The following is a 144,179-nucleotide window of genomic DNA, read 5'->3' as shown; positions in this document are numbered from 1 at the left end:
TTTTGTTTTTTTTTTGTGTGTGTGTTGTAACCTCCCAGCAAAATTTAAAATAATGGACAATGTTATTTACGGATGCTAATGGACATTGCGCTAATTGTAACCTCGCCCACAATGAGAGGTATTGAAAATGGCAACAAAAATGTGAAATTCGCAATCTGACTCAAATATAAAGTCTTCACACAACATTTACAAAAGTCCGTTCAGTGACAAGAAACTTCAATTAAACCGAAATATCGGTCTTTGGCCCTGTGCAAAACAATCAGAATTAAAGTCTTACCTCCGAATAAATGGATGTCACATTTCTGCTCTGGTTGTTGCGCAGCGCTTGGAGGAACTGCATTGCAAATAATAATATTCTCTTTTTTTGTGATTTTAGTGACATTTTTCTTCAAAGACGTGGAATGAAATGTGAAGTGCAACGAACTCTTTAGTTCAATAAAAAATTAAATGTTTGAAAAATGCTTTTGAAATAAAAATTATTATTGGGGAACTTGTTGGAGAATAATTACAATTTTTCATTATCTAATGATTATATTAATTAACAGTATACCTTATTCACCATCTTGACCAGTGTTGCCGACCGCCTACATCACACAACCGCACTCGGCTGCTACTACTGACCGACCGCTCTGCATGACGACTATTAGCGTACTGCACGCGACGACTACTGACAGAGTACAGCCCTCAACTACACAGAGCTACGGACTCGCAACGACTACTGACAGACTGACTGACTGAGAACCGCTCGCAACACTCGCGCAGTCCAGCGCAAACTCTCTGGTCACAGATGCTACAATGTCTCGCCATCGCTACTATGTTACATACGTGTTTCAGTGTCTTTTTCATTGGGGTAACGATCTTTGGCTCTTTTTATTCTGAATACAGGGCCAAAGGTCAACGCTGCTGCCCTTATACAATTTATCAGGTTTCATTATGTCTGTTGCAATGTTACATACGGTTCACTCTTTCATTAATATTATCGTTGGGTTTGTTTTGTAGGGACGTTAACATTCTGGCACATTTTTATTATCATCGGACTCTCTGCTATTTGTGCAGGGAGGTTATACCTGGGTCCATTTCCATTTCCATTTACATTTTAATATTGATAGACTTTTTGTTTTCTTTTTTGTTTCTTGTTGTTTTTTTTTTTTTTGTTTTGTTTTTCCCGCTCTCACCACCACCGCCGCATCACGCCTTCCGTTTTCTTGGTTTCTTTTCTGTTCTTCAACATCACCGCGCCCCATTTCCACACCACAGCCATCAGCCTCCAAGACGGGCGGGCGCAGTGTGCCATTTCCGGCGCACAAGCACACCCGTACGGTACTCTCCTCGCCCCCACGCCACCAACAACACAGCGACCACGCGGCTTTCAGGCATGGCACGGCACGGCACGGCACCGGCGAAATGCGCCGCCCCCGCCCCTCCGCGCATCCGTCCGTCTCGCCACGTTCACTGACAGCCGCGTCTGCGGCTACACCACGACAACCACAACACAACACCGCTCCCCTCCCTGGCAACTCACATTGTTTTTCTCCTCCTCTTTTGCACAAACCACAACGCCGAGCACAGGCGCAAGCCACCCACACCGCGCCCCTCCCCGTCCCGTCTTTGGCCGCCGCTCCTCGTTTCCTCGTTTGCCCCCTCCCATCTCCCGAAATGCCATGCCAGCAGCGTTACGCATGCCCCTCCCCTGTCCACACAACACTACCGCCTAACGAACAGCCTTTTCCGGGCCACATGCAGGGCACGCCCACCTCCAAACACTGCCAATTCACGGACGCACACACACACTTTCCCGACACCTTTCTGTACGGAGGGTGCGTCATCTCGACCGTGACAGAGTGACGGCAACTATCGACGATCCATTTCCCCCCACTGGTAAAACATGTCCACTAACACCTACATACATCATTCAAGTACACAGACAATAGCATACACACAATGGGAGGGCACACGAACATGGACGGCACGGCACTGTCATACACTCTTCCTCAGAACCATATCAACAAACGTTACGTACATCCGGGAAAGCGAAAGCGAACGCGAAAGCGAAAGCAAAAGCAAAGGCAAAGCCCAATGCAGCCGTCAAAGGTAACGTTCACCACGGCAGACACTTGCAGCCGCGCCGCCGTTAAACGCATTTCAGTGCGGCTCCAATACGCCTCCGACACGGGAACGTTCCGTTGCTCTACGAATGCGTTTCCTCCCCTTTTTCCCTTCCTCTCTCTTTTGCCCCCCCTCCTTGCACTCTTGCCTCATTCCTCACGTTCTGCCCAGACATTCGACCGATCAAAGTCAACCTTTCGTTACCGTTCTCAGCGCGACGGTGTACAACAGTATGACGGGTGTGCCCAAGACTTCGGTTCAGTTGCGTGACGCCGGTCTATCGCGCCGATCGACAGTTACTCAGGGGGCGACGGATCGGACCACGTCACCGACACACAAAACACTTTCAAACAAACAAATACATACCGGATGGACACAGACAAACACGTGTACAGACATTCGCCAAACAAACGACCGCCGCCGCCGCCGTCGTCGTCTAGCGTGCATCTTGAATGACGACATCGGTGTGCGTGCGTCGTACGCAATCAGTCAGACACGGCTATCAAACATCAGAGTCGAATGGTACATCATCGTGCGTGTCGCCGTACACGTACAGTACAATACAACAACAAAACAATGCGTCTTAATGGCACGTTCATTTCAACGTCACTCACACACCTCCACGCTGCAGTTACGTCGCACCATTGTCAAACTCGGCGTACAGCAAAGGGAATAGTGGGCGGCAAAAAAAACCAAACAAAAACATTTCACATTTCACCCTCGCCATGTATGATGTGCAAAAAAACAAACCCGCAAACGGCCGTCGTTACGGTGACACAAAAGTCGCCGATCACACTGTCCCCCCTCGCAGACGGGTAACACACACACACACACACACACACACCAACAACACCAATGGGTCAAAAACCACGCCAACGAGGCGTGCCACCATTCCACGCCACGGCGACCAACCTCGTGGCCGTACCCCGCGCAACACGCTTTGACGCGCCCCCCCACCCACAATCAAAATGCACACATACATCACAGCCGTCCACACAAACAACAACAACAATTCCGCCCTTCCCGCAAAAGGCAAGTTGGTGGCCCTGAAAAGGGCCGTTTTGCCGCTCTCGCAACGGAGGAGCCTTCTCCATCCTTCCTTCCATTCCAGAGCCACCTCCTTACTTGGAGCTCGTGTACTTGGTCACCGCCTTCGTGCCCTCGCTCACGGCGTGCTTGGCCAGCTCGCCAGGCAGCAACAGCCGCACAGCGGTCTGGATCTCGCGGGACGTGATGGTCGAGCGCTTGTTGTAGTGCGCCAGGCGAGAAGCCTCGGCCGCAATGCGCTCGAAAATGTCGTTCACGAAGCTGTTCATGATGCTCATCGCCTTCGACGAGATGCCCGTGTCAGGGTGCACCTGCTTCAGCACCTTGTAGATGTAGATGGCATAGCTCTCCTTCCTCTTGCGCTTCTTCTTCTTGTCGCCCTTCGAAATGTTCTTCTGCGCCTTGCCAGCCTTCTTGGCGGCCTTCCCGCTAGTCTTGGGCGGCATCTCGAACCAACGTACGGCAGCAGCAACACCAGTAGCAAGCGCTCCGCTCTAGTCAGCGTCTCCCCACACAGTGGCACCCGCCGCCAGCCGCCGCCGCACCTTTACCAGCTCGCCCTGTTGCGGCCGCCGACCAATGGGGCGCGCGCGCAACCGGCCGCCGCACCCGAGCCCATAAAGCACCCCCACCCCGGCTGCGCCGGCCACAGGAAAAATTGTCCCCCACCATGGATAGGAGACCTAACATACAAGGTCTCAAAATATGCGCGTTTAACGCAGACAACCTTACTCGCCAACCCACGGAGTTTAGAGAATTCATACAGGAAGAAAAAGTTGACATATGCCTAGTGGGAGAAACATTCCTCAAACCAGGACTAAGAGTTTCTGTACCAAACTACATTTGTTACAGAAACGACCGACCCACTCACGGAGGCGGGGTAGCGGTATATGTCAAAAAAGGTATCAGACACCATCAAATATACCCCCCCAATACAGCAGAAATAGAAACAGCGGCAATCGAAGTGGCTACAGTAACTGGCCCCCTAACAGTCGTTGCAGTGTATCGCCCCCCTTCCCAAAGACTAGAAGAGGACGACATAGCTGCACTAAGTCGCATTAGAGGCAAACTACTAATAGCAGGGGACCTAAATGCCAAGCACGCGGACTGGAACTCGAGACGCCGAAATCAAGCTGGTCAACAACTGCAACGACTCGCGCGCACACACCAGTTACAAATATGGGGCCCAGAGGAACCGACACACTTCCCAAAGAACGGAGGAAGACCGGACGTCCTCGACATAGCCATCACAAAGAATCTGGTGGGCTTTGTATCCGCGACATCGGTAAACAGAATGTCGTCGGACCACAATCCCGTGATTTTCGAGGTCGACATGGGAGAATGGCTCTCTAGCCCACAACGGCATGCGACATACAAGCGCATCAATAAGGAGCAATTCAGCAATGCAGTAGCAGCTGAACTTGCCCAGACCCCGCCTCCAACTGCAGAGACAGCAGAACAGGCACTAGACGACCTCACAAGAGCGATCCTACAAGCTGCTGAGGGAGCCACACCGCCTCCTGCGGGGCCCCCCCGCTCCAGGCAACTCCCCCCGCACTTGCTTGCGCAAATACGGCACAAAAACAGGATCGCCAAAGAGTGGAAGCTCACCAGAAATAGGGATACACGGAGGCTACTCAATAGGCTACAGAGAGAGCTGAAAGCCGATCTCAATGAGTACCGCAACCAACAATGGTCGGCAAGGCTCTCAGCTCTCAAACTAGACGACAATAGTTTATGGCAAGCCACCAAACAGTACACAAAAAGACGCGCAAAAATGCCACCACTCCATGGCGAACGCGGACTGCAGTTCAGCCCCATCGACAAAGCTAACGCACTAGCCGACGTGTTCGAAAAACAGTTCAGACCAGCAGAAGTACAGGACAGAGAACACGTCGCAACAGTCCGCAGAGAACTGGCCGTGTTCCTGGAAGCAGACGACGAAGATGACTACACGCCACTCTTCAATACTGAAGATGTGGCGCGCTGCATCAAGTCCCTGCCCACCAGGAAAACCCCGGGTCACGACCAGGTCACAAATGAATTGCTGAAACTCCTCCCGCCTCTGGCAATCACCCACCTGACCGATATAGTTAATGAACTGACGCGATCACAAAAATTCCCGGCGCAGTGGAAGCACGCAGAAGTTATTGCGATCGCGAAACCAGGAAAAGACCCGGTGTTCCCGCAACACTATAGACCAATTAGTCTACTGCCTACCCTCAGTAAACTTTACGAGCGCCTCCTACTAACCCCCATACAGGACTATATCACAAGAGAGCAGATTCTGCCGAAATTCCAATTCGGATTTAGGCAAAGACACTCCGCCCCCCAGCAAATCATGAGGGTGGTTGAAGCAGCCACAGACAGCTTCAACCGAAAGGGCTACTGCGGGCTTGTCTTGTTAGACGTAGCAAAAGCCTTCGACTCAGTCTGGCACACCGGGATATTACACAAGATGTACACCCTAGGCTTCCCCGGAAAGATAGTCAAAATCGTTAAAAACTATCTCTCCGGTAGGACTTTCTCAGTCAAGATCGATGGATCCCTGTCGACCAGGAGAAGAATCAGTGCAGGCGTGCCCCAGGGCTCAGTCCTGGGACCCGTCCTCTACAGTGTCTACACTGCTGACATCCCTACGACTCAGCATGTAAACACTGCACAGTACGCAGACGACACTGCATTCTTCTCCTGCTCGACAAACAGGAACCTGGTTACAAGGCGTCTGCAAACCGCCCTAAACAGGACGGAAAACTGGGCAAAGCAGTGGCGCATCTCAATTAACTCTGAGAAAACACAAGCCATGCTGCTCACCAGACGCTATGGGAAACGCCGACCCCCAAGAAGACCATACCAACTGCTGAGATTGCAGGGGCAGAATTTGCCATGGAGAAATTCTGCGAAGTACCTCGGTGTCACACTTGACAGACGCCTGACATGGAAGTGCCACATAGAGGAGCTTCGCAGAAAGGCTCACGCCAGGATGCAGATTCTGTACCCTGTCTTGAACAGCACCAGTTCCCTCGACCCCGCAACAGGAGTAGCGATCTATCGAAGTCTAATTCGACCGATACTGGAATATGCGTGCCCTGTATGGGGCTACGCAGCCAGATCGACGATAGATCGCTTACAAAAGACTCAAAACAGAGCGTTAAGACGAGCCCTACACGTCCCCACGCGCTTCCCCACGGCAGATTTGCACGAAGCCGCAGACATAGAGCCAATCACCACAAGATTCCGCGCCCTGGCAGAAGTGTTCTACGCCACGGCGCGGAAGTCAGAAAACGAATTAATCAACACCCTTGGGCAATACGAACCCCATAGGCAGAGATATAACAGACCCAAGTCGCTACTCCTGCAGTAGCAGAAAAAGAACAACTAAAGAAAACTCTCAACGAACAGCAACCAACAAAAGCAAAGAAACAAAAACAACACAAAAGAAAAGAGGAGGAAATGTCCTAATGTGACAACAACCTCCACCAGCACACCCTCTAAAGGTAGAGGAATAAAAGAGAGAAGCAGAGAGCTGCGCCGGCACGCACTCCGCTGCTCGACTCGCTGCCGCTCGCACCGGTCGTTTTCGTTTCCGTTTCGTGTGCACCGTCGCTAGCCCATCGCCATGTCCGGACGCGGAAAGGGAGGCAAAGTCAAGGGCAAGTCAAAGTCCCGCTCAAGCAGGGCTGGGCTCCAGTTCCCGGTCGGCAGAATCCACCGCCTCCTGCGCAAGGGAAACTACGCAGAGCGCGTCGGCGCCGGGGCGCCCGTCTACCTCGCCGCCGTCATGGAGTACCTCGCGGCTGAGGTGCTCGAGCTGGCCGGAAACGCGGCCCGCGACAACAAGAAGACGCGCATCATCCCGCGCCACCTGCAGCTTGCCATCCGCAACGACGAGGAGCTCAACAAGCTCCTGTCGGGCGTCACCATCGCACAGGGTGGTGTCCTGCCCAACATCCAGGCCGTCCTGCTGCCAAAGAAGACCGAGAAGAAGGCCTAAAGGAGGCCAGGCAATCGCAGCGCCGCGTGCTCCCCTGCACGCAACGCGCTTTGCCGGCTCGGCCCACAACAATCGGCCCTTTTCAGGGCCACCACACACACCTACGTCCAAAGCAAAATTTCAGTCGTCCTCGCCGCACCTTGTTTTGTTTTAACTTTGCACTGTCACAGCACAGCCGCCGCCGGCGCACGTCCGCCATCTTGTCGTCCACACAGCCCGTGTGGCCCAACACACACACACACACACACACACACACACACACACACACACACACACATTTTGCACGGTCGCAGTCGCCTTCCAAACCGACAACGGCAGCAATAATGACCATTGTTAAAGGGAGGAGTGTCGACACACCGCCCTCCACTCCCGCGCGCAACGGCCGTCGACACGAACGAAACAGCTGATCCGGCCGCCTATGCCCACACGCCTTGCCTCGGAAACCCCAACGCCGCCGCAAACAAACACACAGAGACAAACCACGCAAGCAAATAATCACCGCCTCTCGCACAACAACACACAGCCCGCCATCTCCGTCGCGATCGATACAAAGACACACAATAACAAACACACAAACGAAGCAGCTCCACACACAGCCAGCCACATGACACGTTTCCTTTCCTTCTCCCCTCCCAGTCACATCACGTCGCTCAAACGGAAAGAAAGAAAGAAACAAACAAACAAACAACACAGCGCACACACGCAGCAACAACACAGACTCTTTCGCACTTTTCAACTTCCGAACAGTGTGGTGGCCCTGAAAAGGGCCGTTTTCTAGTCTCTCCCACCCACAAGCACGGCCGCGGGAAGGCCAGCGCCCGCTGCGACGCAGCCTAACCGCCGAAACCGTACAGGGTGCGCCCCTGCCTCTTCAGGGCGTACACCACGTCCATGGCCGTCACAGTCTTGCGCTTGGCGTGCTCAGTGTACGTCACCGCGTCGCGGATCACGTTCTCCAGGAACACCTTCAGCACCCCGCGGGTCTCCTCGTAGATCAGACCAGAGATGCGCTTCACGCCGCCCCTGCGAGCCAGGCGGCGGATGGCGGGCTTCGTGATGCCCTGGATGTTGTCGCGCAACACCTTGCGGTGCCGCTTGGCGCCACCCTTGCCGAGCCCCTTTCCTCCCTTGCCGCGGCCTGTCATCCTTCCTTCCTCGGGCAAAGCAAAACGTGCACAAACAGCAGCTGCAGCGGCTGGCGAGTCGGCTACGGTCTGCGCCCAGCGCGCCCGCCGCCCCCCTATATAGACTCTGGCCCGCCCTCCCCCCACCACGCGCAACCGAGGGCATATAAGCGCAGCACGGAGGCGCGCGGGCCCGTTGTCAAGGCAGCACCGGACGCCGCGCCGCACCTAACCTCCACGCACGCCGCTCCGCTACCGCTACCGCTACCGCCATGGCCCGCACAAAGCAAACGGCCCGCAAGTCCACCGGCGGAAAGGCGCCGCGCAAACAGCTCGCCACCAAGGCGGCGAGGAAGAGCGCGCCCGCCACCGGAGGCGTCAAGAAGCCCCACCGCTACAGGCCGGGCACCGTCGCCCTGCGAGAAATCAGGCGCTACCAGAAGAGCACAGAGCTGCTCATCCGCAAGCTGCCATTCCAGCGCCTAGTGCGCGAGATCGCCCAGGACTTCAAGACCGACCTGCGCTTCCAGAGCTCCGCAGTCATGGCCCTGCAGGAGGCCAGCGAGGCCTACCTCGTCGGCCTCTTCGAAGACACCAACCTGTGCGCAATCCACGCCAAGCGCGTCACCATCATGCCCAAGGACATCCAGCTCGCGCGCCGCATCCGCGGCGAGCGCGCCTAAACCGCGCCGCGGCACCGCACCGCACAAACAAAAACGGCCCTTTTCAGGGCCACTAACATCTCTCCGTCGCGAGCAAACTTTGTCGGTCGCCTGCCTCTCGCCCCGCAACCCAAAAACAAAAACCACCACTTCCCGTCCGTCCGCCACACCCGCTCACTCTGCCTGCCTGCTAGCAGCGCGCAACAATCACACATCATCCCTCCCCGGCGCTCAAAGCGCACAATACCCAACGGCCGACGTCACACCGCACGGGTGGCTGGCCGGCCGCCGCTTTCGTTTCGAAAACAAAACAACCCGCACTCCACTCCGACGGCCAACGGCCAGGCAGGCGCGCTCGCTCGCTCTACACGCCACCGAAATCCCCGCCGACTCCTTCCGCATCTCAACGTGCCCCCCGTTGCAAAACATAACACACACACACACACACACACACACACACACACACACACACAAAGGAACAAAACAAAACAAAGACCAGACACGACTCGACAAGACAGACATCCGAGAAGAACGAACGCAGGCAAGCCAACCAACGTATTCAAACAAAACAACGTGACAGAAAACCAACCGTCGGCCGCCGCCACAAACACGGCGACAATCAACCACGACAACAACAACAACAACAACAACAACAACACCGCTTACCGCTACCGCCGCCCACACCCGCCACCGACCCCCGCAATCCAACCACCACGGCACGCAAACAGCATCCCCACGGGCATACAGAAACGCCAGACAGACACCCACACCAAACGCAACACGACAATCAAAACCTTCCCCGACGTGCTTTGATGGCCCTGAGAAGGGCCGTTTTGGGCCGCGCGTCTCTTGCGCGCCACTAGACGACGACGGGGGGTGGGGACGACGGAGTCAAGCGCCAAACCCTTCCATTCCCATCTCTTTCTCCTCTACTCTACTTCTTCTTCTTGGGCGAAGCCTTCGCCTTAGACGGCGTCGTCGCCTTCTTCGGGCGCGGCGCCTTCGGCTTCTTCGTCGGAACCTTGGCGGCCTTCTTCGCCTTCGACGGCGACTTGGCCTTGGCCGGCTTGGCCGCAGCCGCCTTCTTCGCACCCGCGGGAGCGGCCGACGCCGCAGACGCCTTCTTGGCGGCGCCCGCCTTCCGACCGGTCGCCGCCTTCACGCCACCAGCCTTCTTTGCGCCGGCCGCACGGGCGCCCTTCTTCTCCTTGCTGGCCGGAGCGGCGCGCTTCTTCTTGGCACCGCCGGCACGAGCCTTGCCGCCCTCGGCCGCCCCCCCGCCGCCGGCGCCGGCAAGCTTGAACGAGCCGGACGCGCCCTTCCCCTTCGTCTGCACCAGCTCGCCCGCCACGACGGCCGACTTGAGGTACTTCTTGATAAACGGCGCCAGCTTCTCCGCGTCCAGCTTGTAGTGCGCGGCTATGTACTTCTTGATCGCCTGCAGCGACGACCCGCCGCGCTCCTTCAGACTCTTGATGGCGGCCGTCACCATCTCAGAGGTGCGCGGGTGCGCAGGCTTGGCGCGCGGCTTCTTCGCAGACGACGCAGACTTGGCCTTCTTCGTAGTGCCGGTGGCGGCGGGTGCCGCAGCAGTCTCGTTCGTAGCCGCCTGATCTGCCATTTCGACGACGCGCGTAACACACAGCGAGAGCGAGCGGGACGGCAGGCACGCAAGCACAGCACAGCAGCAGAGCAGAGAATCACAAGGCCCAGCCAGTGTCGCGGGCGGGCGCGGACGGCCGAGAGAGCGGCCGCCACTCTGCGCGCCGCCGCGCCGCGCCTCCCGCGCTTGCTACCGCCCAACGTCCGACAGCCTGTGCGGAGCAGCCCCAAACCTGCGCCACAACCGCCCGCGCCTGTCAAACCACCGAGGATGGGGCTACACACAGCCACACCACAGTCGCCAACCAGTCGCCACGGCAGCGCCGCAAACCACGGCCAAACTGCAGCTACCGCGCGCTACAGCCTGGGTCGGCCCGCCGAGAATCGCCGCCCCCGCCCAAATGCCGCCCCCACAGCCCCAGCCGACGACCCGCCACAATGGCCAAACCTTCGGCAAAACTCCCACACCGTCGCCGCGGCAGCCCGGCCAGCGCGGCCGGCGCCACAGCCACACAAGCCGAGGCGTGCGGCGATGACGGCCGTGCAAACGCGCCTCCGCCGCCCCATCGCCTTCCGTCGCCCTCCCGCCGTTTCCCGATCGGCCCGCAGCCGTCGGGCCACATCGCGCGCCGTCCTCCTCCTCTCGCCCGCCAACATTCACAGCCGTTTCTCAACAATTGCCCGCCGCAAACGGACGCCGCCTGCGCAACAGGCGCCGCCGCCCCTCGCCGCTTCCGACCCAACCCCTCGACCGAGGCAAACCGCAATCCGAATCTACAGACCAACCCAATCTGCCGTCAAGCACACACGACAGCCGACCTTACACGTTACGCGTTACACATTACGTTTACACGTCTACGTTAGGTTAGGTTAGGTGGACGTGGGTTAGGTTAAGGGGACTTGGGTTAGGTTAAGCGTCAAACTTAGGTTAAGCATTCAAACACGTCAGGCGTCAGAGGTTAGGTTAGGTTGGGTTAGGTTAGGTTAGGTTAGGTTAGGTTAGGTTAGGTTAGGTTAGGTTACACGTTAGGTTAAGGGGTCAGTGCTAGGTTAAGAAGCGTCAAACGTAGGTTAAAAAAGCGTTCAAACGTGAGGCGTGAGCCGGACAGCTTACCTTACGTAGACGTTAGGGGCTCACAGGCTGAGCTCACCTCGCCACACCACAGGTTAGGTTCGGTTCGGTTCGGTTCGGTTCGCTCGGCTCAGCGTAAAGCGCCGAGGTCAGGGTTACGTTCGTTCACCTTCGGGCGCCACACTTTCGGTTGAAAGGTCGCGACGGGACGACGTCGGCAGGCACGCCGCAAACGAACAAAAACGTACAGACGACGTCGGAAACCGCCGACAGACGGGGGAGCAGCACGACCACGACCAGACACCGAGCGCGAACGAGACACACGCGAACCACCCCCACCGGCCAAAGGGCACCACACAACAACCCAGAGCACCACGTGTCGACACCAGAGCAACCCGCCGCTCACGCGACATGGCTGGCACCGAAGGGCAACCGCCCGCAACTGCGCTTTCCGCGCCGGCCCGGATGCACGTCGTGCTACAACAACACCACTACCGTACACAGCCGCTGTTCACAACATCACTATCAATGGCGCGCCCGCGGCTCGCCGCCGTCGCAGTCGCAGCCCCAACGCCAGCACTTTTGCACCACCATTCACACGCACCGCAACACAGCTCGCCGACACAGCCGAACAAAACAAACACCACACAACAACAGCAACAGCAACAACGCCGCCGCCTCTACTTGTGCCGGCGACCCACCCCGCCGATGGCGCACCTTTCGCCAGCCGGCAATCGACACACACGCACCCACCCACCGGGGCCCAGTGCAAAAAAAAAAAAAAAAAACACACAAAAACAAAAAAACCAAACAACACAAACGACACGGGAAGCGCACACCGCCACTTCGCGCGCACGCCACCAACCAGTCGTCGTCTCAAAATAACAAACACAAACAAAATAAACTAACAACTAGGGCAACACAAAACAAAAACGCCTCGCACGAACCGCCCACAAAAAGGACAAGCACACGCACAGCCTCTGCTGACGACCACGACGCAGCGGCACGCTGCTCCTGTCCCGCGCCCCGCGCCCCACTCGATTCACAACTCACGCGACACCGTCAACGACGGGCTCGCTTCCCGCAACCTACCACCTTTCCGCCACGACGCACAGCCCCAGCCCCACCCGACGACGCCCGTGGCAACGACTGCACTTTCACCACCGCCTCCCCCTTCCCCCCCAAAACACACACACACACACAGCCAGCCAAAAACGCACTCGCGACCCACACATGCACGTGCATCGGCACACGCCAACCAGTCAACGTCGACAACCACACGCAAGGCTCGAAACGAAACCGGCGTCCTTCCACGTTGCCATCAAGCTACGCGACACAAGACACAAGGAACCAACACAACAGCCGGCCCCACTAATTCCCACTCTCACGCCGCAAAAAGCACACCGAAACCGCCAAACGCACGCACATTCCCCTTCGCACTGACACCACCGACCGGCTCGCTACCACACACCTCTCGGCAGCCGTTTCACGCCAATTCGCCACACCGCCCACACAGTCGACAAGCGCCCGCCCTGTACGGCACACGCAACGACGCAGCGCAGCAAAGGGCGCCCGCAACACATACCTCTCCGCCGCCCGACGCGCCAACCGCCACACCACACCGCCAGCCACTCGCAAATTGTGCACTGCCACCAGCCACACGTCCAACACGCCGCGCCGCCTCCGGCCACCCGCCAGGGGGCGCTCACGTCCGCGACAACAGCGCGGCCCGCCGGGCCGGGCCGGGCCGAACCGAACCGAGCCGCCGCTGCTCTGCACTCGGCACGGCCACACCCTGCTGCAGACCGGGCTCGTCCCTCTGTACGCGTCTGCCTGCGCATCAACACAACACGACCTTTTTTTTTTTTTTTTTCTCTCTACCGCCATCCCTCCTTCTCGCGTTTTACTCGTTGTTGCAGCAGCGGCGCACACCTACACATCCACAGCCCCAGCCGAGCCGGCCTCACCTCAGGGCCCGCCGCCAGCGTCTCCTCCTCGGGCACAGGTGCGGTGCTGTGGCCGCCCATCCAACCGCATTGCTGGCCGTCCAGCCACCAGGCGTTCCCACTGCCGCGAGCCACGCCGCGCACCGACCCTGCTGCAGAAAACGAAGCATAGCCAGAGACCGACCGATACACAAAGCAAGCCGTCGCCTCGCCTCTTGTCCTTCCTGCCTTCCTTCCGCCCCCGCCCTTCTCACACCACCGCCTCTCCACTTTCGCCCCCCCCCCTCCTTTTTTTTTTTTTTTTTTTTTTTGTTTTCTTCTTTCTTTCTTTCTTTCTTTCTTTCTTTGGCCCTCTCTCCTTCCCGCCATGGCGGTTACGGCACCGCCTGCAGCGGCAGATTTTTTGCGCCCACACGCCTACTCCTACCACCATTAACCTTGCCCTGCCCTGCCCATCAACGTCGCAGTCGAACCGACGCTTGCCAACACACTGCCCACGTTCCTTTCTCTTTTCGGCCTACGCCCATTACGCGCCGCCGCCACAGCACCTTCCCTTCCCACAACACACCGACGTCATCACACGCACCCAAAACAGGGGCCACGACCGTGTTCCTCGCCCACTCCCATCCCGCACGGTACGCACATTCCCAACTACTACCGCGCACCCTCCCTTTCCAATCTGTGTGTCTCTGTGTCTGTGTCCTGTCCGCGCGTGACGCCTCTCAACATCCGCCGTCCCCCGTCCCGTTTTCGCCCCCATGCCGTCGTCGCGCCGCCTCCTCCCCGTCCACCGCCGCCCCTGTCCGCCCCGCACCACACCATACACCGCTGCTTGTCCCGGCCGTTGCCACCAAAGGCGCCGACCGCAAACGCGCCACGCCGCAGCCCCCGTGCGTCTCGCGCTCGCTTGCATCTCCGTGCCGACGCTGCCTCTCTTCCCACTCGCACTCGACCTCGACAACACAGTCTTTGGCTCCGCCACTGCGTGTTCCGGTGGTACGCACGCTGCAACACGTATGTATTCATTACCAGAGCGATGGCGAGGCATGACAGCATCTCTGTCTGACCAGAGAGTTCTTTATCGCTGCTAGTCGGCGCTTGGACCGCGCCAGACGACAGTAGTGGCACGCACCGGGTCGCCAGGAACAGTTGTTATATATATTGTAGCGCGAGTCGGGAGAGGTAGTAGTCGGTCGACAGTAGTAGCGGGTGGACGGTTGTACTGAGCGGGCGTCGGCGGCGTGCTCTGCTCGTCTCGCGACTCTGGTCACGGTTCGGGACGATGTATAGTATATTGTGTTATAATCAAAAAGGTGGTGTGACGCTGCATTGCGCAAATCTGATAACGTATGTTCATTGTACTTCTTTTGTTCAACAACAAAAGCCCCACTATTACTTTTTTTCTAAAGTAACTTTTGTCTCTTAACGAAAAACATTCACTTTTTAAAGACTACTTCCTATGGCATTTCCCTCCAAGGAGTGCAATTAATTACCAGCCAGCACTCATTCATTGCACACAGCTGTGTAAGGGGTATCTACAATTGAGGAGCGGATATAAATGCAATTTTTTTGTTTTTTTTTTTGTGTGTGTGTTGTAACCTCCCAGCAAAATTTAAAATAATGGACAATGTTATTTACGGATGCTAATGGACATTGCGCTAATTGTAACCTCGCCCACAATGAGAGGTATTGAAAATGGCAACAAAAATGTGAAATTCGCAATCTGACTCAAATATAAAGTCTTCACACAACATTTACAAAAGTCCGTTCAGTGACAAGAAACTTCAATTAAACCGAAATATCGGTCTTTGGCCCTGTGCAAAACAATCAGAATTAAAGTCTTACCTCCGAATAAATGGATGTCACATTTCTGCTCTGGTTGTTGCGCAGCGCTTGGAGGAACTGCATTGCAAATAATAATATTCTCTTTTTTTGTGATTTTAGTGACATTTTTCTTCAAAGACGTGGAATGAAATGTGAAGTGCAACGAACTCTTTAGTTCAATAAAAAATTAAATGTTTGAAAAATGCTTTTGAAATAAAAATTATTATTGGGGAACTTGTTGGAGAATAATTACAATTTTTCATTATCTAATGATTATATTAATTAACAGTATACCTTATTCACCATCTTGACCAGTGTTGCCGACCGCCTACATCACACAACCGCACTCGGCTGCTACTACTGACCGACCGCTCTGCATGACGACTATTAGCGTACTGCACGCGACGACTACTGACAGAGTACAGCCCTCAACTACACAGAGCTACGGACTCGCAACGACTACTGACAGACTGACTGACTGAGAACCGCTCGCAACACTCGCGCAGTCCAGCGCAAACTCTCTGGTCACAGATGCTACAATGTCTCGCCATCGCTACTATGTTACATACGTGTTTCAGTGTCTTTTTCATTGGGGTAACGATCTTTGGCTCTTTTTATTCTGAATACAGGGCCAAAGGTCAACGCTGCTGCCCTTATACAATTTATCAGGTTTCATTATGTCTGTTGCAATGTTACATACGGTTCACTCTTTCATTAATATTATCGTTGGGTTTGTTTTGTAGGGACGTTAACATTCTGGCACATTTTTATTATCATCGGACTCTCTGCTATTTGTGCAGGGAGGTTATACCTGGGTCCATTTCCATTTCCATTTACATTTTAATATTGATAGACTTTTTGTTTTCTTTTTTGTTTCTTGTTGTTTTTTTTTTTTTGTTTTGTTTTTCCCGCTCTCACCACCACCGCCGCATCACGCCTTCCGTTTTCTTGGTTTCTTTTCTGTTCTTCAACATCACCGCGCCCCATTTCCACACCACAGCCATCAGCCTCCAAGACGGGCGGGCGCAGTGTGCCATTTCCGGCGCACAAGCACACCCGTACGGTACTCTCCTCGCCCCCACGCCACCAACAACACAGCGACCACGCGGCTTTCAGGCATGGCACGGCACGGCACGGCACCGGCGAAATGCGCCGCCCCCGCCCCTCCGCGCATCCGTCCGTCTCGCCACGTTCACTGACAGCCGCGTCTGCGGCTACACCACGACAACCACAACACAACACCGCTCCCCTCCCTGGCAACTCACATTGTTTTTCTCCTCCTCTTTTGCACAAACCACAACGCCGAGCACAGGCGCAAGCCACCCACACCGCGCCCCTCCCCGTCCCGTCTTTGGCCGCCGCTCCTCGTTTCCTCGTTTGCCCCCTCCCATCTCCCGAAATGCCATGCCAGCAGCGTTACGCATGCCCCTCCCCTGTCCACACAACACTACCGCCTAACGAACAGCCTTTTCCGGGCCACATGCAGGGCACGCCCACCTCCAAACACTGCCAATTCACGGACGCACACACACACTTTCCCGACACCTTTCTGTACGGAGGGTGCGTCATCTCGACCGTGACAGAGTGACGGCAACTATCGACGATCCATTTCCCCCCACTGGTAAAACATGTCCACTAACACCTACATACATCATTCAAGTACACAGACAATAGCATACACACAATGGGAGGGCACACGAACATGGACGGCACGGCACTGTCATACACTCTTCCTCAGAACCATATCAACAAACGTTACGTACATCCGGGAAAGCGAAAGCGAACGCGAAAGCGAAAGCAAAAGCAAAGGCAAAGCCCAATGCAGCCGTCAAAGGTAACGTTCACCACGGCAGACACTTGCAGCCGCGCCGCCGTTAAACGCATTTCAGTGCGGCTCCAATACGCCTCCGACACGGGAACGTTCCGTTGCTCTACGAATGCGTTTCCTCCCCTTTTTCCCTTCCTCTCTCTTTTGCCCCCCCTCCTTGCACTCTTGCCTCATTCCTCACGTTCTGCCCAGACATTCGACCGATCAAAGTCAACCTTTCGTTACCGTTCTCAGCGCGACGGTGTACAACAGTATGACGGGTGTGCCCAAGACTTCGGTTCAGTTGCGTGACGCCGGTCTATCGCGCCGATCGACAGTTACTCAGGGGGCGACGGATCGGACCACGTCACCGACACACAAAACACTTTCAAACAAACAAATACATACCGGATGGACACAGACAAACACGTGTACAGACATTCGCCAAACAAACGACCGCCGCCGCCGCCGTCGTCGTCTAGCGTGCATCTTGAATGACGACATCGGTGTGCGTGCGTCGTACGCAATCAGTCAGACACGGCTATCAAACATCAGAGTCGAATGGTACATCATCGTGCGTGTCGCCGTACACGTACAGTACAATACAACAACAAAACAATGCGTCTTAATGGCACGTTCATTTCAACGTCACTCACACACCTCCACGCTGCAGTTACGTCGCACCATTGTCAAACTCGGCGTACAGCAAAGGGAATAGTGGGCGGCAAAAAAAACCAAACAAAAACATTTCACATTTCACCCTCGCCATGTATGATGTGCAAAAAAACAAACCCGCAAACGGCCGTCGTTACGGTGACACAAAAGTCGCCGATCACACTGTCCCCCCTCGCAGACGGGTAACACACACACACACACACACACACACCAACAACACCAATGGGTCAAAAACCACGCCAACGAGGCGTGCCACCATTCCACGCCACGGCGACCAACCTCGTGGCCGTACCCCGCGCAACACGCTTTGACGCGCCCCCCCACCCACAATCAAAATGCACACATACATCACAGCCGTCCACACAAACAACAACAACAATTCCGCCCTTCCCGCAAAAGGCAAGTTGGTGGCCCTGAAAAGGGCCGTTTTGCCGCTCTCGCAACGGAGGAGCCTTCTCCATCCTTCCTTCCATTCCAGAGCCACCTCCTTACTTGGAGCTCGTGTACTTGGTCACCGCCTTCGTGCCCTCGCTCACGGCGTGCTTGGCCAGCTCGCCAGGCAGCAACAGCCGCACAGCGGTCTGGATCTCGCGGGACGTGATGGTCGAGCGCTTGTTGTAGTGCGCCAGGCGAGAAGCCTCGGCCGCAATGCGCTCGAAAATGTCGTTCACGAAGCTGTTCATGATGCTCATCGCCTTCGACGAGATGCCCGTGTCAGGGTGCACCTGCTTCAGCACCTTGTAGATGTAGATGGCATAGCTCTCCTTCCTCTTGCGCTTCTTCTTCTTGTCGCCCTTCGAAATGTTCTTCTGCGCCTTGCCAGCCTTCTTGGCGGCCTTCCCGCTAGTCTTGGGCGGCATCTCGAACCAACGTACGGCAGCAGCAACACCAGTAGCAAGCGCTCCGCTCTAGTCAGCGTCTCCCCACACAGTGGCACCCGCCGCCAGCCGCCGCCGCACCTTTACCAGCTCGCCCTGTTGCGGCCGCCGACCAATGGGGCGCGCGCGCAACCGGCCGCCGCACCCGAGCCCATAAAGCACCCCCACCCCGGCTGCGCCGGCACGCACTCCGCTGCTCGACTCGCTGCCGCTCGCACCGGTCGTTTTCGTTTCCGTTTCGTGTGCACCGTCGCTAGCCCATCGCCATGTCCGGACGCGGAAAGGGAGGCAAAGTCAAGGGCAAGTCAAAGTCCCGCTCAAGCAGGGCTGGGCTCCAGTTCCCGGTCGGCAGAATCCACCGCCTCCTGCGCAAGGGAAACTACGCAGAGCGCGTCGGCGCCGGGGCGCCCGTCTACCTCGCCGCCGTCATGGAGTACCTCGCGGCTGAGGTGCTCGAGCTGGCCGGAAACGCGGCCCGCGACAACAAGAAGACGCGCATCATCCCGCGCCACCTGCAGCTTGCCATCCGCAACGACGAGGAGCTCAACAAGCTCCTGTCGGGCGTCACCATCGCACAGGGTGGTGTCCTGCCCAACATCCAGGCCGTCCTGCTGCCAAAGAAGACCGAGAAGAAGGCCTAAAGGAGGCCAGGCAATCGCAGCGCCGCGTGCTCCCCTGCACGCAACGCGCTTTGCCGGCTCGGCCCACAACAATCGGCCCTTTTCAGGGCCACCACACACACCTACGTCCAAAGCAAAATTTCAGTCGTCCTCGCCGCACCTTGTTTTGTTTTAACTTTGCACTGTCACAGCACAGCCGCCGCCGGCGCACGTCCGCCATCTTGTCGTCCACACAGCCCGTGTGGCCCAACACACACACACACACACACACACACACACACACACACACACACATTTTGCACGGTCGCAGTCGCCTTCCAAACCGACAACGGCAGCAATAATGACCATTGTTAAAGGGAGGAGTGTCGACACACCGCCCTCCACTCCCGCGCGCAACGGGCGTCGACACGAACGAAACAGCTGATCCGGCCGCCTATGCCCACACGCCTTGCCTCGGAAACCCCAACGCCGCCGCAAACAAACACACAGAGACAAACCACGCAAGCAAATAATCACCGCCTCTCGCACAACAACACACAGCCCGCCATCTCCGTCGCGATCGATACAAAGACACACAATAACAAACACACAAACGAAGCAGCTCCACACACAGCCAGCCACATGACACGTTTCCTTTCCTTCTCCCCTCCCAGTCACATCACGTCGCTCAAACGGAAAGAAAGAAAGAAACAAACAAACAAACAACACAGCGCACACACGCAGCAACAACACAGACTCTTTCGCACTTTTCAACTTCCGAACAGTGTGGTGGCCCTGAAAAGGGCCGTTTTCTAGTCTCTCCCACCCACAAGCACGGCCGCGGGAAGGCCAGCGCCCGCTGCGACGCAGCCTAACCGCCGAAACCGTACAGGGTGCGCCCCTGCCTCTTCAGGGCGTACACCACGTCCATGGCCGTCACAGTCTTGCGCTTGGCGTGCTCAGTGTACGTCACCGCGTCGCGGATCACGTTCTCCAGGAACACCTTCAGCACCCCGCGGGTCTCCTCGTAGATCAGACCAGAGATGCGCTTCACGCCGCCCCTGCGAGCCAGGCGGCGGATGGCGGGCTTCGTGATGCCCTGGATGTTGTCGCGCAACACCTTGCGGTGCCGCTTGGCGCCACCCTTGCCGAGCCCCTTTCCTCCCTTGCCGCGGCCTGTCATCCTTCCTTCCTCGGGCAAAGCAAAACGTGCACAAACAGCAGCTGCAGCGGCTGGCGAGTCGGCTACGGTCTGCGCCCAGCGCGCCCGCCGCCCCCCTATATAGACTCTGGCCCGCCCTCCCCCCACCACGCGCAACCGAGGGCATATAAGCGCAGCACGGAGGCGCGCGGGCCATTCCGAGCTGCGATGTCTCTTGCGAATGTTGTGTGTTCTGGAGCTGAGGGTGTGGCGGATCGCCGCCTGGCGGAGCTAGCTTCGTCGGCGGCCCCATCCGGCCCCCCACCTACGACAACCCGGCCAATTGACCCGGACCCTGAGATGGCTCATTCTTTGGATTCTCCGCCTGGACGTACTGTCTCCTCCGCGGGCGGCTTACCGCCGACGCCGTCCTTTTCTGCAGATTCTTCAGGGCGATGTGGTATCGATTCAGAAATCGATACCGCCGCCCTTAGGCGGTTAGATAGGGCACATGGCGCGTCAGGGCCCCCTTCACGTGGGACCAGCCCGCGCGCGCCGAGGCAAAGTCAGGATTTCCTTCGTCCCTCGTCCGCCCTCGACATGCCGGACATTTCTGATGCGGTCAATGTCCCTGAGGAGTCGGACTGCGATTCCCTTGGCTGCTTCATGGATGACAGTGACATCGCGGAGGGCCTGGAGGAACGCCTCACCGCTCTCCGTGACGCTGCAGAGGAAGAGGGCCAACAGGTCGACCCTGTCCGGCGTCAGACCGCCCTCTACCCCAACATGACTGCCGCGGCCGCCGACAGCGATACCGGGGGCGGGATGGAGTTCGACGACGACCATCGGCGCCCGGTCGCTGAGCGCCGGAAGCGGCAGTTAGCCTCCTCATCGGACTCTGAGGCCCCTCCGCCCGCTGACCGCGGGCACACCAAGAAGAAGAAGGCCGTTATTGACGCGGAGGGCTTCCAGGTGCCGCGCAAAACGGCACCTCGTCGCCAGATCACCACGTCCTTGTCGGACGTGCCCGTCAGCAACGCGTTCGCGGCTATTGATGGTGCCGCGGACGCCCCACCCCCTCCCCCGCCCCCACCACCGTCGGCCACCCCTCCTGCCCCCCCGCCCATATCCATCCAACACAAGGGGCCCTTCAAGGTGCTTTTAGATCTCCTCACTACTCACACTGACTTCCCCTTCCGTATAAAATGGATGGGTAATGATGACTATCGACTGTTTGTACAGTCCCCCGCTGACCTTGCTAAGTCCCTTATTATCCTAAGCAAGTTCAACATCGGTTTCTCCACCCCTCCTAAACGGGCCCGCCGCATCAGGGTTGTTGTCAGGGGGCTCCCTATGGAGTATTCTGATGATGACCTGCGGACGGCGCTTGCGTCTTTGAACATTACCCCTACAGTTATATCCCGGATCATCTCCCCTCGAACCCGACGCCCCACCCCTCTCTTTTTCGTCTCCGCTCCTGACACGCCGGAGAACCACCCCCTCCTCACCCTCTCGCTCCTCGATCACGTTAGCGTGACGATGGAGAAGCCGCGCTCCAGGAGGATGACCCTGGTCTGCTACCGCTGCCAGGGATTGGCGCACTTCGCGGGTGACTGCACCCGCGAGGTGCGTTGCGTAAAGTGTGCTGGAGGTCACGCCTCCTCGGAGTGCTCTAAACCCCGAGACGTCCCCCCCACCTGCGCCCGCTGTGGCGGGAATCACACTGGCAGTTATATGGGCTGCCCCAGAATTAAGTCTTTCAAGGCAAGCCAGAAACGGTTTGCAGGGACATCGGCGGCGGTCCGCCCGGGCACCAGTTACTCTGGTGCGCTGGTCGGCTCGGCGTCGCGGGCCCACCCCCACCTTGCGTCTCGTTCCCATTCCGCCCCTCTGGGCTCCTACCCACCCCCGCTCCTCTCCCTCCCCATCGTACCCCCTCCAACAGCCTTCCCTCCCTTCCCCACCCAGCAGGTGTCAAGCACTGCTTCCCCCTCCTCCCAGCGGGTGTCACGCTCCGCTGTTCCTTCCCCATCCCCCCGGCAGGCGTTAAGCACTGCCTCCCCCTCTCCCACCCTGGTACACTCTCAACAGCACCCTGTCCCCACCCCTTCCTCTGTTCCCACCCCCCTTGGTGACCTCATCGCCACTGTTGTTGAGGCACTGACCTCAGCCATTTCCGCCACCTTCACCTCCCTCCTCCAATCCCTCCCACACCAACTTGCCACCGCCCTCTCCCAATCCATGTCCCCCATCGCCCCTCCCGCTCCCATTCCAACCAGTCATGGCTGTTAGACATCACGGATTGACAACCATGATCTGGAATGCCAACGGTCTCCACAAACAACAGGGCGAGTTCCGACAGTTCCTCCTGGATGAGAGGGTTGATGTTTGCCTTGTTGCTGAGACGCACCTCAAACCCGGTGTTTTTGTCCGTGTAGCAAACTACTCCTGCTACCGGACAGACAGGCCCACCGCCTATGGTGGCACGGCGGTGTACGTGCGTAACTCCCTCCGCCACCACCCTATTCCCCTCCCCCCACTTCACACTGTGGAAGCCACTGGCATTGTCGTCCACACGGTGAGGGGTCCCATTACGTTCGTGGCTCTCTACAGGCCACCACGAGGCCTTCTCGAAACACCGGACTATGAAGCATTGCTGTCGCTCGGCAACGACGTCTTCGTTGGCGGTGACTTCAATGCCAAACATGCTGCCTGGAACAGTAGGTTAACCAACACATCCGGTCGTCGACTCCTCCGGGTCGCAGAGCGGCATCATGCCCGCACCATCGGCCCGCACGACCCCACCATTTACCCTTCTGGTGGACGTGCCCCAGATGTCCTAGACATCGCAGTGGTGAAAGGTCTACCCCACCCCATCACTGCAGCCACCCGCATCGCTCTAGCCTCCGATCACCGACCGGTCATCTGTTCCATCGATCTCGCTGGAACATCGACCGTGCCGAGGGAAGGCCTAGACATCCGCGGTATTGACTGGCAGTCCTACCAGAGACGGGTCGAAGCAGCCCTACCCACACTACCTGCTGCCGATCACACGGACGCAGATCGTACCCTCATCCACCTCACCACCGTTGTGCTAGATGCTGCAACAGCAGCGACCCCTCCCCGTCCGCACCGGCCCCCGGATCATCTGCGTCCGCTCCCCCCCCACATCCTTGCTCTCATCACAGAGAAAAACCGGACCACCCGTGAATGGCAGCTCACTCGGAATCCGGCAACCAAGCGCCTCATCAATAGATTACAGCGCCAAATCAAGGCTGCGGTGCAAGACCACCGCAATCAGGCTTGGGAGAACAAAATCTCTGCCATTGACCTGCGTGACCCGTCTGCTTGGCGGCTCACAAAAAGCCTTTTGAGACGAGGGCAACGGATCCCCCCCCTACAGGTCGGCAATGACTTTGCGTCCGAACCAGACGCCAAGGCTAACGCCTTGGCTGATGTCTTCGCGCGCAACTTCACCCCGGTCAATGACCCCATTGACCCCGACCATATTCGCCTGGTCACGGCACGCCTCCCTCAATTCCTTGCCGTCCAGGACCCTGAGGATGAAATCACCCCCATTAACGAAGAGGAGGTTGCACTGCAATTGCGGTACCTCAAATCCAAGAAAGCTGGCGGCCCCGATAAGCTGACGAATGCCCTCCTCAAGCAATTACCCCCAGCTTCTATTCCCATCCTGACGGCCACATTCAACAACATCCTCACAACCAGGCAATATCCCTCTGCCTGGAAACACGCTGAAGTGGTCGCCATACCCAAGGCTGGGAAGGATCTTCGTTCCCCTGCCAGCTACCGCCCCATCAGCCTCTTGCCCGCCATCTCCAAGGTGTTCGAGAGGCTGTACCTTAAACGACTGCTCATCCACATTGCCCGAGAACGAGTCCTCCCTGATGAGCAGTTTGGCTTCAGGCAGGGCCACGCCACCACTCACCAACTCCTGCGCCTAGTAGAAGAGGCACTGGACGCCATTGAACGTAGGGAGTACTTCGGGGCCATACTCCTCGACGTGTCCAGGGCGTTTGACTCGGTCTGGCACGAAGGGCTGCTCTACAAATTATTCTCCCTTGGCTTCCCAGTGTCCCATGTACGGCTAATAGCCACATACCTGGAAGGTCGCACCTTCCATGTTAGGATCCCTGACGGGAAATCCACGCGACGACGCATCAGGGCAGGAGTACCACAGGGCAGCGTACTTGGGCCGCTACTCTACTCCCTCTTCACAGCTGATCTGCCCTCTGCGCCGAGGGTACATTTAGCTCTCTACGCAGATGACACTGCACTCTTCTCTCGTTCTCGGAGTGCGGCAGTTCTTCAACAGCGGCTCCAGGGGGCTACAGATTCCCTAACCGACTGGGCTAGGACCTGGCGTCTGGCATTTAATCCTTCCAAGACCCAAGCCCTTATCATCTGCCGACGCCGTATTCCCGTTCGGCTCCCTCAGGTGGCGGTCCTTGGTACCCCAGTCCCCTGGACTCGTACTGCAAAGTACTTGGGTGTTACCCTGGACCAACGCCTAACCTGGCGCCCCCACATCGACGAGGTGCGTCGTAAGGCAATGGGGCGGCTATGCCTGCTCTACCCTCTCATCAACCCAACCTCTTCCCTCCCCACGCACCTTGCTGTTAGACTGTACACCTCCCTTGTTCGCCCCATCCTTGAATACGCGGTGGTGGTGTGGGGCAATGCTGCCCCCACCCACCTCCGCCGACTCCAAACCGTCCAGAACCGGGCTCTCCGGCGTGCCCTCCGCCTCCCCTTCGACTTCCCAACCCGCGAGCTCCACCTCCTGGCTGAAGTGCCGCTCCTTCGTACCCGCATCCTCTCCGCCGCCCACTCCTTTTACCACAAAACTCGTCACTCTCCTAATCCCTTAATCCTTTCCCTGGGCACCCGTGTTCACCGACTAGCCACCACTCGATGGCCCGACCTTTTATTTCGCCCCCCGTGACCTCGCCTGCACCAGGCCCCTCATCTCATGCCGACTACCTCCCTCACGTCATAGATTATTCCCCCCCACATGCCATGTCATTCGCTCCCCCAACACACCTCCCCCTTCCCCCCACACTACCCCCAATGTTGGCCTAATCATGATAGGCCCTTCTTTTTTCCACTTCTTCAACTGTCACCCTCTGACTTCTTTCTCTTTCCCCCTCCCCCCAATTCGCCATGTCAAGAATGCCTGCCGCCGCCATCGCGTCGCCGCTACGAAGCAGAAGAGGCCAGGATAATGGCCGTTCGCTTTCACTCACTCTCACTATTCCTCCTTCTGTCCTTTCTTCTGTAACTAATCGTCATTCCCGGCCAGTCAATTGGGCCGTTCGTTTTCCTTTTCTCTCACTGTCTCTCTTACTATCCTTTCCTCTTTCTTTAAAAAAAAAAAAAAAAAAAAAAAAAAAAAAAAAAAAAAAAAAAAAAAAAAAAAAATATTGCACAAAGCATCAAGCAGAACAATAACGCCATGAAATTTGGATAGCCAAACCGTCATGCCAGAAGGTGAAGCGCCTTGTTGCGCTAGTACTTCGCCCTCAGTCGAGGATATCTTCCTCAGTCAATTGTGCAGGTTCGTTCGGCGCGCGGGCCCGTTGTCAAGGCAGCACCGGACGCCGCGCCGCACCTAACCTCCACGCACGCCGCTCCGCTACCGCTACCGCTACCGCCATGGCCCGCACAAAGCAAACGGCCCGCAAGTCCACCGGCGGAAAGGCGCCGCGCAAACAGCTCGCCACCAAGGCGGCGAGGAAGAGCGCGCCCGCCACCGGAGGCGTCAAGAAGCCCCACCGCTACAGGCCGGGCACCGTCGCCCTGCGAGAAATCAGGCGCTACCAGAAGAGCACAGAGCTGCTCATCCGCAAGCTGCCATTCCAGCGCCTAGTGCGCGAGATCGCCCAGGACTTCAAGACCGACCTGCGCTTCCAGAGCTCCGCAGTCATGGCCCTGCAGGAGGCCAGCGAGGCCTACCTCGTCGGCCTCTTCGAAGACACCAACCTGTGCGCAATCCACGCCAAGCGCGTCACCATCATGCCCAAGGACATCCAGCTCGCGCGCCGCATCCGCGGCGAGCGCGCCTAAACCGCGCCGCGGCACCGCACCGCACAAACAAAAACGGCCCTTTTCAGGGCCACTAACATCTCTCCGTCGCGAGCAAACTTTGTCGGTCGCCTGCCTCTCGCCCCGCAACCCAAAAACAAAAACCACCACTTCCCGTCCGTCCGCCACACCCGCTCACTCTGCCTGCCTGCTAGCAGCGCGCAACAATCACACATCATCCCTCCCCGGCGCTCAAAGCGCACAATACCCAACGGCCGACGTCACACCGCACGGGTGGCTGGCCGGCCGCCGCTTTCGTTTCGAAAACAAAACAACCCGCACTCCACTCCGACGGCCAACGGCCAGGCAGGCGCGCTCGCTCGCTCTACACGCCACCGAAATCCCCGCCGACTCCTTCCGCATCTCAACGTGCCCCCCGTTGCAAAACATAACACACACACACACACACACACACACACACACAAAGGAACAAAACAAAACAAAGACCAGACACGACTCGACAAGACAGACATCCGAGAAGAACGAACGCAGGCAAGCCAACCAACGTATTCAAACAAAACAACGTGACAGAAAACCAACCGTCGGCCGCCGCCACAAACACGGCGACAATCAACCACGACAACAACAACAACAACAACAACAACAACACCGCTTACCGCTACCGCCGCCCACACCCGCCACCGACCCCCGCAATCCAACCACCACGGCACGCAAACAGCATCCCCACGGGCATACAGAAACGCCAGACAGACACCCACACCAAACGCAACACGACAATCAAAACCTTCCCCGACGTGCTTTGATGGCCCTGAGAAGGGCCGTTTTGGGCCGCGCGTCTCTTGCGCGCCACTAGACGACGACGGGGGGTGGGGACGACGGAGTCAAGCGCCAAACCCTTCCATTCCCATCTCTTTCTCCTCTACTCTACTTCTTCTTCTTGGGCGAAGCCTTCGCCTTAGACGGCGTCGTCGCCTTCTTCGGGCGCGGCGCCTTCGGCTTCTTCGTCGGAACCTTGGCGGCCTTCTTCGCCTTCGACGGCGACTTGGCCTTGGCCGGCTTGGCCGCAGCCGCCTTCTTCGCACCCGCGGGAGCGGCCGACGCCGCAGACGCCTTCTTGGCGGCGCCCGCCTTCCGACCGGTCGCCGCCTTCACGCCACCAGCCTTCTTTGCGCCGGCCGCACGGGCGCCCTTCTTCTCCTTGCTGGCCGGAGCGGCGCGCTTCTTCTTGGCACCGCCGGCACGAGCCTTGCCGCCCTCGGCCGCCCCCCCGCCGCCGGCGCCGGCAAGCTTGAACGAGCCGGACGCGCCCTTCCCCTTCGTCTGCACCAGCTCGCCCGCCACGACGGCCGACTTGAGGTACTTCTTGATAAACGGCGCCAGCTTCTCCGCGTCCAGCTTGTAGTGCGCGGCTATGTACTTCTTGATCGCCTGCAGCGACGACCCGCCGCGCTCCTTCAGACTCTTGATGGCGGCCGTCACCATCTCAGAGGTGCGCGGGTGCGCAGGCTTGGCGCGCGGCTTCTTCGCAGACGACGCAGACTTGGCCTTCTTCGTAGTGCCGGTGGCGGCGGGTGCCGCAGCAGTCTCGTTCGTAGCCGCCTGATCTGCCATTTCGACGACGCGCGTAACACACAGCGAGAGCGAGCGGGACGGCAGGCACGCAAGCACAGCACAGCAGCAGAGCAGAGAATCACAAGGCCCAGCCAGTGTCGCGGGCGGGCGCGGACGGCCGAGAGAGCGGCCGCCACTCTGCGCGCCGCCGCGCCGCGCCTCCCGCGCTTGCTACCAGTGCCGACTGAGATGTCGCATAGTACGGACGGGGAGTTAACGCGCGCGCGAGAAGCGAGCGACCACGTGCCGGCCGGCCGCGGTCCGATGGGGCTTGCCCCGTCGGCCGCCTCGCCATCAGCCGGCACACCTATGACGACTGGACCCGCGGTGGGGGGAAGTATTAGTACCCTTGCCGCGGAGCTGCCCCTGGATGACGAAATGGATTATTCTACGGACTCCGGCGATGCCTCCGTCGCCGATCCCGCTGAGCAGACATCGCAGCGCAGAAGAACTTGCCGCGATCGCGCTTCTGAGCGGCGTCAACATCGACGTGAAGCAACCGCCGACGGCTTCCTGCAGCCGCCGCTAAAGAAACAAGCACGGCCCCAGCGCGTCGTTGCGAGAGAACTTGACGTGTCAAACCGCTATCAACCTCTCCAGGGGGAGGGAGCGACGCTTAATGAAGCCGCGTCGTCACTAGCGGAACAGCAGCAGCGCCGAGCAGCGGCACAACAACGAGCGGGAGAAGAGGCCCCGCTCCCCATGGACGATGAACAGCCGTCATCACAGGACCGCTCACAGGCCCCGACATCGGCCCCGCATAGGAGGGTGCCACCTATTGTCCTCCGCTTCAAGGAATCTTACAAGAAGCTGCATACGTGGCTGAAGACGCATTGCAAGCAGCCGTTCACGGTAAAGCAGGCAGGCGACGACACACTGAAGCTACAATTGTCGTCAACAGAAGACTACACCCTCACGGTTGACGAACTCGGGCGATCAGGCATCGCTATGTATACTTTCCCGGCGGTTCGCCCTCCGATCATCAAGACGCTTGTCAAGGGCATTCCGATGTCCTTGTCGCATGAAGACGTCAAGGAAGAGCTGCGCGACCTCGGTTTCGCCGCCTCCCTCGTCGAACATCATCGAATGCCGGGTACGAATCAGCACACAGGACATCGTATCATCATCTTACCTGATATCCCAGCGCATCGAGATATTTTCCAGCTTGACCGCTTTTATGACTTGTCCATCACCGTAGAAAGATTACGGAAGACGCGTGGCCCTGTACAGTGTTTCAGGTGCCAAGGATTTCGTCATGTTGCACGCTTGTGTACCATGGACTGGGTCTGCGTAAAATGCGGCGGCCCACATGATAGTCGAACGTGCACCAAGGCCAAGGAACAGCCACCTACATGTGGTCTTTGCGGCGGACCTCATCCCGCCAACTTTCGCTCCTGCCCCAAACACAAGGAGGCGAGTCGACGGCAACGTGGCCTGCCTCCTGTCCCATCGAAGAGGACCACTGCTACGGGACGACGCCGCCAACAGCCACCGCCGCCGCCGCCGCCTGTACAGCCCAGCCGCGCCCAAGCTTGGCCCACACTAATGGACCGCCGGGCGGCCAAGATACGTGACGATCTCACAGTTGCAGACGCTCTCAAGCGGTCGCTACAGCAAGATGTCACTCCAGCAGCACCTGCCCGTCCGGCAGCGCCACAACGCCGGTGTGACCCGGCACCTCCAGCGGTTTCACCGCCTCTTCAGCCAGATCTGCAAGGAGTCTTCGCACTCCTCACACAAATTACTGCCTCTCTTGCTGAAGTCTCCAAAGCCATGTTGCAACTTCCAACCACCGTCGCCGCCGCTGTTGAGGCGACCATCAGCCGCGCCTTCCAGGCCCAAAAAGATGCTGCACCTACTCGACATGAATAGAGCACTTCACCTCGAAGACTTACGCATTGTGGCATACAACGCCAACAATCTTACGCATGATGTGCCGGAATTACACCAATTTCTTGTGGACAACAACGTGGACATCTGTATGCTTTCCGAGACGTTCCTCAAGCCAGGAATTCGCAGTAATATTGCTAATTATTGCTGCTACCGCACTGACCGACTGACGCATGGAGGCGGCACAGCAATATACATACGACGAACCATCCGACATCATGAAATTCAGCCACCTGCTACAAGGACTTTCGAAACGACTGCAGTGGTAGTGGAAACCAGAACCGGACCAGTGACGTTTCTAGCAGCCTACCGCAGCCCGCGCCGACTCCTGGATCTCGACGACGCCCGACTCCTGCTACGAACACCCGGCAAACTATTCATCGCGGGCGATCTGAATTGTAAACATGCCGCCTGGAACTCTCAGGTCACCAATATGAGTGGACGTCTTCTTCTCCAGGCTGTGGAAGAAGCGCAGGCCTATGTTTGCGGCCCCGACGAGCCTACATGTTATCCCTCTCGCGGCAGACCTGATGTTATTGACGTGGCCATAACCAAGGGCATCCCGCAATTTATGAATGCGGAAACCCTAAATGCTCTTAATTCCGACCACCTGCCTGTACTGTTTGACTTGCACGTCGCTCCGGACCAATATGCCGGCCGTCTCAATTTGAAACACACAAACTGGGAACATTTTCGTGAGTGTGTTACATTCTCCGTTGACGTCATCAATGCAGATGAAGAGGTCTCTGAGGAGTCCGTGGGGACGCTCACCACCGCTATTACCGATGCCTTGGAGCTGGCTACACCACCACCCAAGCCTCCGCGACTCTCGCCGCCTGGACTACCACAGCACATCTTAGACAGCATCAGGACACGGAACAGGCTCTGCAGGGAGTGGCGCCTAACACGAAATGTCGACCTTAAGAAGCGGATTAATCAGCTACGCCGGGATATTAAGGCTGCAATCATCGCTCACAAGAACCAACAGTGGGCAGCCAAACTTCGATCATTCACGCCCGACCCCGCTAACTGGCAGGCCATCCGTTTCTTCACTAACCGTCGGACGCGCATCCCGCCGCTCGAGACTCCCGATCGAACTGCCTATCGTCCCACAGACAAGGCAAACCTGCTGGCTGATTCATTTGAAGTCAACTTTCGTCCGCTGAATGAGGGAGTGGACCCCCAGCGTGTCAATAACATCGATCAAGAGGCAGAAGCGCTGCTGCAAGAAGATGCAGACGACGACGGCGACGACCCCATTCCACCTGTTACCCCCGCAGAAGTGCAACATGCGATTCGGGCACTCCCATCGAACAAGGCTCCAGGATCTGACGACATAACTGGGCGGGTCCTAAAACAGTTGCCATGGACTGCAATAGTGCGGCTAGCCACTATTTTCAACTGGATACTCACCACTGCGACCTACCCAGCGGCGTGGAAGCACTCTGTTGTGGTACCTGTACCGAAACCCGGCAAAAACCGACGCCTCCCGACGAGTTATCGCCCGATTAGCCTGCTGCCACACGTCAGTAAATTGTTTGAGCGGCTTCTTCTACAACGACTTCAACACATCATCTCTCTCCGCAACATCTTACCCAATGAGCAGTTTGGATTTCGGAAAGGACATTCTACCAGTCACCAAATCATCCGAGTCGTCAACGACATCACAACCGCATTCAACAGGAAGGAGTTTTGTGGAGCAGTTCTCCTGGACATCACGAAAGCATTTGACAGCGTGTGGCATCAGGGGCTCATCTGGAAACTTAACTCGTTTGGCCTTCCACGAGCCTACGTCAAGCTGGTTGCCTCATACCTTCAACATCGCACTTTTGCAGTTCGAGTGGACGACGCACTCTCATCGGAACGGCCGATCTGCGCGGGAGTGCCCCAAGGATCGGTACTTGGACCGGTGCTCTACACCCTGTATACGTCAGATCTCCCCACACCGCCGAGGGTCGAGAAAGCTATCTACGCGGATGATACGATGCTGTTCACACGAAGCCGATGGCGAGACGTGATGAGGCCACGTCTTCAGAGTGCCTGCAACTTGTTGGAAGAATGGGCAACGAAATGGCGCATCCGATTCAATCCAGCCAAGACGCAAACGATCGTCTTCACGAAGCGAAGAACCATGCCAACACGACGACTACGACTGTACAATACGGAACTGGAGTGGCAAGACACAGTGCGCTACCTCGGGGTGATCCTCGATAAGAAACTAACATGGAAACCGCATGTGGACGACATCCGGAATAAAGTATCACAGCGCATGGGAGCGCTGTATCCTATAATCAACGAGGGCTCAGATCTTTCTGTCGAAAATGGCCTATTAATTTATCGCATGTACATTCGCCCCCTCATCGACTACGCGTGCGAAGTTTGGGGTAATGCTGCGAGGACTCATCTACAGAGACTCCAATCCCTTCAGAATAAGATACTTCGGCGGGTATTCCACGTACACCCGCAATTTCCGCACAAATACCTGCACGAAGCAGCTGAAGAACCAGAAGTGCTCCAGCGTCACCAAGAGATAGCGAGACGTTTCTACGAGAAAGCAATGATGTCCACTAACCCCCTAATCAGAGGCTTGGGGGAAGAACCTGATCCACACGACAGATACAGACGGCCGATCGCACTGCTCGCGAGATAATGCAGCAGTGCCCTTCAAAGTAAATTAGCTCCCTACCACATCATGCACGCACCCCGTGTCCGCACACACACAAGCCACACTGCAAATAAAGATGAACAAATTTAACACAACCCTCTCAAGATGTAGGAAATGCCGAAAGGTAAAACCTACGCCAGACAGTTAGCAGATAACCTCAAGAAGCGGACGGAGCGCTTGCTACCGCCCAACGTCCGACAGCCTGTGCGGAGCAGCCCCAAACCTGCGCCACAACCGCCCGCGCCTTTCAAACCACCGAGGATGGGGCTACACACAGCCACACCACAGTCGCCAACCAGTCGCCACGGCAGCGCCGCAAACCACGGCCAAACTGCAGCTACCGCGCGCTACAGCCTGGGTCGGCCCGCCGAGAATCGCCGCCCCCGCCCAAATGCCGCCCCCACAGCCCCAGCCGACGACCCGCCACAATGGCCAAACCTTCGGCAAAACTCCCACACCGTCGCCGCGGCAGCCCGGCCAGCGCGGCCGGCGCCACAGCCACACAAGCCGAGGCGTGCGGCGATGACGGCCGTGCAAACGCGCCTCCGCCGCCCCATCGCCTTCCGTCGCCCTCCCGCCGTTTCCCGATCGGCCCGCAGCCGTCGGGCCACATCGCGCGCCGTCCTCCTCCTCTCGCCCGCCAACATTCACAGCCGTTTCTCAACAATTGCCCGCCGCAAACGGACGCCGCCTGCGCAACAGGCGCCGCCGCCCCTCGCCGCTTCCGACCCAACCCCTCGACCGAGGCAAACCGCAATCCGAATCTACAGACCAACCCAATCTGCCGTCAAGCACACACGACAGCCGACCTTACACGTTACGCGTTACACATTACGTTTACACGTCTACGTTAGGTTAGGTTAGGTGGACGTGGGTTAGGTTAAGGGGACTTGGGTTAGGTTAAGCGTCAAACTTAGGTTAAGCATTCAAACACGTCAGGCGTCAGAGGTTAGGTTAGGTTGGGTTAGGTTAGGTTAGGTTAGGTTAGGTTAGGTTAGGTTAGGTTACACGTTAGGTTAAGGGGTCAGTGCTAGGTTAAGAAGCGTCAAACGTAGGTTAAAAAAGCGTTCAAACGTGAGGCGTGAGCCGGACAGCTTACCTTATGTAGACGTTAGGGGCTCACAGGCTGAGCTCACCTCGCCACACCACAGGTTAGGTTCGGTTCGGTTCGGTTCGGTTCGCTCGGCTCAGCGTAAAGCGCCGAGGTCAGGGTTACGTTCGTTCACCTTCGGGCGCCACACTTTCGGTTGAAAGGTCGCGACGGGACGACGTCGGCAGGCACGCCGCAAACGAACAAAAACGTACAGACGACGTCGGAAACCGCCGACAGACGGGGGAGCAGCACGACCACGACCAGACACCGAGCGCGAACGAGACACACGCGAACCACCCCCACCGGCCAAAGGGCACCACACAACAACCCAGAGCACCACGTGTCGACACCAGAGCAACCCGCCGCTCACGCGACATGGCTGGCACCGAAGGGCAACCGCCCGCAACTGCGCTTTCCGCGCCGGCCCGGATGCACGTCGTGCTACAACAACACCACTACCGTACACAGCCGCTGTTCACAACATCACTATCAATGGCGCGCCCGCGGCTCGCCGCCGTCGCAGTCGCAGCCCCAACGCCAGCACTTTTGCACCACCATTCACACGCACCGCAACACAGCTCGCCGACACAGCCGAACAAAACAAACACCACACAACAACAGCAACAGCAACAACGCCGCCGCCTCTACTTGTGCCGGCGACCCACCCCGCCGATGGCGCACCTTTCGCCAGCCGGCAATCGACACACACGCACCCACCCACCGGGGCCCAGTGCAAAAAAAAAAAAAAAAAAACACACAAAAACAAAAAAACCAAACAACACAAACGACACGGGAAGCGCACACCGCCACTTCGCGCGCACGCCACCAACCAGTCGTCGTCTCAAAATAACAAACACAAACAAAATAAACTAACAACTAGGGCAACACAAAACAAAAACGCCTCGCACGAACCGCCCACAAAAAGGACAAGCACACGCACAGCCTCTGCTGACGACCACGACGCAGCGGCACGCTGCTCCTGTCCCGCGCCCCGCGCCCCACTCGATTCACAACTCACGCGACACCGTCAACGACGGGCTCGCTTCCCGCAACCTACCACCTTTCCGCCACGACGCACAGCCCCAGCCCCACCCGACGACGCCCGTGGCAACGACTGCACTTTCACCACCGCCTCCCCCTTCCCCCCCAAAACACACACACACACACAGCCAGCCAAAAACGCACTCGCGACCCACACATGCACGTGCATCGGCACACGCCAACCAGTCAACGTCGACAACCACACGCAAGGCTCGAAACGAAACCGGCGTCCTTCCACGTTGCCATCAAGCTACGCGACACAAGACACAAGGAACCAACACAACAGCCGGCCCCACTAATTCCCACTCTCACGCCGCAAAAAGCACACCGAAACCGCCAAACGCACGCACATTCCCCTTCGCACTGACACCACCGACCGGCTCGCTACCACACACCTCTCGGCAGCCGTTTCACGCCAATTCGCCACACCGCCCACACAGTCGACAAGCGCCCGCCCTGTACGGCACACGCAACGACGCAGCGCAGCAAAGGGCGCCCGCAACACATACCTCTCCGCCGCCCGACGCGCCAACCGCCACACCACACCGCCAGCCACTCGCAAATTGTGCACTGCCACCAGCCACACGTCCAACACGCCGCGCCGCCTCCGGCCACCCGCCAGGGGGCGCTCACGTCCGCGACAACAGCGCGGCCCGCCGGGCCGGGCCGGGCCGAACCGAACCGAGCCGCCGCTGCTCTGCACTCGGCACGGCCACACCCTGCTGCAGACCGGGCTCGTCCCTCTGTACGCGTCTGCCTGCGCATCAACACAACACGACCTTTTTTTTTTTTTTTTTTCTCTCTACCGCCATCCCTCCTTCTCGCGTTTTACTCGTTGTTGCAGCAGCGGCGCACACCTACACATCCACAGCCCCAGCCGAGCCGGCCTCACCTCAGGGCCCGCCGCCAGCGTCTCCTCCTCGGGCACAGGTGCGGTGCTGTGGCCGCCCATCCAACCGCATTGCTGGCCGTCCAGCCACCAGGCGTTCCCACTGCCGCGAGCCACGCCGCGCACCGACCCTGCTGCAGAAAACGAAGCATAGCCAGAGACCGACCGATACACAAAGCAAGCCGTCGCCTCGCCTCTTGTCCTTCCTGCCTTCCTTCCGCCCCCGCCCTTCTCACACCACCGCCTCTCCACTTTCGCCCCCCCCCCTCCTTTTTTTTTTTTTTTTTTTGTTTTCTTCTTTCTTTCTTTCTTTCTTTCTTTCTTTGGCCCTCTCTCCTTCCCGCCATGGCGGTTACGGCACCGCCTGCAGCGGCAGATTTTTTGCGCCCACACGCCTACTCCTACCACCATTAACCTTGCCCTGCCCTGCCCATCAACGTCGCAGTCGAACCGACGCTTGCCAACACACTGCCCACGTTCCTTTCTCTTTTCGGCCTACGCCCATTACGCGCCGCCGCCACAGCACCTTCCCTTCCCACAACACACCGACGTCATCACACGCACCCAAAACAGGGGCCACGACCGTGTTCCTCGCCCACTCCCATCCCGCACGGTACGCACATTCCCAACTACTACCGCGCACCCTCCCTTTCCAATCTGTGTGTCTCTGTGTCTGTGTCCTGTCCGCGCGTGACGCCTCTCAACATCCGCCGTCCCCCGTCCCGTTTTCGCCCCCATGCCGTCGTCGCGCCGCCTCCTCCCCGTCCACCGCCGCCCCTGTCCGCCCCGCACCACACCATACACCGCTGCTTGTCCCGGCCGTTGCCACCAAAGGCGCCGACCGCAAACGCGCCACGCCGCAGCCCCCGTGCGTCTCGCGCTCGCTTGCATCTCCGTGCCGACGCTGCCTCTCTTCCCACTCGCACTCGACCTCGACAACACAGTCTTTGGCTCCGCCACTGCGTGTTCCGGTGGTACGCACGCTGCAACACGTATGTATTCATTACCAGAGCGATGGCGAGGCATGACAGCATCTCTGTCTGACCAGAGAGTTCTTTATCGCTGCTAGTCGGCGCTTGGACCGCGCCAGACGACAGTAGTGGCACGCACCGGGTCGCCAGGAACAGTTGTTATATATATTGTAGCGCGAGTCGGGAGAGGTAGTAGTCGGTCGACAGTAGTAGCGGGTGGACGGTTGTACTGAGCGGGCGTCGGCGGCGTGCTCTGCTCGTCTCGCGACTCTGGTCACGGTTCGGGACGATGTATAGTATATTGTGTTATAATCAAAAAGGTGGTGTGACGCTGCATTGCGCAAATCTGATAACGTATGTTCATTGTACTTCTTTTGTTCAACAACAAAAGCCCCACTATTACTTTTTTTCTAAAGTAACTTTTGTCTCTTAACGAAAAACATTCACTTTTTAAAGACTACTTCCTATGGCATTTCCCTCCAAGGAGTGCAATTAATTACCAGCCAGCACTCATTCATTGCACACAGCTGTGTAAGGGGTATCTACAATTGAGGAGCGGATATAAATGCAATTTTTTTGTTTTTTTTTGTGTGTGTGTTGTAACCTCCCAGCAAAATTTAAAATAATGGACAATGTTATTTACGGATGCTAATGGACATTGCGCTAATTGTAACCTCGCCCACAATGAGAGGTATTGAAAATGGCAACAAAAATGTGAAATTCGCAATCTGACTCAAATATAAAGTCTTCACACAACATTTACAAAAGTCCGTTCAGTGACAAGAAACTTCAATTAAACCGAAATATCGGTCTTTGGCCCTGTGCAAAACAATCAGAATTAAAGTCTTACCTCCGAATAAATGGATGTCACATTTCTGCTCTGGTTGTTGCGCAGCGCTTGGAGGAACTGCATTGCAAATAATAATATTCTCTTTTTTTGTGATTTTAGTGACATTTTTCTTCAAAGACGTGGAATGTAATGTGAAGTGCAACGAACTCTTTAGTTCAATAAAAAATTAAATGTTTGAAAAATGCTTTTGAAATAAAAATTATTATTGGGGAACTTGTTGGAGAATAATTACAATTTTTCATTATCTAATGATTATATTAATTAACAGTATACCTTATTCACCATCTTGACCAGTGTTGCCGACCGCCTACATCACACAACCGCACTCGGCTGCTACTACTGACCGACCGCTCTGCATGACGACTATTAGCGTACTGCACGCGACGACTACTGACAGAGTACAGCCCTCAACTACACAGAGCTACGGACTCGCAACGACTACTGACAGACTGACTGACTGAGAACCGCTCGCAACACTCGCGCAGTCCAGCGCAAACTCTCTGGTCACAGATGCTACAATGTCTCGCCATCGCTACTATGTTACATACGTGTTTCAGTGTCTTTTTCATTGGGGTAACGATCTTTGGCTCTTTTTATTCTGAATACAGGGCCAAAGGTCAACGCTGCTGCCCTTATACAATTTATCAGGTTTCATTATGTCTGTTGCAATGTTACATACGGTTCACTCTTTCATTAATATTATCGTTGGGTTTGTTTTGTAGGGACGTTAACATTCTGGCACATTTTTATTATCATCGGACTCTCTGCTATTTGTGCAGGGAGGTTATACCTGGGTCCATTTCCATTTCCATTTACATTTTAATATTGATAGACTTTTTGTTTTCTTTTTTGTTTCTTGTTGTTTTTTTTTTTGTTTTGTTTTTCCCGCTCTCACCACCACCGCCGCATCACGCCTTCCGTTTTCTTGGTTTCTTTTCTGTTCTTCAACATCACCGCGCCCCATTTCCACACCACAGCCATCAGCCTCCAAGACGGGCGGGCGCAGTGTGCCATTTCCGGCGCACAAGCACACCCGTACGGTACTCTCCTCGCCCCCACGCCACCAACAACACAGCGACCACGCGGCTTTCAGGCATGGCACGGCACGGCACGGCACCGGCGAAATGCGCCGCCCCCGCCCCTCCGCGCATCCGTCCGTCTCGCCACGTTCACTGACAGCCGCGTCTGCGGCTACACCACGACAACCACAACACAACACCGCTCCCCTCCCTGGCAACTCACATTGTTTTTCTCCTCCTCTTTTGCACAAACCACAACGCCGAGCACAGGCGCAAGCCACCCACACCGCGCCCCTCCCCGTCCCGTCTTTGGCCGCCGCTCCTCGTTTCCTCGTTTGCCCCCTCCCATCTCCCGAAATGCCATGCCAGCAGCGTTACGCATGCCCCTCCCCTGTCCACACAACACTACCGCCTAACGAACAGCCTTTTCCGGGCCACATGCAGGGCACGCCCACCTCCAAACACTGCCAATTCACGGACGCACACACACACTTTCCCGACACCTTTCTGTACGGAGGGTGCGTCATCTCGACCGTGACAGAGTGACGGCAACTATCGACGATCCATTTCCCCCCACTGGTAAAACATGTCCACTAACACCTACATACATCATTCAAGTACACAGACAATAGCATACACACAATGGGAGGGCACACGAACATGGACGGCACGGCACTGTCATACACTCTTCCTCAGAACCATATCAACAAACGTTACGTACATCCGGGAAAGCGAAAGCGAACGCGAAAGCAAAAGCAAAGGCAAAGCCCAATGCAGCCGTCAAAGGTAACGTTCACCACGGCAGACACTTGCAGCCGCGCCGCCGTTAAACGCATTTCAGTGCGGCTCCAATACGCCTCCGACACGGGAACGTTCCGTTGCTCTACGAATGCGTTTCCTCCCCTTTTTCCCTTCCTCTCTCTTTTGCCCCCCCTCCTTGCACTCTTGCCTCATTCCTCACGTTCTGCCCAGACATTCGACCGATCAAAGTCAACCTTTCGTTACCGTTCTCAGCGCGACGGTGTACAACAGTATGACGGGTGTGCCCAAGACTTCGGTTCAGTTGCGTGACGCCGGTCTATCGCGCCGATCGACAGTTACTCAGGGGGCGACGGATCGGACCACGTCACCGACACACAAAACACTTTCAAACAAACAAATACATACCGGATGGACACAGACAAACACGTGTACAGACATTCGCCAAACAAACGACCGCCGCCGCCGCCGTCGTCGTCTAGCGTGCATCTTGAATGACGACATCGGTGTGCGTGCGTCGTACGCAATCAGTCAGACACGGCTATCAAACATCAGAGTCGAATGGTACATCATCGTGCGTGTCGCCGTACACGTACAGTACAATACAACAACAAAACAATGCGTCTTAATGGCACGTTCATTTCAACGTCACTCACACACCTCCACGCTGCAGTTACGTCGCACCATTGTCAAACTCGGCGTACAGCAAAGGGAATAGTGGGCGGCAAAAAAAACCAAACAAAAACATTTCACATTTCACCCTCGCCATGTATGATGTGCAAAAAAACAAACCCGCAAACGGCCGTCGTTACGGTGACACAAAAGTCGCCGATCACACTGTCCCCCCTCGCAGACGGGTAACACACACACACACACACACACACACACCAACAACACCAATGGGTCAAAAACCACGCCAACGAGGCGTGCCACCATTCCACGCCACGGCGACCAACCTCGTGGCCGTACCCCGCGCAACACGCTTTGACGCGCCCCCCCACCCACAATCAAAATGCACACATACATCACAGCCGTCCACACAAACAACAACAACAATTCCGCCCTTCCCGCAAAAGGCAAGTTGGTGGCCCTGAAAAGGGCCGTTTTGCCGCTCTCGCAACGGAGGAGCCTTCTCCATCCTTCCTTCCATTCCAGAGCCACCTCCTTACTTGGAGCTCGTGTACTTGGTCACCGCCTTCGTGCCCTCGCTCACGGCGTGCTTGGCCAGCTCGCCAGGCAGCAACAGCCGCACAGCGGTCTGGATCTCGCGGGACGTGATGGTCGAGCGCTTGTTGTAGTGCGCCAGGCGAGAAGCCTCGGCCGCAATGCGCTCGAAAATGTCGTTCACGAAGCTGTTCATGATGCTCATCGCCTTCGACGAGATGCCCGTGTCAGGGTGCACCTGCTTCAGCACCTTGTAGATGTAGATGGCATAGCTCTCCTTCCTCTTGCGCTTCTTCTTCTTGTCGCCCTTCGAAATGTTCTTCTGCGCCTTGCCAGCCTTCTTGGCGGCCTTCCCGCTAGTCTTGGGCGGCATCTCGAACCAACGTACGGCAGCAGCAACACCAGTAGCAAGCGCTCCGCTCTAGTCAGCGTCTCCCCACACAGTGGCACCCGCCGCCAGCCGCCGCCGCACCTTTACCAGCTCGCCCTGTTGCGGCCGCCGACCAATGGGGCGCGCGCGCAACCGGCCGCCGCACCCGAGCCCATAAAGCACCCCCACCCCGGCTGCGCCGGCACGCACTCCGCTGCTCGACTCGCTGCCGCTCGCACCGGTCGTTTTCGTTTCCGTTTCGTGTGCACCGTCGCTAGCCCATCGCCATGTCCGGACGCGGAAAGGGAGGCAAAGTCAAGGGCAAGTCAAAGTCCCGCTCAAGCAGGGCTGGGCTCCAGTTCCCGGTCGGCAGAATCCACCGCGTCCTGCGCAAGGGAAACTACGCAGAGCGCGTCGGCGCCGGGGCGCCCGTCTACCTCGCCGCCGTCATGGAGTACCTCGCGGCTGAGGTGCTCGAGCTGGCCGGAAACGCGGCCCGCGACAACAAGAAGACGCGCATCATCCCGCGCCACCTGCAGCTTGCCATCCGCAACGACGAGGAGCTCAACAAGCTCCTGTCGGGCGTCACCATCGCACAGGGTGGTGTCCTGCCCAACATCCAGGCCGTCCTGCTGCCAAAGAAGACCGAGAAGAAGGCCTAAAGGAGGCCAGGCAATCGCAGCGCCGCGTGCTCCCCTGCACGCAACGCGCTTTGCCGGCTCGGCCCACAACAATCGGCCCTTTTCAGGGCCACCACACACACCTACGTCCAAAGCAAAATTTCAGTCGTCCTCGCCGCACCTTGTTTTGTTTTAACTTTGCACTGTCACAGCACAGCCGCCGCCGGCGCACGTCCGCCATCTTGTCGTCCACACAGCCCGTGTGGCCCAACACACACACACACACACACACACATTTTGCACGGTCGCAGTCGCCTTCCAAACCGACAACGGCAGCAATAATGACCATTGTTAAAGGGAGGCGTGTCGACACACCGCCCTCCACTCCCGCGCGCAACGGCCGTCGACACGAACGAAACAGCTGATCCGGCCGCCTATGCCCACACGCCTTGCCTCGGAAACCCCAACGCCGCCGCAAACAAACACACAGAGACAAACCACGCAAGCAAATAATCACCGCCTCTCGCACAACAACACACAGCCCGCCATCTCCGTCGCGATCGATACAAAGACACACAATAACAAACACACAAACGAAGCAGCTCCACACACAGCCAGCCACATGACACGTTTCCTTTCCTTCTCCCCTCCCAGTCACATCACGTCGCTCAAACGGAAAGAAAGAAAGAAACAAACAAACAAACAACACAGCGCACACACGCAGCAACAACACAGACTCTTTCGCACTTTTCAACTTCCGAACAGTGTGGTGGCCCTGAAAAGGGCCGTTTTCTAGTCTCTCCCACCCACAAGCACGGCCGCGGGAAGGCCAGCGCCCGCTGCGACGCAGCCTAACCGCCGAAACCGTACAGGGTGCGCCCCTGCCTCTTCAGGGCGTACACCACGTCCATGGCCGTCACAGTCTTGCGCTTGGCGTGCTCAGTGTACGTCACCGCGTCGCGGATCACGTTCTCCAGGAACACCTTCAGCACCCCGCGGGTCTCCTCGTAGATCAGACCAGAGATGCGCTTCACGCCGCCCCTGCGAGCCAGGCGGCGGATGGCGGGCTTCGTGATGCCCTGGATGTTGTCGCGCAACACCTTGCGGTGCCGCTTGGCGCCACCCTTGCCGAGCCCCTTTCCTCCCTTGCCGCGGCCTGTCATCCTTCCTTCCTCGGGCAAAGCAAAACGTGCACAAACAGCAGCTGCAGCGGCTGGCGAGTCGGCTACGGTCTGCGCCCAGCGCGCCCGCCGCCCCCCTATATAGACTCTGGCCCGCCCTCCCCCCACCACGCGCAACCGAGGGCATATAAGCGCAGCACGGAGGCGCGCGGGCCCGTTGTCAAGGCAGCACCGGACGCCGCGCCGCACCTAACCTCCACGCACGCCGCTCCGCTACCGCTACCGCTACCGCCATGGCCCGCACAAAGCAAACGGCCCGCAAGTCCACCGGCGGAAAGGCGCCGCGCAAACAGCTCGCCACCAAGGCGGCGAGGAAGAGCGCGCCCGCCACCGGAGGCGTCAAGAAGCCCCACCGCTACAGGCCGGGCACCGTCGCCCTGCGAGAAATCAGGCGCTACCAGAAGAGCACAGAGCTGCTCATCCGCAAGCTGCCATTCCAGCGCCTAGTGCGCGAGATCGCCCAGGACTTCAAGACCGACCTGCGCTTCCAGAGCTCCGCAGTCATGGCCCTGCAGGAGGCCAGCGAGGCCTACCTCGTCGGCCTCTTCGAAGACACCAACCTGTGCGCAATCCACGCCAAGCGCGTCACCATCATGCCCAAGGACATCCAGCTCGCGCGCCGCATCCGCGGCGAGCGCGCCTAAACCGCGCCGCGGCACCGCACCGCACAAACAAAAACGGCCCTTTTCAGGGCCACTAACATCTCTCCGTCGCGAGCAAACTTTGTCGGTCGCCTGCCTCTCGCCCCGCAACCCAAAAACAAAAACCACCACTTCCCGTCCGTCCGCCACACCCGCTCACTCTGCCTGCCTGCTAGCAGCGCGCAACAATCACACATCATCCCTCCCCGGCGCTCAAAGCGCACAATACCCAACGGCCGACGTCACACCGCACGGGTGGCTGGCCGGCCGCCGCTTTCGTTTCGAAAACAAAACAACCCGCACTCCACTCCGACGGCCAACGGCCAGGCAGGCGCGCTCGCTCGCTCTACACGCCACCGAAATCCCCGCCGACTCCTTCCGCATCTCAACGTGCCCCCCGTTGCAAAACATAACACACACACACACACACACACACACACACACACAAAGGAACAAAACAAAACAAAGACCAGACACGACTCGACAAGACAGACATCCGAGAAGAACGAACGCAGGCAAGCCAACCAACGTATTCAAACAAAACAACGTGACAGAAAACCAACCGTCGGCCGCCGCCACAAACACGGCGACAATCAACCACGACAACAACAACAACAACAACAACAACAACACCGCTTACCGCTACCGCCGCCCACACCCGCCACCGACCCCCGCAATCCAACCACCACGGCACGCAAACAGCATCCCCACGGGCATACAGAAACGCCAGACAGACACCCACACCAAACGCAACACGACAATCAAAACCTTCCCCGACGTGCTTTGATGGCCCTGAGAAGGGCCGTTTTGGGCCGCGCGTCTCTTGCGCGCCACTAGACGACGACGGGGGGTGGGGACGACGGAGTCAAGCGCCAAACCCTTCCATTCCCATCTCTTTCTCCTCTACTCTACTTCTTCTTCTTGGGCGAAGCCTTCGCCTTAGACGGCGTCGTCGCCTTCTTCGGGCGCGGCGCCTTCGGCTTCTTCGTCGGAACCTTGGCGGCCTTCTTCGCCTTCGACGGCGACTTGGCCTTGGCCGGCTTGGCCGCAGCCGCCTTCTTCGCACCCGCGGGAGCGGCCGACGCCGCAGACGCCTTCTTGGCGGCGCCCGCCTTCCGACCGGTCGCCGCCTTTACGCCACCAGCCTTCTTTGCGCCGGCCGCACGGGCGCCCTTCTTCTCCTTGCTGGCCGGAGCGGCGCGCTTCTTCTTGGCACCGCCGGCACGAGCCTTGCCGCCCTCGGCCGCCCCCCCGCCGCCGGCGCCGGCAAGCTTGAACGAGCCGGACGCGCCCTTCCCCTTCGTCTGCACCAGCTCGCCCGCCACGACGGCCGACTTGAGGTACTTCTTGATAAACGGCGCCAGCTTCTCCGCGTCCAGCTTGTAGTGCGCGGCTATGTACTTCTTGATCGCCTGCAGCGACGACCCGCCGCGCTCCTTCAGACTCTTGATGGCGGCCGTCACCATCTCAGAGGTGCGCGGGTGCGCAGGCTTGGCGCGCGGCTTCTTCGCAGACGACGCAGACTTGGCCTTCTTCGTAGTGCCGGTGGCGGCGGGTGCCGCAGCAGTCTCGTTCGTAGCCGCCTGATCTGCCATTTCGACGACGCGCGTAACACACAGCGAGAGCGAGCGGGACGGCAGGCACGCAAGCACAGCACAGCAGCAGAGCAGAGAATCACAAGGCCCAGCCAGTGTCGCGGGCGGGCGCGGACGGCCGAGAGAGCGGCCGCCACTCTGCGCGCCGCCGCGCCGCGCCTCCCGCGCTTGCTACCGCCCAACGTCCGACAGCCTGTGCGGAGCAGCCCCAAACCTGCGCCACAACCGCCCGCGCCTTTCAAACCACCGAGGATGGGGCTACACACAGCCACACCACAGTCGCCAACCAGTCGCCACGGCAGCGCCGCAAACCACGGCCAAACTGCAGCTACCGCGCGCTACAGCCTGGGTCGGCCCGCCGAGAATCGCCGCCCCCGCCCAAATGCCGCCCCCACAGCCCCAGCCGACGACCCGCCACAATGGCCAAACCTTCGGCAAAACTCCCACACCGTCGCCGCGGCAGCCCGGCCAGCGCGGCCGGCGCCACAGCCACACAAGCCGAGGCGTGCGGCGATGACGGCCGTGCAAACGCGCCTCCGCCGCCCCATCGCCTTCCGTCGCCCTCCCGCCGTTTCCCGATCGGCCCGCAGCCGTCGGGCCACATCGCGCGCCGTCCTCCTCCTCTCGCCCGCCAACATTCACAGCCGTTTCTCAACAATTGCCCGCCGCAAACGGACGCCGCCTGCGCAACAGGCGCCGCCGCCCCTCGCCGCTTCCGACCCAACCCCTCGACCGAGGCAAACCGCAATCCGAATCTACAGACCAACCCAATCTGCCGTCAAGCACACACGACAGCCGACCTTACACGTTACGCGTTACACATTACGTTTACACGTCTACGTTAGGTTAGGTTAGGTGGACGTGGGTTAGGTTAAGGGGACTTGGGTTAGGTTAAGCGTCAAACTTAGGTTAAGCATTCAAACACGTCAGGCGTCAGAGGTTAGGTTAGGTTGGGTTAGGTTAGGTTAGGTTAGGTTAGGTTAGGTTAGGTTAGGTTAGGTTAGGTTACACGTTAGGTTAAGGGGTCAGTGCTAGGTTAAGAAGCGTCAAACGTAGGTTAAAAAAGCGTTCAAACGTGAGGCGTGAGCCGGACAGCTTACCTTACGTAGACGTTAGGGGCTCACAGGCTGAGCTCACCTCGCCACACCACAGGTTAGGTTCGGTTCGGTTCGGTTCGGTTCGCTCGGCTCAGCGTAAAGCGCCGAGGTCAGGGTTACGTTCGTTCACCTTCGGGCGCCACACTTTCGGTTGAAAGGTCGCGACGGGACGACGTCGGCAGGCACGCCGCAAACGAACAAAAACGTACAGACGACGTCGGAAACCGCCGACAGACGGGGGAGCAGCACGACCACGACCAGACACCGAGCGCGAACGAGACACACGCGAACCACCCCCACCGGCCAAAGGGCACCACACAACAACCCAGAGCACCACGTGTCGACACCAGAGCAACCCGCCGCTCACGCGACATGGCTGGCACCGAAGGGCAACCGCCCGCAACTGCGCTTTCCGCGCCGGCCCGGATGCACGTCGTGCTACAACAACACCACTACCGTACACAGCCGCTGTTCACAACATCACTATCAATGGCGCGCCCGCGGCTCGCCGCCGTCGCAGTCGCAGCCCCAACGCCAGCACTTTTGCACCACCATTCACACGCACCGCAACACAGCTCGCCGACACAGCCGAACAAAACAAACACCACACAACAACAGCAACAGCAACAACGCCGCCGCCTCTACTTGTGCCGGCGACCCACCCCGCCGATGGCGCACCTTTCGCCAGCCGGCAATCGACACACACGCACCCACCCACCGGGGCCCAGTGCAAAAAAAAAAAAAAAAAACACACAAAAACAAAAAAACCAAACAACACAAACGACACGGGAAGCGCACACCGCCACTTCGCGCGCACGCCACCAACCAGTCGTCGTCTCAAAATAACAAACACAAACAAAATAAACTAACAACTAGGGCAACACAAAACAAAAACGCCTCGCACGAACCGCCCACAAAAAGGACAAGCACACGCACAGCCTCTGCTGACGACCACGACGCAGCGGCACGCTGCTCCTGTCCCGCGCCCCGCGCCCCACTCGATTCACAACTCACGCGACACCGTCAACGACGGGCTCGCTTCCCGCAACCTACCACCTTTCCGCCACGACGCACAGCCCCAGCCCCACCCGACGACGCCCGTGGCAACGACTGCACTTTCACCACCGCCTCCCCCTTCCCCCCCAAAACACACACACACACACAGCCAGCCAAAAACGCACTCGCGACCCACACATGCACGTGCATCGGCACACGCCAACCAGTCAACGTCGACAACCACACGCAAGGCTCGAAACGAAACCGGCGTCCTTCCACGTTGCCATCAAGCTACGCGACACAAGACACAAGGAACCAACACAACAGCCGGCCCCACTAATTCCCACTCTCACGCCGCAAAAAGCACACCGAAACCGCCAAACGCACGCACATTCCCCTTCGCACTGACACCACCGACCGGCTCGCTACCACACACCTCTCGGCAGCCGTTTCACGCCAATTCGCCACACCGCCCACACAGTCGACAAGCGCCCGCCCTGTACGGCACACGCAACGACGCAGCGCAGCAAAGGGCGCCCGCAACACATACCTCTCCGCCGCCCGACGCGCCAACCGCCACACCACACCGCCAGCCACTCGCAAATTGTGCACTGCCACCAGCCACACGTCCAACACGCCGCGCCGCCTCCGGCCACCCGCCAGGGGGCGCTCACGTCCGCGACAACAGCGCGGCCCGCCGGGCCGGGCCGGGCCGAACCGAACCGAGCCGCCGCTGCTCTGCACTCGGCACGGCCACACCCTGCTGCAGACCGGGCTCGTCCCTCTGTACGCGTCTGCCTGCGCATCAACACAACACGACCTTTTTTTTTTTTTTTTTTCTCTCTACCGCCATCCCTCCTTCTCGCGTTTTACTCGTTGTTGCAGCAGCGGCGCACACCTACACATCCACAGCCCCAGCCGAGCCGGCCTCACCTCAGGGCCCGCCGCCAGCGTCTCCTCCTTGGGCACAGGTGCGGTGCTGTGGCCGCCCATCCAACCGCATTGCTGGCCGTCCAGCCACCAGGCGTTCCCACTGCCGCGAGCCACGCCGCGCACCGACCCTGCTGCAGAAAACGAAGCATAGCCAGAGACCGACCGATACACAAAGCAAGCCGTCGCCTCGCCTCTTGTCCTTCCTGCCTTCCTTCCGCCCCCGCCCTTCTCACACCACCGCCTCTCCACTTTCGCCCCCCCCCCTCCATTTTTTTTTTTTTTTTTTTTTGTTTTCTTCCTTATTTCTTTCTTTCTTTCTTTCTTTGGCCCTCTCTCTTTCCCGCCATGGCGGTTACGGCACCGCCTGCAGCGGCAGATTTTTTGCGCCCACACGCCTACTCCTACCACCATTAACCTTGCCCTGCCCTGCCCATCAACGTCGCAGTCGAACCGACGCTTGCCAACACACTGCCCACGTTCCTTTCTCTCTTCGGCCTACGCCCATTACGCGCCGCCGCCACAGCACCTTCCCTTCCCACAACACACCGACGTCATCACACGCACCCAAAACAGGGGCCACGACCGTGTTCCTCGCCCACTCCCATCCCGCACGGTACGCACATTCCCAACTACTACCGCGCACCCTCCCTTTCCAATCTGTGTGTCTCTGTGTCTGTGTCCTGTCCGCGCGTGACGCCTCTCAACATCCGCCGTCCCCCGTCCCGTTTTCGCCCCCATGCCGTCGTCGCGCCGCCTCCTCCCCGTCCACCGCCGCCCCTGTCCGCCCCGCACCACACCATACACCGCTGCTTGTCCCGGCCGTTGCCACCAAAGGCGCCGACCGCAAACGCGCCACGCCGCAGCCCCCGTGCGTCTCGCGCTCGCTTGCATCTCCGTGCCGACGCTGCCTCTCTTCCCACTCGCACTCGACCTCGACAACACAGTCTTTGGCTCCGCCACTGCGTGTTCCGGTGGTACGCACGCTGCAACACGTATGTATTCATTACCAGAGCGATGGCGAGGCATGACAGCATCTCTGTCTGACCAGAGAGTTCTTTATCGCTGCTAGTCGGCGCTTGGACCGCGCCAGACGACAGTAGTGGCACGCACCGGGTCGCCAGGAACAGTTGTTATATATATTGTAGCGCGAGTCGGGAGAGGTAGTAGTCGGTCGACAGTAGTAGCGGGTGGACGGTTGTACTGAGCGGGCGTCGGCGGCGTGCTCTGCTCGTCTCGCGACTCTGGTCACGGTTCGGGACGATGTATAGTATATTGTGTTATAATCAAAAAGGTGGTGTGACGCTGCATTGCGCAAATCTGATAACGTATGTTCATTGTACTTCTTTTGTTCAACAACAAAAGCCCCACTATTACTTTTTTTCTAAAGTAACTTTTGTCTCTTAACGAAAAACATTCACTTTTTAAAGACTACTTCCTATGGCATTTCCCTCCAAGGAGTGCAATTAATTACCAGCCAGCACTCATTCATTGCACACAGCTGTGTAAGGGGTATCTACAATTGAGGAGCGGATATAAATGCAATTTTTTTGTTTTTTTTTGTGTGTGTGTTGTAACCTCCCAGCAAAATTTAAAATAATGGACAATGTTATTTACGGATGCTAATGGACATTGCGCTAATTGTAACCTCGCCCACAATGAGAGGTATTGAAAATGGCAACAAAAATGTGAAATTCGCAATCTGACTCAAATATAAAGTCTTCACACAACATTTACAAAAGTCCGTTCAGTGACAAGAAACTTCAATTAAACCGAAATATCGGTCTTTGGCCCTGTGCAAAACAATCAGAATTAAAGTCTTACCTCCGAATAAATGGATGTCACATTTCTGCTCTGGTTGTTGCGCAGCGCTTGGAGGAACTGCATTGCAAATAATAATATTCTCTTTTTTTGTGATTTTAGTGACATTTTTCTTCAAAGACGTGGAATGAAATGTGAAGTGCAACGAACTCTTTAGTTCAATAAAAAATTAAATGTTTGAAAAATGCTTTTGAAATAAAAATTATTATTGGGGAACTTGTTGGAGAATAATTACAATTTTTCATTATCTAATGATTATATTAATTAACAGTATACCTTATTCACCATCTTGACCAGTGTTGCCGACCGCCTACATCACACAACCGCACTCGGCTGCTACTACTGACCGACCGCTCTGCATGACGACTATTAGCGTACTGCACGCGACGACTACTGACAGAGTACAGCCCTCAACTACACAGAGCTACGGACTCGCAACGACTACTGACAGACTGACTGACTGAGAACCGCTCGCAACACTCGCGCAGTCCAGCGCAAACTCTCTGGTCACAGATGCTACAATGTCTCGCCATCGCTACTATGTTACATACGTGTTTCAGTGTCTTTTTCATTGGGGTAACGATCTTTGGCTCTTTTTATTCTGAATACAGGGCCAAAGGTCAACGCTGCTGCCCTTATACAATTTATCAGGTTTCATTATGTCTGTTGCAATGTTACATACGGTTCACTCTTTCATTAATATTATCGTTGGGTTTGTTTTGTAGGGACGTTAACATTCTGGCGCATTTTTATTATCATCGGACTCTCTGCTATTTGTGCAGGGAGGTTATACCTGGGTCCATTTCCATTTCCATTTACATTTTAATATTGATAGACTTTTTGTTTTCTTTTTTGTTTCTTGTTGTTTTTTTTTTTTTTTTGTTTTGTTTTTCCCGCTCTCACCACCACCGCCGCATCACGCCTTCCGTTTTCTTGGTTTCTTTTCTGTTCTTCAACATCACCGCGCCCCATTTCCACACCACAGCCATCAGCCTCCAAGACGGGCGGGCGCAGTGTGCCATTTCCGGCGCACAAGCACACCCGTACGGTACTCTCCTCGCCCCCACGCCACCAACAACACAGCGACCACGCGGCTTTCAGGCATGGCACGGCACGGCACGGCACCGGCGAAATGCGCCGCCCCCGCCCCTCCGCGCATCCGTCCGTCTCGCCACGTTCACTGACAGCCGCGTCTGCGGCTACACCACGACAACCACAACACAACACCGCTCCCCTCCCTGGCAACTCACATTGTTTTTCTCCTCCTCTTTTGCACAAACCACAACGCCGAGCACAGGCGCAAGCCACCCACACCGCGCCCCTCCCCGTCCCGTCTTTGGCCGCCGCTCCTCGTTTCCTCGTTTGCCCCCTCCCATCTCCCGAAATGCCATGCCAGCAGCGTTACGCATGCCCCTCCCCTGTCCACACAACACTACCGCCTAACGAACAGCCTTTTCCGGGCCACATGCAGGGCACGCCCACCTCCAAACACTGCCAAATCACGGACGCACACACACACTTTCCCGACACCTTTCTGTACGGAGGGTGCGTCATCTCGACCGTGACAGAGTGACGGCAACTATCGACGATCCATTTCCCCCCACTGGTAAAACATGTCCACTAACACCTACATACATCATTCAAGTACACAGACAATAGCATACACACAATGGGAGGGCACACGAACATGGACGGCACGGCACTGTCATACACTCTTCCTCAGAACCATATCAACAAACGTTACGTACATCCGGGAAAGCGAAAGCGAACGCGAAAGCGAAAGCAAAAGCAAAGGCAAAGCCCAATGCAGCCGTCAAAGGTAACGTTCACCACGGCAGACACTTGCAGCCGCGCCGCCGTTAAACGCATTTCAGTGCGGCTCCAATACGCCTCCGACACGGGAACGTTCCGTTGCTCTACGAATGCGTTTCCTCCCCTTTTTCCCTTCCTCTCTCTTTTGCCCCCCCTCCTTGCACTCTTGCCTCATTCCTCACGTTCTGCCCAGACATTCGACCGATCAAAGTCAACCTTTCGTTACCGTTCTCAGCGCGACGGTGTACAACAGTATGACGGGTGTGCCCAAGACTTCGGTTCAGTTGCGTGACGCCGGTCTATCGCGCCGATCGACAGTTACTCAGGGGGCGACGGATCGGACCACGTCACCGACACACAAAACACTTTCAAACAAACAAATACATACCGGATGGACACAGACAAACACGTGTACAGACATTCGCCAAACAAACGACCGCCGCCGCCGCCGTCGTCGTCTAGCGTGCATCTTGAATGACGACATCGGTGTGCGTGCGTCGTACGCAATCAGTCAGACACGGCTATCAAACATCAGAGTCGAATGGTACATCATCGTGCGTGTCGCCGTACACGTACAGTACAATACAACAACAAAACAATGCGTCTTAATGGCACGTTCATTTCAACGTCACTCACACACCTCCACGCTGCAGTTACGTCGCACCATTGTCAAACTCGGCGTACAGCAAAGGGAATAGTGGGCGGCAAAAAAAACCAAACAAAAACATTTCACATTTCACCCTCGCCATGTATGATGTGCAAAAAAACAAACCCGCAAACGGCCGTCGTTACGGTGACACAAAAGTCGCCGATCACACTGTCCCCCCTCGCAGACGGGTAACACACACACACACACACACACACACACACCAACAACACCAATGGGTCAAAAACCACGCCAACGAGGCGTGCCACCATTCCACGCCACGGCGACCAACCTCGTGGCCGTACCCCGCGCAACACGCTTTGACGCGCCCCCCCACCCACAATCAAAATGCACACATACATCACAGCCGTCCACACAAACAACAACAACAATTCCGCCCTTCCCGCAAAAGGCAAGTTGGTGGCCCTGAAAAGGGCCGTTTTGCCGCTCTCGCAACGGAGGAGCCTTCTCCATCCTTCCTTCCATTCCAGAGCCACCTCCTTACTTGGAGCTCGTGTACTTGGTCACCGCCTTCGTGCCCTCGCTCACGGCGTGCTTGGCCAGCTCGCCAGGCAGCAACAGCCGCACAGCGGTCTGGATCTCGCGGGACGTGATGGTCGCGCGCTTGTTGTAGTGCGCCAGGCGAGAAGCCTCGGCCGCAATGCGCTCGAAAATGTCGTTCACGAAGCTGTTCATGATGCTCATCGCCTTCGACGAGATGCCCGTGTCAGGGTGCACCTGCTTCAGCACCTTGTAGATGTAGATGGCATAGCTCTCCTTCCTCTTGCGCTTCTTCTTCTTGTCGCCCTTCGAAATGTTCTTCTGCGCCTTGCCAGCCTTCTTGGCGGCCTTCCCGCTAGTCTTGGGCGGCATCTCGAACCAACGTACGGCAGCAGCAACACCAGTAGCAAGCGCTCCGCTCTAGTCAGCGTCTCCCCACACAGTGGCACCCGCCGCCAGCCGCCGCCGCACCTTTACCAGCTCGCCCTGTTGCGGCCGCCGACCAATGGGGCGCGCGCGCAACCGGCCGCCGCACCCGAGCCCATAAAGCACCCCCACCCCGGCTGCGCCGGCACGCACTCCGCTGCTCGACTCGCTGCCGCTCGCACCGGTCGTTTTCGTTTCCGTTTCGTGTGCACCGTCGCTAGCCCATCGCCATGTCCGGACGCGGAAAGGGAGGCAAAGTCAAGGGCAAGTCAAAGTCCCGCTCAAGCAGGGCTGGGCTCCAGTTCCCGGTCGGCAGAATCCACCGCCTCCTGCGCAAGGGAAACTACGCAGAGCGCGTCGGCGCCGGGGCGCCCGTCTACCTCGCCGCCGTCATGGAGTACCTCGCGGCTGAGGTGCTCGAGCTGGCCGGAAACGCGGCCCGCGACAACAAGAAGACGCGCATCATCCCGCGCCACCTGCAGCTTGCCATCCGCAACGACGAGGAGCTCAACAAGCTCCTGTCGGGCGTCACCATCGCACAGGGTGGTGTCCTGCCCAACATCCAGGCCGTCCTGCTGCCAAAGAAGACCGAGAAGAAGGCCTAAAGGAGGCCAGGCAATCGCAGCGCCGCGTGCTCCCCTGCACGCAACGCGCTTTGCCGGCTCGGCCCACAACAATCGGCCCTTTTCAGGGCCACCACACACACCTACGGCCAAAGCAAAATTTCAGTCGTCCTCGCCGCACCTTGTTTTGTTTTAACTTTGCACTGTCACAGCACAGCCGCCGCCGGCGCACGTCCGCCATCTTGTCGTCCACACAGCCCGTGTGGCCCAACACACACACACACACACACACACACACACACACACACACATTTTGCACGGTCGCAGTCGCCTTCCAAACCGACAACGGCAGCAATAATGACCATTGTTAAAGGGAGGCGTGTCGACACACCGCCCTCCACTCCCGCGCGCAACGGCCGTCGACACGAACGAAACAGCTGATCCGGCCGCCTATGCCCACACGCCTTGCCTCGGAAACCCCAACGCCGCCGCAAACAAACACACAGAGACAAACCACGCAAGCAAATAATCACCGCCTCTCGCACAACAACACACAGCCCGCCATCTCCGTCGCGATCGATACAAAGACACACAATAACAAACACACAAACGAAGCAGCTCCACACACAGCCAGCCACATGACACGTTTCCTTTCCTTCTCCCCTCCCAGTCACATCACGTCGCTCAAACGGAAAGAAAGAAAGAAACAAACAAACAAACAACACAGCGCACACACGCAGCAACAACACAGACTCTTTCGCACTTTTCAACTTCCGAACAGTGTGGTGGCCCTGAAAAGGGCCGTTTTCTAGTCTCTCCCACCCACAAGCACGGCCGCGGGAAGGCCAGCGCCCGCTGCGACGCAGCCTAACCGCCGAAACCGTACAGGGTGCGCCCCTGCCTCTTCAGGGCGTACACCACGTCCATGGCCGTCACAGTCTTGCGCTTGGCGTGCTCAGTGTACGTCACCGCGTCACGGATCACGTTCTCCAGGAACACCTTCAGCACCCCGCGGGTCTCCTCGTAGATCAGACCAGAGATGCGCTTCACGCCGCCCCTGCGAGCCAGGCGGCGGATGGCGGGCTTCGTGATGCCCTGGATGTTGTCGCGCAACACCTTGCGGTGCCGCTTGGCGCCACCCTTGCCGAGCCCCTTTCCTCCCTTGCCGCGGCCTGTCATCCTTCCTTCCTCGGGCAAAGCAAAACGTACACAAACAGCAGCTGCAGCGGCTGGCGAGTCGGCTACGGTCTGCGCCCAGCGCGCCCGCCGCCCCCCTATATAGACTCTGGCCCGCCCTCCCCCCACCACGCGCAACCGAGGGCATATAAGCGCAGCACGGAGGCGCGCGGGCCTGTTGTCAAGGCAGCACCGGACGCCGCGCCGCACCTAACCTCCACGCACGCCGCTCCGCTACCGCTACCGCTACCGCCATGGCCCGCACAAAGCAAACGGCCCGCAAGTCCACCGGCGGAAAGGCGCCGCGCAAACAGCTCGCCACCAAGGCGGCGAGGAAGAGCGCGCCCGCCACCGGAGGCGTCAAGAAGCCCCACCGCTACAGGCCGGGCACCGTCGCCCTGCGAGAAATCAGGCGCTACCAGAAGAGCACAGAGCTGCTCATCCGCAAGCTGCCATTCCAGCGCCTAGTGCGCGAGATCGCCCAGGACTTCAAGACCGACCTGCGCTTCCAGAGCTCCGCAGTCATGGCCCTGCAGGAGGCCAGCGAGGCCTACCTCGTCGGCCTCTTCGAAGACACCAACCTGTGCGCAATCCACGCCAAGCGCGTCACCATCATGCCCAAGGACATCCAGCTCGCGCGCCGCATCCGCGGCGAGCGCGCCTAAACCGCGCCGCGGCACCGCACCGCACAAACAAAAACGGCCCTTTTCAGGGCCACTAACATCTCTCCGTCGCGAGCAAACTTTGTCGGTCGCCTGCCTCTCGCCCCGCAACCCAAAAACAAAAACCACCACTTCCCGTCCGTCCGCCACACCCGCTCACTCTGCCTGCCTGCTAGCAGCGCGCAACAATCACACATCATCCCTCCCCGGCGCTCAAAGCGCACAATACCCAACGGCCGACGTCACACCGCACGGGTGGCTGGCCGGCCGCCGCTTTCGTTTCGAAAACAAAACAACCCGCACTCCACTCCGACGGCCAACGGCCAGGCAGGCGCGCTCGCTCGCTCTACACGCCACCGAAATCCCCGCCGACTCCTTCCGCATCTCAACGTGCCCCCCGTTGCAAAACATAACACACACACACACACACACACACACACAAAGGAACAAAACAAAACAAAGACCAGACACGACTCGACAAGACAGACATCCGAGAAGAACGAACGCAGGCAAGCCAACCAACGTATTCAAACAAAACAACGTGACAGAAAACCAACCGTCGGCCGCCGCCACAAACACGGCGACAATCAACCACGACAACAACAACAACAACAACAACAACAACACCGCTTACCGCTACCGCCGCCCACACCCGCCACCGACCCCCGCAATCCAACCACCACGGCACGCAAACAGCATCCCCACGGGCATACAGAAACGCCAGACAGACACCCACACCAAACGCAACACGACAATCAAAACCTTCCCCGACGTGCTTTGATGGCCCTGAGAAGGGCCGTTTTGGGCCGCGCGTCTCTTGCGCGCCACTAGACGACGACGGGGGGTGGGGACGACGGAGTCAAGCGCCAAACCCTTCCATTCCCATCTCTTTCTCCTCTACTCTACTTCTTCTTCTTGGGCGAAGCCTCCGCCTTAGACGGCGTCGTCGCCTTCTTCGGGCGCGGCGCCTTCGGCTTCTTCGTCGGAACCTTGGCGGCCTTCTTCGCCTTCGACGGCGACTTGGCCTTGGCCGGCTTGGCCGCAGCCGCCTTCTTCGCACCCGCGGGAGCGGCCGACGCCGCAGACGCCTTCTTGGCGGCGCCCGCCTTCCGACCGGTCGCCGCCTTCACGCCACCAGCCTTCTTTGCGCCGGCCGCACGGGCGCCCTTCTTCTCCTTGCTGGCCGGAGCGGCGCGCTTCTTCTTGGCACCGCCGGCACGAGCCTTGCCGCCCTCGGCCGCCCCCCCGCCGCCGGCGCCGGCAAGCTTGAACGAGCCGGACGCGCCCTTCCCCTTCGTCTGCACCAGCTCGCCCGCCACGACGGCCGACTTGAGGTACTTCTTGATAAACGGCGCCAGCTTCTCCGCGTCCAGCTTGTAGTGCGCGGCTATGTACTTCTTGATCGCCTGCAGCGACGACCCGCCGCGCTCCTTCAGACTCTTGATGGCGGCCGTCACCATCTCAGAGGTGCGCGGGTGCGCAGGCTTGGCGCGCGGCTTCTTCGCAGACGACGCAGACTTGGCCTTCTTCGTAGTGCCGGTGGCGGCGGGTGCCGCAGCAGTCTCGTTCGTAGCCGCCTGATCTGCCATTTCGACGACGCGCGTAACACACAGCGAGAGCGAGCGGGACGGCAGGCACGCAAGCACAGCACAGCAGCAGAGCAGAGAATCACAAGGCCCAGCCAGTGTCGCGGGCGGGCGCGGACGGCCGAGAGAGCGGCCGCCACTCTGCGCGCCGCCGCGCCGCGCCTCCCGCGCTTGCTACCGCCCAACGTCCGACAGCCTGTGCGGAGCAGCCCCAAACCTGCGCCACAACCGCCCGCGCCTTTCAAACCACCGAGGATGGGGCTACACACAGCCACACCACAGTCGCCAACCAGTCGCCACGGCAGCGCCGCAAACCACGGCCAAACTGCAGCTACCGCGCGCTACAGCCTGGGTCGGCCCGCCGAGAATCGCCGCCCCCGCCCAAATGCCGCCCCCACAGCCCCAGCCGACGACCCGCCACAATGGCCAAACCTTCGGCAAAACTCCCACACCATCGCCGCGGCAGCCCGGCCAGCGCGGCCGGCGCCACAGCCACACAAGCCGAGGCGTGCGGCGATGACGGCCGTGCAAACGCGCCTCCGCCGCCCCATCGCCTTCCGTCGCCCTCCCGCCGTTTCCTGATCGGCCCGCAGCCGTCGGGCCACATCGCGCGCCGTCCTCCTCCTCTCGCCCGCCAACATTCACAGCCGTTTCTCAACAATTGCCCGCCGCAAACGGACGCCGCCTGCGCAACAGGCGCCGCCGCCCCTCGCCGCTTCCGACCCAACCCCTCGACCGAGGCAAACCGCAATCCGAATCTACAGACCAACCCAATCTGCCGTCAAGCACACACGACAGCCGACCTTACACGTTACGCGTTACACATTACGTTTACACGTCTACGTTAGGTTAGGTTAGGTGGACGTGGGTTAGGTTAAGGGGACTTGGGTTAGGTTAAGCGTCAAACTTAGGTTAAGCATTCAAACACGTCAGGCGTCAGAGGTTAGGTTAGGTTGGGTTAGGTTAGGTTAGGTTAGGTTAGGTTAGGTTAGGTTAGGTTAGGTTAGGTTAGGTTACACGTTAGGTTAAGGGGTCAGTGCTAGGTTAAGAAGCGTCAAACGTAGGTTAAAAAAGCGTTCAAACGTGAGGCGTGAGCCGGACAGCTTACCTTACGTAGACGTTAGGGGCTCACAGGCTGAGCTCACCTCGCCACACCACAGGTTAGGTTCGGTTCGGTTCGGTTCGGTTCGCTCGGCTCAGCGTAAAGCGCCGAGGTCAGGGTTACGTTCGTTCACCTTCGGGCGCCACACTTTCGGTTGAAAGGTCGCGACGGGACGACGTCGGCAGGCACGCCGCAAACGAACAAAAACGTACAGACGACGTCGGAAACCGCCGACAGACGGGGGAGCAGCACGACCACGACCAGACACCGAGCGCGAACGAGACACACGCGAACCACCCCCACCGGCCAAAGGGCACCACACAACAACCCAGAGCACCACGTGTCGACACCAGAGCAACCCGCCGCTCACGCGACATGGCTGGCACCGAAGGGCAACCGCCCGCAACTGCGCTTTCCGCGCCGGCCCGGATGCACGTCGTGCTACAACAACACCACTACCGTACACAGCCGCTGTTCACAACATCACTATCAATGGCGCGCCCGCGGCTCGCCGCCGTCGCAGTCGCAGCCCCAACGCCAGCACTTTTGCACCACCATTCACACGCACCGCAACACAGCTCGCCGACACAGCCGAACAAAACAAACACCACACAACAACAGCAACAGCAACAACGCCGCCGCCTCTACTTGTGCCGGCGACCCACCCCGCCGATGGCGCACCTTTCGCCAGCCGGCAATCGACACACACGCACCCACCCACCGGGGCCCAGTGCAAAAAAAAAAAAAAAAAACACACAAAAACAAAAAAACCAAACAACACAAACGACACGGGAAGCGCACACCGCCACTTCGCGCGCACGCCACCAACCAGTCGTCGTCTCAAAATAACAAACACAAACAAAATAAACTAACAACTAGGGCAACACAAAACAAAAACGCCTCGCACGAACCGCCCACAAAAAGGACAAGCACACGCACAGCCTCTGCTGACGACCACGACGCAGCGGCACGCTGCTCCTGTCCCGCGCCCCGCGCCCCACTCGATTCACAACTCACGCGACACCGTCAACGACGGGCTCGCTTCCCGCAACCTACCACCTTTCCGCCACGACGCACAGCCCCAGCCCCACCCGACGACGCCCGTGGCAACGACTGCACTTTCACCACCGCCTCCCCCTTCCCCCCCAAAACACACACACACACACAGCCAGCCAAAAACGCACTCGCGACCCACACATGCACGTGCATCGGCACACGCCAACCAGTCAACGTCGACAACCACACGCAAGGCTCGAAACGAAACCGGCGTCCTTCCACGTTGCCATCAAGCTACGCGACACAAGACACAAGGAACCAACACAACAGCCGGCCCCACTAATTCCCACTCTCACGCCGCAAAAAGCACACCGAAACCGCCAAACGCACGCACATTCCCCTTCGCACTGACACCACCGACCGGCTCGCTACCACACACCTCTCGGCAGCCGTTTCACGCCAATTCGCCACACCGCCCACACAGTCGACAAGCGCCCGCCCTGTACGGCACACGCAACGACGCAGCGCAGCAAAGGGCGCCCGCAACACATACCTCTCCGCCGCCCGACGCGCCAACCGCCACACCACACCGCCAGCCACTCGCAAATTGTGCACTGCCACCAGCCACACGTCCAACACGCCGCGCCGCCTCCGGCCACCCGCCAGGGGGCGCTCACGTCCGCGACAACAGCGCGGCCCGCCGGGCCGGGCCGGGCCGAACCGAACCGAGCCGCCGCTGCTCTGCACTCGGCACGGCCACACCCTGCTGCAGACCGGGCTCGTCCCTCTGTACGCGTCTGCCTGCGCATCAACACAACACGACCTTTTTTTTTTTTTTTTTTCTCTCTACCGCCATCCCTCCTTCTCGCGTTTTACTCGTTGTTGCAGCAGCGGCGCACACCTACACATCCACAGCCCCAGCCGAGCCGGCCTCACCTCAGGGCCCGCCGCCAGCGTCTCCTCCTCGGGCACAGGTGCGGTGCTGTGGCCGCCCATCCAACCGCATTGCTGGCCGTCCAGCCACCAGGCGTTCCCACTGCCGCGAGCCACGCCGCGCACCGACCCTGCTGCAGAAAACGAAGCATAGCCAGAGACCGACCGATACACAAAGCAAGCCGTCGCCTCGCCTCTTGTCCTTCCTGCCTTCCTTCCGCCCCCGCCCTTCTCACACCACCGCCTCTCCACTTTCGCCCCCCCCCCTCCTTTTTTTTTTTTTTTTTTTTTTTGTTTTCTTCTTTCTTTCTTTCTTTCTTTCTTTCTTTGGCCCTCTCTCCTTCCCGCCATGGCGGTTACGGCACCGCCTGCAGCGGCAGATTTTTTGCGCCCACACGCCTACTCCTACCACCATTAACCTTGCCCTGCCCTGCCCATCAACGTCGCAGTCGAACCGACGCTTGCCAACACACTGCCCACGTTCCTTTCTCTTTTCGGCCTACGCCCATTACGCGCCGCCGCCACAGCACCTTCCCTTCCCACAACACACCGACGTCATCACACGCACCCAAAACAGGGGCCACGACCGTGTTCCTCGCCCACTCCCATCCCGCACGGTACGCACATTCCCAACTACTACCGCGCACCCTCCCTTTCCAATCTGTGTGTCTCTGTGTCTGTGTCCTGTCCGCGCGTGACGCCTCTCAACATCCGCCGTCCCCCGTCCCGTTTTCGCCCCCATGCCGTCGTCGCGCCGCCTCCTCCCCGTCCACCGCCGCCCCTGTCCGCCCCGCACCACACCATACACCGCTGCTTGTCCCGGCCGTTGCCACCAAAGGCGCCGACCGCAAACGCGCCACGCCGCAGCCCCCGTGCGTCTCGCGCTCGCTTGCATCTCCGTGCCGACGCTGCCTCTCTTCCCACTCGCACTCGACCTCGACAACACAGTCTTTGGCTCCGCCACTGCGTGTTCCGGTGGTACGCACGCTGCAACACGTATGTATTCATTACCAGAGCGATGGCGAGGCATGACAGCATCTCTGTCTGACCAGAGAGTTCTTTATCGCTGCTAGTCGGCGCTTGGACCGCGCCAGACGACAGTAGTGGCACGCACCGGGTCGCCAGGAACAGTTGTTATATATATTGTAGCGCGAGTCGGGAGAGGTAGTAGTCGGTCGACAGTAGTAGCGGGTGGACGGTTGTACTGAGCGGGCGTCGGCGGCGTGCTCTGCTCGTCTCGCGACTCTGGTCACGGTTCGGGACGATGTATAGTATATTGTGTTATAATCAAAAAGGTGGTGTGACGCTGCATTGCGCAAATCTGATAACGTATGTTCATTGTACTTCTTTTGTTCAACAACAAAAGCCCCACTATTACTTTTTTTCTAAAGTAACTTTTGTCTCTTAACGAAAAACATTCACTTTTTAAAGACTACTTCCTATGGCATTTCCCTCCAAGGAGTGCAATTAATTACCAGCCAGCACTCATTCATTGCACACAGCTGTGTAAGGGGTATCTACAATTGAGGAGCGGATATAAATGCAATTTTTTTGTTTTTTTTTTGTGTGTGTGTTGTAACCTCCCAGCAAAATTTAAAATAATGGACAATGTTATTTACGGATGCTAATGGACATTGCGCTAATTGTAACCTCGCCCACAATGAGAGGTATTGAAAATGGCAACAAAAATGTGAAATTCGCAATCTGACTCAAATATAAAGTCTTCACACAACATTTACAAAAGTCCGTTCAGTGACAAGAAACTTCAATTAAACCGAAATATCGGTCTTTGGCCCTGTGCAAAACAATCAGAATTAAAGTCTTACCTCCGAATAAATGGATGTCACATTTCTGCTCTGGTTGTTGCGCAGCGCTTGGAGGAACTGCATTGCAAATAATAATATTCTCTTTTTTTGTGATTTTAGTGACATTTTTCGTCAAAGACGTGGAATGAAATGTGAAGTGCAACGAACTCTTTAGTTCAATAAAAAATTAAATGTTTGAAAAATGCTTTTGAAATAAAAATTATTATTGGGGAACTTGTTGGAGAATAATTACAATTTTTCATTATCTAATGATTATATTAATTAACAGTATACCTTATTCACCATCTTGACCAGTGTTGCCGACCGCCTACATCACACAACCGCACTCGGCTGCTACTACTGACCGACCGCTCTGCATGACGACTATTAGCGTACTGCACGCGACGACTACTGACAGAGTACAGCCCTCAACTACACAGAGCTACGGACTCGCAACGACTACTGACAGACTGACTGACTGAGAACCGCTCGCAACACTCGCGCAGTCCAGCGCAAACTCTCTGGTCACAGATGCTACAATGTCTCGCCATCGCTACTATGTTACATACGTGTTTCAGTGTCTTTTTCATTGGGGTAACGATCTTTGGCTCTTTTTATTCTGAATACAGGGCCAAAGGTCAACGCTGCTGCCCTTATACAATTTATCAGGTTTCATTATGTCTGTTGCAATGTTACATACGGTTCACTCTTTCATTAATATTATCGTTGGGTTTGTTTTGTAGGGACGTTAACATTCTGGCACATTTTTATTATCATCGGACTCTCTGCTATTTGTGCAGGGAGGTTATACCTGGGTCCATTTCCATTTCCATTTACATTTTAATATTGATAGACTTTTTGTTTTCTTTTTTGTTTCTTGTTGTTTTTTTTTTTTGTTTTGTTTTTCCCGCTCTCACCACCACCGCCGCATCACGCCTTCCGTTTTCTTGGTTTCTTTTCTGTTCTTCAACATCACCGCGCCCCATTTCCACACCACAGCCATCAGCCTCCAAGACGGGCGGGCGCAGTGTGCCATTTCCGGCGCACAAGCACACCCGTACGGTACTCTCCTCGCCCCCACGCCACCAACAACACAGCGACCACGCGGCTTTCAGGCATGGCACGGCACGGCACGGCACCGGCGAAATGCGCCGCCCCCGCCCCTCCGCGCATCCGTCCGTCTCGCCACGTTCACTGACAGCCGCGTCTGCGGCTACACCACGACAACCACAACACAACACCGCTCCCCTCCCTGGCAACTCACATTGTTTTTCTCCTCCTCTTTTGCACAAACCACAACGCCGAGCACAGGCGCAAGCCACCCACACCGCGCCCCTCCCCGTCCCGTCTTTGGCCGCCGCTCCTCGTTTCCTCGTTTGCCCCCTCCCATCTCCCGAAATGCCATGCCAGCAGCGTTACGCATGCCCCTCCCCTGTCCACACAACACTACCGCCTAACGAACAGCCTTTTCCGGGCCACATGCAGGGCACGCCCACCTCCAAACACTGCCAATTCACGGACGCACACACACACTTTCCCGACACCTTTCTGTACGGAGGGTGCGTCATCTCGACCGTGACAGAGTGACGGCAACTATCGACGATCCATTTCCCCCCACTGGTAAAACATGTCCACTAACACCTACATACATCATTCAAGTACACAGACAATAGCATACACACAATGGGAGGGCACACGAACATGGACGGCACGGCACTGTCATACACTCTTCCTCAGAACCATATCAACAAACGTTACGTACATCCGGGAAAGCGAAAGCGAACGCGAAAGCGAAAGCAAAAGCAAAGGCAAAGCCCAATGCAGCCGTCAAAGGTAACGTTCACCACGGCAGACACTTGCAGCCGCGCCGCCGTTAAACGCATTTCAGTGCGGCTCCAATACGCCTCCGACACGGGAACGTTCCGTTGCTCTACGAATGCGTTTCCTCCCCTTTTTCCCTTCCTCTCTCTTTTGCCCCCCCTCCTTGCACTCTTGCCTCATTCCTCACGTTCTGCCCAGACATTCGACCGATCAAAGTCAACCTTTCGTTACCGTTCTCAGCGCGACGGTGTACAACAGTATGACGGGTGTGCCCAAGACTTCGGTTCAGTTGCGTGACGCCGGTCTATCGCGCCGATCGACAGTTACTCAGGGGGCGACGGATCGGACCACGTCACCGACACACAAAACACTTTCAAACAAACAAATACATACTGGATGGACACAGACAAACACGTGTACAGACATTCGCCAAACAAACGACCGCCGCCGCCGCCGTCGTCGTCTAGCGTGCATCTTGAATGACGACATCGGTGTGCGTGCGTCGTACGCAATCAGTCAGACACGGCTATCAAACATCAGAGTCGAATGGTACATCATCGTGCGTGTCGCCGTACACGTACAGTACAATACAACAACAAAACAATGCGTCTTAATGGCACGTTCATTTCAACGTCACTCACACACCTCCACGCTGCAGTTACGTCGCACCATTGTCAAACTCGGCGTACAGCAAAGGGAATAGTGGGCGGCAAAAAAAACCAAACAAAAACATTTCACATTTCACCCTCGCCATGTATGATGTGCAAAAAAACAAACCCGCAAACGGCCGTCGTTACGGTGACACAAAAGTCGCCGATCACACTGTCCCCCCTCGCAGACGGGTAACACACACACACACACACACACACACACCAACAACACCAATGGGTCAAAAACCACGCCAACGAGGCGTGCCACCATTCCACGCCACGGCGACCAACCTCGTGGCCGTACCCCGCGCAACACGCTTTGACGCGCCCCCCCACCCACAATCAAAATGCACACATACATCACAGCCGTCCACACAAACAACAACAACAATTCCGCCCTTCCCGCAAAAGGCAAGTTGGTGGCCCTGAAAAGGGCCGTTTTGCCGCTCTCGCAACGGAGGAGCCTTCTCCATCCTTCCTTCCATTCCAGAGCCACCTCCTTACTTGGAGCTCGTGTACTTGGTCACCGCCTTCGTGCCCTCGCTCACGGCGTGCTTGGCCAGCTCGCCAGGCAGCAACAGCCGCACAGCGGTCTGGATCTCGCGGGACGTGATGGTCGAGCGCTTGTTGTAGTGCGCCAGGCGAGAAGCCTCGGCCGCAATGCGCTCGAAAATGTCGTTCACGAAGCTGTTCATGATGCTCATCGCCTTCGACGAGATGCCCGTGTCAGGGTGCACCTGCTTCAGCACCTTGTAGATGTAGATGGCATAGCTCTCCTTCCTCTTGCGCTTCTTCTTCTTGTCGCCCTTCGAAATGTTCTTCTGCGCCTTGCCAGCCTTCTTGGCGGCCTTCCCGCTAGTCTTGGGCGGCATCTCATACCAACGTACGGCAGCAGCAACACCAGTAGCAAGCGCTCCGCTCTAGTCAGCGTCTCCCCACACAGTGGCACCCGCCGCCAGCCGCCGCCGCACCTTTACCAGCTCGCCCTGTTGCGGCCGCCGACCAATGGGGCGCGCGCGCAACCGGCCGCCGCACCCGAGCCCATAAAGCACCCCCACCCCGGCTGCGCCGGCACGCACTCCGCTGCTCGACTCGCTGCCGCTCGCACCGGTCGTTTTCGTTTCCGTTTCGTGTGCACCGTCGCTAGCCCATCGCCATGTCCGGACGCGGAAAGGGAGGCAAAGTCAAGGGCAAGTCAAAGTCCCGCTCAAGCAGGGCTGGGCTCCAGTTCCCGGTCGGCAGAATCCACCGCCTCCTGCGCAAGGGAAACTACGCAGAGCGCGTCGGCGCCGGGGCGCCCGTCTACCTCGCCGCCGTCATGGAGTACCTCGCGGCTGAGGTGCTCGAGCTGGCCGGAAACGCGGCCCGCGACAACAAGAAGACGCGCATCATCCCGCGCCACCTGCAGCTTGCCATCCGCAACGACAAGGAGCTCAACAAGCTCCTGTCGGGCGTCACCATCGCACAGGGTGGTGTCCTGCCCAACATCCAGGCCGTCCTGCTGCCAAAGAAGACCGAGAAGAAGGCCTAAAGGAGGCCAGGCAATCGCAGCGCCGCGTGCTCCCCTGCACGCAACGCGCTTTGCCGGCTCGGCCCACAACAATCGGCCCTTTTCAGGGCCACCACACACACCTACGTCCAAAGCAAAATTTCAGTCGTCCTCGCCGCACCTTGTTTTGTTTTAACTTTGCACTGTCACAGCACAGCCGCCGCCGGCGCACGTCCGCCATCTTGTCGTCCACACAGCCCGTGTGGCCCAACACACACACACACACACACACACACACACACACACACACACATTTTGCACGGTCGCAGTCGCCTTCCAAACCGACAACGGCAGCAATAATGACCATTGTTAAAGGGAGGCGTGTCGACACACCGCCCTCCACTCCCGCGCGCAACGGCCGTCGACACGAACGAAACAGCTGATCCGGCCGCCTATGCCCACACGCCTTGCCTCGGAAACCCCAACGCCGCCGCAAACAAACACACAGAGACAAACCACGCAAGCAAATAATCACCGCCTCTCGCACAACAACACACAGCCCGCCATCTCCGTCGCGATCGATACAAAGACACACAATAACAAACACACAAACGAAGCAGCTCCACACACAGCCAGCCACATGACACGTTTCCTTTCCTTCTCCCCTCCCAGTCACATCACGTCGCTCAAATTGAAAGAAAGAAAGAAACAAACAAACAAACAACACAGCGCACACACGCAGCAACAACACAGACTCTTTCGCACTTTTCAACTTCCGAACAGTGTGGTGGCCCTGAAAAGGGCCGTTTTCTAGTCTCTCCCACCCACAAGCACGGCCGCGGGAAGGCCAGCGCCCGCTGCGACGCAGCCTAACCGCCGAAACCGTACAGGGTGCGCCCCTGCCTCTTCAGGGCGTACACCACGTCCATGGCCGTCACAGTCTTGCGCTTGGCGTGCTCAGTGTACGTCACCGCGTCGCGGATCACGTTCTCCAGGAACACCTTCAGCACCCCGCGGGTCTCCTCGTAGATCAGACCAGAGATGCGCTTCACGCCGCCCCTGCGAGCCAGGCGGCGGATGGCGGGCTTCGTGATGCCCTGGATGTTGTCGCGCAACACCTTGCGGTGCCGCTTGGCGCCACCCTTGCCGAGCCCCTTTCCTCCCTTGCCGCGGCCTGTCATCCTTCCTTCCTCGGGCAAAGCAAAACGTGCACAAACAGCAGCTGCAGCGGCTGGCGAGTCGGCTACGGTCTGCGCCCAGCGCGCCCGCCGCCCCCCTATATAGACTCTGGCCCGCCCTCCCCCCACCACGCGCAACCGAGGGCATATAAGCGCAGCACGGAGGCGCGCGGGCCCGTTGTCAAGGCAGCACCGGACGCCGCGCCGCACCTAACCTCCACGCACGCCGCTCCGCTACCGCTACCGCTACCGCCATGGCCCGCACAAAGCAAACGGCCCGCAAGTCCACCGGCGGAAAGGCGCCGCGCAAACAGCTCGCCACCAAGGCGGCGAGGAAGAGCGCGCCCGCCACCGGAGGCGTCAAGAAGCCCCACCGCTACAGGCCGGGCACCGTCGCCCTGCGAGAAATCAGGCGCTACCAGAAGAGCACAGAGCTGCTCATCCGCAAGCTGCCATTCCAGCGCCTAGTGCGCGAGATCGCCCAGGACTTCAAGACCGACCTGCGCTTCCAGAGCTCCGCAGTCATGGCCCTGCAGGAGGCCAGCGAGGCCTACCTCGTCGGCCTCTTCGAAGACACCAACCTGTGCGCAATCCACGCCAAGCGCGTCACCATCATGCCCAAGGACATCCAGCTCGCGCGCCGCATCCGCGGCGAGCGCGCCTAAACCGCGCCGCGGCACCGCACCGCACAAACAAAAACGGCCCTTTTCAGGGCCACTAACATCTCTCCGTCGCGAGCAAACTTTGTCGGTCGCCTGCCTCTCGCCCCGCAACCCAAAAACAAAAACCACCACTTCCCGTCCGTCCGCCACACCCGCTCACTCTGCCTGCCTGCTAGCAGCGCGCAACAATCACACATCATCCCTCCCCGGCGCTCAAAGCGCACAATACCCAACGGCCGACGTCACACCGCACGGGTGGCTGGCCGGCCGCCGCTTTCGTTTCGAAAACAAAACAACCCGCACTCCACTCCGACGGCCAACGGCCAGGCAGGCGCGCTCGCTCGCTCTACACGCCACCGAAATCCCCGCCGACTCCTTCCGCATCTCAACGTGCCCCCCGTTGCAAAACATAACACACACACACACACACACACACACACACACACAAAGGAACAAAACAAAACAAAGACCAGACACGACTCGACAAGACAGACATCCGAGAAGAACGAACGCAGGCAAGCCAACCAACGTATTCAAACAAAACAACGTGACAGAAAACCAACCGTCGGCCGCCGCCACAAACACGGCGACAATCAACCACGACAACAACAACAACAACAACAACAACAACACCGCTTACCGCTACCGCCGCCCACACCCGCCACCGACCCCCGCAATCCAACCACCACGGCACGCAAACAGCATCCCCACGGGCATACAGAAACGCCAGACAGACACCCACACCAAACGCAACACGACAATCAAAACCTTCCCCGACGTGCTTTGATGGCCCTGAGAAGGGCCGTTTTGGGCCGCGCGTCTCTTGCGCGCCACTAGACGACGACGGGGGGTGGGGACGACGGAGTCAAGCGCCAAACCCTTCCATTCCCATCTCTTTCTCCTCTACTCTACTTCTTCTTCTTGGGCGAAGCCTTCGCCTTAGACGGCGTCGTCGCCTTCTTCGGGCGCGGCGCCTTCGGCTTCTTCGTCGGAACCTTGGCGGCCTTCTTCGCCTTCGACGGCGACTTGGCCTTGGCCGGCTTGGCCGCAGCCGCCTTCTTCGCACCCGCGGGAGCGGCCGACGCCGCAGACGCCTTCTTGGCGGCGCCCGCCTTCCGACCGGTCGCCGCCTTCACGCCACCAGCCTTCTTTGCGCCGGCCGCACGGGCGCCCTTCTTCTCCTTGCTGGCCGGAGCGGCGCGCTTCTTCTTGGCACCGCCGGCACGAGCCTTGCCGCCCTCGGCCGCCCCCCCGCCGCCGGCGCCGGCAAGCTTGAACGAGCCGGACGCGCCCTTCCCCTTCGTCTGCACCAGCTCGCCCGCCACGACGGCCGACTTGAGGTACTTCTTGATAAACGGCGCCAGCTTCTCCGCGTCCAGCTTGTAGTGCGCGGCTATGTACTTCTTGATCGCCTGCAGCGACGACCCGCCGCGCTCCTTCAGACTCTTGATGGCGGCCGTCACCATCTCAGAGGTGCGCGGGTGCGCAGGCTTGGCGCGCGGCTTCTTCGCAGACGACGCAGACTTGGCCTTCTTCGTAGTGCCGGTGGCGGCGGGTGCCGCAGCAGTCTCGTTCGTAGCCGCCTGATCTGCCATTTCGACGACGCGCGTAACACACAGCGAGAGCGAGCGGGACGGCAGGCACGCAAGCACAGCACAGCAGCAGAGCAGAGAATCACAAGGCCCAGCCAGTGTCGCGGGCGGGCGCGGACGGCCGAGAGAGCGGCCGCCACTCTGCGCGCCGCCGCGCCGCGCCTCCCGCGCTTGCTACCGCCCAACGTCCGACAGCCTGTGCGGAGCAGCCCCAAACCTGCGCCACAACCGCCCGCGCCTTTCAAACCACCGAGGATGGGGCTACACACAGCCACACCACAGTCGCCAACCAGTCGCCACGGCAGCGCCGCAAACCACGGCCAAACTGCAGCTACCGCGCGCTACAGCCTGGGTCGGCCCGCCGAGAATCGCCGCCCCCGCCCAAATGCCGCCCCCACAGCCCCAGCCGACGACCCGCCACAATGGCCAAACCTTCGGCAAAACTCCCACACCGTCGCCGCGGCAGCCCGGCCAGCGCGGCCGGCGCCACAGCCACACAAGCCGAGGCGTGCGGCGATGACGGCCGTGCAAACGCGCCTCCGCCGCCCCATCGCCTTCCGTCGCCCTCCCGCCGTTTCCCGATCGGCCCGCAGCCGTCGGGCCACATCGCGCGCCGTCCTCCTCCTCTCGCCCGCCAACATTCACAGCCGTTTCTCAACAATTGCCCGCCGCAAACGGACGCCGCCTGCGCAACAGGCGCCGCCGCCCCTCGCCGCTTCCGACCCAACCCCTCGACCGAGGCAAACCGCAATCCGAATCTACAGACCAACCCAATCTGCCGTCAAGCACACACGACAGCCGACCTTACACGTTACGCGTTACACATTACGTTTACACGTCTACGTTAGGTTAGGTTAGGTGGACGTGGGTTAGGTTAAGGGGACTTGGGTTAGGTTAAGCGTCAAACTTAGGTTAAGCATTCAAACACGTCAGGCGTCAGAGGTTAGGTTAGGTTGGGTTAGGTTAGGTTAGGTTAGGTTAGGTTAGGTTAGGTTAGGTTAGGTTAGGTTAGGTTAGGTTACACGTTAGGTTAAGGGGTCAGTGCTAGGTTAAGAAGCGTCAAACGTAGGTTAAAAAAGCGTTCAAACGTGAGGCGTGAGCCGGACAGCTTACCTTACGTAGACGTTAGGGGCTCACAGGCTGAGCTCACCTCGCCACACCACAGGTTAGGTTCGGTTCGGTTCGGTTCGCTCGGCTCAGCGTAAAGCGCCGAGGTCAGGGTTACGTTCGTTCACCTTCGGGCGCCACACTTTCGGTTGAAAGGTCGCGACGGGACGACGTCGGCAGGCACGCCGCAAACGAACAAAAACGTACAGACGACGTCGGAAACCGCCGACAGACGGGGGAGCAGCACGACCACGACCAGACACCGAGCGCGAACGAGACACACGCGAACCACCCCCACCGGCCAAAGGGCACCACACAACAACCCAGAGCACCACGTGTCGACACCAGAGCAACCCGCCGCTCACGCGACATGGCTGGCACCGAAGGGCAACCGCCCGCAACTGCGCTTTCCGCGCCGGCCCGGATGCACGTCGTGCTACAACAACACCACTACCGTACACAGCCGCTGTTCACAACATCACTATCAATGGCGCGCCCGCGGCTCGCCGCCGTCGCAGTCGCAGCCCCAACGCCAGCACTTTTGCACCACCATTCACACGCACCGCAACACAGCTCGCCGACACAGCCGAACAAAACAAACACCACACAACAACAGCAACAGCAACAACGCCGCCGCCTCTACTTGTGCCGGCGACCCACCCCGCCGATGGCGCACCTTTCGCCAGCCGGCAATCGACACACACGCACCCACCCACCGGGGCCCAGTGCAAAAAAAAAAAAAAAAAAACACACAAAAACAAAAAAACCAAACAACACAAACGACACGGGAAGCGCACACCGCCACTTCGCGCGCACGCCACCAACCAGTCGTCGTCTCAAAATAACAAACACAAACAAAATAAACTAACAACTAGGGCAACACAAAACAAAAACGCCTCGCACGAACCGCCCACAAAAAGGACAAGCACACGCACAGCCTCTGCTGACGACCACGACGCAGCGGCACGCTGCTCCTGTCCCGCGCCCCGCGCCCCACTCGATTCACAACTCACGCGACACCGTCAACGACGGGCTCGCTTCCCGCAACCTACCACCTTTCCGCCACGACGCACAGCCCCAGCCCCACCCGACGACGCCCGTGGCAACGACTGCACTTTCACCACCGCCTCCCCCTTCCCCCCCAAAACACACACACACACACAGCCAGCCAAAAACGCACTCGCGACCCACACATGCACGTGCATCGGCACACGCCAACCAGTCAACGTCGACAACCACACGCAAGGCTCGAAACGAAACCGGCGTCCTTCCACGTTGCCATCAAGCTACGCGACACAAGACACAAGGAACCAACACAACAGCCGGCCCCACTAATTCCCACTCTCACGCCGCAAAAAGCACACCGAAACCGCCAAACGCACGCACATTCCCCTTCGCACTGACACCACCGACCGGCTCGCTACCACACACCTCTCGGCAGCCGTTTCACGCCAATTCGCCACACCGCCCACACAGTCGACAAGCGCCCGCCCTGTACGGCACACGCAACGACGCAGCGCAGCAAAGGGCGCCCGCAACACATACCTCTCCGCCGCCCGACGCGCCAACCGCCACACCACACCGCCAGCCACTCGCAAATTGTGCACTGCCACCAGCCACACGTCCAACACGCCGCGCCGCCTCCGGCCACCCGCCAGGGGGCGCTCACGTCCGCGACAACAGCGCGGCCCGCCGGGCCGGGCCGGGCCGAACCAACCGAGCCGCCGCTGCTCTGCACTCGGCACGGCCACACCCTGCTGCAGACCGGGCTCGTCCCTCTGTACGCGTCTGCCTGCGCATCAACACAACACGACCTTTTTTTTTTTTTTTTTTCTCTCTACCGCCATCCCTCCTTCTCGCGTTTTACTCGTTGTTGCAGCAGCGGCGCACACCTACACATCCACAGCCCCAGCCGAGCCGGCCTCACCTCAGGGCCCGCCGCCAGCGTCTCCTCCTCGGGCACAGGTGCGGTGCTGTGGCCGCCCATCCAACCGCATTGCTGGCCGTCCAGCCACCAGGCGTTCCCACTGCCGCGAGCCACGCCGCGCACCGACCCTGCTGCAGAAAACGAAGCATAGCCAGAGACCGACCGATACACAAAGCAAGCCGTCGCCTCGCCTCTTGTCCTTCCTGCCTTCCTTCCGCCCCCGCCCTTCTCACACCACCGCCTCTCCACTTTCGCCCCCCCCCCCTCCTTTTTTTTTTTTTTTTTTTTTTTTTGTTTTCTTCTTTCTTTCTTTCTTTCTTTCTTTCTTTGGCCCTCTCTCCTTCCCGCCATGGCGGTTACGGCACCGCCTGCAGCGGCAGATTTTTTGCGCCCACACGCCTACTCCTACCACCATTAACCTTGCCCTGCCCTGCCCATCAACGTCGCAGTCGAACCGACGCTTGCCAACACACTGCCCACGTTCCTTTCTCTTTTCGGCCTACGCCCATTACGCGCCGCCGCCACAGCACCTTCCCTTCCCACAACACACCGACGTCATCACACGCACCCAAAACAGGGGCCACGACCGTGTTCCTCGCCCACTCCCATCCCGCACGGTACGCACATTCCCAACTACTACCGCGCACCCTCCCTTTCCAATCTGTGTGTCTCTGTGTCTGTGTCCTGTCCGCGCGTGACGCCTCTCAACATCCGCCGTCCCCCGTCCCGTTTTCGCCCCCATGCCGTCGTCGCGCCGCCTCCTCCCCGTCCACCGCCGCCCCTGTCCGCCCCGCACCACACCATACACCGCTGCTTGTCCCGGCCGTTGCCACCAAAGGCGCCGACCGCAAACGCGACACGCCGCAGCCCCCGTGCGTCTCGCGCTCGCTTGCATCTCCGTGCCGACGCTGCCTCTCTTCCCACTCGCACTCGACCTCGACAACACAGTCTTTGGCTCCGCCACTGCGTGTTCCGGTGGTACGCACGCTGCAACACGTATGTATTCATTACCAGAGCGATGGCGAGGCATGACAGCATCTCTGTCTGACCAGAGAGTTCTTTATCGCTGCTAGTCGGCGCTTGGACCGCGCCAGACGACAGTAGTGGCACGCACCGGGTCGCCAGGAACAGTTGTTATATATATTGTAGCGCGAGTCGGGAGAGGTAGTAGTCGGTCGACAGTAGTAGCGGGTGGACGGTTGTACTGAGCGGGCGTCGGCGGCGTGCTCTGCTCGTCTCGCGACTCTGGTCACGGTTCGGGACGATGTATAGTATATTGTGTTATAATCAAAAAGGTGGTGTGACGCTGCATTGCGCAAATCTGATAACGTATGTTCATTGTACTTCTTTTGTTCAACAACAAAAGCCCCACTATTACTTTTTTTCTAAAGTAACTTTTGTCTCTTAACGAAAAACATTCACTTTTTAAAGACTACTTCCTATGGCATTTCCCTCCAAGGAGTGCAATTAATTACCAGCCAGCACTCATTCATTGCACACAGCTGTGTAAGGGGTATCTACAATTGAGGAGCGGATATAAATGCAATTTTTTTGTTTTTTTTTTGTGTGTGTGTTGTAACCTCCCAGCAAAATTTAAAATAATGGACAATGTTATTTACGGATGCTAATGGACATTGCGCTAATTGTAACCTCGCCCACAATGAGAGGTATTGAAAATGGCAACAAAAATGTGAAATTCGCAATCTGACTCAAATATAAAGTCTTCACACAACATTTACAAAAGTCCGTTCAGTGACAAGAAACTTCAATTAAACCGAAATATCGGTCTTTGGCCCTGTGCAAAACAATCAGAATTAAAGTCTTACCTCCGAATAAATGGATGTCACATTTCTGCTCTGGTTGTTGCGCAGCGCTTGGAGGAACTGCATTGCAAATAATAATATTCTCTTTTTTTGTGATTTTAGTGACATTTTTCTTCAAAGACGTGGAATGAAATGTGAAGTGCAACGAACTCTTTAGTTCAATAAAAAATTAAATGTTTGAAAAATGCTTTTGAAATAAAAATTATTATTGGGGAACTTGTTGGAGAATAATTACAATTTTTCATTATCTAATGATTATATTAATTAACAGTATACCTTATTCACCATCTTGACCAGTGTTGCCGACCGCCTACATCACACAACCGCACTCGGCTGCTACTACTGACCGACCGCTCTGCATGACGACTATTAGCGTACTGCACGCGACGACTACTGACAGAGTACAGCCCTCAACTACACAGAGCTACGGACTCGCAACGACTACTGACAGACTGACTGACTGAGAACCGCTCGCAACACTCGCGCAGTCCAGCGCAAACTCTCTGGTCACAGATGCTACAATGTCTCGCCATCGCTACTATGTTACATACGTGTTTCAGTGTCTTTTTCATTGGGGTAACGATCTTTGGCTCTTTTTATTCTGAATACAGGGCCAAAGGTCAACGCTGCTGCCCTTATACAATTTATCAGGTTTCATTATGTCTGTTGCAATGTTACATACGGTTCACTCTTTCATTAATATTATCGTTGGGTTTGTTTTGTAGGGACGTTAACATTCTGGCACATTTTTATTATCATCGGACTCTCTGCTATTTGTGCAGGGAGGTTATACCTGGGTCCATTTCCATTTCCATTTACATTTTAATATTGATAGACTTTTTGTTTTCTTTTTTGTTTCTTGTTGTTTTTTTTTTTTTGTTTTGTTTTTCCCGCTCTCACCACCACCGCCGCATCACGCCTTCCGTTTTCTTGGTTTCTTTTCTGTTCTTCAACATCACCGCGCCCCATTTCCACACCACAGCCATCAGCCTCCAAGACGGGCGGGCGCAGTGTGCCATTTCCGGCGCACAAGCACACCCGTACGGTACTCTCCTCGCCCCCACGCCACCAACAACACAGCGACCACGCGGCTTTCAGGCATGGCACGGCACGGCACGGCACCGGCGAAATGCGCCGCCCCCGCCCCTCCGCGCATCCGTCCGTCTCGCCACGTTCACTGACAGCCGCGTCTGCGGCTACACCACGACAACCACAACACAACACCGCTCCCCTCCCTGGCAACTCACATTGTTTTTCTCCTCCTCTTTTGCACAAACCACAACGCCGAGCACAGGCGCAAGCCACCCACACCGCGCCCCTCCCCGTCCCGTCTTTGGCCGCCGCTCCTCGTTTCCTCGTTTGCCCCCTCCCATCTCCCGAAATGCCATGCCAGCAGCGTTACGCATGCCCCTCCCCTGTCCACACAACACTACCGCCTAACGAACAGCCTTTTCCGGGCCACATGCAGGGCACGCCCACCTCCAAACACTGCCAATTCACGGACGCACACACACACTTTCCCGACACCTTTCTGTACGGAGGGTGCGTCATCTCGACCGTGACAGAGTGACGGCAACTATCGACGATCCATTTCCCCCCACTGGTAAAACATGTCCACTAACACCTACATACATCATTCAAGTACACAGACAATAGCATACACACAATGGGAGGGCACACGAACATGGACGGCACGGCACTGTCATACACTCTTCCTCAGAACCATATCAACAAACGTTACGTACATCCGGGAAAGCGAAAGCGAACGCGAAAGCGAAAGCAAAAGCAAAGGCAAAGCCCAATGCAGCCGTCAAAGGTAACGTTCACCACGGCAGACACTTGCAGCCGCGCCGCCGTTAAACGCATTTCAGTGCGGCTCCAATACGCCTCCGACACGGGAACGTTCCGTTGCTCTACGAATGCGTTTCCTCCCCTTTTTCCCTTCCTCTCTCTTTTGCCCCCCCTCCTTGCACTCTTGCCTCATTCCTCACGTTCTGCCCAGACATTCGACCGATCAAAGTCAACCTTTCGTTACCGTTCTCAGCGCGACGGTGTACAACAGTATGACGGGTGTGCCCAAGACTTCGGTTCAGTTGCGTGACGCCGGTCTATCGCGCCGATCGACAGTTACTCAGGGGGCGACGGATCGGACCACGTCACCGACACACAAAACACTTTCAAACAAACAAATACATACCGGATGGACACAGACAAACACGTGTACAGACATTCGCCAAACAAACGACCGCCGCCGCCGCCGTCGTCGTCTAGCGTGCATCTTGAATGACGACATCGGTGTGCGTGCGTCGTACGCAATCAGTCAGACACGGCTATCAAACATCAGAGTCGAATGGTACATCATCGTGCGTGTCGCCGTACACGTACAGTACAATACAACAACAAAACAATGCGTCTTAATGGCACGTTCATTTCAACGTCACTCACACACCTCCACGCTGCAGTTACGTCGCACCATTGTCAAACTCGGCGTACAGCAAAGGGAATAGTGGGCGGCAAAAAAAACCAAACAAAAACATTTCACATTTCACCCTCGCCATGTATGATGTGCAAAAAAACAAACCCGCAAACGGCCGTCGTTACGGTGACACAAAAGTCGCCGATCACACTGTCCCCCCTCGCAGACGGGTAACACACACACACACACACACACACACCAACAACACCAATGGGTCAAAAACCACGCCAACGAGGCGTGCCACCATTCCACGCCACGGCGACCAACCTCGTGGCCGTACCCCGCGCAACACGCTTTGACGCGCCCCCCCACCCACAATCAAAATGCACACATACATCACAGCCGTCCACACAAACAACAACAACAATTCCGCCCTTCCCGCAAAAGGCAAGTTGGTGGCCCTGAAAAGGGCCGTTTTGCCGCTCTCGCAACGGAGGAGCCTTCTCCATCCTTCCTTCCATTCCAGAGCCACCTCCTTACTTGGAGCTCGTGTACTTGGTCACCGCCTTCGTGCCCTCGCTCACGGCGTGCTTGGCCAGCTCGCCAGGCAGCAACAGCCGCACAGCGGTCTGGATCTCGCGGGACGTGATGGTCGAGCGCTTGTTGTAGTGCGCCAGGCGAGAAGCCTCGGCCGCAATGCGCTCGAAAATGTCGTTCACGAAGCTGTTCATGATGCTCATCGCCTTCGACGAGATGCCCGTGTCAGGGTGCACCTGCTTCAGCACCTTGTAGATGTAGATGGCATAGCTCTCCTTCCTCTTGCGCTTCTTCTTCTTGTCGCCCTTCGAAATGTTCTTCTGCGCCTTGCCAGCCTTCTTGGCGGCCTTCCCGCTAGTCTTGGGCGGCATCTCGAACCAACGTACGGCAGCAGCAACACCAGTAGCAAGCGCTCCGCTCTAGTCAGCGTCTCCCCACACAGTGGCACCCGCCGCCAGCCGCCGCCGCACCTTTACCAGCTCGCCCTGTTGCGGCCGCCGACCAATGGGGCGCGCGCGCAACCGGCCGCCGCACCCGAGCCCATAAAGCACCCCCACCCCGGCTGCGCCGGCACGCACTCCGCTGCTCGACTCGCTGCCGCTCGCACCGGTCGTTTTCGTTTCCGTTTCGTGTGCACCGTCGCTAGCCCATCGCCATGTCCGGACGCGGAAAGGGAGGCAAAGTCAAGGGCAAGTCAAAGTCCCGCTCAAGCAGGGCTGGGCTCCAGTTCCCGGTCGGCAGAATCCACCGCCTCCTGCGCAAGGGAAACTACGCAGAGCGCGTCGGCGCCGGGGCGCCCGTCTACCTCGCCGCCGTCATGGAGTACCTCGCGGCTGAGGTGCTCGAGCTGGCCGGAAACGCGGCCCGCGACAACAAGAAGACGCGCATCATCCCGCGCCACCTGCAGCTTGCCATCCGCAACGACGAGGAGCTCAACAAGCTCCTGTCGGGCGTCACCATCGCACAGGGTGGTGTCCTGCCCAACATCCAGGCCGTCCTGCTGCCAAAGAAGACCGAGAAGAAGGCCTAAAGGAGGCCAGGCAATCGCAGCGCCGCGTGCTCCCCTGCACGCAACGCGCTTTGCCGGCTCGGCCCACAACAATCGGCCCTTTTCAGGGCCACCACACACACCTACGTCCAAAGCAAAATTTCAGTCGTACTCGCCGCACCTTGTTTTGTTTTAACTTTGCACTGTCACAGCACAGCCGCCGCCGGCGCACGTCCGCCATCTTGTCGTCCACACAGCCCGTGTGGCCCAACACACACACACACACACACACACACACACACACACACATTTTGCACGGTCGCAGTCGCCTTCCAAACCGACAACGGCAGCAATAATGACCATTGTTAAAGGGAGGCGTGTCGACACACCGCCCTCCACTCCCGCGCGCAACGGCCGTCGACACGAACGAAACAGCTGATCCGGCCGCCTATGCCCACACGCCTTGCCTCGGAAACCCCAACGCCGCCGCAAACAAACACACAGAGACAAACCACGCAAGCAAATAATCACCGCCTCTCGCACAACAACACACAGCCCGCCATCTCCGTCGCGATCGATACAAAGACACACAATAACAAACACACAAACGAAGCAGCTCCACACACAGCCAGCCACATGACACGTTTCCTTTCCTTCTCCCCTCCCAGTCACATCACGTCGCTCAAACGGAAAGAAAGAAAGAAACAAACAAACAAACAACACAGCGCACACACGCAGCAACAACACAGACTCTTTCGCACTTTTCAACTTCCGAACAGTGTGGTGGCCCTGAAAAGGGCCGTTTTCTAGTCTCTCCCACCCACAAGCACGGCCGCGGGAAGGCCAGCGCCCGCTGCGACGCAGCCTAACCGCCGAAACCGTACAGGGTGCGCCCCTGCCTCTTCAGGGCGTACACCACGTCCATGGCCGTCACAGTCTTGCGCTTGGCGTGCTCAGTGTACGTCACCGCGTCGCGGATCACGTTCTCCAGGAACACCTTCAGCACCCCGCGGGTCTCCTCGTAGATCAGACCAGAGATGCGCTTCACGCCGCCCCTGCGAGCCAGGCGGCGGATGGCGGGCTTCGTGATGCCCTGGATGTTGTCGCGCAACACCTTGCGGTGCCGCTTGGCGCCACCCTTGCCGAGCCCCTTTCCTCCCTTGCCGCGGCCTGTCATCCTTCCTTCCTCGGGCAAAGCAAAACGTGCACAAACAGCAGCTGCAGCGGCTGGCGAGTCGGCTACGGTCTGCGCCCAGCGACTCCGACTCCGTTACTCATGTGCCTACCTGAGGCACGTGTGTGAGCAGGGTAAGCACTTGTGTGCTGTTCCTGCAGGACCTGAAAGAGATGTTTTGAAAAGACTTCCTAACTGTTGTTGGGGTCCTCTCGGTGTTTATCTCGTGGGTCCTGGTGTTGTTGGGGGAAGGGTTATTCCCGCAACAGGTCCGGCCAACGGGTAGTTGGTCGATGGTGTTGCTGCTGGCCCAAGCCCCGAATGAGCCGATTGCGGGATTGACCCGCTTTTTGGTAAAACTGACGTGCTAGGACTCGGAATCGGTCCCGCAACGTCAGGATACCCGTGTCTTCATGGAGAAAAGTGGTTGGGTAGAACCTGGGAAGGCCCAGCGCAAGCTTCAGCGCCTTGTTTTGGACGCATTGTAGCGATCGTATCGAGGAGTCGGCGGCATTGCCCCACACCACGGCCGCGTACTCTAACACTGGACGTACCAGTGTCAGATACAGCGTGATGCCGTGACGGGAGGGCAATGTGGACTCCGGGTTTAACAAGGGATAGAGTGCACGAAGCCGCCCTATTGCCTTGTTTCGGATCCACTGGATGTGTGGGGCCCAGGTGAGCCGCTGGTCTAGTCTCACTCCGAGGTAGGTAGCTGTTTTTGACCACGGGATGGGGCCTCCCGCGATGTGTAGGGCTTCTAGGTTTGGCGGCACTCTGCGCTTCGTGAACGCCACCGCCTGGCTCTTGCCAGCGTTAAATTTAAGGCGCCACATGGTGGCCCAAGCACCGAGCGCTTCACATCCTTGCTGGAGGCGACGCCCCATGGTATGCGCGTTCATGCTCCGGGTGAACAGAGCAGTGTCGTCCGCATAGAGGGCCAACTCTACTCCGTTCACTCGCGGAGCGTCGGCGGTGAAGAGCGAGTAGAGTATGGGGCCTAGTACCGATCCCTGCGGTACGCCGGCACGTATGGGTCTGTTTGTGGACCTTCCCTGTTCTGCCCTGACGTGGAAAGTCCTGCCAGATAAGTAGGACCTGAGAAGCACTCCGTGCGACGTCGGTACCCCGAGTACAAACAACTTGTAGACGAGGCCGTCGTGCCACACGGAGTCGAAGGCGCGTGAGACGTCCAGGAATACCGCCCCAAGGTATTCCCTCGTCTCCAGCGCCCTCATAGCTGGTTCCACGAGGCGGAGCAGCTGGTGGGTCGTGGAGTGACCTCCACGAAAACCAAACTGTTCGTCTGGCAGTATGTCTTCCTGGTCCACGTGTTGCAGAAGTCGCCGCACGTAAAGTCTCTCGAAAACCTTCGAGAGACTTGGGAGGAGGCTGATGGGTCTGTAGCTGGATGGCGACCGGGGGTCCTTGTCTTGCTTCGGGATGGCCACCACCTCGGCATGTTTCCACACCGAAGGGTAGACACCCGAGGCCAGGATTTCGTTAAAGACTGTGGCCAGGTATTGCTCGTACTCCTGAGGAAGATTCCTAAGGAGTGAGTTCGGGATGCCGTCGATGCCGCCTGCCCTCCGGGCGTTGAGCGATCGGAGTTGCAATGCGACTTCTTCGGCGGTGATGGGGTCTATGCTGTCACCCTCCTCTCGTGCGTCGAGGAAGACTGGGAGACGTTCTTCCACTAGACGGACGTGGGCCACGTCGATGTCTTCTACCACGGGTCGGAAGTTTGCCTCAAAGGTGTCCGCTAGGACACTTGCCTTGGCGTCCGGCTCGCAGTAGTGGTCCTGACCGAGTTGCAGGGGAGGAATGCGCTGCCTGCGGCGCAGAAAACCTCTCACGACTCGCCATGCACTGCCGTCATCTGGGTCAAGGGACTCGACAAGGTCGGCCCATGCTTGGTTGCGGTGTTCGCGGACGGCCGCAGTGATGGCACGACGCATGCGGTTTACGCGGCGTTTCGTTTCCGGCTGTCGCGTTATTTGCCACTCACGGAAGAGATGGTTTTTCGCAGCTATGAGCTCCCGTATTGCTTGCGGGAGGCGTCGCGACCTGTCTTGCGGCTGACGTGTGCGACCAGGTGTGGCAGTCTCTGCCGCTCGCAGGTGCGCCTGATTTAGGGAGGTGATGGCGGCTTCCGCCCCCACCTCCTCCGGATCAGGGGCATCTGTGAGGTACTCCCGTACCTCGGTTTGGAAGTGCTCGACGTTGATATTTTTGAAGGATGGACGACCGGCCCGCACCGCCGCGCCGACGACGTCTATGTCGAAGATCACCGGCAAGTGATCTGATGACAAAGCCGTCCTCGTCTCGGCAGTCGTAAACCTATCGACCCCCCTCAGTATAGCAACGTCGAGAACGTCAGGTTGTCCGCGCACTGGGATGTGGGTTGGGTCGTAGGGCCCTAGAATGATGGCGCCGTGTCTGAGGGCGGCGCGTTCAAGTCGGCGCCCGCTGACATTTGTGAGGCGGGAGTTCCAGTGGGCGGACTTTGCGTTAAAGTCCCCCCCGATGAACAGCCTCCCCCCATGTCCAGTAGGGTGTCGAAATCGGCCTCTTGCAGAACACCCCGCGGCGGCCGGTATGCCGCCACGAAGGTGATCTTGCCGACAGACGTGTTGACGGTCACGCCGGTGGCTTCAACGTGCTCGAGTTGTGGCAGTTGCACCGGGTAGTGCCGCAAGGACGACCTAACATACGCCGCCGTTCCGCCGCCGTGGGTCGGCCGGTCGGTGCGGTAGCAGCTGTAGTTTGCGACCCTGACGTGCACACCGGGTTTTAGGAATGTTTCACAGACGAGGCAGATGTCTACTGCCTCGCTGTATAGAAATTCCCTAAATTCACCCTGCTGCGGTATAAGACTGTTTGCGTTAAAAACGCAAATAGTCAGGCCATGGGTATGGTCGTTATCCATGACTGGGTGGCTGGGCGATGGCCTGGAGGGTCGTCGCAGCTGCGGAGACTAGACTGGGTAGTTGTGTCATGATTCTGTTTAATGTTTGCAGTAGCGTCTGCAGATCATCACTGATAGCGCTCGCGGCCGCGGGGGCGGGTGGCGCTGGGGCTGTACTGGGCTGGCACTGTTTTGCGACGGGTGTCTGCGCAGCAGGGGCAGCCTGTCCATTTTCGGCGCGGGTCGGGGGGGGCGGTGGGAGTAGCCCAGCAGCACTGGGTTCCGGCTGTGTGTTGGTAGGTGGTTGCAGGTTGCGGGCGGGTAGGCGGCGTTCACCGCGAGGCGGGGCCTGCTGTTCAGCAGCCCGTCTCCCGGCAACGGACGCAAAACTGACTCCTGGCTGCACTTTTTTGGCAGCCTTGCCACGCTTGCGGGATTTGAATGCGTTACAGCCCCTGTAGCTAGCAACATGCGGCTCACTGCAGTTGCAGCATTTGGGCTGTTCGTCGCGCTTTTTTGCGCAGTCACGGCTTTGGTGTGCACCTGCACACTTTACGCAACGCGCGGGCATGGTGCAGTTGTGTGCAACATGGTCTAGGCCTTGGCAGGAGTAACACTGGAGCCTCTTGCCTTTGGCCTTGAGTAGTTCGACTGAAACGTCGATGTCCGCAATTTTGTCGAGTTGGAAGATTTTCCTGTTGTCCTCGTTGTCCACTAGGACGACAAGGAACAACGGCATCTTTTTGTGCGTACGCGGCGATGTCATTAATTCTACCGTGCGCGCGGAAAAACCCGACTCCGCGAGTTGTTGTTTAAGGTGGGTAGGGTCCATCTTGATTGGCAGGTGACGTATAACCACCTTTAGTAGCTTCAGGGACTCGGTGTTGTGGGTATAGCAATGGAGTCCCTGATCCCTAACGAGATCCATGAGCTTTTTGTGCTCGTCTATGGATGTTGGGAGGACCTTGTAGACGTTATTCGATTGGACTTTGAACGACTTTACTTCCACCACTTCTTTAATCATGCGGCGGAGGTCCATGAACTCGTCGTCCCACGTCACGATTACTGGAGGGGGGCGTGTCTGTTTACGTGCTGGGGCGGCGGGTTCCGCTTCCATGACAACTTCGGTTGCCTCTGCGAACCGATTTGATGTGGCTGGCGGTGGGGCGAGCACCTTCTCAAGCCTTTTGGGCTTGGCAGTGTGCCGCCGGTTTGGTACGGTAAAACCGTCTTCCTCGGCTGTAGGGGGCGCTGTGGGTGCGTCTGCAGCAGCAGCCTTCTTTTTTGTTTGGCGCCCTTCAGGCGCGGTTGCTGCAGTTTGTTCCTCGGAGTCGGAGGTGGCTGGTCGTTTCCGTGATGCCTGTTGCGCATCCATCGGCATTTCTGCCGATAGAAGTGTCCCCAGGTTGGCTTCAGGAATTTCTAGTAGAACTGGCGTTGTTGGGTGCCGTGTTGGGTTTGGGTGGTCGCTGTCAGTCAGTCCCTGCACGGCGAGGACTGGCGCACTAGCGGCTTCTTCACTGGAATTGTCCGTTGGGGCGATCAGCAGAGCACTGGCTTCTTGAGTAGCCACGTCTGGTGACGCAACACCACTCGGGGCCGCCTCCGCCGGGGCAGCAGCGTCTTGGGTTGCTACACCCGGCAGGACTCCCGGCGGAACAATCACCTCTTCTAAGGCCGAGCGCGGCAGTCCACTCAGCAGATAGGAAGCCTCTGTTGGCGGCAGCTGTGCCAGGGCGGCGCTTAATTCGTGGCGCACGAAAAGTTTGTACGCCTTTTCCGCGGCCTCTTTTTCTGCGGGTGTTGTTGGCTTTGCTGCGCGATTCATAATCACGAACAGCTCAACTGCAGAGATGGGGTGGTAGCCTGAGGGGGCGCAAGAAGCGCCGACCGTGGACGCGGTATCGCTGTAGGCGGGTGGTGTGGCGGATGCTGCCGCCGACAGAGTGCGATCTGTCGGGACAACATCCTCTTTGGCGGTTAGGCAGCTATTATTTGGGTCCATGGGGCACCTGTAATTGAGAAAGAAAAGATGTAGGTATCTAACTCTAGTGATCGCGGACTGGTCCCACGTGAAGGGGGTCCTGGATCACAGCGTGCCCTATCGTTCCCTAGGCGTGACGCAAATCGATTCCTGAATCGATTTGTGCCACAGCCAGTAGCAGATAACACGACAATTTTGCCGCTAACAAACCCGCGTGCGAGTAGTCAGCAGGAGAGACAAGCTTTTGCTTTTGCCACGCGGGCGCCGTTGACCAACGCACCTTAACAAAGGCGCGCAGACAAAGACGCGCGAGAACAATAGCGCGAGCGAGACAATAGCAGCTGCGGTGAGCCAGAGCGTCCTCTCGCTACGGCGGCTCAGCGCAGTCTCTCTCTCTTCTCCTTCTCTGCGCCCAGCGCGCCCGCCGCCCCCCTATATAGACTCTGGCCCGCCCTCCCCCCACCACGCGCAACCGAGGGCATATAAGCGCAGCACGGAGGCGCGCGGGCCCGTTGTCAAGGCAGCACCGGACGCCGCGCCGCACCTAACCTCCACGCACGCCGCTCCGCTACCGCTACCGCTACCGCCATGGCCCGCACAAAGCAAACGGCCCGCAAGTCCACCGGCGGAAAGGCGCCGCGCAAACAGCTCGCCACCAAGGCGGCGAGGAAGAGCGCGCCCGCCACCGGAGGCGTCAAGAAGCCCCACCGCTACAGGCCGGGCACCGTCGCCCTGCGAGAAATCAGGCGCTACCAGAAGAGCACAGAGCTGCTCATCCGCAAGCTGCCATTCCAGCGCCTAGTGCGCGAGATCGCCCAGGACTTCAAGACCGACCTGCGCTTCCAGAGCTCCGCAGTCATGGCCCTGCAGGAGGCCAGCGAGGCCTACCTCGTCGGCCTCTTCGAAGACACCAACCTGTGCGCAATCCACGCCAAGCGCGTCACCATCATGCCCAAGGACATCCAGCTCGCGCGCCGCATCCGCGGCGAGCGCGCCTAAACCGCGCCGCGGCACCGCACCGCACAAACAAAAACGGCCCTTTTCAGGGCCACTAACATCTCTCCGTCGCGAGCAAACTTTGTCGGTCGCCTGCCTCTCGCCCCGCAACCCAAAAACAAAAACCACCACTTCCCGTCCGTCCGCCACACCCGCTCACTCTGCCTGCCTGCTAGCAGCGCGCAACAATCACACATCATCCCTCCCCGGCGCTCAAAGCGCACAATACCCAACGGCCGACGTCACACCGCACGGGTGGCTGGCCGGCCGCCGCTTTCGTTTCGAAAACAAAACAACCCGCACTCCACTCCGACGGCCAACGGCCAGGCAGGCGCGCTCGCTCGCTCTACACGCCACCGAAATCCCCGCCGACTCCTTCCGCATCTCAACGTGCCCCCCGTTGCAAAACATAACACACACACACACACACACACACACACACACACACACACACACACAAAGGAACAAAACAAAACAAAGACCAGACACGACTCGACAAGACAGACATCCGAGAAGAACGAACGCAGGCAAGCCAACCAACGTATTCAAACAAAACAACGTGACAGAAAACCAACCGTCGGCCGCCGCCACAAACACGGCGACAATCAACCACGACAACAACAACAACAACAACAACAACAACACCGCTTACCGCTACCGCCGCCCACACCCGCCACCGACCCCCGCAATCCAACCACCACGGCACGCAAACAGCATCCCCACGGGCATACAGAAACGCCAGACAGACACCCACACCAAACGCAACACGACAATCAAAACCTTCCCCGACGTGCTTTGATGGCCCTGAGAAGGGCCGTTTTGGGCCGCGCGTCTCTTGCGCGCCACTAGACGACGACGGGGGGTGGGGACGACGGAGTCAAGCGCCAAACCCTTCCATTCCCATCTCTTTCTCCTCTACTCTACTTCTTCTTCTTGGGCGAAGCCTTCGCCTTAGACGGCGTCGTCGCCTTCTTCGGGCGCGGCGCCTTCGGCTTCTTCGTCGGAACCTTGGCGGCCTTCTTCGCCTTCGACGGCGACTTGGCCTTGGCCGGCTTGGCCGCAGCCGCCTTCTTCGCACCCGCGGGAGCGGCCGACGCCGCAGACGCCTTCTTGGCGGCGCCCGCCTTCCGACCGGTCGCCGCCTTCACGCCACCAGCCTTCTTTGCGCCGGCCGCACGGGCGCCCTTCTTCTCCTTGCTGGCCGGAGCGGCGCGCTTCTTCTTGGCACCGCCGGCACGAGCCTTGCCGCCCTCGGCCGCCCCCCCGCCGCCGGCGCCGGCAAGCTTGAACGAGCCGGACGCGCCCTTCCCCTTCGTCTGCACCAGCTCGCCCGCCACGACGGCCGACTTGAGGTACTTCTTGATAAACGGCGCCAGCTTCTCCGCGTCCAGCTTGTAGTGCGCGGCTATGTACTTCTTGATCGCCTGCAGCGACGACCCGCCGCGCTCCTTCAGACTCTTGATGGCGGCCGTCACCATCTCAGAGGTGCGCGGGTGCGCAGGCTTGGCGCGCGGCTTCTTCGCAGACGACGCAGACTTGGCCTTCTTCGTAGTGCCGGTGGCGGCGGGTGCCGCAGCAGTCTCGTTCGTAGCCGCCTGATCTGCCATTTCGACGACGCGCGTAACACACAGCGAGAGCGAGCGGGACGGCAGGCACGCAAGCACAGCACAGCAGCAGAGCAGAGAATCACAAGGCCCAGCCAGTGTCGCGGGCGGGCGCGGACGGCCGAGAGAGCGGCCGCCACTCTGCGCGCCGCCGCGCCGCGCCTCCCGCGCTTGCTACCGCCCAACGTCCGACAGCCTGTGCGGAGCAGCCCCAAACCTGCGCCACAACCGCCCGCGCCTTTCAAACCACCGAGGATGGGGCTACACACAGCCACACCACAGTCGCCAACCAGTCGCCACGGCAGCGCCGCAAACCACGGCCAAACTGCAGCTACCGCGCGCTACAGCCTGGGTCGGCCCGCCGAGAATCGCCGCCCCCGCCCAAATGCCGCCCCCACAGCCCCAGCCGACGACCCGCCACAATGGCCAAACCTTCGGCAAAACTCCCACACCGTCGCCGCGGCAGCCCGGCCAGCGCGGCCGGCGCCACAGCCACACAAGCCGAGGCGTGCGGCGATGACGGCCGTGCAAACGCGCCTCCGCCGCCCCATCGCCTTCCGTCGCCCTCCCGCCGTTTCCCGATCGGCCCGCAGCCGTCGGGCCACATCGCGCGCCGTCCTCCTCCTCTCGCCCGCCAACATTCACAGCCGTTTCTCAACAATTGCCCGCCGCAAACGGACGCCGCCTGCGCAACAGGCGCCGCCGCCCCTCGCCGCTTCCGACCCAACCCCTCGACCGAGGCAAACCGCAATCCGAATCTACAGACCAACCCAATCTGCCGTCAAGCACACACGACAGCCGACCTTACACGTTACGCGTTACACATTACGTTTACACGTCTACGTTAGGTTAGGTTAGGTGGACGTGGGTTAGGTTAAGGGGACTTGGGTTAGGTTAAGCGTCAAACTTAGGTTAAGCATTCAAACACGTCAGGCGTCAGAGGTTAGGTTAGGTTGGGTTAGGTTAGGTTAGGTTAGGTTAGGTTAGGTTAGGTTAGGTTAGGTTAGGTTACACGTTAGGTTAAGGGGTCAGTGCTAGGTTAAGAAGCGTCAAACGTAGGTTAAAAAAGCGTTCAAACGTGAGGCGTGAGCCGGACAGCTTACCTTACGTAGACGTTAGGGGCTCACAGGCTGAGCTCACCTCGCCACACCACAGGTTAGGTTCGGTTCGGTTCGGTTCGGTTCGCTCGGCTCAGCGTAAAGCGCCGAGGTCAGGGTTACGTTCGTTCACCTTCGGGCGCCACACTTTCGGTTGAAAGGTCGCGACGGGACGACGTCGGCAGGCACGCCGCAAACGAACAAAAACGTACAGACGACGTCGGAAACCGCCGACAGACGGGGGAGCAGCACGACCACGACCAGACACCGAGCGCGAACGAGACACACGCGAACCACCCCCACCGGCCAAAGGGCACCACACAACAACCCAGAGCACCACGTGTCGACACCAGAGCAACCCGCCGCTCACGCGACATGGCTGGCACCGAAGGGCAACCGCCCGCAACTGCGCTTTCCGCGCCGGCCCGGATGCACGTCGTGCTACAACAACACCACTACCGTACACAGCCGCTGTTCACAACATCACTATCAATGGCGCGCCCGCGGCTCGCCGCCGTCGCAGTCGCAGCCCCAACGCCAGCACTTTTGCACCACCATTCACACGCACCGCAACACAGCTCGCCGACACAGCCGAACAAAACAAACACCACACAACAACAGCAACAGCAACAACGCCGCCGCCTCTACTTGTGCCGGCGACCCACCCCGCCGATGGCGCACCTTTCGCCAGCCGGCAATCGACACACACGCACCCACCCACCGGGGCCCAGTGCAAAAAAAAAAAAAAAAACCACACAAAAACAAAAAAACCAAACAACACAAACGACACGGGAAGCGCACACCGCCACTTCGCGCGCACGCCACCAACCAGTCGTCGTCTCAAAATAACAAACACAAACAAAATAAACTAACAACTAGGGCAACACAAAACAAAAACGCCTCGCACGAACCGCCCACAAAAAGGACAAGCACACGCACAGCCTCTGCTGACGACCACGACGCAGCGGCACGCTGCTCCTGTCCCGCGCCCCGCGCCCCACTCGATTCACAACTCACGCGACACCGTCAACGACGGGCTCGCTTCCCGCAACCTACCACCTTTCCGCCACGACGCACAGCCCCAGCCCCACCCGACGACGCCCGTGGCAACGACTGCACTTTCACCACCGCCTCCCCCTTCCCCCCCAAAACACACACACACACACAGCCAGCCAAAAACGCACTCGCGACCCACACATGCACGTGCATCGGCACACGCCAACCAGTCAACGTCGACAACCACACGCAAGGCTCGAAACGAAACCGGCGTCCTTCCACGTTGCCATCAAGCTACGCGACACAAGACACAAGGAACCAACACAACAGCCGGCCCCACTAATTCCCACTCTCACGCCGCAAAAAGCACACCGAAACCGCCAAACGCACGCACATTCCCCTTCGCACTGACACCACCGACCGGCTCGCTACCACACACCTCTCGGCAGCCGTTTCACGCCAATTCGCCACACCGCCCACACAGTCGACAAGCGCCCGCCCTGTACGGCACACGCAACGACGCAGCGCAGCAAAGGGCGCCCGCAACACATACCTCTCCGCCGCCCGACGCGCCAACCGCCACACCACACCGCCAGCCACTCGCAAATTGTGCACTGCCACCAGCCACACGTCCAACACGCCGCGCCGCCTCCGGCCACCCGCCAGGGGGCGCTCACGTCCGCGACAACAGCGCGGCCCGCCGGGCCGGGCCGGGCCGAACCGAACCGAGCCGCCGCTGCTCTGCACTCGGCACGGCCACACCCTGCTGCAGACCGGGCTCGTCCCTCTGTACGCGTCTGCCTGCGCATCAACACAACACGACCTTTTTTTTTTTTTTTTTTCTCTCTACCGCCATCCCTCCTTCTCGCGTTTTACTCGTTGTTGCAGCAGCGGCGCACACCTACACATCCACAGCCCCAGCCGAGCCGGCCTCACCTCAGGGCCCGCCGCCAGCGTCTCCTCCTCGGGCACAGGTGCGGTGCTGTGGCCGCCCATCCAACCGCATTGCTGGCCGTCCAGCCACCAGGCGTTCCCACTGCCGCGAGCCACGCCGCGCACCGACCCTGCTGCAGAAAACGAAGCATAGCCAGAGACCGACCGATACACAAAGCAAGCCGTCGCCTCGCCTCTTGTCCTTCCTGCCTTCCTTCCGCCCCCGCCCTTCTCACACCACCGCCTCTCCACTTTCGCCTCCCCCCCCCCCCTCCTTTTTTTTTTTTTTTTTTTTGTTTTCTTCTTTCTTTCTTTCTTTCTTTCTTTCTTTGGCCCTCTCTCCTTCCCGCCATGGCGGTTACGGCACCGCCTGCAGCGGCAGATTTTTTGCGCCCACACGCCTACTCCTACCACCATTAACCTTGCCCTGCCCTGCCCATCAACGTCGCAGTCGAACCGACGCTTGCCAACACACTGCCCACGTTCCTTTCTCTTTTCGGCCTACGCCCATTACGCGCCGCCGCCACAGCACCTTCCCTTCCCACAACACACCGACGTCATCACACGCACCCAAAACAGGGGCCACGACCGTGTTCCTCGCCCACTCCCATCCCGCACGGTACGCACATTCCCAACTACTACCGCGCACCCTCCCTTTCCAATCTGTGTGTCTCTGTGTCTGTGTCCTGTCCGCGCGTGACGCCTCTCAACATCCGCCGTCCCCCGTCCCGTTTTCGCCCCCATGCCGTCGTCGCGCCGCCTCCTCCCCGTCCACCGCCGCCCCTGTCCGCCCCGCACCACACCATACACCGCTGCTTGTCCCGGCCGTTGCCACCAAAGGCGCCGACCGCAAACGCGCCACGCCGCAGCCCCCGTGCGTCTCGCGCTCGCTTGCATCTCCGTGCCGACGCTGCCTCTCTTCCCACTCGCACTCGACCTCGACAACACAGTCTTTGGCTCCGCCACTGCGTGTTCCGGTGGTACGCACGCTGCAACACGTATGTATTCATTACCAGAGCGATGGCGAGGCATGACAGCATCTCTGTCTGACCAGAGAGTTCTTTATCGCTGCTAGTCGGCGCTTGGACCGCGCCAGACGACAGTAGTGGCACGCACCGGGTCGCCAGGAACAGTTGTTATATATATTGTAGCGCGAGTCGGGAGAGGTAGTAGTCGGTCGACAGTAGTAGCGGGTGGACGGTTGTACTGAGCGGGCGTCGGCGGCGTGCTCTGCTCGTCTCGCGACTCTGGTCACGGTTCGGGACGATGTATAGTATATTGTGTTATAATCAAAAAGGTGGTGTGACGCTGCATTGCGCAAATCTGATAACGTATGTTCATTGTACTTCTTTTGTTCAACAACAAAAGCCCCACTATTACTTTTTTTCTAAAGTAACTTTTGTCTCTTAACGAAAAACATTCACTTTTTAAAGACTACTTCCTATGGCATTTCCCTCCAAGGAGTGCAATTAATTACCAGCCAGCACTCATTCATTGCACACAGCTGTGTAAGGGGTATCTACAATTGAGGAGCGGATATAAATGCAATTTTTTTGTTTTTTTTTTTTGTGTGTGTGTTGTAACCTCCCAGCAAAATTTAAAATAATGGACAATGTTATTTACGGATGCTAATGGACATTGCGCTAATTGTAACCTCGCCCACAATGAGAGGTATTGAAAATGGCAACAAAAATGTGAAATTCGCAATCTGACTCAAATATAAAGTCTTCACACAACATTTACAAAAGTCCGTTCAGTGACAAGAAACTTCAATTAAACCGAAATATCGGTCTTTGGCCCTGTGCAAAACAATCAGAATTAAAGTCTTACCTCCGAATAAATGGATGTCACATTTCTGCTCTGGTTGTTGCGCAGCGCTTGGAGGAACTGCATTGCAAATAATAATATTCTCTTTTTTTGTGATTTTAGTGACATTTTTCTTCAAAGACGTGGAATGAAATGTGAAGTGCAACGAACTCTTTAGTTCAATAAAAAATTAAATGTTTGAAAAATGCTTTTGAAATAAAAATTATTATTGGGGAACTTGTTGGAGAATAATTACAATTTTTCATTATCTAATGATTATATTAATTAACAGTATACCTTATTCACCATCTTGACCAGTGTTGCCGACCGCCTACATCACACAACCGCACTCGGCTGCTACTACTGACCGACCGCTCTGCATGACGACTATTAGCGTACTGCACGCGACGACTACTGACAGAGTACAGCCCTCAACTACACAGAGCTACGGACTCGCAACGACTACTGACAGACTGACTGACTGAGAACCGCTCGCAACACTCGCGCAGTCCAGCGCAAACTCTCTGGTCACAGATGCTACAATGTCTCGCCATCGCTACTATGTTACATACGTGTTTCAGTGTCTTTTTCATTGGGGTAACGATCTTTGGCTCTTTTTATTCTGAATACAGGGCCAAAGGTCAACGCTGCTGCCCTTATACAATTTATCAGGTTTCATTATGTCTGTTGCAATGTTACATACGGTTCACTCTTTCATTAATATTATCGTTGGGTTTGTTTTGTAGGGACGTTAACATTCTGGCACATTTTTATTATCATCGGACTCTCTGCTATTTGTGCAGGGAGGTTATACCTGGGTCCATTTCCATTTCCATTTACATTTTAATATTGATAGACTTTTTGTTTTCTTTTTTGTTTCTTGTTGTTTTTTTTTTTTTTTGTTTTGTTTTTCCCGCTCTCACCACCACCGCCGCATCACGCCTTCCGTTTTCTTGGTTTCTTTTCTGTTCTTCAACATCACCGCGCCCCATTTCCACACCACAGCCATCAGCCTCCAAGACGGGCGGGCGCAGTGTGCCATTTCCGGCGCACAAGCACACCCGTACGGTACTCTCCTCGCCCCCACGCCACCAACAACACAGCGACCACGCGGCTTTCAGGCATGGCACGGCACGGCACGGCACCGGCGAAATGCGCCGCCCCCGCCCCTCCGCGCATCCGTCCGTCTCGCCACGTTCACTGACAGCCGCGTCTGCGGCTACACCACGACAACCACAACACAACACCGCTCCCCTCCCTGGCAACTCACATTGTTTTTCTCCTCCTCTTTTGCACAAACCACAACGCCGAGCACAGGCGCAAGCCACCCACACCGCGCCCCTCCCCGTCCCGTCTTTGGCCGCCGCTCCTCGTTTCCTCGTTTGCCCCCTCCCATCTCCCGAAATGCCATGCCAGCAGCGTTACGCATGCCCCTCCCCTGTCCACACAACACTACCGCCTAACGAACAGCCTTTTCCGGGCCACATGCAGGGCACGCCCACCTCCAAACACTGCCAATTCACGGACGCACACACACACTTTCCCGACACCTTTCTGTACGGAGGGTGCGTCATCTCGACCGTGACAGAGTGACGGCAACTATCGACGATCCATTTCCCCCCACTGGTAAAACATGTCCACTAACACCTACATACATCATTCAAGTACACAGACAATAGCATACACACAATGGGAGGGCACACGAACATGGACGGCACGGCACTGTCATACACTCTTCCTCAGAACCATATCAACAAACGTTACGTACATCCGGGAAAGCGAAAGCGAACGCGAAAGCGAAAGCAAAAGCAAAGGCAAAGCCCAATGCAGCCGTCAAAGGTAACGTTCACCACGGCAGACACTTGCAGCCGCGCCGCCGTTAAACGCATTTCAGTGCGGCTCCAATACGCCTCCGACACGGGAACGTTCCGTTGCTCTACGAATGCGTTTCCTCCCCTTTTTCCCTTCCTCTCTCTTTTGCCCCCCCTCCTTGCACTCTTGCCTCATTCCTCACGTTCTGCCCAGACATTCGACCGATCAAAGTCAACCTTTCGTTACCGTTCTCAGCGCGACGGTGTACAACAGTATGACGGGTGTGCCCAAGACTTCGGTTCAGTTGCGTGACGCCGGTCTATCGCGCCGATCGACAGTTACTCAGGGGGCGACGGATCGGACCACGTCACCGACACACAAAACACTTTCAAACAAACAAATACATACCGGATGGACACAGCAAACACGTGTACAGACATTCGCCAAACAAACGACCGCCGCCGCCGCCGTCGTCGTCTAGCGTGCATCTTGAATGACGACATCGGTGTGCGTGCGTCGTACGCAATCAGTCAGACACGGCTATCAAACATCAGAGTCGAATGGTACATCATCGTGCGTGTCGCCGTACACGTACAGTACAATACAACAACAAAACAATGCGTCTTAATGGCACGTTCATTTCAACGTCACTCACACACCTCCACGCTGCAGTTACGTCGCACCATTGTCAAACTCGGCGTACAGCAAAGGGAATAGTGGGCGGCAAAAAAAACCAAACAAAAACATTTCACATTTCACCCTCGCCATGTATGATGTGCAAAAAAACAAACCCGCAAACGGCCGTCGTTACGGTGACACAAAAGTCGCCGATCACACTGTCCCCCCTCGCAGACGGGTAACACACACACACACACACACACACACACCAACAACACCAATGGGTCAAAAACCACGCCAACGAGGCGTGCCACCATTCCACGCCACGGCGACCAACCTCGTGGCCGTACCCCGCGCAACACGCTTTGACGCGCCCCCCCACCCACAATCAAAATGCACACATACATCACAGCCGTCCACACAAACAACAACAACAATTCCGCCCTTCCCGCAAAAGGCAAGTTGGTGGCCCTGAAAAGGGCCGTTTTGCCGCTCTCGCAACGGAGGAGCCTTCTCCATCCTTCCTTCCATTCCAGAGCCACCTCCTTACTTGGAGCTCGTGTACTTGGTCACCGCCTTCGTGCCCTCGCTCACGGCGTGCTTGGCCAGCTCGCCAGGCAGCAACAGCCGCACAGCGGTCTGGATCTCGCGGGACGTGATGGTCGAGCGCTTGTTGTAGTGCGCCAGGCGAGAAGCCTCGGCCGCAATGCGCTCGAAAATGTCGTTCACGAAGCTGTTCATGATGCTCATCGCCTTCGACGAGATGCCCGTGTCAGGGTGCACCTGCTTCAGCACCTTGTAGATGTAGATGGCATAGCTCTCCTTCCTCTTGCGCTTCTTCTTCTTGTCGCCCTTCGAAATGTTCTTCTGCGCCTTGCCAGCCTTCTTGGCGGCCTTCCCGCTAGTCTTGGGCGGCATCTCGAACCAACGTACGGCAGCAGCAACACCAGTAGCAAGCGCTCCGCTCTAGTCAGCGTCTCCCCACACAGTGGCACCCGCCGCCAGCCGCCGCCGCACCTTTACCAGCTCGCCCTGTTGCGGCCGCCGACCAATGGGGCGCGCGCGCAACCGGCCGCCGCACCCGAGCCCATAAAGCACCCCCACCCCGGCTGCGCCGGCACGCACTCCGCTGCTCGACTCGCTGCCGCTCGCACCGGTCGTTTTCGTTTCCGTTTCGTGTGCACCGTCGCTAGCCCATCGCCATGTCCGGACGCGGAAAGGGAGGCAAAGTCAAGGGCAAGTCAAAGTCCCGCTCAAGCAGGGCTGGGCTCCAGTTCCCGGTCGGCAGAATCCACCGCCTCCTGCGCAAGGGAAACTACGCAGAGCGCGTCGGCGCCGGGGCGCCCGTCTACCTCGCCGCCGTCATGGAGTACCTCGCGGCTGAGGTGCTCGAGCTGGCCGGAAACGCGGCCCGCGACAACAAGAAGACGCGCATCATCCCGCGCCACCTGCAGCTTGCCATCCGCAACGACGAGGAGCTCAACAAGCTCCTGTCGGGCGTCACCATCGCACAGGGTGGTGTCCTGCCCAACATCCAGGCCGTCCTGCTGCCAAAGAAGACCGAGAAGAAGGCCTAAAGGAGGCCAGGCAATCGCAGCGCCGCGTGCTCCCCTGCACGCAACGCGCTTTGCCGGCTCGGCCCACAACAATCGGCCCTTTTCAGGGCCACCACACACACCTACGTCCAAAGCAAAATTTCAGTCGTCCTCGCCGCACCTTGTTTTGTTTTAACTTTGCACTGTCACAGCACAGCCGCCGCCGGCGCACGTCCGCCATCTTGTCGTCCACACAGCCCGTGTGGCCCAACACACACACACACACACACACACACACACACACACACACTTTTGCACGGTCGCAGTCGCCTTCCAAACCGACAACGGCAGCAATAATGACCATTGTTAAAGGGAGGCGTGTCGACACACCGCCCTCCACTCCCGCGCGCAACGGCCGTCGACACGAACGAAACAGCTGATCCGGCCGCCTATGCCCACACGCCTTGCCTCGGAAACCCCAACGCCGCCGCAAACAAACACACAGAGACAAACCACGCAAGCAAATAATCACCGCCTCTCGCACAACAACACACAGCCCGCCATCTCCGTCGCGATCGATACAAAGACACACAATAACAAACACACAAACGAAGCAGCTCCACACACAGCCAGCCACATGACACGTTTCCTTTCCTTCTCCCCTCCCAGTCACATCACGTCGCTCAAACGGAAAGAAAGAAAGAAACAAACAAACAAACAACACAGCGCACACACGCAGCAACAACACAGACTCTTTCGCACTTTTCAACTTCCGAACAGTGTGGTGGCCCTGAAAAGGGCCGTTTTCTAGTCTCTCCCACCCACAAGCACGGCCGCGGGAAGGCCAGCGCCCGCTGCGACGCAGCCTAACCGCCGAAACCGTACAGGGTGCGCCCCTGCCTCTTCAGGGCGTACACCACGTCCATGGCCGTCACAGTCTTGCGCTTGGCGTGCTCAGTGTACGTCACCGCGTCGCGGATCACGTTCTCCAGGAACACCTTCAGCACCCCGCGGGTCTCCTCGTAGATCAGACCAGAGATGCGCTTCACGCCGCCCCTGCGAGCCAGGCGGCGGATGGCGGGCTTCGTGATGCCCTGGATGTTGTCGCGCAACACCTTGCGGTGCCGCTTGGCGCCACCCTTGCCGAGCCCCTTTCCTCCCTTGCCGCGGCCTGTCATCCTTCCTTCCTCGGGCAAAGCAAAACGTGCACAAACAGCAGCTGCAGCGGCTGGCGAGTCGGCTACGGTCTGCGCCCAGCGCGCCCGCCGCCCCCCTATATAGACTCTGGCCCGCCCTCCCCCCACCACGCGCAACCGAGGGCATATAAGCGCAGCACGGAGGCGCGCGGGCCCGTTGTCAAGGCAGCACCGGACGCCGCGCCGCACCTAACCTCCACGCACGCCGCTCCGCTACCGCTACCGCTACCGCCATGGCCCGCACAAAGCAAACGGCCCGCAAGTCCACCGGCGGAAAGGCGCCGCGCAAACAGCTCGCCACCAAGGCGGCGAGGAAGAGCGCGCCCGCCACCGGAGGCGTCAAGAAGCCCCACCGCTACAGGCCGGGCACCGTCGCCCTGCGAGAAATCAGGCGCTACCAGAAGAGCACAGAGCTGCTCATCCGCAAGCTGCCATTCCAGCGCCTAGTGCGCGAGATCGCACAGGACTTCAAGACCGACCTGCGCTTCCAGAGCTCCGCAGTCATGGCCCTGCAGGAGGCCAGCGAGGCCTACCTCGTCGGCCTCTTCGAAGACACCAACCTGTGCGCAATCCACGCCAAGCGCGTCACCATCATGCCCAAGGACATCCAGCTCGCGCGCCGCATCCGCGGCGAGCGCGCCTAAACCGCGCCGCGGCACCGCACCGCACAAACAAAAACGGCCCTTTTCAGGGCCACTAACATCTCTCCGTCGCGAGCAAACTTTGTCGGTCGCCTGCCTCTCGCCCCGCAACCCAAAAACAAAAACCACCACTTCCCGTCCGTCCGCCACACCCGCTCACTCTGCCTGCCTGCTAGCAGCGCGCAACAATCACACATCATCCCTCCCCGGCGCTCAAAGCGCACAATACCCAACGGCCGACGTCACACCGCACGGGTGGCTGGCCGGCCGCCGCTTTCGTTTCGAAAACAAAACAACCCGCACTCCACTCCGACGGCCAACGGCCAGGCAGGCGCGCTCGCTCGCTCTACACGCCACCGAAATCCCCGCCGACTCCTTCCGCATCTCAACGTGCCCCCCGTTGCAAAACATAACACACACACACACACACACACACACACACACACAAAGGAACAAAACAAAACAAAGACCAGACACGACTCGACAAGACAGACATCCGAGAAGAACGAACGCAGGCAAGCCAACCAACGTATTCAAACAAAACAACGTGACAGAAAACCAACCGTCGGCCGCCGCCACAAACACGGCGACAATCAACCACGACAACAACAACAACAACAACAACAACAACAACACCGCTTACCGCTACCGCCGCCCACACCCGCCACCGACCCCCGCAATCCAACCACCACGGCACGCAAACAGCATCCCCACGGGCATACAGAAACGCCAGACAGACACCCACACCAAACGCAACACGACAATCAAAACCTTCCCCGACGTGCTTTGATGGCCCTGAGAAGGGCCGTTTTGGGCCGCGCGTCTCTTGCGCGCCACTAGACGACGACGGGGGGTGGGGACGACGGAGTCAAGCGCCAAACCCTTCCATTCCCATCTCTTTCTCCTCTACTCTACTTCTTCTTCTTGGGCGAAGCCTTCGCCTTAGACGGCGTCGTCGCCTTCTTCGGGCGCGGCGCCTTCGGCTTCTTCGTTGGAACCTTGGCGGCCTTCTTCGCCTTCGACGGCGACTTGGCCTTGGCCGGCTTGGCCGCAGCCGCCTTCTTCGCACCCGCGGGAGCGGCCGACGCCGCAGACGCCTTCTTGGCGGCGCCCGCCTTCCGACCGGTCGCCGCCTTCACGCCACCAGCCTTCTTTGCGCCGGCCGCACGGGCGCCCTTCTTCTCCTTGCTGGCCGGAGCGGCGCGCTTCTTCTTGGCACCGCCGGCACGAGCCTTGCCGCCCTCGGCCGCCCCCCCGCCGCCGGCGCCGGCAAGCTTGAACGAGCCGGACGCGCCCTTCCCCTTCGTCTGCACCAGCTCGCCCGCCACGACGGCCGACTTGAGGTACTTCTTGATAAACGGCGCCAGCTTCTCCGCGTCCAGCTTGTAGTGCGCGGCTATGTACTTCTTGATCGCCTGCAGCGACGACCCGCCGCGCTCCTTCAGACTCTTGATGGCGGCCGTCACCATCTCAGAGGTGCGCGGGTGCGCAGGCTTGGCGCGCGGCTTCTTCGCAGACGACGCAGACTTGGCCTTCTTCGTAGTGCCGGTGGCGGCGGGTGCCGCAGCAGTCTCGTTCGTAGCCGCCTGATCTGCCATTTCGACGACGCGCGTAACACACAGCGAGAGCGAGCGGGACGGCAGGCACGCAAGCACAGCACAGCAGCAGAGCAGAGAATCACAAGGCCCAGCCAGTGTCGCGGGCGGGCGCGGACGGCCGAGAGAGCGGCCGCCACTCTGCGCGCCGCCGCGCCGCGCCTCCCGCGCTTGCTACCGCCCAACGTCCGACAGCCTGTGCGGAGCAGCCCCAAACCTGCGCCACAACCGCCCGCGCCTTTCAAACCACCGAGGATGGGGCTACACACAGCCACACCACAGTCGCCAACCAGTCGCCACGGCAGCGCCGCAAACCACGGCCAAACTGCAGCTACCGCGCGCTACAGCCTGGGTCGGCCCGCCGAGAATCGCCGCCCCCGCCCAAATGCCGCCCCCACAGCCCCAGCCGACGACCCGCCACAATGGCCAAACCTTCGGCAAAACTCCCACACCGTCGCCGCGGCAGCCCGGCCAGCGCGGCCGGCGCCACAGCCACACAAGCCGAGGCGTGCGGCGATGACGGCCGTGCAAACGCGCCTCCGCCGCCCCATCGCCTTCCGTCGCCCTCCCGCCGTTTCCCGATCGGCCCGCAGCCGTCGGGCCACATCGCGCGCCGTCCTCCTCCTCTCGCCCGCCAACATTCACAGCCGTTTCTCAACAATTGCCCGCCGCAAACGGACGCCGCCTGCGCAACAGGCGCCGCCGCCCCTCGCCGCTTCCGACCCAACCCCTCGACCGAGGCAAACCGCAATCCGAATCTACAGACCAACCCAATCTGCCGTCAAGCACACACGACAGCCGACCTTACACGTTACGCGTTACACATTACGTTTACACGTCTACGTTAGGTTAGGTTAGGTGGACGTGGGTTAGGTTAAGGGGACTTGGGTTAGGTTAAGCGTCAAACTTAGGTTAAGCATTCAAACACGTCAGGCGTCAGAGGTTAGGTTAGGTTGGGTTAGGTTAGGTTAGGTTAGGTTAGGTTAGGTTAGGTTAGGTTAGGTTAGGTTAGGTTACACGTTAGGTTAAGGGGTCAGTGCTAGGTTAAGAAGCGTCAAACGTAGGTTAAAAAAGCGTTCAAACGTGAGGCGTGAGCCGGACAGCTTACCTTACGTAGACGTTAGGGGCTCACAGGCTGAGCTCACCTCGCCACACCACAGGTTAGGTTCGGTTCGGTTCGGTTCGGTTCGCTCGGCTCAGCGTAAAGCGCCGAGGTCAGGGTTACGTTCGGTCACCTTCGGGCGCCACACTTTCGGTTGAAAGGTCGCGACGGGACGACGTCGGCAGGCACGCCGCAAACGAACAAAAACGTACAGACGACGTCGGAAACCGCCGACAGACGGGGGAGCAGCACGACCACGACCAGACACCGAGCGCGAACGAGACACACGCGAACCACCCCCACCGGCCAAAGGGCACCACACAACAACCCAGAGCACCACGTGTCGACACCAGAGCAACCCGCCGCTCACGCGACATGGCTGGCACCGAAGGGCAACCGCCCGCAACTGCGCTTTCCGCGCCGGCCCGGATGCACGTCGTGCTACAACAACACCACTACCGTACACAGCCGCTGTTCACAACATCACTATCAATGGCGCGCCCGCGGCTCGCCGCCGTCGCAGTCGCAGCCCCAACGCCAGCACTTTTGCACCACCATTCACACGCACCGCAACACAGCTCGCCGACACAGCCGAACAAAACAAACACCACACAACAACAGCAACAGCAACAACGCCGCCGCCTCTACTTGTGCCGGCGACCCACCCCGCCGATGGCGCACCTTTCGCCAGCCGGCAATCGACACACACGCACCCACCCACCGGGGCCCAGTGCAAAAAAAAAAAAAAAAAAAACACACAAAAACAAAAAAACCAAACAACACAAACGACACGGGAAGCGCACACCGCCACTTCGCGCGCACGCCACCAACCAGTCGTCGTCTCAAAATAACAAACACAAACAAAATAAACTAACAACTAGGGCAACACAAAACAAAAACGCCTCGCACGAACCGCCCACAAAAAGGACAAGCACACGCACAGCCTCTGCTGACGACCACGACGCAGCGGCACGCTGCTCCTGTCCCGCGCCCCGCGCCCCACTCGATTCACAACTCACGCGACACCGTCAACGACGGGCTCGCTTCCCGCAACCTACCACCTTTCCGCCACGACGCACAGCCCCAGCCCCACCCGACGACGCCCGTGGCAACGACTGCACTTTCACCACCGCCTCCCCCTTCCCCCCCAAAACACACACACACACACAGCCAGCCAAAAACGCACTCGCGACCCACACATGCACGTGCATCGGCACACGCCAACCAGTCAACGTCGACAACCACACGCAAGGCTCGAAACGAAACCGGCGTCCTTCCACGTTGCCATCAAGCTACGCGACACAAGACACAAGGAACCAACACAACAGCCGGCCCCACTAATTCCCACTCTCACGCCGCAAAAAGCACACCGAAACCGCCAAACGCACGCACATTCCCCTTCGCACTGACACCACCGACCGGCTCGCTACCACACACCTCTCGGCAGCCGTTTCACGCCAATTCGCCACACCGCCCACACAGTCGACAAGCGCCCGCCCTGTACGGCACACGCAACGACGCAGCGCAGCAAAGGGCGCCCGCAACACATACCTCTCCGCCGCCCGACGCGCCAACCGCCACACCACACCGCCAGCCACTCGCAAATTGTGCACTGCCACCAGCCACACGTCCAACACGCCGCGCCGCCTCCGGCCACCCGCCAGGGGGCGCTCACGTCCGCGACAACAGCGCGGCCCGCCGGGCCGGGCCGGGCCGAACCGAACCGAGCCGCCGCTGCTCTGCACTCGGCACGGCCACACCCTGCTGCAGACCGGGCTCGTCCCTCTGTACGCGTCTGCCTGCGCATCAACACAACACGACCTTTTTTTTTTTTTTTTTCTCTCTACCGCCATCCCTCCTTCTCGCGTTTTACTCGTTGTTGCAGCAGCGGCGCACACCTACACATCCACAGCCCCAGCCGAGCCGGCCTCACCTCAGGGCCCGCCGCCAGCGTCTCCTCCTCGGGCACAGGTGCGGTGCTGTGGCCGCCCATCCAACCGCATTGCTGGCCGTCCAGCCACCAGGCGTTCCCACTGCCGCGAGCCACGCCGCGCACCGACCCTGCTGCAGAAAACGAAGCATAGCCAGAGACCGACCGATACACAAAGCAAGCCGTCGCCTCGCCTCTTGTCCTTCCTGCCTTCCTTCCGCCCCCGCCCTTCTCACACCACCGCCTCTCCACTTTCGCCCCCCCCCCCCTCCTTTTTTTTTTTTTTTTTTTTTTTGTTTTCTTCTTTCTTTCTTTCTTTCTTTCTTTCTTTGGCCCTCTCTCCTTCCCGCCATGGCGGTTACGGCACCGCCTGCAGCGGCAGATTTTTTGCGCCCACACGCCTACTCCTACCACCATTAACCTTGCCCTGCCCTGCCCATCAACGTCGCAGTCGAACCGACGCTTGCCAACACACTGCCCACGTTCCTTTCTCTTTTCGGCCTACGCCCATTACGCGCCGCCGCCACAGCACCTTCCCTTCCCACAACACACCGACGTCATCACACGCACCCAAAACAGGGGCCACGACCGTGTTCCTCGCCCACTCCCATCCCGCACGGTACGCACATTCCCAACTACTACCGCGCACCCTCCCTTTCCAATCTGTGTGTCTCTGTGTCTGTGTCCTGTCCGCGCGTGACGCCTCTCAACATCCGCCGTCCCCCGTCCCGTTTTCGCCCCCATGCCGTCGTCGCGCCGCCTCCTCCCCGTCCACCGCCGCCCCTGTCCGCCCCGCACCACACCATACACCGCTGCTTGTCCCGGCCGTTGCCACCAAAGGCGCCGACCGCAAACGCGCCACGCCGCAGCCCCCGTGCGTCTCGCGCTCGCTTGCATCTCCGTGCCGACGCTGCCTCTCTTCCCACTCGCACTCGACCTCGACAACACAGTCTTTGGCTCCGCCACTGCGTGTTCCGGTGGTACGCACGCTGCAACACGTATGTATTCATTACCAGAGCGATGGCGAGGCATGACAGCATCTCTGTCTGACCAGAGAGTTCTTTATCGCTGCTAGTCGGCGCTTGGACCGCGCCAGACGACAGTAGTGGCACGCACCGGGTCGCCAGGAACAGTTGTTATATATATTGTAGCGCGAGTCGGGAGAGGTAGTAGTCGGTCGACAGTAGTAGCGGGTGGACGGTTGTACTGAGCGGGCGTCGGCGGCGTGCTCTGCTCGTCTCGCGACTCTGGTCACGGTTCGGGACGATGTATAGTATATTGTGTTATAATCAAAAAGGTGGTGTGACGCTGCATTGCGCAAATCTGATAACGTATGTTCATTGTACTTCTTTTGTTCAACAACAAAAGCCCCACTATTACTTTTTTTCTAAAGTAACTTTTGTCTCTTAACGAAAAACATTCACTTTTTAAAGACTACTTCCTATGGCATTTCCCTCCAAGGAGTGCAATTAATTACCAGCCAGCACTCATTCATTGCACACAGCTGTGTAAGGGGTATCTACAATTGAGGAGCGGATATAAATGCAATTTTTTTGTTTTTTTTTTTGTGTGTGTGTTGTAACCTCCCAGCAAAATTTAAAATAATGGACAATGTTATTTACGGATGCTAATGGACATTGCGCTAATTGTAACCTCGCCCACAATGAGAGGTATTGAAAATGGCAACAAAAATGTGAAATTCGCAATCTGACTCAAATATAAAGTCTTCACACAACATTTACAAAAGTCCGTTCAGTGACAAGAAACTTCAATTAAACCGAAATATCGGTCTTTGGCCCTGTGCAAAACAATCAGAATTAAAGTCTTACCTCCGAATAAATGGATGTCACATTTCTGCTCTGGTTGTTGCGCAGCGCTTGGAGGAACTGCATTGCAAATAATAATATTCTCTTTTTTTGTGATTTTAGTGACATTTTTCTTCAAAGACGTGGAATGAAATGTGAAGTGCAACGAACTCTTTAGTTCAATAAAAAATTAAATGTTTGAAAAATGCTTTTGAAATAAAAATTATTATTGGGGAACTTGTTGGAGAATAATTACAATTTTTCATTATCTAATGATTATATTAATTAACAGTATACCTTATTCACCATCTTGACCAGTGTTGCCGACCGCCTACATCACACAACCGCACTCGGCTGCTACTACTGACCGACCGCTCTGCATGACGACTATTAGCGTACTGCACGCGACGACTACTGACAGAGTACAGCCCTCAACTACACAGAGCTACGGACTCGCAACGACTACTGACAGACTGACTGACTGAGAACCGCTCGCAACACTCGCGCAGTCCAGCGCAAACTCTCTGGTCACAGATGCTACAATGTCTCGCCATCGCTACTATGTTACATACGTGTTTCAGTGTCTTTTTCATTGGGGTAACGATCTTTGGCTCTTTTTATTCTGAATACAGGGCCAAAGGTCAACGCTGCTGCCCTTATACAATTTATCAGGTTTCATTATGTCTGTTGCAATGTTACATACGGTTCACTCTTTCATTAATATTATCGTTGGGTTTGTTTTGTAGGGACGTTAACATTCTGGCACATTTTTATTATCATCGGACTCTCTGCTATTTGTGCAGGGAGGTTATACCTGGGTCCATTTCCATTTCCATTTACATTTTAATATTGATAGACTTTTTGTTTTCTTTTTTGTTTCTTGTTGTTTTTTTTTTTTTTTTTGTTTTGTTTTTCCCGCTCTCACCACCACCGCCGCATCACGCCTTCCGTTTTCTTGGTTTCTTTTCTGTTCTTCAACATCACCGCGCCCCATTTCCACACCACAGCCATCAGCCTCCAAGACGGGCGGGCGCAGTGTGCCATTTCCGGCGCACAAGCACACCCGTACGGTACTCTCCTCGCCCCCACGCCACCAACAACACAGCGACCACGCGGCTTTCAGGCATGGCACGGCACGGCACGGCACCGGCGAAATGCGCCGCCCCCGCCCCTCCGCGCATCCGTCCGTCTCGCCACGTTCACTGACAGCCGCGTCTGCGGCTACACCACGACAACCACAACACAACACCGCTCCCCTCCCTGGCAACTCACATTGTTTTTCTCCTCCTCTTTTGCACAAACCACAACGCCGAGCACAGGCGCAAGCCACCCACACCGCGCCCCTCCCCGTCCCGTCTTTGGCCGCCGCTCCTCGTTTCCTCGTTTGCCCCCTCCCATCTCCCGAAATGCCATGCCAGCAGCGTTACGCATGCCCCTCCCCTGTCCACACAACACTACCGCCTAACGAACAGCCTTTTCCGGGCCACATGCAGGGCACGCCCACCTCCAAACACTGCCAATTCACGGACGCACACACACACTTTCCCGACACCTTTCTGTACGGAGGGTGCGTCATCTCGACCGTGACAGAGTGACGGCAACTATCGACGATCCATTTCCCCCCACTGGTAAAACATGTCCACTAACACCTACATACATCATTCAAGTACACAGACAATAGCATACACACAATGGGAGGGCACACGAACATGGACGGCACGGCACTGTCATACACTCTTCCTCAGAACCATATCAACAAACGTTACGTACATCCGGGAAAGCGAAAGCGAACGCGAAAGCGAAAGCAAAAGCAAAGGCAAAGCCCAATGCAGCCGTCAAAGGTAACGTTCACCACGGCAGACACTTGCAGCCGCGCCGCCGTTAAACGCATTTCAGTGCGGCTCCAATACGCCTCCGACACGGGAACGTTCCGTTGCTCTACGAATGCGTTTCCTCCCCTTTTTCCCTTCCTCTCTCTTTTGCCCCCCCTCCTTGCACTCTTGCCTCATTCCTCACGTTCTGCCCAGACATTCGACCGATCAAAGTCAACCTTTCGTTACCGTTCTCAGCGCGACGGTGTACAACAGTATGACGGGTGTGCCCAAGACTTCGGTTCAGTTGCGTGACGCCGGTCTATCGCGCCGATCGACAGTTACTCAGGGGGCGACGGATCGGACCACGTCACCGACACACAAAACACTTTCAAACAAACAAATACATACCGGATGGACACAGACAAACACGTGTACAGACATTCGCCAAACAAACGACCGCCGCCGCCGCCGTCGTCGTCTAGCGTGCATCTTGAATGACGACATCGGTGTGCGTGCGTCGTACGCAATCAGTCAGACACGGCTATCAAACATCAGAGTCGAATGGTACATCATCGTGCGTGTCGCCGTACACGTACAGTACAATACAACAACAAAACAATGCGTCTTAATGGCACGTTCATTTCAACGTCACTCACACACCTCCACGCTGCAGTTACGTCGCACCATTGTCAAACTCGGCGTACAGCAAAGGGAATAGTGGGCGGCAAAAAAAACCAAACAAAAACATTTCACATTTCACCCTCGCCATGTATGATGTGCAAAAAAACAAACCCGCAAACGGCCGTCGTTACGGTGACACAAAAGTCGCCGATCACACTGTCCCCCCTCGCAGACGGGTAACACACACACACACACACACACACACCAACAACACCAATGGGTCAAAAACCACGCCAACGAGGCGTGCCACCATTCCACGCCACGGCGACCAACCTCGTGGCCGTACCCCGCGCAACACGCTTTGACGCGCCCCCCCACCCACAATCAAAATGCACACATACATCACAGCCGTCCACACAAACAACAACAACAATTCCGCCCTTCCCGCAAAAGGCAAGTTGGTGGCCCTGAAAAGGGCCGTTTTGCCGCTCTCGCAACGGAGGAGCCTTCTCCATCCTTCCTTCCATTCCAGAGCCACCTCCTTACTTGGAGCTCGTGTACTTGGTCACCGCCTTCGTGCCCTCGCTCACGGCGTGCTTGGCCAGCTCGCCAGGCAGCAACAGCCGCACAGCGGTCTGGATCTCGCGGGACGTGATGGTCGAGCGCTTGTTGTAGTGCGCCAGGCGAGAAGCCTCGGCCGCAATGCGCTCGAAAATGTCGTTCACGAAGCTGTTCATGATGCTCATCGCCTTCGACGAGATGCCCGTGTCAGGGTGCACCTGCTTCAGCACCTTGTAGATGTAGATGGCATAGCTCTCCTTCCTCTTGCGCTTCTTCTTCTTGTCGCCCTTCGAAATGTTCTTCTGCGCCTTGCCAGCCTTCTTGGCGGCCTTCCCGCTAGTCTTGGGCGGCATCTCGAACCAACGTACGGCAGCAGCAACACCAGTAGCAAGCGCTCCGCTCTAGTCAGCGTCTCCCCACACAGTGGCACCCGCCGCCAGCCGCCGCCGCACCTTTACCAGCTCGCCCTGTTGCGGCCGCCGACCAATGGGGCGCGCGCGCAACCGGCCGCCGCACCCGAGCCCATAAAGCACCCCCACCCCGGCTGCGCCGGCACGCACTCCGCTGCTCGACTCGCTGCCGCTCGCACCGGTCGTTTTCGTTTCCGTTTCGTGTGCACCGTCGCTAGCCCATCGCCATGTCCGGACGCGGAAAGGGAGGCAAAGTCAAGGGCAAGTCAAAGTCCCGCTCAAGCAGGGCTGGGCTCCAGTTCCCGGTCGGCAGAATCCACCGCCTCCTGCGCAAGGGAAACTACGCAGAGCGCGTCGGCGCCGGGGCGCCCGTCTACCTCGCCGCCGTCATGGAGTACCTCGCGGCTGAGGTGCTCGAGCTGGCCGGAAACGCGGCCCGCGACAACAAGAAGACGCGCATCATCCCGCGCCACCTGCAGCTTGCCATCCGCAACGACGAGGAGCTCAACAAGCTCCTGTCGGGCGTCACCATCGCACAGGGTGGTGTCCTGCCCAACATCCAGGCCGTCCTGCTGCCAAAGAAGACCGAGAAGAAGGCCTAAAGGAGGCCAGGCAATCGCAGCGCCGCGTGCTCCCCTGCACGCAACGCGCTTTGCCGGCTCGGCCCACAACAATCGGCCCTTTTCAGGGCCACCACACACACCTACGTCCAAAGCAAAATTTCAGTCGTCCTCGCCGCACCTTGTTTTGTTTTAACTTTGCACTGTCACAGCACAGCCGCCGCCGGCGCACGTCCGCCATCTTGTCGTCCACACAGCCCGTGTGGCCCAACACACACACACACACACACACACACACACACACACACACACGCACGCACATTTTGCACGGTCGCAGTCGCCTTCCAAACCGACAAACGGCAGCAATAATGACCATTGTTAAAGGGAGGCGTGTCGACACACCGCCCTCCACTCCCGCGCGCAACGGCCGTCGACACGAACGAAACAGCTGATCCGGCCGCCTATGCCCACACGCCTTGCCTCGGAAACCCCAACGCCGCCGCAAACAAACACACAGAGCCAAACCACGCAAGCAAATAATCACCGCCTCTCGCACAACAACACACAGCCCGCCATCTCCGTCGCGATCGATACAAAGACACACAATAACAAACACACAAACGAAGCAGCTCCACACACAGCCAGCCACATGACACGTTTCCTTTCCTTCTCCCCTCCCAGTCACATCACGTCGCTCAAACGGAAAGAAAGAAAGAAACAAACAAACAACACAGCGCACACACGCAGCAACAACACAGACTCTTTCGCACTTTTCAACTTCCGAACAGTGTGGTGGCCCTGAAAAGGGCCGTTTTCTAGTCTCTCCCACCCACAAGCACGGCCGCGGGAAGGCCAGCGCCCGCTGCGACGCAGCCTAACCGCCGAAACCGTACAGGGTGCGCCCCTGCCTCTTCAGGGCGTACACCACGTCCATGGCCGTCACAGTCTTGCGCTTGGCGTGCTCAGTGTACGTCACCGCGTCGCGGATCACGTTCTCCAGGAACACCTTCAGCACCCCGCGGGTCTCCTCGTAGATCAGACCAGAGATGCGCTTCACGCCGCCCCTGCGAGCCAGGCGGCGGATGGCGGGCTTCGTGATGCCCTGGATGTTGTCGCGCAACACCTTGCGGTGCCGCTTGGCGCCACCCTTGCCGAGCCCCTTTCCTCCCTTGCCGCGGCCTGTCATCCTTCCTTCCTCGGGCAAAGCAAAACGTGCACAAACAGCAGCTGCAGCGGCTGGCGAGTCGGCTACGGTCTGCGCCCAGCGCGCCCGCCGCCCCCCTATATAGACTCTGGCCCGCCCTCCCCCCACCACGCGCAACCGAGGGCATATAAGCGCAGCACGGAGGCGCGCGGGCCCGTTGTCAAGGCAGCACCGGACGCCGCGCCGCACCTAACCTCCACGCACGCCGCTCCGCTACCGCTACCGCTACCGCCATGGCCCGCACAAAGCAAACGGCCCGCAAGTCCACCGACGGAAAGGCGCCGCGCAAACAGCTCGCCACCAAGGCGGCGAGGAAGAGCGCGCCCGCCACCGGAGGCGTCAAGAAGCCCCACCGCTACAGGCCGGGCACCGTCGCCCTGCGAGAAATCAGGCGCTACCAGAAGAGCACAGAGCTGCTCATCCGCAAGCTGCCATTCCAGCGCCTAGTGCGCGAGATCGCCCAGGACTTCAAGACCGACCTGCGCTTCCAGAGCTCCGCAGTCATGGCCCTGCAGGAGGCCAGCGAGGCCTACCTCGTCGGCCTCTTCGAAGACACCAACCTGTGCGCAATCCACGCCAAGCGCGTCACCATCATGCCCAAGGACATCCAGCTCGCGCGCCGCATCCGCGGCGAGCGCGCCTAAACCGCGCCGCGGCACCGCACCGCACAAACAAAAACGGCCCTTTTCAGGGCCACTAACATCTCTCCGTCGCGAGCAAACTTTGTCGGTCGCCTGCCTCTCGCCCCGCAACCCAAAAACAAAAACCACCACTTCCCGTCCGTCCGCCACACCCGCTCACTCTGCCTGCCTGCTAGCAGCGCGCAACAATCACACATCATCCCTCCCCGGCGCTCAAAGCGCACAATACCCAACGGCCGACGTCACACCGCACGGGTGGCTGGCCGGCCGCCGCTTTCGTTTCGAAAACAAAACAACCCGCACTCCACTCCGACGGCCAACGGCCAGGCAGGCGCGCTCGCTCGCTCTACACGCCACCGAAATCCCCGCCGACTCCTTCCGCATCTCAACGTGCCCCCCGTTGCAAAACATAACACACACACACACACACACACACACACACACACACACACAAAGGAACAAAACAAAACAAAGACCAGACACGACTCGACAAGACAGACATCCGAGAAGAACGAACGCAGGCAAGCCAACCAACGTATTCAAACAAAACAACGTGACAGAAAACCAACCGTCGGCCGCCGCCACAAACACGGCGACAATCAACCACGACAACAACAACAACAACAACAACAACAACACCGCTTACCGCTACCGCCGCCCACACCCGCCACCGACCCCCGCAATCCAACCACCACGGCACGCAAACAGCATCCCCACGGGCATACAGAAACGCCAGACAGACACCCACACCAAACGCAACACGACAATCAAAACCTTCCCCGACGTGCTTTGATGGCCCTGAGAAGGGCCGTTTTGGGCCGCGCGTCTCTTGCGCGCCACTAGACGACGACGGGGGGTGGGGACGACGGAGTCAAGCGCCAAACCCTTCCATTCCCATCTCTTTCTCCTCTACTCTACTTCTTCTTCTTGGGCGAAGCCTTCGCCTTAGACGGCGTCGTCGCCTTCTTCGGGCGCGGCGCCTTCGGCTTCTTCGTCGGAACCTTGGCGGCCTTCTTCGCCTTCGACGGCGACTTGGCCTTGGCCGGCTTGGCCGCAGCCGCCTTCTTCGCACCCGCGGGAGCGGCCGACGCCGCAGACGCCTTCTTGGCGGCGCCCGCCTTCCGACCGGTCGCCGCCTTCACGCCACCAGCCTTCTTTGCGCCGGCCGCACGGGCGCCCTTCTTCTCCTTGCTGGCCGGAGCGGCGCGCTTCTTCTTGGCACCGCCGGCACGAGCCTTGCCGCCCTCGGCCGCCCCCCCGCCGCCGGCGCCGGCAAGCTTGAACGAGCCGGACGCGCCCTTCCCCTTCGTCTGCACCAGCTCGCCCGCCACGGCGGCCGACTTGAGGTACTTCTTGATAAACGGCGCCAGCTTCTCCGCGTCCAGCTTGTAGTGCGCGGCTATGTACTTCTTGATCGCCTGCAGCGACGACCCGCCGCGCTCCTTCAGACTCTTGATGGCGGCCGTCACCATCTCAGAGGTGCGCGGGTGCGCAGGCTTGGCGCGCGGCTTCTTCGCAGACGACGCAGACTTGGCCTTCTTCGTAGTGCCGGTGGCGGCGGGTGCCGCAGCAGTCTCGTTCGTAGCCGCCTGATCTGCCATTTCGACGACGCGCGTAACACACAGCGAGAGCGAGCGGGACGGCAGGCACGCAAGCACAGCACAGCAGCAGAGCAGAGAATCACTTTTTTTTTTTTTTTTTTTTTTTTTTTTTTTTTTTTTTTTTTTTTTTTTTTTGGTGTGTTGTGCGTCGGCAAGGGTACTACCTCCGGAGGAGGTTGGCCCCTCAAGTGTGCGGGGTAAGGATTGCTTATTGGGGACACCATTTATTTTACAAAAATGGGACACCTTGTTTGCTTTGGAGAGCCTTTGGGCACATTATGTTGGTCCTTTAGGCTCACGTTCTTGGTATTTTTATATTTTGTTGAAGGTTCGTTGTTCTGATGGAGCTGTTCTATTGATTTTTTCCTCTCTTAGTTGTCTTGAAGGATGGAGAGTGGAACTCTTACTTTTTGCCATTGGGCTGGTTCTGTAGTTGCTAGGTCCTGTAATTGCTGCGTGGTAGGTCTGAGCCTTTCAATCTTTTCGATTAGTCTTCTTGTTGTGGTGATGATTTGACTGTCGACGGTCGGCATGTTAAGTTCTTCATGTATGCGAGTAGTCCTCGTCCACCATGGTGCATTCAGGATAAGTTTTAGACATCTATTTTGCAGTGTTTGGAGTGGTTTTCGATTTGTTCTGCTGGTTATGCCCCACGACGAGCAGCCGTAGAGTATCATGGGAATTACTATTGCTTTGTATATGTTTAATTTCGTTTTTTGGAACATTTCCTTGCTAGCCAAAAGAGGGTAAATGGAGTGAATGGTTCTTGAAATACGTAGACGTTTTTGTTCAATATGCTGCTTGAAGAGCATTTTGTTGTCAACTGTTACACCGAGGTATTTGACGGATGTTTTCCATGGTAATTGCGTTCCATTTAGTTCGATTTGGTCGTGAATCTGTGGGCGCCGGCGTGTAAATAGTATGGCAACTGTCTTCTCCGGGTTTAGTTTAATCCTGTTTCTTTTGGCCCATTTTTCTGTAAGGTCCACTTGTTGTTGCAGTCTAGTTATTGTCGTTGCTAACCGTCGGTGCGTCTCGAGGAGTGCCGTGTCGTCTGCAAATTGGGCTATTGTCGAAGTTTCAGTTTTTGGTATGTCATTGACGTATACTGTGAATAGGGTCGGCGAGAGCACCGAACCCTGCGGTATTCCTTCTTGTAATGTTTTTCGAGCTGAGTGTTTGTTATCAATTTGAACAAAACATCTTCGGTCCTGTAGAAAACTGTCAATGATTTTAATGTAACATTCGGGTATGTCTGTCTGGTCTTTTAATTTAGTTAGTAGGTTGTCCTTCCACACTTTGTCATATGCTTTTTCAACGTCTAGAAAAACTGCGGCTGTATATCGTGAGAGGTTCATGTTTTTGGTGATGTGTTCTGTAATACGGAGGATCTGGAGTTCGGCTGATAGTTTCTCTTGAAATGCAAATTGTTCTTGTCGGATAATGTGGCCATCGAGTAAAGGTTGTCGGATTCTTGGTAGCAGGATACGTTCCAGGAGCTTGGACATCGTAGGGAGAAGGCTTATCGGTCTATAGTTCTGTGGTTTCTTCAGGTCTTTTCCAGGTTTAGGTATCGGTACTATTTTAGAAATCTTCCATGCTTGAGGAAAGTATTGGTTGATTAGGCAGGCATTGATGATTCTGGTGAGCAGGACGAGAGGTTTCCTTGGCAGGTTCTGGAGATGAATGTTGGATATGAGGTCCGGTCCAGGAGCGGAGTTTTTTCCAAGTCGGTTGATGATCGTTTTTAATTCAGCTGGAGTGGTAAGTTCTGGTAGATCGCGCGGAGGTGTCTGACGGATATTCTGTGCTGTAGTTGTGACATGTTGTTGATATTGTATGATGTCGGGTTGTAGGTTTCCAAGTGGTTCTATGGTGTTTTGCTGTTCATATGTGGCTGCGAAAAGTTCTGCCTGGCTAAAAGCATCGAATATGAGATTATTATTATGAAGTAAAGCCGGTTTGTGTGTTTTCGTACGACGGAGGTTCTTGATGAGTTTCCAGTCATTTGTATTACGAAGTTGTAGTGTACTCATGCGGTCTTCCCAGACTTCTGCTCTCCATTCCTGTACTCGGTGATGGATTTGCTTTTTTAGTCTGTTTAACTGTCTTCTGTCGTCCGGGTTTCGAGTGTGGAGCCATCGGCGTCTAGCTGCATTTTTCAGGTATTTTAGATCTTGTATGAGTGGTGGCAGATTGTGAGTGTTTGATTCCGGAAATATTGTAGTTGCAGAAGCTTTTTTATATGCTGTTTTAATTTTGTCTGTTAACAATCCGATAGCTTCTTCTATTTTTTGTGTGGTAGTTAGGTCCAATGTGGGACGAATGTTGTTATTCAGCCATCTCTGAAACTGGTCCCAATTGATAATGGTTTTGTGTCGTGGGTGAGGCGGTTCTATTGCATTTCCGATGTGGCCGATTACTGGTAGGTGGTCAGAAGTGAGGTCTTGAAGGGTTCGGAGATGTAAATCAGGATCGAGGTTCTTGGTTATACAGATATCCAGGACGTCGGGTTGCTGGCGGTGATTGAATGGAATGTAGGTGATGTCTTGAGGAGCGGAAATTACGGCGTTCAGTCTTCCTTGTAAGTTATAAAGTGTGTTTCCACGTGCATTGTTCCTTCGCGAGTTCCAGGTAGTGTTTTTAGCATTTAAATCACCGGCCAGTAAAATTTTATTGTTATTGTCAAATATTTGGAGTAGGTCGTTTTCTTCGAGTGTAACTCTGGGGCTGAGGTATGCAGCCACCAGGGTTACTTTCCCTTGTGTTGTTTCAATTTTTACGATTGTGGCTTCTAGAGATGTCATCTGTGGCGTGATTTCCGGGTTGTGTCGAATATGAGATCGAATGAAGATGGCTGTTCCGCCTCCCCGTCGATTAGTCCTGTCTGTTCGGTGGCATATCATATTGCGAAGTTTAAATGACTGTGATGGACGTAAATGAGTTTCCGTGGCAACTAGTATGTCAATCTTATTGTCTTCAATAAATTCATTTAGTAAGTCTGCTTTGTTGTGAATCCCTGACGCATTAAAATTACAAAAACGGAGGTTTTGGCTCTTAGTTGGTCTAATTTCCATTGTCGGTTGCAAAGAATTTCATGATTCCGCCGACAATTGCCATTACTTTAGATACTAAGTCTGGTGCAGTCATGAAATTTTGAAATGTGGTGGTAATGATTGAAATGAAGTTCGTCCACTGTGAATTCTTCCAGAAATTTGTCATATGATTTAGGAAATCGAGGAAGGAAGCAGGTCCAGTTGACTGGTTTGAGGTTGAGGTTGTTGTCTGGTGAGCCTGGGTGGTTGAAGGTGATTCCTGGGTTGTCTGAATATTTGTCCATGTTTTCCGTCCTCTGCGGCTGGCTTCGGCTGGAGTTGGCATTGGTGTGTGTTTAATGGTTGGTTGGATTGTCGCTACTGTGGGATTGGTGGTTCTTGGTCGTTGTGCGTTGTATATCCGGATTGCTTTCTGAAATTCTTCGCAGCCGCGAAAAGATGCGGGGTGGCCGTCTTGTTTGCAATTAACGCAGTGTGAGGTGGCATTAACTGGAAGGTTACAGTCTCGTGCTCTATGTGCGCCACCGCAGCGGACACAGCGAGTGGGCATGGAGCAGTAATTTGCAGTGTGGAAAAATCCCTGGCACTTTTTGCATTGCGGAGGACCATCTTTGTTCTGGTATGATTCGACTGTTACTTTCGTATCAAGGATGTATCGGACATGGTAGATGGCATCGTTTTCTGGTTTCCGGTCAAGCGTTACACAGAATACATCCATGGGTCTGAGTTGTTTCGTGTTATTATCTCTCTTCTTGTATTGGTGGACGTTGCGCGGCATAAAGTTGAGGTCTCGTAAGTCTTTATCTACTTCAGCTTCTGTCACTGTTTCAGGTAGACCTTTGATTACTACTTTTAACTGTCTTTCGTGCTGTGGTTGGTGCGTGAAGTTGGAAATGTTGTGGTGCTGGAAAAAGTCGAGTGCTGTTCTTTGGTCCTTCAATGAATCGAAATGGTACTTGATTGTATCTCCTTTGTAGATCGCCTGTATTGGTCCGTCCATATGTTTCTTGAGTGCGGCATTAAGCGTTAAGTAATGTCCCTTGTACTGAATTGTGATAGGCGGGATTCTTGGTTTTCTGGCGGTGGCTTGGGGAGCAGTTGATGATGATGGAGTTGGATGGGGTGCCGGTACTGGATTTACATTGCTATTGCTTCTCTGAGGTGGAGGTGAAAGAGGTTCAAATCTGTTTTCAATCTGGATGGAGAATTGTTTGTGTGGTACGGTGTCATCTTCTGTGTTTTTCCTTTTCGCTGTTTTACGTGGGGGAGGGGTTTGGAATTCCCCTTCCCCATCGTCCTGTTCCATGTCTTCTGTTTCAGAGATTTCAGAGTCGGATGAGCGGTAATATTGTGAGCAGTTATCGTCGTCATATGTTTGGTTGGTGTCTTCATTTGTTGAATTTTTGTCAGTGTCCGAACGTGGTGCGTCGTGATTGGCTGGTTTATCATTTCGAAGTGTCTCCATGTTGTTGTCTTGTTGTGCTTGTAATTTTTGAATCTGCTGTCGTATTGCTAGTTCTACGTCTGTATCTTGTGTGGTGTTGGAGTTAGGCTCAGACCTACCCGCGAGCTCGGCCTCGGCCCTACTACTAAATCTTTGCCTCGAAGGCCGCGGACGTACAGCGCGCGGGGGGCCGGCCTGCTCCCGGTCGGGCCCCCGCGTCTGAGGCCCTGGGTCTTCATCTTTCCCTGTACTACTCATTACTAGTCCCAGCTAGTCCGGGCACGTTCTCCTGCCACCTATCTCGCCCTAACACCCTGACGGCACGACAATTTTGCGCTCCGATCACCAGGTGCGAAGTAATAACGCCGCCCCTAGGTGATCGACACACAGCACAAGCTGCTCGGAGTCCGATGCAGCTCGGAGTCCGATGCAGAGAATCATTTTTTTTTTTTTTTTTTTTTTTTTTTTTTTTTTTTTTTTTTTTTTTGTGTCACGTGGTGTTCTACAGTTCCTTCGGCTTTGCCGAATCTACGTGTATTTGTATGGTTTGGTTTGTTGTTCTCTGTGATTAAATTTTTATTTACAAAAACAAAATCGTAGGCATTGGAGGGCATGGTCGGTAACAATGAGGCCTTGCGGCCCCCGACCATCCTCGATTTTTGAGGCGTGGGTTCTGTGCAGTGGGTGCAGCGGGTGCTGCTTCCCACTGCTTTCCTTTTGTGAAGTTTTGCCAGTCGGCCGCTCGGCGAGATGAGGTCGTCGTTCCGTGGCGGCCGCTGTGCCCGTTGTTTCGCCGCTTGCCCACTGGGTACGGCGTCGTACATTTGAGGATCTGCGTCTTACTTTAACATTAATTTTTTAAAACATTTGTCAAGTGGTTAACTCTAGTTTATTCTATATAGCTAAGGGTGGTCGTGCAGCCGACAGAGAGTGGGGGAGGGGCTTGGTGATTACATCTTAGACTTAGTTCTGGTCCTACGCTAATAATCAGCAAGAAAATTTAAAACTAACAATTAATGCACAAATAATAGACATGTTCCTATTTCCTATTGGTTTCTACCTCGGGAGCATGGATTTTTAAGGACAATTACAGTGTATTATGTTAAACTAAAACGACATCTTATTAACTATTGTGTTTTTACTATTGCTTACTACTTCCTTACTAGTCTACGGGGGCTTCTATGATTCGGCGTGGCACTCTCTGCCTGTGCCACGTTCGGGGTATCACAGTACCTGTGCCCCTGAGTTGTCTGCAGTTTTCTCTGGTTTGTTCAAGTTTGTCAAACAGTGTCGTTACCAGTCTTTGCACTGTGTCTTGTATCCTCTCGACTTCCACTGTTTCATGGAGTTCTTGTACGGGTGTCCACGGTGGGGCGTCCAGAATCCACCTTAGCACTTTATTTTGCACCCTTTGCAATTTTTTGTGGTTTGTCTGGCACGTGATTCCCCACGCAGAACACCCGTACGTTAGTGCTGGGAGGACTGTTGTTTTGTACAGTGTTCGTTTAGTTTCCATCCACATCTCCCTGCTGAGGAAGAAGGGCAGGAGGGCTTTTGCGAGGTTTATACCTCTCTCTCGCTTTTCCCCGATGTGAAGGTGAAACAACATCTTTTTGTCTAATGTTACGCCCAGGTATTTCACGGAGTCTCTCCACGGTAGTTCCTGGGCGTTTAGGGACAGCTGGTTTCTGAGTACCGGCCGCTTCCTTGTGAAGTAGACAGCTGTAGTTTTGTCTGCGTTTAATGTCATTTTGTTTCCCCTACACCAGTCTTCTACCATGTCTAGCTGCCTTTGGAGGCGTGCTATGTTTGAGTGATGCTGCCTGCCACTCGTGTAGAAGGCTGTGTCATCCGCGAATTGGGCTATCCTGGCATGCGGTGACAGGGGGATGTCGTTTGCGTATATGTTGAAAAGTGTAGGTGATAGCACCGACCCCTGGGGTATGCCGGCCCTCAGGGTCTTTCTTGAGGAGCGTTTTCCGTCTACCTCAACAAGGAACGTCCGGTCTGTCAGAAAGCTGTCTATTAGTTTTGTGTACACATCGGGGATCGTCGTGTTGTGGTGTATCTTATAGGTTAAGTTGTCATGCCAAACTTTGTCGTAAGCCTTTTCCCAATCGAGGAATACTGCTGCTGTTGAATTTGTGTAGTTGAAATTGTGTGTGATATGTTCTGTTAGTCGAAGGACTTGTAGCTCTGCAGAGACCTTTTTCTGGAACCCAAATTGTTCCGGTCTGATGGTTTCATCGTCTATGAGACATTTGTTGATCCTGTCCAATACTACCCTTTCAAGTGTTTTCCCCATTGTGGAGAGTAAACTGATTGGGCGGTGGTTCGCCGGTAGTTTTGGGTCTTTCCCTGCCTTTGGGATTGTAATGACTTTTGCTGCCTTCCAGGCCGCAGGGAATTTTTGTAGCAGCATGCAGCTATTTATTATGCGTGTTAGCAGGACTAGTGGTTTCCTAGAGAGGTTCTTTAGATGCAAATTTGAAATTTTGTCTAGTCCTGGTGCGGATCTGCCCTTTCTGCAGGCTATTATTTTCTTTATGTGTGTCGGTGTTGTGAGTTCTGGTGCTGTTTGTGTCGGTGTGTCTCGGAGATTTTGAACTGTTTGTGTGACATTCTCTTCCTCAAGTTGTTCTGCAGCTGTGAGGTCGATCTGTGGTGTTGTGTTTTGCTCCTCGTACGTGTCCGCAAACAGTTCGGCTTTCGACAAGGCATCAAACACGGTTCCCTGGGGTCCTAGCATAGCCCTTTTAGCTGGTCGCTGCTGTCGAATGTGTTTGACTAGTTGCCACTCGTCCTGGGTTTGGAGGCAGAGTGTCTCCATCCTGTCTTCCCAGGTTTCCGCGCGCCATTCTTTCAGCCGCTTTTCAAGCTCACGAGACAGTCTGTTCATTTCTCTCCGCTCCCGCGGGTCCCTGCTTCTTTGCCACAGCTTTCTGTGTCTGTTTTTCTGGCATCGAAGTTCCCGCAGTAGCGGAGGGAGTTCTGTTTCGTGTCTATCCGGTAGTGTTGTGGTTATCCTGGTCTGTTTTATGGCTTTTTGTATCTTGGTAGTCAGGTATTCGACAGCGTCGTCCAGCTTTTCCTCTGACGACAGGTCCAGTGTTGGGTCTATTGTGTCTGTGAGGACCCTGCGATACTGTTCCCAGTTCATGTCTATAACTCTTCTCGGAATGTCCGGGATAGAGTTTAGCCTGCGGAGTTTCACTAGTACCGGATTGTGGTCCGACGTTAGGTCCTGGATCGTATCTAGCGTGACGTCGTCTCCAATGTTTTTCGTCAGCAGTACGTCCAGGACGTCCGGTCTTTGTCCGGCTATGAGTGGGACGTGTGTCGCGTCGTCTGGGCCGCGGACGATGTAGTGGTACGCGTCCTCCAGTTGCAGGAGTTTTGTTCCTTTGGGGTTCGTTGTGCGGGAATTCCACGCTGGATTTTTAGCGTTTAGGTCCCCGCCCAACGCCACCCTTTGGTGTCTGTCGAAGATCACTCTGAGGTCTTCTTCCAGTAGCTGGCGGTTTGGGGCTAGGTATGCTGCCCCCACCGTCAGTTTCCCTCTTTCTGTGTTTATTGTGACCAGAGTGACCTCGATGTCCTGCACTGGCGGCGCGTCCACCACATCGTGTGGGATTTTCCGTTTTAGGAACACGGCCGTACCGCCTCCTCGTTGATTTTGTCTGTCTGTGCGGTATCCCGTCATGTTCCGCAGTTTAAAAGTATCGCAGGGCCGGAGGTGTGTTTCGGAGACTAACAGGACGTCCACATTATGTTCCGAAATGAACGTCTGTAGCTCCGTCTTTTTGTTTTTGATACCGTTTGCATTCCATATGCAGAGTGTTGTGTCAGTGTTTTGTCTGCCTCGTTGCGCCATCTTTACATGAAAGCACTAAGCAGACCCTGTAGTATTATTTGTGTCTTTTCCGTCCTGTCCGATGTTCGACGGAGCGCGTTTGCCGTGTGTAGTATTGTTGTGACGATGTTTGTGTCCTGCTCGAGGGAACGGATTGTGTTTATGATCACCCATAGGGCGTCCACGAGCAGTCCTTTCTCATTTGTGTGTGGTGTGTCAGTGGTTTCCTGTTTGTTTTGTGTTGTCTCTTTTTGTATTTGTGTTTGTTTTCTCGTGTTTGTCTGGGTGTGATTTGGTGTAGTGTCGGTCGGTGGTGATGTTAGTGCCTCTCTGAAGGAGCGGCGGCGAGGTGTTGGCGTGTTCTTGTCTGTGTCTGCCACCTCCGCGTGTGCGGCTGCGGCAATGTCCGGATGGACCTGTCGTCGCGCAGGGAGAGGTGGAAACTGTGGTCTTGTTTGTTGTGAGCGTGGGGGGCGTGGGGAGCGTGCGCCCTCTGCTGTGTGTGTGTCTGGTCTGTCTGCTCTGTGTGTCGCTTTTTCTGTTTCGTCAGTTGTCGACTGTTGTATTGTTTCCCCTGTAGTGGGGACTCTTTCTGGGAGGGTTTCCCTGTTTGTTTGGTCGTCATGTTTCGTCTGTGGTGTGTCTCTTAACACCTGGTTGGGGTCTGTCCTCGTTTTTCTTCCGTCCTTTCTTTTGTCTTGTCGGGGTTGTCTGTTTTTCGAGGGCGCACGCTGATTCTGCTGTCCCTCTGTCGGCTGTCTGGGGCGGTGTATGTACTTTTGGTGTTCCGGGCAGCCTTTCCAAGATGCTGGGTGGTCTCCGGAGCACAGTACACATTTTGGCGGTTCGCTCTCTGGCTTCCGGCAGTCTTTTGTGGCGTGAAGGCCCGCGCACTTTACGCACCTCGCCGGCATATTGCAATAATTTGCCGTGTGCGTTAGGCGCTGGCAGCGGTGGCACTGCGCGCGACCTTCCTTGGGACGGTAGGTTTCTACCGTCACCTTTGTGTGGAGGATGTACCGCACTTCGTATATCCTCTCACCGCCCGAGCCGCTGGGAAGGGAGATTTTGTACGTTGGCTCGCGGATGAGCCTTCGTGAGTTGCGTGCTCGTTTTTTAAATTGGTGCACGTAAGTAGGTCTGAAACCTATTTCTACAAGAGCCTCTCGTAGTTCCTCCTCTAGTACTTGGGCTGGTAGGCCGTGGACGACCACGTGTAAATCCCTTTTCTCGGGCGGTTGGTGGTTGTAGTGCGGTACCTCCCTTTCTCTTAGAAAGGCTGCCGCGGCGTAGTAGTCACTTAGGGACTCGAAATTGTACTTTACTGAGTCACCCCGGAAGATGGCCTTTAGGGGGCCTGATATCTTGTCTTTTATCGCTTTGTTAAGTTTTGTGTATCCCTCTAGTTGGTACACCACTATTGGTGGGACATTTCTGGGATTTGTCTCGTCCTCTCCGCTGTCGGTGGACTGTTGCTGACCCTCGACGGCGGGAGTCGAGTTGTCGTCGTGCGACGTAGCGGTTGGAGCTGCTGATGTTTCCCTTTGTGGAGTTTGTTGTGGTGGCGGCGGCGGGTTGACGTCTGGGGTGGCGGTTGTCTCGCCTTCCTCATCCGAGTCCCCCAAGGCATCAAAACGGTTGGGACTTTCGAAACTGTGCGGTAGTTTTGTGGGGATTTGTGATTTCCTTCTCCCTGCCCCTTGCTGTTGTCGTGGGGTGGAGTTAACTGAGGTGTTTGTCATCGTCGGTCTGCTCGCAGATGCGGAAGTCGACGCGACGCGGTTGTTTGGGCTTTTACGCGTGGGTTTCGTGATGCCGACGCGGGTGCCTTTTATGTTCTTTGGTGGTGCGGACAGAGCGCTATTTTGGCGGCTCTGTCGGGCTGTGTAGTATTTTGCGCTTGCCGGTTTGGCAAGCTTCTTTTTAGCCATTTCTTTCGCTAAAAATTCAGTCTCCTTTTCACGTCCCCGCTGTTCGGCCGGGGAGAGGAGTTGTGGTGTTGTGTTGTTTAATTGGGTCTTTTCCCCGTCTGGTGTTTTGTTTCGTGCCAGTTTTGGCTGGGGTCCAATTTTCCCCATTTTCTGGCTGGTGGAGGGGGTAATTAGTATAGCTCACGGAGAGGGCATTTTCTCCTGTGGTTGTGTGGGAGACTATTTTCCCTGCTCGCGAAATTCACTTTGCCCTAATTTCTTTAGCCTGGCCTGGCAAAGCGCGGGCTTGTCCCGCCGCGGCAGGGGCCCTGACCTTGCAGCGTTCCCTATGCTATCAAGGTCCCTACTATTCCGGCTTTCCAGAATATCTCGCCTATCTGTTTTTCGGTACGAGTGGGCACGACAATTTTGCCTCTTCTTTGGCGTCCCCGGCGGCGTAGGCGGCGGCTGAGGCACCCCAGCTGCTGCGTGGCGGAGCGGCGCGGCGTGCGGACGACCTCACGCTACGGCGGCTCAGCCTCGAGTAGACAGAGAATCACAAGGCCCAGCCAGTGTCGCGGGCGGGCGCGGACGGCCGAGAGAGCGGCCGCCACTCTGCGCGCCGCCGCGCCGCGCCTCCCGCGCTTGCTACCGCCCAACGTCCGACAGCCTGTGCGGAGCAGCCCCAAACCTGCGCCACAACCGCCCGCGCCTTTCAAACCACCGAGGATGGGGCTACACACAGCCACACCACAGTCGCCAACCAGTCGCCACGGCAGCGCCGCAAACCACGGCCAAACTGCAGCTACCGCGCGCTACAGCCTGGGTCGGCCCGCCGAGAATCGCCGCCCCCGCCCAAATGCCGCCCCCACAGCCCCAGCCGACGACCCGCCACAATGGCCAAACCTTCGGCAAAACTCCCACACCGTCGCCGCGGCAGCCCGGCCAGCGCGGCCGGCGCCACAGCCACACAAGCCGAGGCGTGCGGCGATGACGGCCGTGCAAACGCGCCTCCGCCGCCCCATCGCCTTCCGTCGCCCTCCCGCCGTTTCCCGATCGGCCCGCAGCCGTCGGGCCACATCGCGCGCCGTCCTCCTCCTCTCGCCCGCCAACATTCACAGCCGTTTCTCAACAATTGCCCGCCGCAAACGGACGCCGCCTGCGCAACAGGCGCCGCCGCCCCTCGCCGCTTCCGACCCAACCCCTCGACCGAGGCAAACCGCAATCCGAATCTACAGACCAACCCAATCTGCCGTCAAGCACACACGACAGCCGACCTTACACGTTACGCGTTACACATTACGTTTACACGTCTACGTTAGGTTAGGTTAGGTGGACGTGGGTTAGGTTAAGGGGACTTGGGTTAGGTTAAGCGTCAAACTTAGGTTAAGCATTCAAACACGTCAGGCGTCAGAGGTTAGGTTAGGTTGGGTTAGGTTAGGTTAGGTTAGGTTAGGTTAGGTTAGGTTAGGTTAGGTTAGGTTAGGTTACACGTTAGGTTAAGGGGTCAGTGCTAGGTTAAGAAGCGTCAAACGTAGGTTAAAAAAGCGTTCAAACGTGAGGCGTGAGCCGGACAGCTTACCTTACGTAGACGTTAGGGGCTCACAGGCTGAGCTCACCTCGCCACACCACAGGTTAGGTTCGGTTCGGTTCGGTTCGGTTCGCTCGGCTCAGCGTAAAGCGCCGAGGTCAGGGTTACGTTCGTTCACCTTCGGGCGCCACACTTTCGGTTGAAAGGTCGCGACGGGACGACGTCGGCAGGCACGCCGCAAACGAACAAAAACGTACAGACGACGTCGGAAACCGCCGACAGACGGGGGAGCAGCACGACCACGACCAGACACCGAGCGCGAACGAGACACACGCGAACCACCCCCACCGGCCAAAGGGCACCACACAACAACCCAGAGCACCACGTGTCGACACCAGAGCAACCCGCCGCTCACGCGACATGGCTGGCACCGAAGGGCAACCGCCCGCAACTGCGCTTTCCGCGCCGGCCCGGATGCACGTCGTGCTACAACAACACCACTACCGTACACAGCCGCTGTTCACAACATCACTATCAATGGCGCGCCCGCGGCTCGCCGCCGTCGCAGTCGCAGCCCCAACGCCAGCACTTTTGCACCACCATTCACACGCACCGCAACACAGCTCGCCGACACAGCCGAACAAAACAAACACCACACAACAACAGCAACAGCAACAACGCCGCCGCCTCTACTTGTGCCGGCGACCCACCCCGCCGATGGCGCACCTTTCGCCAGCCGGCAATCGACACACACGCACCCACCCACCGGGGCCCAGTGCAAAAAAAAAAAAAAAAAAACACACAAAAACAAAAAAACCAAACAACACAAACGACACGGGAAGCGCACACCGCCACTTCGCGCGCACGCCACCAACCAGTCGTCGTCTCAAAATAACAAACACAAACAAAATAAACTAACAACTAGGGCAACACAAAACAAAAACGCCTCGCACGAACCGCCCACAAAAAGGACAAGCACACGCACAGCCTCTGCTGACGACCACGACGCAGCGGCACGCTGCTCCTGTCCCGCGCCCCGCGCCCCACTCGATTCACAACTCACGCGACACCGTCAACGACGGGCTCGCTTCCCGCAACCTACCACCTTTCCGCCACGACGCACAGCCCCAGCCCCACCCGACGACGCCCGTGGCAACGACTGCACTTTCACCACCGCCTCCCCCTTCCCCCCCAAAACACACACACACACACAGCCAGCCAAAAACGCACTCGCGACCCACACATGCACGTGCATCGGCACACGCCAACCAGTCAACGTCGACAACCACACGCAAGGCTCGAAACGAAACCGGCGTCCTTCCACGTTGCCATCAAGCTACGCGACACAAGACACAAGGAACCAACACAACAGCCGGCCCCACTAATTCCCACTCTCACGCCGCAAAAAGCACACCGAAACCGCCAAACGCACGCACATTCCCCTTCGCACTGACACCACCGACCGGCTCGCTACCACACACCTCTCGGCAGCCGTTTCACGCAAATTCGCCACACCGCCCACACAGTCGACAAGCGCCCGCCCTGTACGGCACACGCAACGACGCAGCGCAGCAAAGGGCGCCCGCAACACATACCTCTCCGCCGCCCGACGCGCCAACCGCCACACCACACCGCCAGCCACTCGCAAATTGTGCACTGCCACCAGCCACACGTCCAACACGCCGCGCCGCCTCCGGCCACCCGCCAGGGGGCGCTCACGTCCGCGACAACAGCGCGGCCCGCCGGGCCGGGCCGGGCCGAACCGAACCGAGCCGCCGCTGCTCTGCACTCGGCACGGCCACACCCTGCTGCAGACCGGGCTCGTCCCTCTGTACGCGTCTGCCTGCGCATCAACACAACACGACCTTTTTTTTTTTTTTTTTCTCTCTACCGCCATCCCTCCTTCTCGCGTTTTACTCGTTGTTGCAGCAGCGGCGCACACCTACACATCCACAGCCCCAGCCGAGCCGGCCTCACCTCAGGGCCCGCCGCCAGCGTCTCCTCCTCGGGCACAGGTGCGGTGCTGTGGCCGCCCATCCAACCGCATTGCTGGCCGTCCAGCCACCAGGCGTTCCCACTGCCGCGAGCCACGCCGCGCACCGACCCTGCTGCAGAAAACGAAGCATAGCCAGAGACCGACCGATACACAAAGCAAGCCGTCGCCTCGCCTCTTGTCCTTCCTGCCTTCCTTCCGCCCCCGCCCTTCTCACACCACCGCCTCTCCACTTTCGCCCCCCCCCCTCCTTTTTTTTTTTTTTTTTTTTGTTTTCTTCTTTCTTTCTTTCTTTCTTTCTTTCTTTGGCCCTCTCTCCTTCCCGCCATGGCGGTTACGGCACCGCCTGCAGCGGCAGATTTTTTGCGCCCACACGCCTACTCCTACCACCATTAACCTTGCCCTGCCCTGCCCATCAACGTCGCAGTCGAACCGACGCTTGCCAACACACTGCCCACGTTCCTTTCTCTTTTCGGCCTACGCCCATTACGCGCCGCCGCCACAGCACCTTCCCTTCCCACAACACACCGACGTCATCACACGCACCCAAAACAGGGGCCACGACCGTGTTCCTCGCCCACTCCCATCCCGCACGGTACGCACATTCCCAACTACTACCGCGCACCCTCCCTTTCCAATCTGTGTGTCTCTGTGTCTGTGTCCTGTCCGCGCGTGACGCCTCTCAACATCCGCCGTCCCCCGTCCCGTTTTCGCCCCCATGCCGTCGTCGCGCCGCCTCCTCCCCGTCCACCGCCGCCCCTGTCCGCCCCGCACCACACCATACACCGCTGCTTGTCCCGGCCGTTGCCACCAAAGGCGCCGACCGCAAACGCGCCACGCCGCAGCCCCCGTGCGTCTCGCGCTCGCTTGCATCTCCGTGCCGACGCTGCCTCTCTTCCCACTCGCACTCGACCTCGACAACACAGTCTTTGGCTCCGCCACTGCGTGTTCCGGTGGTACGCACGCTGCAACACGTATGTATTCATTACCAGAGCGATGGCGAGGCATGACAGCATCTCTGTCTGACCAGAGAGTTCTTTATCGCTGCTAGTCGGCGCTTGGACCGCGCCAGACGACAGTAGTGGCACGCACCGGGTCGCCAGGAACAGTTGTTATATATATTGTAGCGCGAGTCGGGAGAGGTAGTAGTCGGTCGACAGTAGTAGCGGGTGGACGGTTGTACTGAGCGGGCGTCGGCGGCGTGCTCTGCTCGTCTCGCGACTCTGGTCACGGTTCGGGACGATGTATAGTATATTGTGTTATAATCAAAAAGGTGGTGTGACGCTGCATTGCGCAAATCTGATAACGTATGTTCATTGTACTTCTTTTGTTCAACAACAAAAGCCCCACTATTACTTTTTTTCTAAAGTAACTTTTGTCTCTTAACGAAAAACATTCACTTTTTAAAGACTACTTCCTATGGCATTTCCCTCCAAGGAGTGCAATTAATTACCAGCCAGCACTCATTCATTGCACACAGCTGTGTAAGGGGTATCTACAATTGAGGAGCGGATATAAATGCAATTTTTTTGTTTTTTTTTTGTGTGTGTGTTGTAACCTCCCAGCAAAATTTAAAATAATGGACAATGTTATTTACGGATGCTAATGGACATTGCGCTAATTGTAACCTCGCCCACAATGAGAGGTATTGAAAATGGCAACAAAAATGTGAAATTCGCAATCTGACTCAAATATAAAGTCTTCACACAACATTTACAAAAGTCCGTTCAGTGACAAGAAACTTCAATTAAACCGAAATATCGGTCTTTGGCCCTGTGCAAAACAATCAGAATTAAAGTCTTACCTCCGAATAAATGGATGTCACATTTCTGCTCTGGTTGTTGCGCAGCGCTTGGAGGAACTGCATTGCAAATAATAATATTCTTTTTTTTGTGATTTTAGTGACATTTTTCTTCAAAGACGTGGAATGAAATGTGAAGTGCAACGAACTCTTTAGTTCAATAAAAAATTAAATGTTTGAAAAATGCTTTTGAAATAAAAATTATTATTGGGGAACTTGTTGGAGAATAATTACAATTTTTCATTATCTAATGATTATATTAATTAACAGTATACCTTATTCACCATCTTGACCAGTGTTGCCGACCGCCTACATCACACAACCGCACTCGGCTGCTACTACTGACCGACCGCTCTGCATGACGACTATTAGCGTACTGCACGCGACGACTACTGACAGAGTACAGCCCTCAACTACACAGAGCTACGGACTCGCAACGACTACTGACAGACTGACTGACTGAGAACCGCTCGCAACACTCGCGCAGTCCAGCGCAAACTCTCTGGTCACAGATGCTACAATGTCTCGCCATCGCTACTATGTTACATACGTGTTTCAGTGTCTTTTTCATTGGGGTAACGATCTTTGGCTCTTTTTATTCTGAATACAGGGCCAAAGGTCAACGCTGCTGCCCTTATACAATTTATCAGGTTTCATTATGTCTGTTGCAATGTTACATACGGTTCACTCTTTCATTAATATTATCGTTGGGTTTGTTTTGTAGGGACGTTAACATTCTGGCACATTTTTATTATCATCGGACTCTCTGCTATTTGTGCAGGGAGGTTATACCTGGGTCCATTTCCATTTCCATTTACATTTTAATATTGATAGACTTTTTGTTTTCTTTTTTGTTTCTTGTTGTTTTTTTTTTTTTTTTTGTTTTGTTTTTCCCGCTCTCACCACCACCGCCGCATCACGCCTTCCGTTTTCTTGGTTTCTTTTCTGTTCTTCAACATCACCGCGCCCCATTTCCACACCACAGCCATCAGCCTCCAAGACGGGCGGGCGCAGTGTGCCATTTCCGGCGCACAAGCACACCCGTACGGTACTCTCCTCGCCCCCACGCCACCAACAACACAGCGACCACGCGGCTTTCAGGCATGGCACGGCACGGCACGGCACCGGCGAAATGCGCCGCCCCCGCCCCTCCGCGCATCCGTCCGTCTCGCCACGTTCACTGACAGCCGCGTCTGCGGCTACACCACGACAACCACAACACAACACCGCTCCCCTCCCTGGCAACTCACATTGTTTTTCTCCTCCTCTTTTGCACAAACCACAACGCCGAGCACAGGCGCAAGCCACCCACACCGCGCCCCTCCCCGTCCCGTCTTTGGCCGCCGCTCCTCGTTTCCTCGTTTGCCCCCTCCCATCTCCCGAAATGCCATGCCAGCAGCGTTACGCATGCCCCTCCCCTGTCCACACAACACTACCGCCTAACGAACAGCCTTTTCCGGGCCACATGCAGGGCACGCCCACCTCCAAACACTGCCAATTCACGGACGCACACACACACTTTCCCGACACCTTTCTGTACGGAGGGTGCGTCATCTCGACCGTGACAGAGTGACGGCAACTATCGACGATCCATTTCCCCCCACTGGTAAAACATGTCCACTAACACCTACATACATCATTCAAGTACACAGACAATAGCATACACACAATGGGAGGGCACACGAACATGGACGGCACGGCACTGTCATACACTCTTCCTCAGAACCATATCAACAAACGTTACGTACATCCGGGAAAGCGAAAGCGAACGCGAAAGCGAAAGCAAAAGCAAAGGCAAAGCCCAATGCAGCCGTCAAAGGTAACGTTCACCACGGCAGACACTTGCAGCCGCGCCGCCGTTAAACGCATTTCAGTGCGGCTCCAATACGCCTCCGACACGGGAACGTTCCGTTGCTCTACGAATGCGTTTCCTCCCCTTTTTCCCTTCCTCTCTCTTTTGCCCCCCCTCCTTGCACTCTTGCCTCATTCCTCACGTTCTGCCCAGACATTCGACCGATCAAAGTCAACCTTTCGTTACCGTTCTCAGCGCGACGGTGTACAACAGTATGACGGGTGTGCCCAAGACTTCGGTTCAGTTGCGTGACGCCGGTCTATCGCGCCGATCGACAGTTACTCAGGGGGCGACGGATCGGACCACGTCACCGACACACAAAACACTTTCAAACAAACAAATACATACCGGATGGACACAGACAAACACGTGTACAGACATTCGCCAAACAAACGACCGCCGCCGCCGCCGTCGTCGTCTAGCGTGCATCTTGAATGACGACATCGGTGTGCGTGCGTCGTACGCAATCAGTCAGACACGGCTATCAAACATCAGAGTCGAATGGTACATCATCGTGCGTGTCGCCGTACACGTACAGTACAATACAACAACAAAACAATGCGTCTTAATGGCACGTTCATTTCAACGTCACTCACACACCTCCACGCTGCAGTTACGTCGCACCATTGTCAAACTCGGCGTACAGCAAAGGGAATAGTGGGCGGCAAAAAAAACCAAACAAAAACATTTCACATTTCACCCTCGCCATGTATGATGTGCAAAAAAACAAACCCGCAAACGGCCGTCGTTACGGTGACACAAAAGTCGCCGATCACACTGTCCCCCCTCGCAGACGGGTAACACACACACACACACACACACACACCAACAACACCAATGGGTCAAAAACCACGCCAACGAGGCGTGCCACCATTCCACGCCACGGCGACCAACCTCGTGGCCGTACCCCGCGCAACACGCTTTGACGCGCCCCCCCACCCACAATCAAAATGCACACATACATCACAGCCGTCCACACAAACAACAACAACAATTCCGCCCTTCCCGCAAAAGGCAAGTTGGTGGCCCTGAAAAGGGCCGTTTTGCCGCTCTCGCAACGGAGGAGCCTTCTCCATCCTTCCTTCCATTCCAGAGCCACCTCCTTACTTGGAGCTCGTGTACTTGGTCACCGCCTTCGTGCCCTCGCTCACGGCGTGCTTGGCCAGCTCGCCAGGCAGCAACAGCCGCACAGCGGTCTGGATCTCGCGGGACGTGATGGTCGAGCGCTTGTTGTAGTGCGCCAGGCGAGAAGCCTCGGCCGCAATGCGCTCGAAAATGTCGTTCACGAAGCTGTTCATGATGCTCATCGCCTTCGACGAGATGCCCGTGTCAGGGTGCACCTGCTTCAGCACCTTGTAGATGTAGATGGCATAGCTCTCCTTCCTCTTGCGCTTCTTCTTCTTGTCGCCCTTCGAAATGTTCTTCTGCGCCTTGCCAGCCTTCTTGGCGGCCTTCCCGCTAGTCTTGGGCGGCATCTCGAACCAACGTACGGCAGCAGCAACACCAGTAGCAAGCGCTCCGCTCTAGTCAGCGTCTCCCCACACAGTGGCACCCGCCGAGAGAGGAGTGTCGGATGGGTACTAGACCCCTATATGCTTCAAGGCCCGGGACAAGAAGTCTCTTCCCTTGTATCTGATGTTTGGTTGTATGGGTGATGGATTACGAGCTCGTAGGAAGGTGGTGGCTTATGGATGAGGCAGAGCGTTAGAAGTTGAAATTAGAGCGTTAGATGTTGAAATTACGATCGATGATCATTCGTGGGAATTTGCTTCTAGGGTCTGGGGGTACATTGCCCAGTGACTGGATGAGGGGATGGGGTGAGGATTGAGTTCTTGTGTAGAAAGTTTCTGCTTGTCGTTGGATGATGTGGGTAATCTTCGTGACATTGTGTATTGTGTAAATATCAGTGTTAGGTAGGAAGCGGGGTGCGTTGGTGGCTATTCTGAGGAATCTGTTTTGGATGGTTTGCACTCTTTTCATGTGTGTGTCTGCAGTTGTGGCCCAAATTTCTGATCCGTATGTGATGACGGGTTGGATCAGTGCCTTGAAGAGGTTGAGCTTGGTTTTAATCTGAAGACCGTTCCCTTTGATGAGTGGGTACAGTTGATAGATGAGGCCTTGGCCACGGTTGTAGATGTGCTCAACGTGTTTTTTGAAAGTCAGTCTGGAGTCGAGGATGATTCCCAGGTATTTGACGTGTGGTCTCCAGGGTATCGGTGTTCCATTGAGAGATAGGTTTGCATCTTCTGGGATGGTTTTAAATGTGAACATTATGGCCTGCGTTTTGTCTGAATTTATAGTGATTTTCCATTTGAGGGCCCATTTTTGTATATCCTGGAGGTGTTCCTTTAGTTTTCTGGCGATGTATGATAAGTTAGAGCTGCTGCGAAATATCGCCGTATCATCAGCGAAGAGGGCTAGCTGCCCCCCCATCTGATGCGGGATGTCATTAGTGTACAAGGAGTACAGTGTGGGACCCATGACGGAGCCTTGGGGTACTCCTGCAGCAATTGGTCTGAGGTTGCTAGTCGTGTTGCTGATGGCAACGAAGAATTGCCTATTGCTAAGGAAGGATCGGATGATGAGGGTGAGGTGGAGAGGACAATTGTGGTCTAGGAGTTTGGAAATGAGTCCCGTGTGCCATACCTTGTCAAACGCCTTCTGTATGTCCAAGAATATGGCACCGGTGCTGTGGCGGATTTGACGGGCGTTACAGATATGTTCGACCAGTCGCATTGTTTGGTGGACGGTGTTGTGGTTTTCTCTAAAACCAAATTGCTGGGGGATGATAATGTTGTTGACGGAAAGGAAGTGGTTTAGGTGGGAAAGGATTATTCGTTCAAGAATCTTCCCTGGACAACTGAGGAGGGAGATTGGGCGATAGTTTTGAGGGAATAATAGGTCTTTTCCGGGTTTTGGTAGAGTGATCACCCTGGCAACTTTCCAGGGTTTTGGGAAATAGGAGAGATGAAGGCAGGCATTGTAGATTTTCGTTAGGAGATCTATGGAGATAGGAGGAAGGTGTTTAAGGTGGAGGGGGGATAGCTTGTCGGGACCTGGGGATTTCTTGTTTTGGAGTACTTTGATAAAGTTACATACTTCGTCGGACGCTATTTCGGGGAAGTGGGTTGCTACAGGAGCCCTTAGCCGCCGGGTCACACTTCTGATGATTGTTTCCTCGTGAGCGTCGGCTTCAGGGTCGTCCGTTTCAGGTGTTGTGAATTGTAGCTCCAGCGAGTTGGCCATTGCTTCAGCCTTACTCTGGTTGTCATAGACTAGTCCGTTTGGGCCATGAAGCGGTTTGATGGGTGCTGGGGGATTTTTTCTAGCTTTTGTGATTCGCCAGAGCTTGTCGGGGTTATCTTCAGTTTCTTTGAGGGTTTCCTCCCACCTCTTGCTATTGTGATCTTGCAATTCCCTTTTGATCTGTCGGCTTAGTTGGTCTGCTCGACGTCTGTCAGAAGGGTCGCGGAATTCTTGCCACCGTTTTCGGAAGTACTTTTTGTCAGCGAGGAGGTCCTGCAATTGTTGCGGTAGGAAGGATTTGGAGGTTTGATGGGTGATTATGGTGGTAGCTTTTCTGTGGCTTTCTGTGATAGCTTCAGTGAGGGATGTTATTGCTTGATTGATGCCTGCTTTAGAGTTGATGATAGGGAAGTTCGGAGTGTTGTTGGTCAGGAAAGCGTTATAGCGGTCCCAGTTGGTATGGGAGGTCTTGATGGTGCGTGAGTTTTCATGGTGGTGGCCATTGCCGCCTAGGGTGAGGAGGACAGGATTGTGATCAGAGTCTAGTTCGTTAAGTACCGAGAGGGAAGTGTTCCAATCGGTGTTTTGTAGGAGGAAGATGTCTAGGATGTCGGGACGGATGTTCGGGTTGATGTGGAAGTGGGTAGGAGTGTCGGGAGCCGCAACAATTACATTTCTCCTTGATTGGAGGAATTGGTGCATGAGTTGTCCATTCCTATTGGTTGCTCTGCAATTCCATGTGGCGTGCTTAGAGTTAAGGTCACCCCCCAGAATCACAGAGTGGCCCAGGTTGAGTAGAGATTGCAGGTCTCGTAGCACTAACCTTGGGCCTGCTGGCGGATTGTATGCAGCTATTAGAGTTGCGGGTTTGTTCTGGATTTTTAGTTCTATTGCGGTGGCTTCGGTCCTGGTCAGGTTTGGGAGGTCCAGCCTTCTGTGGGCATGCCTATTTTTAATAAGGATTGCAGTTCCGCCACCTGGTCGGTCGGCCCTGTCGTCTCTGTAAGTTGTGTAGTTCCTCACTTTAAATGTCTGGCCTGGTTGGAGGTGGGTTTCCGTGATGAGTGCGACGTCAACACAGTGTGTGTCTAGGAAGTCCTGAAGAGTCTGACGTTGAGTAAGAACGCCATTAGCGTTCCAGTTTATGATGTTGAATGGTTTGGCATGATTAATCTGATCCATTAAAGAAGTTAATGGCTGCTGTGCAGATGATACTGATTTTGGAGAAAGTATCAGTTGCTTGTCGGAGTTCAGCGACCGTTTGTTGGATGGTGGCCACTACTTTTTTGATATTTATCTGTGTAACCAGCCCTAGGAGCATTTTGATGTCTTCTCCAAGGCCTGGGGATTGTTCTGGTGCTGGTGGTTGTTGTTGAGGCTGCTGTCTAGTCCATGGTGATCGTGGCGTGAAGTTTGGGATTGGTTTAGGTTGATTGCGAAGTCCTGGGAATTGGGCTGCGTCTGGGCGGAATTCGGGCCGTTGCTGTTGCGCAGGGGCCTGTCTGTTTGTCTTCCTGGAGGTCCATTCTGCTAGCAGTTCTAAGTATTTGGGACACTTGCGATAGCTAGCCGTGTGTGCACCTTCACAGTTGGCGCATTGGCACCCGCCGCCAGCCGCCGCCGCACCTTTACCAGCTCGCCCTGTTGCGGCCGCCGACCAATGGGGCGCGCGCGCAACCGGCCGCCGCACCCGAGCCCATAAAGCACCCCCACCCCGGCTGCGCCGGCACGCACTCCGCTGCTCGACTCGCTGCCGCTCGCACCGGTCGTTTTCGTTTCCGTTTCGTGTGCACCGTCGCTAGCCCATCGCCATGTCCGGACGCGGAAAGGGAGGCAAAGTCAAGGGCAAGTCAAAGTCCCGCTCAAGCAGGGCTGGGCTCCAGTTCCCGGTCGGCAGAATCCACCGCCTCCTGCGCAAGGGAAACTACGCAGAGCGCGTCGGCGCCGGGGCGCCCGTCTACCTCGCCGCCGTCATGGAGTACCTCGCGGCTGAGGTGCTCGAGCTGGCCGGAAACGCGGCCCGCGACAACAAGAAGACGCGCATCATCCCGCGCCACCTGCAGCTTGCCATCCGCAACGACGAGGAGCTCAACAAGCTCCTGTCGGGCGTCACCATCGCACAGGGTGGTGTCCTGCCCAACATCCAGGCCGTCCTGCTGCCAAAGAAGACCGAGAAGAAGGCCTAAAGGAGGCCAGGCAATCGCAGCGCCGCGTGCTCCCCTGCACGCAACGCGCTTTGCCGGCTCGGCCCACAACAATCGGCCCTTTTCAGGGCCACCACACACACCTACGTCCAAAGCAAAATTTCAGTCGTCCTCGCCGCACCTTGTTTTGTTTTAACTTTGCACTGTCACAGCACAGCCGCCGCCGGCGCACGTCCGCCATCTTGTCGTCCACACAGCCCGTGTGGCCCAACACACACACACACACACACACACACACACACACACACACATTTTGCACGGTCGCAGTCGCCTTCCAAACCGACAACGGCAGCAATAATGACCATTGTTAAAGGGAGGCGTGTCGACACACCGCCCTCCACTCCCGCGCGCAACGGCCGTCGACACGAACGAAACAGCTGATCCGGCCGCCTATGCCCACACGCCTTGCCTCGGAAACCCCAACGCCGCCGCAAACAAACACACAGAGACAAACCACGCAAGCAAATAATCACCGCCTCTCGCACAACAACACACAGCCCGCCATCTCCGTCGCGATCGATACAAAGACACACAATAACAAACACACAAACGAAGCAGCTCCACACACAGCCAGCCACATGACACGTTTCCTTTCCTTCTCCCCTCCCAGTCACATCACGTCGCTCAAACGGAAAGAAAGAAAGAAACAAACAAACAAACAACACAGCGCACACACGCAGCAACAACACAGACTCTTTCGCACTTTTCAACTTCCGAACAGTGTGGTGGCCCTGAAAAGGGCCGTTTTCTAGTCTCTCCCACCCACAAGCACGGCCGCGGGAAGGCCAGCGCCCGCTGCGACGCAGCCTAACCGCCGAAACCGTACAGGGTGCGCCCCTGCCTCTTCAGGGCGTACACCACGTCCATGGCCGTCACAGTCTTGCGCTTGGCGTGCTCAGTGTACGTCACCGCGTCGCGGATCACGTTCTCCAGGAACACCTTCAGCACCCCGCGGGTCTCCTCGTAGATCAGACCAGAGATGCGCTTCACGCCGCCCCTGCGAGCCAGGCGGCGGATGGCGGGCTTCGTGATGCCCTGGATGTTGTCGCGCAACACCTTGCGGTGCCGCTTGGCGCCACCCTTGCCGAGCCCCTTTCCTCCCTTGCCGCGGCCTGTCATCCTTCCTTCCTCGGGCAAAGCAAAACGTGCACAAACAGCAGCTGCAGCGGCTGGCGAGTCGGCTACGGTCTGCGCCCAGCGCGCCCGCCGCCCCCCTATATAGACTCTGGCCCGCCCTCCCCCCACCACGCGCAACCGAGGGCATATAAGCGCAGCACGGAGGCGCGCGGGCCCGTTGTCAAGGCAGCACCGGACGCCGCGCCGCACCTAACCTCCACGCACGCCGCTCCGCTACCGCTACCGCCATGGCCCGCACAAAGCAAACGGCCCGCAAGTCCACCGGCGGAAAGGCGCCGCGCAAACAGCTCGCCACCAAGGCGGCGAGGAAGAGCGCGCCCGCCACCGGAGGCGTCAAGAAGCCCCACCGCTACAGGCCGGGCACCGTCGCCCTGCGAGAAATCAGGCGCTACCAGAAGAGCACAGAGCTGCTCATCCGCAAGCTGCCATTCCAGCGCCTAGTGCGCGAGATCGCCCAGGACTTCAAGACCGACCTGCGCTTCCAGAGCTCCGCAGTCATGGCCCTGCAGGAGGCCAGCGAGGCCTACCTCGTCGGCCTCTTCGAAGACACCAACCTGTGCGCAATCCACGCCAAGCGCGTCACCATCATGCCCAAGGACATCCAGCTCGCGCGCCGCATCCGCGGCGAGCGCGCCTAAACCGCGCCGCGGCACCGCACCGCACAAACAAAAACGGCCCTTTTCAGGGCCACTAACATCTCTCCGTCGCGAGCAAACTTTGTCGGTCGCCTGCCTCTCGCCCCGCAACCCAAAAACAAAAACCACCACTTCCCGTCCGTCCGCCACACCCGCTCACTCTGCCTGCCTGCTAGCAGCGCGCAACAATCACACATCATCCCTCCCCGGCGCTCAAAGCGCACAATACCCAACGGCCGACGTCACACCGCACGGGTGGCTGGCCGGCCGCCGCTTTCGTTTCGAAAACAAAACAACCCGCACTCCACTCCGACGGCCAACGGCCAGGCAGGCGCGCTCGCTCGCTCTACACGCCACCGAAATCCCCGCCGACTCCTTCCGCATCTCAACGTGCCCCCCGTTGCAAAACATAACACACACACACACACACACACACACACACACACAAAGGAACAAAACAAAACAAAGACCAGACACGACTCGACAAGACAGACATCCGAGAAGAACGAACGCAGGCAAGCCAACCAACGTATTCAAACAAAACAACGTGACAGAAAACCAACCGTCGGCCGCCGCCACAAACACGGCGACAATCAACCACGACAACAACAACAACAACAACAACAACAACACCGCTTACCGCTACCGCCGCCCACACCCGCCACCGACCCCCGCAATCCAACCACCACGGCACGCAAACAGCATCCCCACGGGCATACAGAAACGCCAGACAGACACCCACACCAAACGCAACACGACAATCAAAACCTTCCCCGACGTGCTTTGATGGCCCTGAGAAGGGCCGTTTTGGGCCGCGCGTCTCTTGCGCGCCACTAGACGACGACGGGGGGTGGGGACGACGGAGTCAAGCGCCAAACCCTTCCATTCCCATCTCTTTCTCCTCTACTCTACTTCTTCTTCTTGGGCGAAGCCTTCGCCTTAGACGGCGTCGTCGCCTTCTTCGGGCGCGGCGCCTTCGGCTTCTTCGTCGGAACCTTGGCGGCCTTCTTCGCCTTCGACGGCGACTTGGCCTTGGCCGGCTTGGCCGCAGCCGCCTTCTTCGCACCCGCGGGAGCGGCCGACGCCGCAGACGCCTTCTTGGCGGCGCCCGCCTTCCGACCGGTCGCCGCCTTCACGCCACCAGCCTTCTTTGCGCCGGCCGCACGGGCGCCCTTCTTCTCCTTGCTGGCCGGAGCGGCGCGCTTCTTCTTGGCACCGCCGGCACGAGCCTTGCCGCCCTCGGCCGCCCCCCCGCCGCCGGCGCCGGCAAGCTTGAACGAGCCGGACGCGCCCTTCCCCTTCGTCTGCACCAGCTCGCCCGCCACGACGGCCGACTTGAGGTACTTCTTGATAAACGGCGCCAGCTTCTCCGCGTCCAGCTTGTAGTGCGCGGCTATGTACTTCTTGATCGCCTGCAGCGACGACCCGCCGCGCTCCTTCAGACTCTTGATGGCGGCCGTCACCATCTCAGAGGTGCGCGGGTGCGCAGGCTTGGCGCGCGGCTTCTTCGCAGACGACGCAGACTTGGCCTTCTTCGTAGTGCCGGTGGCGGCGGGTGCCGCAGCAGTCTCGTTCGTAGCCGCCTGATCTGCCATTTCGACGACGCGCGTAACACACAGCGAGAGCGAGCGGGACGGCAGGCACGCAAGCACAGCACAGCAGCAGAGCAGAGAATCACAAGGCCCAGCCAGTGTCGCGGGCGGGCGCGGACGGCCGAGAGAGCGGCCGCCACTCTGCGCGCCGCCGCGCCGCGCCTCCCGCGCTTGCTACCGCCCAACGTCCGACAGCCTGTGCGGAGCAGCCCCAAACCTGCGCCACAACCGCCCGCGCCTTTCAAACCACCGAGGATGGGGCTACACACAGCCACACCACAGTCGCCAACCAGTCGCCACGGCAGCGCCGCAAACCACGGCCAAACTGCAGCTACCGCGCGCTACAGCCTGGGTCGGCCCGCCGAGAATCGCCGCCCCCGCCCAAATGCCGCCCCCACAGCCCCAGCCGACGACCCGCCACAATGGCCAAACCTTCGGCAAAACTCCCACACCGTCGCCGCGGCAGCCCGGCCAGCGCGGCCGGCGCCACAGCCACACAAGCCGAGGCGTGCGGCGATGACGGCCGTGCAAACGCGCCTCCGCCGCCCCATCGCCTTCCGTCGCCCTCCCGCCGTTTCCCGATCGGCCCGCAGCCGTCGGGCCACATCGCGCGCCGTCCTCCTCCTCTCGCCCGCCAACATTCACAGCCGTTTCTCAACAATTGCCCGCCGCAAACGGACGCCGCCTGCGCAACAGGCGCCGCCGCCCCTCGCCGCTTCCGACCCAACCCCTCGACCGAGGCAAACCGCAATCCGAATCTACAGACCAACCCAATCTGCCGTCAAGCACACACGACAGCCGACCTTACACGTTACGCGTTACACATTACGTTTACACGTCTACGTTAGGTTAGGTTAGGTGGACGTGGGTTAGGTTAAGGGGACTTGGGTTAGGTTAAGCGTCAAACTTAGGTTAAGCATTCAAACACGTCAGGCGTCAGAGGTTAGGTTAGGTTGGGTTAGGTTAGGTTAGGTTAGGTTAGGTTAGGTTAGGTTAGGTTAGGTTAGGTTACACGTTAGGTTAAGGGGTCAGTGCTAGGTTAAGAAGCGTCAAACGTAGGTTAAAAAAGCGTTCAAACGTGAGGCGTGAGCCGGACAGCTTACCTTACGTAGACGTTAGGGGCTCACAGGCTGAGCTCACCTCGCCACACCACAGGTTAGGTTCGGTTCGGTTCGGTTCGGTTCGCTCGGCTCAGCGTAAAGCGCCGAGGTCAGGGTTACGTTCGTTCACCTTCGGGCGCCACACTTTCGGTTGAAAGGTCGCGACGGGACGACGTCGGCAGGCACGCCGCAAACGAACAAAAACGTACAGACGACGTCGGAAACCGCCGACAGACGGGGGAGCAGCACGACCACGACCAGACACCGAGCGCGAACGAGACACACGCGAACCACCCCCACCGGCCAAAGGGCACCACACAACAACCCAGAGCACCACGTGTCGACACCAGAGCAACCCGCCGCTCACGCGACATGGCTGGCACCGAAGGGCAACCGCCCGCAACTGCGCTTTCCGCGCCGGCCCGGATGCACGTCGTGCTACAACAACACCACTACCGTACACAGCCGCTGTTCACAACATCACTATCAATGGCGCGCCCGCGGCTCGCCGCCGTCGCAGTCGCAGCCCCAACGCCAGCACTTTTGCACCACCATTCACACGCACCGCAACACAGCTCGCCGACACAGCCGAACAAAACAAACACCACACAACAACAGCAACAGCAACAACGCCGCCGCCTCTACTTGTGCCGGCGACCCACCCCGCCGATGGCGCACCTTTCGCCAGCCGGCAATCGACACACACGCACCCACCCACCGGGGCCCAGTGCAAAAAAAAAAAAAAAAAACACACAAAAACAAAAAAACCAAACAACACAAACGACACGGGAAGCGCACACCGCCACTTCGCGCGCACGCCACCAACCAGTCGTCGTCTCAAAATAACAAACACAAACAAAATAAACTAACAACTAGGGCAACACAAAACAAAAACGCCTCGCACGAACCGCCCACAAAAAGGACAAGCACACGCACAGCCTCTGCTGACGACCACGACGCAGCGGCACGCTGCTCCTGTCCCGCGCCCCGCGCCCCACTCGATTCACAACTCACGCGACACCGTCAACGACGGGCTCGCTTCCCGCAACCTACCACCTTTCCGCCACGACGCACAGCCCCAGCCCCACCCGACGACGCCCGTGGCAACGACTGCACTTTCACCACCGCCTCCCCCTTCCCCCCCAAAACACACACACACACACAGCCAGCCAAAAACGCACTCGCGACCCACACATGCACGTGCATCGGCACACGCCAACCAGTCAACGTCGACAACCACACGCAAGGCTCGAAACGAAACCGGCGTCCTTCCACGTTGCCATCAAGCTACGCGACACAAGACACAAGGAACCAACACAACAGCCGGCCCCACTAATTCCCACTCTCACGCCGCAAAAAGCACACCGAAACCGCCAAACGCACGCACATTCCCCTTCGCACTGACACCACCGACCGGCTCGCTACCACACACCTCTCGGCAGCCGTTTCACGCCAATTCGCCACACCGCCCACACAGTCGACAAGCGCCCGCCCTGTACGGCACACGCAACGACGCAGCGCAGCAAAGGGCGCCCGCAACACATACCTCTCCGCCGCCCGACGCGCCAACCGCCACACCACACCGCCAGCCACTCGCAAATTGTGCACTGCCACCAGCCACACGTCCAACACGCCGCGCCGCCTCCGGCCACCCGCCAGGGGGCGCTCACGTCCGCGACAACAGCGCGGCCCGCCGGGCCGGGCCGGGCCGAACCGAACCGAGCCGCCGCTGCTCTGCACTCGGCACGGCCACACCCTGCTGCAGACCGGGCTCGTCCCTCTGTACGCGTCTGCCTGCGCATCAACACAACACGACCTTTTTTTTTTTTTTTTTCTCTCTACCGCCATCCCTCCTTCTCGCGTTTTACTCGTTGTTGCAGCAGCGGCGCACACCTACACATCCACAGCCCCAGCCGAGCCGGCCTCACCTCAGGGCCCGCCGCCAGCGTCTCCTCCTCGGGCACAGGTGCGGTGCTGTGGCCGCCCATCCAACCGCATTGCTGGCCGTCCAGCCACCAGGCGTTCCCACTGCCGCGAGCCACGCCGCGCACCGACCCTGCTGCAGAAAACGAAGCATAGCCAGAGACCGACCGATACACAAAGCAAGCCGTCGCCTCGCCTCTTGTCCTTCCTGCCTTCCTTCCGCCCCCGCCCTTCTCACACCACCGCCTCTCCACTTTCGCCCCCCCCCCCTCCTTTTTTTTTTTTTTTTTTTGTTTTCTTCTTTCTTTCTTTCTTTCTTTCTTTCTTTGGCCCTCTCTCCTTCCCGCCATGGCGGTTACGGCACCGCCTGCAGCGGCAGATTTTTTGCGCCCACACGCCTACTCCTACCACCATTAACCTTGCCCTGCCCTGCCCATCAACGTCGCAGTCGAACCGACGCTTGCCAACACACTGCCCACGTTCCTTTCTCTTTTCGGCCTACGCCCATTACGCGCCGCCGCCACAGCACCTTCCCTTCCCACAACACACCGACGTCATCACACGCACCCAAAACAGGGGCCACGACCGTGTTCCTCGCCCACTCCCATCCCGCACGGTACGCACATTCCCAACTACTACCGCGCACCCTCCCTTTCCAATCTGTGTGTCTCTGTGTCTGTGTCCTGTCCGCGCGTGACGCCTCTCAACATCCGCCGTCCCCCGTCCCGTTTTCGCCCCCATGCCGTCGTCGCGCCGCCTCCTCCCCGTCCACCGCCGCCCCTGTCCGCCCCGCACCACACCATACACCGCTGCTTGTCCCGGCCGTTGCCACCAAAGGCGCCGACCGCAAACGCGCCACGCCGCAGCCCCCGTGCGTCTCGCGCTCGCTTGCATCTCCGTGCCGACGCTGCCTCTCTTCCCACTCGCACTCGACCTCGACAACACAGTCTTTGGCTCCGCCACTGCGTGTTCCGGTGGTACGCACGCTGCAACACGTATGTATTCATTACCAGAGCGATGGCGAGGCATGACAGCATCTCTGTCTGACCAGAGAGTTCTTTATCGCTGCTAGTCGGCGCTTGGACCGCGCCAGACGACAGTAGTGGCACGCACCGGGTCGCCAGGAACAGTTGTTATATATATTGTAGCGCGAGTCGGGAGAGGTAGTAGTCGGTCGACAGTAGTAGCGGGTGGACGGTTGTACTGAGCGGGCGTCGGCGGCGTGCTCTGCTCGTCTCGCGACTCTGGTCACGGTTCGGGACGATGTATAGTATATTGTGTTATAATCAAAAAGGTGGTGTGACGCTGCATTGCGCAAATCTGATAACGTATGTTCATTGTACTTCTTTTGTTCAACAACAAAAGCCCCACTATTACTTTTTTTCTAAAGTAACTTTTGTCTCTTAACGAAAAACATTCACTTTTTAAAGACTACTTCCTATGGCATTTCCCTCCAAGGAGTGCAATTAATTACCAGCCAGCACTCATTCATTGCACACAGCTGTGTAAGGGGTATCTACAATTGAGGAGCGGATATAAATGCAATTTTTTTGTTTTTTTTTTGTGTGTGTGTTGTAACCTCCCAGCAAAATTTAAAATAATGGACAATGTTATTTACGGATGCTAATGGACATTGCGCTAATTGTAACCTCGCCCACAATGAGAGGTATTGAAAATGGCAACAAAAATGTGAAATTCGCAATCTGACTCAAATATAAAGTCTTCACACAACATTTACAAAAGTCCGTTCAGTGACAAGAAACTTCAATTAAACCGAAATATCGGTCTTTGGCCCTGTGCAAAACAATCAGAATTAAAGTCTTACCTCCAAATAAATGGATGTCACATTTCTGCTCTGGTTGTTGCGCAGCGCTTGGAGGAACTGCATTGCAAATAATAATATTCTCTTTTTTTGTGATTTTAGTGACATTTTTCTTCAAAGACGTGGAATGAAATGTGAAGTGCAACGAACTCTTTAGTTCAATAAAAAATTAAATGTTTGAAAAATGCTTTTGAAATAAAAATTATTATTGGGGAACTTGTTGGAGAATAATTACAATTTTTCATTATCTAATGATTATATTAATTAACAGTATACCTTATTCACCATCTTGACCAGTGTTGCCGACCGCCTACATCACACAACCGCACTCGGCTGCTACTACTGACCGACCGCTCTGCATGACGACTATTAGCGTACTGCACGCGACGACTACTGACAGAGTACAGCCCTCAACTACACAGAGCTACGGACTCGCAACGACTACTGACAGACTGACTGACTGAGAACCGCTCGCAACACTCGCGCAGTCCAGCGCAAACTCTCTGGTCACAGATGCTACAATGTCTCGCCATCGCTACTATGTTACATACGTGTTTCAGTGTCTTTTTCATTGGGGTAACGATCTTTGGCTCTTTTTATTCTGAATACAGGGCCAAAGGTCAACGCTGCTGCCCTTATACAATTTATCAGGTTTCATTATGTCTGTTGCAATGTTACATACGGTTCACTCTTTCATTAATATTATCGTTGGGTTTGTTTTGTAGGGACGTTAACATTCTGGCACATTTTTATTATCATCGGACTCTCTGCTATTTGTGCAGGGAGGTTATACCTGGGTCCATTTCCATTTCCATTTACATTTTAATATTGATAGACTTTTTGTTTTCTTTTTTGTTTCTTGTTGTTTTTTTTTTTTTTGTTTTGTTTTTCCCGCTCTCACCACCACCGCCGCATCACGCCTTCCGTTTTCTTGGTTTCTTTTCTGTTCTTCAACATCACCGCGCCCCATTTCCACACCACAGCCATCAGCCTCCAAGACGGGCGGGCGCAGTGTGCCATTTCCGGCGCACAAGCACACCCGTACGGTACTCTCCTCGCCCCCACGCCACCAACAACACAGCGACCACGCGGCTTTCAGGCATGGCACGGCACGGCACGGCACCGGCGAAATGCGCCGCCCCCGCCCCTCCGCGCATCCGTCCGTCTCGCCACGTTCACTGACAGCCGCGTCTGCGGCTACACCACGACAACCACAACACAACACCGCTCCCCTCCCTGGCAACTCACATTGTTTTTCTCCTCCTCTTTTGCACAAACCACAACGCCGAGCACAGGCGCAAGCCACCCACACCGCGCCCCTCCCCGTCCCGTCTTTGGCCGCCGCTCCTCGTTTCCTCGTTTGCCCCCTCCCATCTCCCGAAATGCCATGCCAGCAGCGTTACGCATGCCCCTCCCCTGTCCACACAACACTACCGCCTAACGAACAGCCTTTTCCGGGCCACATGCAGGGCACGCCCACCTCCAAACACTGCCAATTCACGGACGCACACACACACTTTCCCGACACCTTTCTGTACGGAGGGTGCGTCATCTCGACCGTGACAGAGTGACGGCAACTATCGACGATCCATTTCCCCCCACTGGTAAAACATGTCCACTAACACCTACATACATCATTCAAGTACACAGACAATAGCATACACACAATGGGAGGGCACACGAACATGGACGGCACGGCACTGTCATACACTCTTCCTCAGAACCATATCAACAAACGTTACGTACATCCGGGAAAGCGAAAGCGAACGCGAAAGCGAAAGCAAAAGCAAAG

At 57.2% G+C, this 144,179-nt stretch overlaps 1 protein-coding gene across 1 annotated transcript; it reads right to left on the bottom strand.

Annotated features, from left to right (window-relative positions):
* Window positions 1–31,182: 31,182 nt before the first annotated feature.
* On the bottom strand, window positions 31,183–121,383 carry LOC124545544. The gene is made up of 3 exons (XM_047124491.1): window positions 120,962–121,383; window positions 83,225–84,238; window positions 31,183–31,309 (listed from the first exon to the last, which is right to left on the bottom strand). The coding sequence occupies exons 1-3, from the start codon at window positions 121,381–121,383 to the stop codon at window positions 31,183–31,185; spliced, it is 1,563 nt and encodes a 520-aa protein (XP_046980447.1).
* Between the last annotated feature and the right edge of the window lie 22,796 nt (window positions 121,384–144,179).

Source organism: Schistocerca americana, chromosome 8 (genome assembly GCF_021461395.2).
Source record: "Schistocerca americana isolate TAMUIC-IGC-003095 chromosome 8, iqSchAmer2.1, whole genome shotgun sequence".
In the NCBI taxonomy this organism is placed as follows: domain Eukaryota; kingdom Metazoa; phylum Arthropoda; class Insecta; order Orthoptera; family Acrididae; genus Schistocerca; species Schistocerca americana.
Note: the sequence above shows the minus strand (reverse complement) of the source record. Positions and strands in the feature narration are given on the sequence as shown.

What these genes read in the sequence shown, in the direction of transcription:
- LOC124545544 (XM_047124491.1), bottom strand. Translation starts at nt 121,383, where the DNA reads ATGACAAACACCTCAGTTAACTCCACCCCACGACAACAGCAAGGGGCA. An exon ending in TTCCGGGGTGACTCAGTAAA is followed by an intron (nt 84,239 to 120,961) that starts GTACAATTTCGA and finishes TCTCAATTACAG; the next exon opens with GTGCCCCATGGACCCAAATA. An exon ending in AAAGAAGTGGTGGAAGTAAA is followed by an intron (nt 31,310 to 83,224) that starts GTCGTTCAAAGT and finishes CGGGGGTAACAG; the next exon opens with GTGGAATGGGGTCGTCGCCG.